The sequence below is a fragment of the Cyrtonyx montezumae genome, unplaced genomic scaffold (genome assembly GCF_038088225.1).
Source record: "Cyrtonyx montezumae isolate F1298 unplaced genomic scaffold, pur_monq_1.0 scaffold_2, whole genome shotgun sequence".
NCBI classification, from domain to species: domain Eukaryota; kingdom Metazoa; phylum Chordata; class Aves; order Galliformes; family Odontophoridae; genus Cyrtonyx; species Cyrtonyx montezumae.
Window position 1 is genome coordinate 23,369,223 of NW_027071936.1, and position 144,179 is coordinate 23,513,401.

A 144,179-nucleotide genomic window follows, 5' to 3' on the forward strand; every position below is an offset into this window, starting at 1 on the left:
ATAATCAGTGTTGCTTTAGAATATTTTTGTATGATAAGAACCTATCAATTAGGTTTCACAGGCTTATGGCTTTTTCTCAAGTTACTTAGCAGTTTAACTGCTACACAAATTTATCTTTGATTAACACATGTGTGGTATCTTTCATTTGCCTTCCTGGGATATCATAAACCATTTATTTGAAGGATAACAATTTTTTTTCTGGATATTTTTTGCCCTCTTTGACCCACTGTGTTGTATTACAGCAACACTGGTCACTTAATGGCACTTGGAAGAGTTAAATAGTAAGGGATCTGTGGATTTTTTTATGTATTTAATGTAAAGCTTTGTTTCTAAATGAGGCAGTTCACAATAATACTACATTGACTAACTTGCTTTACTAAACATAATTGTTAGGATAACTAAGTTTTGACAACAAAGTGGGCTGAGATCTGATTTCATTTCCTTTGTTATTCAGGTAGACCTTTACCCTCAGGAACTGAGATGTGGGTTTTCACTTCTGAGAGCAGAAGGAAACAGGATGTTGTATACTCCTATCCATTAGTGCTTGAAGGGAGTTCGTCTGCAAATTGTTCGGTCTAATATTTTGGGTCCTATTGCAAGACATTTGAAGATGGAAAAAAAATTGTATAGTGCTTGTTTTCCTTTCATTGCTTCCGGAGTGGCTTCATTAGCAACCCTGTAAAATCCTGTCCTTTATCAGATTTCATTTATCACCATTAAGGATGACCCCATCATGTTTGCCCATTGTCCATTTGCTCATTTATTACCTCATAGCTGTCAAACAAGTAATAGGTGGAGGTCCATTGGGCTGGTACTTCCTGCTCACTTTCAGATGTACTGATAAAAAGGTTACTTGGATGTTCCTGAGGGTTTGAGGAGCTGTCAAACCAAGGCTGAAGGGTTGGCCTCTCTCTGTTTTAAAAACACATGCATGTATATCTCAATATTAGTAGTGTTTAAACAAAACTCCCAAAACTAGAAATACAAGCTTGTATTGATACGCAGTTTCATTCTGAACTTCTTGCTCTTTCTTGAGTCTTACATTAAATTACTAGTCATTTTTATTGTTACTTTTTCTGAAATAGCTGAAGAGAGAGGCTTCAAGAAAAGTGAGAAAAGCTGTTGCCTTACATTATCTTATTTTAAAATTTCTACTTGCTTTTCTTATGCATACCCTCGTGAATGAAAAAGAAAAATAAATTGAGCACTACTTATGTTATGTTACCAGACTTTTCCTTGATAACAGGGAAAATACATTGACTTGGTTTGTGTCATCAATTTACATCTTCATATTCAGAAAATGATGTGCTGGTTTTGATGTCAAAAGTGGATCTAGTTAGTATGTCTCTCTATTTAACTAGCTTGCACTGTAGTAGAAATTCATTTCAAAATAATCTTGGCTCTGGAATATTTTACTGAAACTTGGCAGCTCTTTCTGGCTATTGTGATACTTGAATTGAGCTGCTCAATCCCCACTAGGGTGTTAACTAACTTAATCCATAAATAAATTGAGAATTATATGTAATTATAAATGCTCACAGTTGGCTCTATGTATCTGCAAAGATTGTACATTGTTTGAAAGACTTATTCCAGTAATTAGAGGGTGGAGTGTTTAGAGTTTCAATAATAAATAAGAAAGGGAAAGGGTGCGTTTTCTTACTTGATCAATTTCAAGGGCAATTTGGTAAGCTGAGAATTTTATGCACTTATTGCCATGGACTTTTGTAATGCATCAACTGGCTGATTATAGTATGGGGAAATGCTAAATGCATAATGTTTGTCTGGAAATTTTCCCCCAAAATATTGATCTTCCAAGGTGTAACGTGCCTTCCACTCAAATAGATGTATACCAGTGGTAAGAACAGCCTACACATTTGGAATTGTTCCTGATAAATTTTATATGCAGCAGTAAAAGAAAGAGGTGAACTTCAGTTAACCTTTTTAATGATCACCTACAACCAGATATTTACATTTTGGAAATGTGCACCGTTGAGAAACTTAAGTATTGCTTGGTAGAGAGTGATATTTTCTGTTTACGCTTACTAGAGCAAGTCTGTACTGGAATTCCAATGCTTTTGAGATCTGCATGTGAAATGGACAGACTCAGATTGTTTTACTGGTGAGTCTGTCACTGAAAAGTCATTTCATGAGGAGACAGAAAGTAAATGATGATCCAGGAGGTAAATAAAGAAGGGTGGGCAAGGAGAAGAGATTGTTAGGGTAGTAACAGAAATACAATTGCAGTCTAGTATGAGAAAAACAATCGTGGTAAACAGTAGCAGAAGAAACAGGAAACTGATGGACTAGATTAAAAAGTAAAATAAGTTCATGTTGGAAGAAATTAGAATTTATATGAAATGCCAACAGGAAAATTTACAGAACCTGGCAATTTGTGAGAGATAGTTATGAGAAAGGTTATGGCTTGTGAAAGGGGATAAGTCTGTACTTGTAAGCTTAGTTCTAGCTCCTCATGATTAAGTGCCAGCAGGTGTTTATAAAGTTATGGAGTGTTTCACATTTTCACTAAGAGGAGCCTAGCTCCAGAATTAACTATGAAGGTCGTGGCTCGACATTATGTAACAGTAAGAATCATTATTTTCTTTTCTTTTCTTTTTTTTTTTTTTTGCATTATTATTTTTGTTACTCTAAATAATTACTTCCACTGGTTACTGAAAAATATGTGGAGTTTGTATATAAGTTCTGGAGTACAGACAGGCCATTGAATATCATTTCTTACAGAGGAGGTGAGATGAGGGCAGTGTTCTTCATGCGTACCCACAGCTCATTAGAGAACAGTTCAGGCTTTTGATGTCCAAACACAACAATTAATTGCATAGCCAAAAGAAGTATCTTCCCTGCTTATTCAGCAATAGTAATAAGTACATAGTAATGACTCATGTCTTCTTTCTCTCTATTAATAAGTAGTATATCTTACCCACATACTTATCTGTCAAGTAGATTATCTAAAAATAAGCCTGTGCTTGTTTGTCAGAATACAAGATAACAGATGAAAACTTCTTTAATTGTTGAATGTTTGAAATCGTTTGTAAAAATTATTGATTAGTTACAACTCCTTTGAATCTCATAACAAATGATGAAAAGTGGCTACTAGGGCTATTGTCCACCAAAATACGTATGGTTTCTTCAGGGAAGAGTGAAAAACAAATCTTTAAATGTATGCAGTGACTTGCTGATAACTACCAGATATTACTGAATAACAAGACTTTATGAGAAATGTTAAAAAAAAAAAAAAAAAAAAAGATATTTAGTACAGAGTTAAATGAATTAAATCCATAATGGTATTTTATTTTCAGTAGTTGATTTCATATATTCTTATGGCACTGTCTAAAGTTATTACTCTTTTTATCTTGGGCTTTGCTTTTCTTGATTTATGTTTTCTTTTACTTTATTTTTTCCCCCACTTTAGTAATAATAATAAACATCTAAACGTTTAGTTTGGTATTTCGATAAACTCTTAATTCTCATTTTGAAATACTATTTCCACTTTAGAAATCATTGTAAATTAAAGGAGAATTAAGCTAAATATTTCAATTAGATTAAAATAAGCCTTTTCTCCCTGCCTCTTATAAACTTACCATTTTGATAACCAAAGCGTGTTATTCACTGAATTTCAACCTTAGCTGGCAGGAGCTATTGTTGATTTTGAATGTTTTGATATAGAAGGAAAGATTACGACGTAGTTCCATTCATTCTTATTTGATACATCACAGGATGTGGTACAGAGGCAACTACCTTTCCACCAAAAGCCACAGCCTCAGAAATACTCAGAACAACAGATGCAGCATCTTTTTATTTTTCAATTACTACAACAGATCTATGGGTGGGTGTATGTCACCATTATCATGGGTTGTCATTAGTATTTCTGAAGTTTGCTTTATTTCCTTTTCAGCTAGAGTTGTTGCCTTCCTTTGCATTTGGCTGATTACAAACCCTGGACTAATGCCATCTGGCTTGGTTGCAGTTTAGATAAGGTTGGCAAGAAAGAATCTTCTGGGCAAATGTCAAAATCTGTAGCTGCTCCCTCAGTCAATAATGCTTGCCTGCAAGCTGTCAAACTGGCTTACAGTGGTTTAAACCTTTTCAGTATCATTTTCTTCTTTCTTGAGATGCAGATTTGTCTGTTTAATACATGTGGTGATTTTTACTCATTAATAAGTGGCTAAAAGGGAGATTTAAACCTTAGGTCAGCTCTTTGATGGCTTTCTGTGGGTAACATACCTCTAGAAACAGACTAGACCGATCTTGGAAGAGTAAGAGAACCAGCAGTTATCTTATTTATGAGCATAAAGAAAACAACAGAGTTTGTGCTCATTTATGAAACTATTTTTGGCATAAAGTAGCTGCTGAAAGTCTTTAGAGCATAAGATTCAAGTTCACAATAGGGAAAAAGAAAACAGATTTTTCTGGACTATGAGGAACCTAAATTAGTAGTGTGAAATAAAATTGTAATCTTCAGTAAGTTACTTGTGAGAAAAGAGAGCTATATCTATTTTGGACTTTGACATTCAGTGCAATAGCTCTGCAGCTACTTCAAAGGCAAACCAGAAACATTTAGTTTCCATCTATGTATGTGACACCAGCTTCTGCTTATCTAAAACAGCAGGTATAAATTAGAGGTTTCCTGAAAGGGCTTGACACATTCTTGTATAGAGTGGGAAGTGATGGATTATCTAGATTTGACTGTAATATTCTAACATAATCTTGACTTCAAAATGTGAAAAATAAAGATAAAAGCCCCATTCTTCTCACCTTTACTCACAGGTAGGATTACAGAATTCTACATCAGCAATGGCAAGGCTGTGAATGGTTTACGACGTGACTGTCCTCATGCTGAGTGCTCTGCTATGCTAATCTGACATTGATCTCTATTCTAATATTTAGTGATGTCTCAAAGCTGGTTTCACTAACACACCCCTGAAAAATTCACATCCTACAGCAAAGGATTGACTGAGACAAGATATTTACATTTTGATGGTATAAATGCAAAAACCTGTAAAATCTCCATCTTTTCTCTGTATTGCACTATCTCAATTTGAGGGCCCAAGGATGCATACAGCTATTCAATTTTCAATTCTCTTTTTTGCTTTTATATAAGTAAATCTTTCTCTTCATTACAATGCTGAGTTATTTCTGTAGATTGATTTTTATGAATGGAATACTTAGAAGGGACCTTCAAAAATCATCTTTTCCAACTCTTGACACCCTTAGGACTAGCCAAAAATTAAAGCATATTAAGAGCATTATACAAATGCCTCTTGAACACTGACAGGCACAAGACACCAACAACCTCACTACAAATCCTCTTCTGCTGTTTGACTACACTCATAATGAAGAATTTTTTTTTCCTCATGACCAGCCTGAGCCTCCCCTGGTGCAGCTCTTGCACTCTTTTACAACCTGAAAAGGTACTGAATTTACCAGATCCTTATTGGACAATGAGAGAGAACTCAGGGTGTTATCAAGGATAAGAATACATCATTCATTCAATAGCGTCCTCAAGGGGATTGACTGAAGGGCTTGGGAAGAAGGCTGTATCTGAGGTATTTCTTAGGAATCAACCCAGTTATCATTCCTGTTTATAGTGGTATTTTTTTCATTAATTGCTGCTGTGCTGTCACTCCTTGGTTAATTTTAGCTTTCAAATGCTTGATTTGTTATGCATGTAGTACGTGGTTGTCATATTGCTTTCTACATTTGATTTTTTTTAATCTTGCTTTTGTTATGCTTTTTGTTATGAAACTCTGATCAGCCCTAGAGAAACTTTTCACAACGTTGTTTACGTGCACAGAAGGTCAAATATACATTCCACAGATAAATTTTGTTTTACTCTCAAATTCATTCTTAGCTTCTTTACACGATAATGACCATGATGCACTTGTGAAATCACCTTTAAGCAGGTGCTTAGCAAGTGGTGGTCCAGGTTTTAGTAATGCAGCCAAGCAGTTAAAAAATAAAGAAAAAAAAAAAAAAGAAACCAAACCACAAAGCACAGAAAACAGACTTCAGGCAAAAAAAAAAAAAAAAAAAAAAAAGGAAAAAAAAACCCTTTCTGTTGTAAGGGCAGAGAAACAAAGACATCTTTGGTTGCCAGCGTATGTTTATACTTGGTGGGTTTTTGGCATGAGTAATTCTGAACTCTTTTATTAAGTGCATTTTTCCTGCAAATTCCCTGTAGCAATTTATATTTTAGTTGACAGTGTAGCTAACCTGTCTCTAAGGCAACTAGGCTCACTTTTTAACTTCTAAGAGGGAAAATCATAATACATGCATATGGGTATGCTAGAACAGGAGACATCTGTAAGGAATTTAAGTACTATCCATGTGCTTTTCATTCCTGTCCTACTGTCTTGTTCTCGTTGCTTTTATATATAGGGTCCAGTCTTGTATATTCATCTGTGCCAGTTCAACTAATCTTATGACTGAAAACTCAATTAAGTTGTATTAAATGAAGGCATCAGCAAGATCCTGGTTCTAAAAAGGAAAAGGTTTAGGACAAAATATCACATATTGTCATTTAACCCCTCTAGGCAAAACAGTCGGTTTGTTATTATATGGAAACGTATGACAGAATTTTACTTCTACCTTTTACTTCTTGTTTTTCTTTGCTGACTTTGCTACATCTCAGATATGAAATGAAAATAAGGCCCTGGGCATTTATGATAGGCATTTACATCAGGCAACATCCTCAGCGTTTTCTGTTATGAGAGAAAATTATAAGAGCTTTTTTGTTTGTCATCCTCAAAAAACTTTTCTATCACCTCAGGCGATGGTGAATTAAGTGATGGCAAACTTATGGGTGAATTTGTCTTGATGGAAAATATGCAGAAGGAAAACATGCATGCTATTGCATCTGTGAGAGTCATATACTTAAATTCCTATAGGAAATGAGAAAAACATTATTAATATAACTTTAAATAATAAATAGAAAATATTATATTGCATAATGGCTAGACAAATAAAGAAGACTTTGAGTAAAAATTTCTGCCATGTAATAATTGTATTTCAGTGCAGAACAGCCTTATCCTCTTTACACTCCAAAGCTGACCCTCAAAACTGTGAGGAACTGAAAAATATTTAAAGCAGAAAAGCTCAATTGTATTCATTTTTATTCAAATATTTTCAATAGTATGCATAAAAGACAGTCTCTCTCTCTATCTATTTTTCTTGGAACGTTAGGTTGAAATTCACAGAACAAACACATCTTTCAACATAAGAAGGCTTGCAAAAAGTTTTTTTTACACTTCATGGTTAATTTATCTCTACTGAATATGACTGAAGAAAAATTGGGCTTTAGCCATTCTTAAAGTATGCCACTGTAACATACTACCTTTGAATATTGCCAAGTTTCTGAGCTGTCAACCAGTCTTTGTACTCATGGCTCCATGGAGGAAAAAAAAAAATTGATTTCATGCCATATGAAGATATATAAATAGGAAGGCCTGTTTCCTTGTAGGATATAATTTTATTTTATCTAGAGAGAATATGTCATCCTTAGCTCTAAATGTTATCTTGCTCTTCAGGTCTGTTTGTTTTTGACTTGTGTCTTTTTGTTGATTATGTTCTTGAGAGGTTATTGTATGTGTATATACCTCATTTATGCAAGATAAAAAATGCCGCTAGATTTAATTATGATTGTGAAACTGTTTTCTGTCTTTACTTTGGCTTCATTTGTCTAAATCATTTATCTCCTTTGCTTGGTGCCTTGTCACAAGTCAGATATTTCTGTAACCGGTATTAAATAAGTGCTGTTATATTATATGGGTAAAGTCTTGTTCCACTCTTTTATACCAGCTCATAGTCTAAAGACACATTAATTTAAGTGAAGATCTCCTAATGTGTGTAAAAGGTTTTTTTTCTTGTCCAATTCACTCTGCCTACCCCTCAGCAACTTTACTATACATAATAAAAAATGAATCCTGAAGTATAGTCATGAAAAATTGAAAAAGGAGCAAGCAGTACAGATGAAGGTGATACTAAGGTAGTATAGATTGTGATAAATGCAATTATACTCAGGCCTGCAGTTTTGCTCTTACATATTTGGACTATAGTTAGGTTTTATTTGTTTAAGATTTAGCAAATGATACATTCATTCTTGAGAAAGCTGAAGAACTTCAGCTTTATGGTTTTGTGTTGAGGGAAATTCCAGTAGACGGAGGAGAAATGGAATCTTTGACTCCTTTGTAGGTTATCCCTGGAGAAATTTGTTTAGAGGTATTGAAGATAAGTGCAGAAGTGATGCAGTACACTGAAAGGTGACCACATAGCTTCCCATGGGAAATGTCTTCTTTGTTAGGCTGCTCAATCAGCTTGTCTCACGTGAGTTGAATATTTGAATCCTTTTATCACAGAGAACCATTTACCACTGAAGGAAAACAGACTAGTCCATTAGAGCCCACTCATAGCTTATCAGTTAGGAAGGATTGTTAATTTCTGGACCTGTTATTGTGCTAAGATTGTAGAAAGATAGGTAGCTGCTACCACTGCCAATTCTTTTTGCCTTTTCTTGTGGCTGAAACTCTAATTGAGAAACCTGATTATCTTCAGCGCTGCATTTGAACAGCATACAGTAAAGCAATATCTAATGAGATAAGAAGAAATAATTATTTCTGAGCAGTATTTATATTCAGCAGTAAGTTCAATGTAAGATACAGGAGTGCAATGAAAAGAAAGTCATATGCAATCATGCACGCTCTCCTTCTGCAGTGGCATGGATGAACCTAGACAACTTGAAACTAGAATGTGCAGGCTAGATTCTGGTTGTTATAAGGTGTAAATTGTTAAATATATTTAAATAGGGTATCTACAAATATATTGTGGAATCTCTTATAAAATTGAAGTTTTCCAATCCTGATCATTCTTTCTTATGGAAAACAAACAAAAAACACATACCAATACATCCGTTTTAGATCTCTAAGTAGCTGAATAATACAACTGAAATGTTACTTTACAAGTGAAAACTTAGTCTTGCTTAATTTGCTGTTTCTTCTTCCTCTTAAATTCTAGTGCTGTTCTTCCTTACTGATAAAAAAGTGAATAAATAACCTAACTTACATATGGCCCCTCTTGTATATGCATTACTACCATAGATTAGATAGTTTGATAATGTATCATTATCAAGCTATGCCTAGGATTAGCTGGGGTAAAGCAAATAAATACACAAAATATCCTATCAAGCTAATTGATCAATACTGGGTTTATTCCATCATCTCTCAGCATATTCAGTGTAAATATATAGAAGGTATTCACTGACTTTTTGAAAAATCTGGGAACCTGAAGAGCTCAAATTTAGGGGCTTATGAGGGCAGCTTGTCATACCATTGTGTTTCTACAGATAGGTTCCTCCTTCAAAGAGTGAAGAAAATTATGTTTATTGCCTTAAGAGTTGGAGGAGAAAAAAATCTACTAGGTCCTTTCATTATGCAACAGGGTAGTCCTCTCTCAGCAGCTGAGTACTCAATTGAATAGTAATAAGTAACACTTCCTCTGGTGACATTCTTATGGAGTCAAAATTCATGACAGTAATGAAATTCAGACTTCAGTTGCATAATGCAAATCGAAAGAATTATGGAAAAAAGTAAGAAGAAATCCAGAAAAACTGGATTTCAATTCCAAAGGCAAAATGCACGAGAAAAATATTCGTATGGGTGCAGTAGCAGAGTACACTAGGTGGTGCTCTATTGCTGAATATGCATCTGCTTTGCTTTCCTACTGCCCTAACTTCTTGCAGTTAGCTTTTTATAAGCTTCCAATGGTATTTTGTACCATCAAAATGGTGCAAAGACCTTGGAAAGGAGAAAGAGAACTTCGCTGTTGTACTTCTCCTGGAGAAGATAACAATCAGCAAACTGATTGTCAGCAATAGGCTGCAATGTGGCTGCAATATCTCACACACTTAAACAGCTCTGTGTTATGTCTACCCCTCTTGGAAAATATTGCATGCAGAGGGGAAAGAAGACAAATGTTTGAAGGTGTAGGGTGAGTAGGCTTTCATACGTACTGCATGGGTTTTCAGAAGTAATATTTAATAATTCTTTCACAGCACTTTCTTGCTGCCCTTTAAGTATGCCTACTTTAGGGCAATGTTAGTATAGTACCACCACCATACCTTAAGTGACAGTTTCTTGACAAGAAAAATAAGAGTAAAATCTTCTAGGAAAAAGTCATTGCAGGGGTAAAAGAAATTATCTTGGAAATATTGCCTGTATTTCTTTTTGTATGTATATATTAAAGAGTACTATGTGTTCACAGTGTTCCTATTAAGCTATTAACAGCTGAAAATACTCATCATGACTTGAATGGGAAATGGTGTGGGGAGTTGTGAGTGCATTTCAGTTCAACATCTAGATTAATATTTGTTAGAGAGTTTGAACCCATACCCTAGACACAAATCAAAAGAACTACATTTCTATTTGTTTTACACAAATGATATATTATTTTACTGCAGCAAATTCTGTTTACGTTATTTAAATACTATTTTTCTCTCACCTAGTGTCCCATATTGAACTGCAATTACATGCTGATGTCCACTGACAAGTAAGGTTTCATCAGAGTTTACTATTGTATCAGAAAGTATTGTCTTTACTTTAGTTGATATATGTTGCAGAAATTAACAATAAATTAGGTCTAACAATATTGAAGAATGAGTAGAATCCCTTTACAAGTACTAGCATGCTGTCAGCACAGTCTGTATTTAAACTTTATAAGTTACCTTTGATACAAACACTTCAAATATCAGGAAGTCTTTGCTCTGACTTCTTGATATATATATTTTGTTCATTTCTCTATAAAGATGCTCACTAAGAGCTACTTTCATAACTGAGGGGTGTGACGACACTGCTGCTCCCAAACCCACTCTTGCATCAGAGCCACTGCCATGCAGAAGGTGATGGCAGCAGCAGCTCCTTGCAGGAGCTGGCAGATCTGTTGTGCTGTATGGGGGATTCCTTTTCTTTAGTGAGGCATATGACCTCACCAGATCTGCCAGCCTGCAGAGAACAAATAATGGTGAATATGCTTTCTTACAGTGACTCAGACCAAGGGGCATCAAGAGCTGTAGTCCTTTGGGCAAACCTCTTGAGCAGTATATTTTAGTTATGATATTGTATACGATCCTTGTGATTTGTTTTCCTTTTATTTTTTTGTAAAGTGGAATTTATTTAGGGTTTCATAATTGGGAAAAAAAAAAAAGATTTCCTGCTGTTTGAGTAGCAGGAGTGGAGGCAGCATGCCCTTCTCACTGTTTGGCTTCTGAACAAAACACTGTACAGTTCTCAGTAGTGCTTAGTAACTATGAAGTTGACCAATTTTTTAATATCTTTTTTATTCGCATCTTCAAGCTAACTGTAGTAGATGAGGAAAATTAGATAACTTGTAGTAATTTGGATGAGCTGTATTGTTACATCCTGTAATATGACATGTCAGGGTAAGAAAATGCCATTTCCCTCAAGGAAATTGAAACAATGAACGTTTATTTTGAGATGAGAAAGATGCTATCAGTTTTAGACAGAAGACCATCATATCTTATGCTTATTGTATAGTTATCAAATTGTGATTAAAGCTGGAAAAGAATCGTGTAGAAAATAACTTACCACAGGTACACCGCTAGCAACTTAATGAAGTAACATTCCAAGGAATCTTTGTAAGTGATTTTGAAAAGTTCATATTGCATCCTTCCTTGTTCCATAACTGTTCAACGTAAAAAGTGATTTGTGCCAAAAACTTTTCCTCTCCTATTCCCCTTCAACTGATAGCAGACAGAAAGAACTTCTCTCCTCTTACAGTAAAAGTTGGCCATGATAAAGTTGGTGGCAGCTTCAACATCTAAAGAAAGAGCAAGTGTTAGGCTAGTTAGAATTTTTCTCTTATGTTTGTGGGTTGGTTGGTTTGTTTTCAAAATAAAGAATACAGGCAATTGTCCTAATCAAACACCACTTCAATTCAGAGATTAATTCTGTGGAGTCCCTTGAAATTCTCCCCTTCCAGTGCATCTATCTAAGATATCTATCTCTTGTGATACTAACATCCTACTGGAAAAGTTTAGCTGTTAACACCGATGAGGTTTGGGAATATCTAACATTTACAGGAATATGACAAAAATTACCAAACTCTTCCTGCCAAAGATAATGTTCAGTAGCTGCTAATCCACATTAAAGTTGCTAAATGTGTTCCTCGATCATTTCCTTGGCATACATGGAGTACATCCTGCTAAGTATGCAAACATGAAAACTTAGAGAAATGAGGTGTAGCCTATTTTCTACCTCTCCCATTGGCCCACCATCATATATCCCGTATCATATCAGTAGGAATAAGAACAAAGTTAATTTAATGTGATTTTTAGATCCAAATTTTTTTGTAAATATTCAGGTATGTTGTAAGTTAGTTGTAAGATTCTTCTGGTTGGCTTTTTTGTTTGTTTGTTTGTTTATTTTGTGTATGTGGTTTGTTTTTTTTATAGTAAGCATGAACCACAGGACCTTAATATTTATAACTCTTAAATTAAAATCAGTCATTAGCTTGACCAGAAATAATTCAGATATCCAAACAATTTCTACTCAAGAATAGTCATCAATGACCTAATCTATGTTTTCTTTTCTTTGTTATGTCACATCCTTCAAATTTACAATTGATGTAAGATAATGTTAAGATAAAAATTAATGGTAGGTTTAACTCTGAGAAATAATTCTGTAGTTCTATAGAAATCTGTTGAATTTAGGTTTGTGAAACTGTTTTCAGAATCCACACCATAACAAAATTCCTAACATTTTTGCATGTTAATCAGAGATATCAAGGTGCCCTAAATACTTCAACCAGTCTTACCCTCTCGCTTGGATGTATTTGAAAGATTTAGCCTTCTCCTTTTAGGTTCACACTGCACTGAAGTTTCTGAGAAATTTGCACTAGTAAAAGAATTGTGTTACATTATATCTTTTGTTTAGATCCCTTCAATTTTCTTTATTTTTATTTCTTAAAATTTTTCAATTTTCTTTCAATTTTTTTTGGAAAACAATCCATTTTTCATTCTTTAAAAAAGAGGAGTGTTAGGAGGACTATTTTAAATTTAGTATTGTCTTAGGTTATGTGCACTACCAATAATAGCCATGATTACTATAAAATAAAAACGGCGAAGGAGTGGGATATTTATCTTCTGGAAAACTTAAACATGAACATTCAAAATCCTGGAGTGTAGAAGTTCCATAGCATCACTTTTGGTTTATGTCATTAAAACAAAGAATATACACTTGATAATTTATTGCTGCAGGAAAAAAAAAAAAAGAGAAATGTACAGAAAACATATAGCTGTGTTTATTCTGTCAACAATATTATTTTCTGTATTGCTGTTCAACCTAGAAGTGCTCAGGAGATCGAAAAGCTCCACTAAGCAATTTGCAAGCACAGCCTGAACCTGAATTGTATCCAATTTCCTATATCTTTATTCTTGTGGCACTATTTTACAGCAATTTGGTTTATGTTTAAGGTACAGCTGAAGAGGTGAGATTAAAAAGACTGAATCAGTTAAACAGAATTCCTGTAGGAGTGATATGATGCATTCACTTTGTAAAAAAAAAAAAAATAAAAATAAAAAAAAATAAAAAACCACAACAAACAGAAGAAGACCTTTGGATAAAATATGTACCATAACTTTGAGTAAATACGAATCTTAGATATTTCAACCTCTTGGAGGTCAGGGAAGTCATTCACATGATCAGTTTAATTCCTTCTTGAAGTATGCTAATGGGGGGTAAGAGTAAAATAGAAAGAAACAAACAAGTGAGGCATTTGTACTTAAGTCTGTTGCTCTGGGTAAACTCAAGGTGATTTAAATTCTGCGTATTTGTGAAGGCTACGGATGAACCTGAAATAAACTGGACTGTCATATTTTAGAAGGAGAATGGTTGACTTTCCCTCTGATTTATTCTGTCCCATCAATCTCTGTGTCACCAGACCAGAACAGGCAGTAGCTCATTTTTTTTGAAGTGTTTTTTAGTTTGTGTAATCAAATTGCAACGATAATACCTGCAACTACTCACTGGTTTAAAAGGTAACCCTGTTAAATATCAACCAAAACCTTCTGCAGAAGACTGTTGTCCTCTGCTTGTGCATGACTCGACTGTTTACAGAAAACTGGCTGCATGTTTCTGGCTGTTTACAAGTTGGCTCCAAAGGTTTATTTAGTAGTAATCTGCTTTCAGCAAGGTTACGCACACTGTTTCGAACTGATTTTCTGTACTCCCATGAAAAGGAGGAACTGTTTGGGTTTGTGTGCCTAAGCTTCACTTGTGACCTGATTTCAGGGCTTATTTAAGAAGAAAGTTTGAGACATCTGTGGGATCTGCTTCTCAAGGAATTCTCTTCTGTGTAGATAGACTTGTTGGTGCAGTCCTCATTTTTGCATCCTAAGGATGACTGAAGAACGACACGCTTTTCTTGAGCACTATTTACCTATCATAAGAACCCACCAGAATAGATTAAATCTTAAAGTGGTTAGATGTATTATCATAACTATCTAATAATACTTTTTCTTTTTTTGAAAGCTCTTCATTTAACAGTACTTTTCTTTTGCTCTAGTGTAAACAATTTACAGCTCTGTTGGTTGATACTGAAGCTGATTTCTCCTGTTGTGACATCTTATACCTTTGTGCAGGGAAATTTCTTTTTTCTTATACTCGGTTGATACAGAAATCAGTTGGGTTCAAGTTGCAGTAAGGACAGAAAAGGCAAGAAAGAAACCTGTGGTTAAGTGCAGATGAATAGAATGGCCTGGGTTGTGGGATCACTCTCCTGCTACTTATTTGAATGTTTTTTTAATATTTATAATTTTATTATTTTCAGAATTAAGTTAATGTGGGTGGTACACATGCTAACATATTGGAATGTACTATAGATTATCTTAAGGACACTCAGAGAAACTTTCTAGTACTGCTATTTTTTCTTTTTTCCTGCCTGTGTTTTCAGTCTGCACAACACATGGTCTACCATATCACATGCAATTTTTTTAAGTGCTAATTGCCAGTTTAAATAGAGTGGGTTATTTATATGTAGAAAAAATAATAATAATAATTAAAAAAAATCAAGATATATACCTAGGCAAACAAAACAACAGAACAAAAGGAACAAGGAAATGTACTGTGTGAAATTATTGACGAGTATTGATAGATACCCTTGATTATTTTGAATGTGATGAATGTTGTGGAGTCTTCTAAGAACAGATTGCTTTAAAAAATGTGCTGTTAATGAGAAACTATATAGTCTCTCTAAAAAAGAAAATTTGCAACAAAGCAAAAGGAGATATCCTTATGTTAAGAGTCAAGCCGCACATCTAGAATATGATGGTATGTATATCTTTGGTGATGCTTGTGGGCAGAGAAATGCTGTGAATGATGTATCCAAAATAATTCAATAATCGGGTATTAAGCTAGTGTTGTCTAGGACTAAGCAATAGAAAAATGAGGTATTGAAAGAAGCAACACATAAATACCCTTGGGCTTTCTGCTGCAAATGGACACATTTCCTTCCCAGGATTGTAAGACAGTTATCATAAAGTAGCAGGTATGTGTTCTTTGGAGCAGAAAGATAAAGGGATTGGCAAAGGAGAAGAAATCTCTGTAACACCTGAAAAATGAAAAACATAAAAACTGTGGACAGTTTTTCAAATTATTCTGACCAGTGTGCACTGTGAGTGTTTTGTTGCCCAGTAGTTAAGAAAATGATTTCAGTCCAAGTCACAGAAAAATATTCCAGGTTTGTATGTATTGCTTGAGAGATTTTGATGAGTTAATAGTGGTAAACTTAACTCCTTGCTTGAAATAACTTTGTGATGAGAGAACATTCTTGATTTGTTAAAACTAAGCCTGCAATCCCCAGAAGCCCAAGCAGCCTACTAATTATTTAAGTCATGCTTCCATTCTTTTGAATACCTTGATATCTTTCATGAAACTTTTAATGCAAACGTGATCCTCAAATCCGTGCATTAGAATTGAAATGCTTTCATGCTTTGTAATTATGAAACTATTACCTGACATCTGTAAAGATGCTAGTCTGACTGAGTAGATGCTGAAGGAGTTACTTGTTGTAGAACATACACATGCGTGGAGCTGTAGGATGGAGCTGGGAGATATAATTCCTGTCTGCTACAGTGCTGCACTTGCTTGCTGATCCTTGGAAACAGGTCATGTGCTCTTCAAGACTGATTCATGGTTTTTTGCCTTGTAGTGCTCCACAGCTGAAATTCCAGCTTTGAAAATTATACTTTTTAACATTTTGGATCCTCAGTATCATTGACAATGGAGGGTAGCACTCAAACTTGGGTGCACTGAAAAATTATGCTGTCAGTTTAGGCCCTGGAGAACAATGAACAGTTGATACTGCTTTCCAAAGACAATACCAGGAAATGCCTTTAAATGAGCTGTTAAAGAAAAGCCTTTTAAAATAGTCACTAAGTCATTTTTGACTCTGTCTTCAGTTCTGCAACAAGATAACAATATCTCACGATATGACTTTTATGGTGGTGTTGAGGGTGTTTATAAATGAATGTAGTGTAAAGTAATACTGTTGTGAAACCTTAGATAAAAAATGTGAATTAAGAATAACAGTATTTTGCAGGGGAGCATGCGGAATTATTTCTTAATGAAATCTTAAAAGTGAGAAGGAGAATTATACTCCACTGTCTTGTAAGTCATATTAAGAGTAAGGATAAAATCAAATATTTTCCTTGAGGCTTCATTTCAATGGAAGTCAGCTGTGGAGTGAAAAATATGCCTGGATAGGGCAAGAGGGATAGTGGATATCTGCTCCTGCAAACTCCATTTTGCAGTTGGCAAGGGATTGCATTACCTGCATATTGCTGTTTACTAACACTGTCTTGATGCTATGGCAGTGTTCTAGTGAATGTGCTAATAAACATGGCAGTTGGACTTGACCTTTTTTGTCAATCCATTTGAGAGTAGTGGGATTTTTGAAGGTGAGGCTAGATAAAATCCTAGGAGGTCTCAGTATTGAAGACTTGTGGAATGTCTAATGTTACATAGTTGTAAGCACAATGCTAGTATAGGTAACTAGACAATAAAATTCATCATATAATAAGAGGAAGCAAAAACGAAATTGTGGTAGGGGTCAGATAAAGAGGCAACAGTTTTGCTGACTTCAAAGAGAATGGAAGAAGGAGAGTCTCAGTAGTGGAAACTCTTCATGTGCATTTCATGTAGACACTGGTTATAAGCAGAATTATAATTTCTGTGACACTAGCTTATTGGAAGAGTTGGCACGGGTGTCATTTTGAATAGCCTCATGGTGTGAAAATTGCAGGGGAAGGAAGGTCTCTAATGGCACATGCAAGACGTTCAGATTCTGGCCTGTGAAGCTTGCTTAGAGATATTCTTTTGAAAGAATTGTTTACGTGAAAACAGTGAATATCTGGTACTTGATACTTTGATTATGATGCTAGTTTGGTGCTTAATTTCATTAACCATTTTAGACAGTGTTTACTACTTGCTACTTAATCTGAAAAGGTGGTGGTTCTTCCAGGAGGATGCTTATCTTCCCAATTCCTAACTTCCTTTTAAAATAACGTTCACCTTAAATATAAATATAATTCTAAGGGTAAGATATTTCCTCAGAAGTGATCTGTTTAAAGAGTTATGTTAGTGATTTGATGCTGTAGCTGACTTCAGAAAACTTTCAGTGAAGGAAGTGTTAGCTTATCCCTACAGTTTAGGAGATGTCAGTATACATAATTTATAAAGGTCAGCACATAGGTAGCCATCTTCTAAATACTGAGAGGCTGGAGCAGCAGGACAAAGATCACAGCTTTGGGCAGTTTGCCTTGTCTTGAATGGAAAGAAAAACTCCAATCAATTGCTTTGCTTTAATCATGTTTTAAAAAGCTTGAGCAAATCTTTCCTCCATTATAAAGCGAAGAAGGATTTGTCCCCTTATGATGACCTTCCTAGAGTAGTTAAAATGTAGGAAAATGAGTTTAGCAGCTGTCAAAATTAGTGCAACTCCAGGGACTAATAAAAACTGTACTGTTGAGACATCAAATAACATCCTTGGGATGTGGGACAACACCTAATGTGCGTTTTGTCTGACCTACTATATACGTGTGTGGCAGCCCTTGAGTAAACTAATTAACTTGGAAAGAGTCGTTCTGCTTGGGTTTCAAATTGTGCGTACTACTTAAAAGAGCATAAATGTTTGATTAAGCCTGGGGGATTAAAACATCATCTGAATTTGTGAAGAGCAGCATTTCAGTATTAATACATAATTAAAGCGTCTCTTACAAAATGAATATTAATTTGCTGTTTCTTCAGTGTGCAAGATTCCTGCTGTATACGTATAATAGCACTTACAAAATATTTATTGGGTCTGTGATTGACAAAACCTGATAAATGCATATGTATTCAATGTATAGCAAAAAATGCAAACATCTACTAAGCATGCCTATTTCTAGATACTAAAACAAACAATAAAAATACCTGTAGAAAATATATAAATATGATTTTTTTTTAATGTAGAATTCAGTACCTTTTATAGTCATCATAAATGAGTGAATAGACAGATCCTCAAACACCCTGCTAGGGAAGGTGTCCAGGCTTATCTGGACGACTGGTGAACGAAGAAATAATGTCTTCCCTTTGCTGTCTCTTCTCTGCCCAAACCTCCCCCTCTTCAAGACAGAGTGAAAGAGAGGTGTATCTTGTATGTCAGATAAAGTAAGAAGATGTTAGAATTGCCAGAAGTTGAGCTGAAACAGACTGCATGGAAACACAAACAAACAAAAAGATGGTTTAGATATATAAACAAGAAACAAATAGGATCTGATTGCATTGGTTCCAAAACAAGAGCAGTATTTTGGTTTAGTTTTAAATGGTGGTGTAAGAAGTCTGAAAAAAATGATGCCCTAATCATTATAAACATGTGGCAGTAGAAATCACCTTCTTAATGATCAAATCAAAGCTCAGAATGTAGTATGCTCCAAATAGATTGTTGGTGGGAAAGGGGTAAATGCTTTCAAGATTTTTTGACATTTCAGATCTGCTAGCAAGTATTATATTCTATTATATTCTATTAATACTTAAACATTCAAATTTATTTAATAAAGAGTTGAAAGAATAAGTTACAATTTAAATTTATAAACAGTATACCTTTCTAAACTAGCTTAACCTTTGATAATTTCTAATTCTGATCATGCGTGTAGTTGTTTTCTAATTCCCTAACCAAATTTTGTTCAAGCTTTTGGCATACACCTTGTATGTACCACTGTCACTTTTGTTGTTTGAGTTTTACATTAGACACTTGACACTTGCTGTGGGGCAGTGTGATGTTTTATGGCTTGTTTTGTGCTGGAGTGGAGTGTGTTATTTCTGTGGACTCTCAAGATTCTCTTTGCTTGATCATTTGAATTCTGAGGGTTGATGCTTCGTGCCTGCAGGAAATTTCCCTCCAGGAAACTTTCCTTATGCAGGGTGCTACGTAAATTCTTGCCTTGTCTTTCAATAAAAGATAAGTTCTGTGCAAATATATATATAAATGGTGATGCCAGCTGATTGTAACAAAAGCCCTGTGCTTCTTGAATCAGCTTCTTGAACTACTAATGGGATAGAATGGTGCCCAGTGACAGAACAAGGGGCAATAGGTACAAACTGGTACATAGGAAGTTCCATGCGAACACGAGGAAAAGCTTTTTTAATGTGAGGGTGACAGAGCATTTGCACAAGCTGCCCGGTGAAGTTGTGAATTCTCCTTCTCTGGAGATATTCAAGACCAATATGGATGCCTTCTTGTGGAACCTACTGTAGGGAACCTGCTTAGCAGGGGCTTGGACTGAGGATCTCTTCCAACTCCTACAATTCTGTGATTTTGTGAAAATAACAGTAAATAGTGCCTGCTTACCTACTGTCAGAACTTGACTGCATGTGTTATTGTTCGCAAAGCAGGAAACATATTTCCAGCCCTCAAAACATAGGATTGTGCAGTTGTACCATTTTTAAAGAAGGAATTAATTATAAGGCCTGGAGAGGGATTAAAGGCTACATTATGAATGCATTATAAACACTGGTTATTAATGGAAGTTAATGCCCTGACTGCAGTGAGAAACTCTTGCTCTCCAGTGACCTTGGAGAAAATCTGCTTTCCAAAGGCACAATTCACCTATTTCAAGTGGCATTGTGGAAAAAAGCCAAAAGCTTTGAACCACAATTTCTTTTTCACAGGCAACTGAAGACAAATTTTATTAGATTGTTTTTTTCCCCAAAGAGACAGTAGCTACTATTCACTGACTCCACTCAGAGAAATGAGTGTAGAGGACTGGCCAACAAAGTCTTTCTTAACATTTAACTGACTGGGATGCTTACCATTCACTTTTTTTTTTTTTCCTTTGCCTTGCCTGAGGCCTTATACGTTGGTTACTGCCAGCTCTGAAAATAAATCTTTGCCCTTCTCAGGTAGAGAAAAGCAGGACGATCAGTAGAAAACCATTGCTGGGTTGGTCTGTTTGCCTCAATACATTTACTAGAAAATCTTGTGGCTATGGTACCAAGTACCTATGAAATTACTCACCCTGAAGTATTAAATAAGAAATAGAAGTATTTTAAAATGATCAGTGCACATAACTGTAAACTCAGATACTTCCTTTGCTTATGTATCTTTAAAGTGTGTTCAGTACAGTTGATCAGCTTTTTAGCTGTTAGCACAAATGTCCTGTGTCATCTTGATAACTAAGCCACCAGTGGGTAATAATTTAGCCTCTTTCAATTTTAAAAGGGATCTGTGTTGACACCATAATCATGCTAATTGTGCTGATAGACATCTGACTATTCTTTGCAGATGTTATCTGAATTGTTGTTTTCAATGTCAGACCTCTCTGTAAGCCCTTATTTTAAAATCTGTTCTAAATCAAATTGCTCTTTGGAATTCAGACCTCTGTAATGTGTGTTATTTTATGTGGATTATTTAAAGGACGGATTACAAATAAAATCAGTGTCAGTGGGATGTGGTAAAATTTTCCTTTAATGTGTGGTGGCCGGGCATGAAACCAGGAAAAGACCAAAGAAAATGGGGAACGAGTATAGACCAGCAATGAAGTGTGAAGAGAAAACTTGCAACTCTGCTGGTGCTATGCTTGGGTAGGAAGTGGTTTGCATAAAACTGGTAATTGGTGTCAGGTTTTCAGTAGAAGTTGGGTCGGTTTTCATTCAAAAACAAAACATAACAAAGCAAAATAAATAAATAAATGACCACATTGGCTGCAGTGAAAGTTCTGGAGTGCAGGAGCTGGACTATTCAATCTCTTTCAAAACTGAGGCAATCCTGAGGCAGTTAACTTCTTGGCGTATTGGAAGACCAAGGAGAGAAATGGAGATAGTTGCATACAGGAGTTATCAGCCAACTTCTTCCCGGATATCAAGTTGCATCTGTTACCATGGTAGATACATTTATGTACTTTATCCCTCTCAAGCAAGATATCTGGTAAATTTGTTGTTTTTTTAATATATTGCCCCTCCCTACTGATGATGATTCATGCATGTCCTAGACTTAAGAGCTCCTCTGCCTACTGACATTTTATCATGATATTTCAGTAACAGGAAGAGCTCTTAAGCAGCAGAGCAGAGTGGTTTAATAGGTTAAGTTACCCTTTTTCTAAATTCTACAAAAGGCAGTTCTGGAGGTTGCTCTGTCAATGGCTGTGGATTCAGGAATATGCCTGTTATGCCACTTCAGGTGCGACTCTGTGGAGCCCTTCAGCTGCAGTGCCTCGCAGAGAAAAACTGACTCTTATGACTTAAATGGCTTCTTGTAGCATGCCCTTCCTCATTCCTCTTGAAGAAGAAACTAGTTCAGGAGAGCTCTGGCTAGACAAAGGGCAATAGCACTGATGGGTGGAGCAGGTGTTAGAGCTGGTGAGACCATTCAGGCAGTTTCAGCAAGGCTTTGAAAATTTGTCCTCAATTACGATGCCTTGAGTTCTAGTTTGTATCTGTGTGTGGTAATTGCACGTAGGGTGAAAAGATTTTTATTTGTTCTGACTCGAGTGGAATTCTCCAAAATTATTCCTGATTTTATCAAACATGACAGAAACATAGCCTAAAGTTTGCCATGCTAAAAAGTCTATGTCAGTGCCTAGTGCTGTGATTTCTGTTTTCAGGGATGCATTCAGAAAAAAATAAAATCAAGTACTTTGCTAAATGAAATGATTACTGTTATACAGAATAATTTCTGTATTCATACGTTCCTTACAGGTTTAGGGAAATTAAATTTCATTCATGTTTGGCACATCATGTGCATAACCCAATAGAGTTTAAGGTCTTGTTTTACACATCAGCACTGGGAATCAGGAATTTCCCAACAGAATGCAGTCACAAAAAATGAATTAGCACTGACGCAGAGCTCATGACCTCCTTGGCGCCATGGGGCTACATTTAGCCAGTTTCCTGAAAGGATATAGTTCAAGTAAAGTTTCTCTCTGATACCTAATGTAATTCATATGATCACATTTGCTTTTCCTTTAACTTCTTCTATAGGAGTGACTTAAAAAGAAAAAAAATAATAATTTTTAATACTTACATGAATACCATTCCCTGGCTGAAAATAAGATTTAATTCCATTGCCTTTGTATTTGCCCTGTTTGACAGTTAAGTCCAACTTTTTGTTATTTCAGCAGACTTCAAACGTGTAATAAATAAATTTCCACTGGGTTGGCACTTCCTTCTTGCTTCCTGATGTAGGGGTTGATTGTTCTTTGCATGTCTCTTGGGATTTTATGAGCCTTCTCAGAATGACTGACTTGACCACAAATTCAACCACCATAATTTTCAGAAATGGTTCACACAGAAAATGCAGTAGAGGCCATTTTTAGAACAATAGCAATGGCTTCATATTGTATGAGATCAAATGCCTTCTCAGGTGTAGCAGGAGATACAAACAATGATGGAATTGACTCAAAATATTGCAGTTCATGAGATTAGAGTGAGTCATGGAAGAGGCTGTAACTGTGGAAATGTTTACGTTCTTATTCCAGTGCAACTTCTCTTTTTACAAGAAGAGTCTTTATGTACATGCATGAAAATACTAATGTTGATTTGACTAGTTAGCGGGTGTTACAGGGATAAAGAAATTATCAAATTTATTTATTTGAGTGTATCTTAAGGTAAGAAAATAGTGAAATTCTATTCATGAAAGTGAACTAGCTAAAAAATATGACTTAATAATTAAATATCTCAGGAGGAATAAGGAAAGAAACCAAAGTATTAAAATGGTTAACTGAGAAAGCAAAAGATGTCTGTTGGATAAGTATATTCTGGCCTTTCTTGGCCTTCTTTTGTATCTGCCAGCCCTGAACGATGCACCAGATATACTTGGTATCTAAAATGGAGAGAAAGAAATTCCTATATTCAGTCACAGAAATAATCTTCTTATATTCTACTAACTATTCAGTAGCATCAGTGCACACATATATATGTTTAACTAACTGGTCAGTAATGGAATATTGATTCTTATTTAATAAAACACCATTAATAAAATAAATTATGCTGGATAGCTCAGAAGAGTTGTTAACGTTGGAGTTTTCGTCTCTCCTCCTTTCTTGGGTTCTTCTGGCCACAGCTTAGTCTAATTTCTCTACCATGCAAAATATTTGTAAAAAAGTCCGTTTCCAATGAGGAAATTTTGATGGGAAAATATGCCTAAGCAATGATATGTTAATTTAATCCTTGAATCATCTATGTTGAAAAATATTCAGAATCAACAAGTCCATGCATCAACCTTCCCTACCAAGTCCTGTTTCTAAACTATGTCCCTTAGTACAACATCCATGGTTTTCTTATATAGTGCTAGGGATGAGAGGTTTGGGAAACTCAAAAAATTCTTAAAGAAATTCAAATTTCACTGTATTATTTGTCATCTGTCTCAGTTTATCCAAAATACAATTTTAAATAAAATGCTATTCCAAATAGAGGGCAAAACCATTTTAAAAATTACATGAAGTAAATGTTTTGTAGCTGTGAATGATGCATAACTATAACTCTTATACAGACTATTAAAAATACAACTGGAAAGCATTTCAAGCGACTCAAAAGTAAGCATCAAATGTGCATTTAATTTTTAGAAACAATAAAGAAAAAAATGCATTTTTTTAATGCGTTAAACACATTATATTTAACACTGATTTTAAGTCTTAATTATTATTGTTATTTAGTAAACAAGTGGTTGTTCTACTTGTGGAGAAAGTGTACCCCACATTTTTTGCCAGGAGCTGTGACTTCTGTTAAAGGGAGTAGCAAAGTCTAATAGCTGTTCAAATTCATGTGTGAATTATTTTTATTAATTTATATTGGACTCTGTTAGTGCTGAAATGTTATATATGTGTCTCTTGGGAGCCTTGGGTTTTAGGGGAAGCTCTCCTACTCATAATACTGTTAAGTGTATGAGACTAGCAGAAGGTTTGTGGCATGGGCTGCTTGAGGCAGGGGTCAACCTATGTGCTTGATGTCTATTGGGACCTGCTGTCCGGAGGTACTCAAAGAGCAGTGGACTTCAGCTTCTGCACCACTGCCAGGGCTCTGCCTTCTCTCAACTCTTTGAGAAACGTAGTGACCTGTGGCTCTTAGGAGTGTGCAACTTTGGGTATGTGACTCACGGATCAGTGTCATGCTTGAAACTTCAGATACAGGTTTCCTCTGCTTAAATGTCAAAACAAAACAAAACAAAAAGTTGTTAAAGCTGTCGTCATAGCCATTCGCTTGGGAATAGGTGGGTACCTGACTACTGTGCAGATGTTGTGCTAATGAGCATAACATTGTATAATTTTCCTACCACAGAAAGAAACCTCAACAGCTTTGATTCAAAGCAATCATGTTTCCTGTTTTCATTCACCAGTTTTACTACACTGTGTAGAAAGACATAGCTGGAATTTTATATTCAGTATAAGCAACTGTTGTACGAGTTTATACTTGATAAGTAAATGAGCTCAGAAATATTTTTATAGGCTGTCGTTTACTGAGAAGCACTGAAGCAACTTAATTTGCTAATGTATCTGTTCCCTTTATAATCAAGACAGTTCAACCATTTTCATGATTATTTTATGCCCAAGGGGATAGCTGTGGTTGTAACTAAAACTTAACTAGTATTCTAGACTGACAGTGAAATTAGAAAGGGAAAATTACTTTCAGCAGAGCTGCTTTTTCTTATTTTTTCTGATCAACTTGCATGAACTTAAAAAGTTATTATTAAGAGAACAGAACTTAGTTTTATCTCTGTGGTTCAATAATTAAAGTAGATGTACGTACAATTGTATGAAAGCTGATATTATTTTCATATCTGCTTCTAAAAGAAGGTAATTAACGGAGATTCTAGGTATCAGCTTTGCAATTTAAGTATCTAAAATTCTGAATCACTGAGTTAAATTTTGAGACTGTATGGCTCTCCTAAGAGAGAGTAGCTCCTAAGCACAGAACTAAGCACAGTTCCAACCCAAGCCATTCTATGCTTCTTCCAATGGCAGCATATTACTAGAGAAGAAGTAATCAGGTTGTCCAACACAGCATGGGCTGTTGTGTGAGCAAGGGGCAAAGAGTCTCAGTTCCCATCTTGAGATGGGAAGATTCACTCAAATAATGGTACAGCCAATGACTAAAAACCCAGTAGTGGGCCATTAATTGCTATTCAAAGATTGTCTATGGATTGTCTATGAAAGTATGCGTAGCAGGTAAAAGGAGAGAGAAACTCATGTAGACATAACCTAATATTTGACATGGAATTACATTTCAGAAGTATTACATAATATGTACTTGCTTAGAAAAATTATACATACATAGATTTCTTACAGATTATACAGTAGTAGGTAAATAAACACTTCTCTGAATTCTTTCATAATATGTTCTGGGAGTAGTAGATGGTGCATTATGGGAAAACAGGGATGCTCAGGAAGTTTAGAGAATTCCTGCAGTGATGGGTAATTTCAAAGACCTACTACAGGGCTCATGTCTTTGCTCATCCATAATGATCTATTGTCTAATGAAATAGGAAGCAGTTTGAAACAATAGTTTTTCCTGAATATTCATTTTATTTTGAAACTCAAATCTCTGGTAGTTGTTGACCTTGTTTATCTCTCTCTATATATATGCATAGGTAGGTACATGTATGTATATCTTTGCATTTTATTTCTATAAATACTTTAAAAATTATGCTGTACCTTTATCTATAAATGTAGTGAACCTGCTGTAGTGGAGGGGACTGAACTTGATGATCTCCAGAGGTCCCTTCCAACCCCTACGATTCTGTGACACAGTACATTCCTTATCTAAATGTATACCTTCAGGAATTTATCAGGTATTGGCCAAAATAGTAGAAAAACAGCTTTACTGTACTCTTTAAAAGGAGTAGTCATGTTCTTTTTATTATATTTACACAGCAATTAAGAACACCAAATACAGGAATTACTTTTTGGAGGGCTCTCTTAACTTAAGTATCTGTTTGTTTGACTTGGACGTTGGTACCTAAATTCTGCCTGTGAAGCATTAGTATGAGATTTAATTCTGTGTGAATGTTCACTGAAGTTACTGACAATCCCCCCATTATGTGAAGGGGGAAAAAAATATATTTTTTTATTACTATTCTAAGGCTGCAGTGCATTATTTTTCTCACTGTATTCTGTGCTCTTTTTCAGATGCAGCCATTCCCTTTTCCTCAAGAGCTGGACCGTGACATGGATTTTTTTTTGGATGTGGGCAGCTTCCTGCAGCCAGCTGGGATTGTATCAGGAGTTAAGGTTAGGCACTGAAGGTAAACTTTCTGAAAGATTTTGTAGTAACTTATGGACTTGATGATTACGACTTGATGATTACACGTAGTTCTTTCCTTCTTGAACATTTAGTGCTGCTGGAAAAACTTGTAAAGAATAGGAGTGCTTGATGACGTTTACCAGGCCTTGCTACTGTGAAGACTGATCACAGCCATGCCATTAAAATGAATAATCCCATTTAAATCAGAGGAAGGAATCAGTGATGTCAGCGGCAAGCTATGTCCTGCAGATGTAATGGTTTTGACTTGCTTTTGGCTAAACTCGTCTTGATGATCATCTCAGAGGTCAGTAGATCTTAAGATTTTCTTTTAAAATTTATTTTTTTCATTTCCATTTGATCTCAGTGTAGCACTGATCACAAGATTTTAGAGGTATGTTCCTAAAGTCACCTTGTCTGCCCTTGAGCCCTGGCATTTTTCCATGCAGCGTGTATGAGGCTAAACAGTTCCAAGCTGCTGTGAGGGCTGCATGAGTGCCATGTTAGACTGGAGACAGCTTACAGTGGAATCATAGGTTGTATTTTGTAAAGAGTTACCATACATTTATGATGTACATCTCCTTCTGTTTTGAGTATAACTTGCTAGTGTTTTCTGTGTTATTTTTATTTGCAAACTTGCTTTAGGAAAATCTCAACTGTGTAATCGGTTTTATTATTGTTTCCTTGGTCGATGGGATTTACAGCCTTTGATTGTGATGCTTCAAGTCATTCACTTTCAGTCTTTTTAACACTTCTTTCATGTATTTATACCTGAAAAGTATCACTAGAAATTCAGAAACAGTTTAATCCATCTGGTTGGATGATTATCTAAAAAATCCTGAAAGGGGTCTTAATAGCAATATAGAGGAAAGCAGTTGGAGAAGTTAATTTCCCTTTTAGCCTTCCTTATGGGGAGACTGAGATAAGGTCCAGAAATCTAAGAGAAATAATTTAAGTTGAGAAAGGGGGCAAAGGGTAAGAGTTCAATGACCACAATTGCCTGATACAAATGCAGAGAATGGACACAGTTTGCTGAAACTGGGATGAAAGGTCAATATCTGTAATGAACAGATTCAGGCCTTACCCAGGAAAAATGTCTGAAGCTACACAATGTGACTTTCATGACAGTGTTTTGCTTAGTAGAATGCAGAATAAATGGTAATGTACAATTACCATACAATCAGAGATTTCCAGGCAAGTTTGCCAACAAATGGCAATGCTTATGTAAAACAGCAAAGCATTGTGTTTGAAGAGTAGTTTCGTTCTGTAATGCACTGTTTTATTGTGATCTACTGCATTCTTTATCTTAAGTAATGTCTCCTGATTCATGGCTACAGACTACAGATAAAATGTACATTTTTACAGTGATAAATTATTTAAATCTCAGGAACTATGCTATTGTAAATTTGGTGCTTGTTACTGCTCAGATTCCATTACAATATTTGGTGTGAAAATATAGATGAGTCCAGATATGCTACAGTATAATAACGTTTTAATCTATACAGAGCTGTTATAATAACTAGTGTAGTCTGGAGTCTTTAGCCTGTAGTAAACTAGCCTCATTTTCTTAGGCTTTTGTTCAGATTTATTACATTTTAAAAAGTAGTTAAATACCTAGTCTACTTCATCACTCAGTCAGAGGATTGCCATATATTTTTTCAAGTTGTTTTCAAGTTTTATCTGAAATTGGAAAAGAGAATGAAAGCAATCAATGAAATATATTTTTCAAATATAATTTTTACTTTTTTAATTAAGCAGTAATTCTCCAAAAGAATGGTAATGCAGTGGAACAGGCTGCCCAGGGGGGCAGTGGAGACACCATCCCTGGTGGTTTTTCAAGAAATGTGTAGACATAGCACTGACGGATGTGATTTATTGGGTAATATTGGTGGTGGCTGGATGGTTGGACAAGACAATCTTAGAGGTCTTTTCCAGCCTTAAGGATTCAATGAGTCTACTTTTAGCTTTTGACATAGAACTGATAGCTAGGTATCATGCCAGAAAATTACATAGGACAATGTTAAAATTCATTAAAATGTTATCGTTGGGATTTGAAGACTGAAAATGAAAATAGCAAAAGCAATCCTCAAGTTTTTATTGCAGAGTTAGTGCAAAATAAATTGTATATATGATTGTCACCCATGGTTTTAGGTTTTTATTTTTATTTTTTAGGGTGCATCTTCTGATTTCTCTATATATTTAATAATAAGTAGAGAATTAAGAATGTAAATGAACCTGAAAATTCCAAGGAGCTTAAAATTAAATAATACTTCAAGATGAAAATGCAGTCAATTGTGTGCATGCACTACTCAACTAATCTGCGTATCTTCAAGAATTCCTGACCAGTCCCCTGCCCAAACATAAATCTGGTCTGTAATAAATTTCAAAAGTCAGGTCTTTAATTTCTTTATGTCTTAGCTTTCCTTAGCCATTTACAATATTTATGTTCAAATCTCTTAAGCTAAAAATTAAAAAAAAAAAGTTCATTCAAGAAAGTAAGTTGCCTTTAGCTTTGGAATATCTTTTTCAGTCGAAATGCAAATAATTGCTGAAATAGAGTGATTTTTAGTAGCTCTTTTATTGTAATGAATGCATTTCAAATTATTTCAAGTGGGCATTGTTCTGTTCAGTGGGCTTCCTGATGTTTTTTTTTTTCCTCTACAGTATTATAACATTTACTTTTTTAACCTACATACCTGTTGGATTGCAGTTTTGCCCAGTTGCTGCTTGTGTTCTCATTTTTAACCACAAGTACGTATTAATTAACCTGTTAGATACTGAATTACTTAGCTTCTGTTCCTGGTTTCAGATTTGTTTTGTCATTCTTCTATGTTGAATATTGGTAGAAACTAGGAAGCTTACTTTGGGAGGTTTACCTACAGTTTGTTTTCTTAAAGCTTCACTAAAATTTGCTTTTTAATTGACTTCTTAAGGTATTCTTTTGCTTCTTTTAAGCTGCTAAGACATAGGAGATGTATGATTTTTAATAACACTGGATGAAGTTTCAGCTATTGGCCTCTTGCAATTAGACTGCTGTTGCCAATTTTATCACTGATGATTTGCATGACTAATAATCTAATGAAAAGGAAGTAGAGTCTGGTTGTACTATTATGAAGTTGTAGGCTGGAATGCAACCTGCATTCAGTTGCTGAGGGAAAACAGTAATAAACACAATACCTCAGTATTTGTATGCCTAAGCTTCATGCTATTTGATTAATATATAGCTGGTCTTTTATTTAGAATAGTTTAAGGAGTTGTGTTATGTGAGGATGCAATTATCCAGCAAACCTCAATGGTCTAGGAAATAACTGGAAATACTATCTACCTTAATAAAAAGAGAGAGAGAGAAAAGGAGTTGCTGCTTTGAACCAGCAGTTGAATATAACGACATATAGATGTATTTTAGTAGATCTTCCTACTACCACAAAAATCTTGCTTCACTTCTTTTTCTACGCACAATAAAGCTTGCATAATTTAGCACCTCCCTTCCAATTTCTGAAACATTTTAATTTTGAATAGATTGTTCTATATGCATTGCTATTACTGTAAAAGTTAAAAGTCTTACCTCTTCATAAAAGTTGTAGATGTTTGATTTTGCATTTACTTTAACAAAGAGAGTCCTGACAATTTTTTTTTTTTTATGTAGACAGGATGTTCATCCATACTGGACTGGTGGAAGTCCTTTCATGTCCCCAGTGGAGTGTAAAACGCATTATTTTCCTTCAAACTATTTTTGTACACACAGATTTTAGCCCAGGATAGCTGACTAACTCTATGAAAAAGTAAAAGAGCATCAAAGCTCGCTGAATTATTTTAGTAGTATACAGCCTGTAACATTAAAAATATACTGACATTTCTATTTTCATACTAATAACTTTCAGTAGATCATTTTTTATATTATTATTTATTATTTCTGGCACTGTACCAACATGCTATCATTAGCTTAAAACAAAAACAAAATAAACCTGATTTTTTTTTTTCTTCTAATACAAATTGTTAAAAGGACTACATTCCATAATGTCCCAGAATTTAATGCTTAGAATGTACAGGGTTTTTTTTTTTTTTTTTTTTTTAAGTTTGTTGTTCTGCTCTTTAGGGCTGTATGTGATACAATACTCAGTATTTGTATTTACAGTGTCTGGACGAAGCCAAAGCCATAGAATACTGAGAGGCAGGGAGTGTGAAGTGATGTGGGGAGAGACCTTAGATAAATAGGCACCCCCACTGTGTTGGAATTTCTCTCCCGAACACCTGCAAAACCCTGAAAGTTTAGGAATTTTAAGACGATTATGATTGCAGCTTCTTCAAATCCTAAGAAGGAAGAAATTATTTTGGGCTTATGCCTACTGAGCAATGCTCAAAACTATTAGGGAGAAAGAGAGACATCCAAGTCCTTATCTACAGATACTCACATCTGGCCTCCTGGAAGAGAAGAGCGCTGCGCCCTGTCACCCAGAACTGGAAATCACGTGAGTACTGGAGAACTGTAGCCTGGGATGTGTAGTCTGTCTCTTCTCAGTGTATCTTCCTCTTGGAAAGCTGGAGTTCACGTAACTGCGACTGATAGGACCACAGGACCCAGGAAGCATAGCCAGGACAAGAAGAAAATAAAGAATGTACATTTTGGAACATGACTGGCTGCTGTGGACCTTATACGTGCTCAAGGTACGTGCAAGATCTGCAATGTTTTTATTAGTTACTGACTGTATTGCTTTGCTGGTTTCATCCCAAGGGCAGAAGTATCACTGGACTACAAAACATTACATCTTTGTATTTCAAACGCTATATACAACAGCTCCGAGGAAACATCTCTGAAGTTTTCCTTTTATAAAAGTGCTTTCTCGTAACATCTTTCTCTTCTTTCTTAGGGCTCTGGTGATGTAGGCAGATGGATCAAACGTTCTCATTATCATATAATACAATTTCCATTTTATTTTAAACATACTTTGCATGATATAAAAATATTGATCACAGTGAGCTTTAACAATTGTTACTGCTATAAACAAATGCTGCACAATGGTTTTAGTGGAAATAAATTATATAGTCATTATCTCTTTAAAAAAATCACAAGAAGTAGAACCTAGGCTGTTTGGTCATTGGCAGAAAATAAGTCCTTACTGAGTTCTTTATAAAACGTGAACCCCAGTTATTTTCTACATTTGCTTTCCACATCTTGAGGAAAGCACAATGTGTCTGTCTCTGAAAGCCCCACAGGGTCTCTGATGAACATTTAATTCCAAGTATTTGCCAAGTTTCTGTTGTTCTCTTGTTCTAATGGAAAAAATGTACACCAAAATAGCAAGTAGTGCTTTCTTTGCTAATTCATCAGTGGTCTTTTCCAATATGTGGGTACACAGCGGCACACTTCTTCACTAAAATAAAATCCAGCATCACAGCGTTTCGTTCGGACTGTACACGGTGGTCTGTAACAACTGAAAGAATGAAAAGCAGGCATTAATACAACGGGATATTTATATCAACCAGGAGTATAAATTAATGGGCATTTATTTCCATGAATACACATTCTTCGTATACTTGCAACCACTTTGAATTGGCCTATTCTTCACAAAAGACAATGCCATGTTACTGAGGATAAATAGATTGATTTCAAGAGATTTTCAAGAATATTTTTAAAGTGTTGCCTGGTTATAGCTTCATTCAAACCTTGTTTCTTTCTCTCTAATTTTGAGGATAGATAGTGTTATTTTTCAATTTTTTCTGCTATCAGCTTACCATATGCTATCCTGTCAAGTCTGAGGTGGCAATCCAGAGTTGTTTGACAGTTGAGCCTGCCATTTTCCTACTCCAGACTGTTCCTTAATTCTTTGCTAATGCAGTGGGTCTGCGTTACCCTGTTTACGGTATGTATGTTTATGTCACCTCATATCCTGAATATTACAACATAACTTTCTTCAGGCTGCAAACTCCTTCAGCCACTCTCTGATTTTAGCAGTGCTACATCTTTACTTCATTTATACTTCATGTGCATTCTGAAGTAAGATCAGGGCCTATGTGCTTAAGAAAACTTCAAAAAAAAGGAGCACAAATAGCCTATTTTAGATTAAAATTAGTTCAACAACAAAAAGCATTAAAGCACATATACCTAAAAAGTGGGAGAATTTCTCCTTGACTGAAGAACAGACTTATACAAAGATAGTATCTGCGGTTGTCCCTGAACTCCTCTTCCTTTTCCTTTTTTATTTTTTTTATTCAATTAAAACGAGAACGTGACCTAAAGTAACCTTACAATAACAATGCTAAATATGTTCTAGCATATAATGGAGACAAAGTAGAAGTCTGGTTGTTGTTTTTTGTGTTGTTTTTTTTTTTTCAGACACTGGCAATGAGTCAAAAGAGAAAAGTATAAGTTTCAAATTTCAACACAGTTATACTTAAAACGTGCATTTAAATGGGTGCCTGTTTGTTATGATCTATTGCTAACTTCTGTTCAAAACCAATACAGTATAACTCTATTAAGGCCATTTCAGAATCCTTTTTTCCCCAGGCAATTTTTTGATTCAGGCTTGAGGCTACTCTTGTCATTGCTGCAGGTAAGTTAATGTGCTGCATGCTTGGTTTGGATACCAAGTTATCACTTTGCAATAAATTTGTTTATTATATGAGGTCTGGATTACAGTTGCATTACTTCAAGCTGCTTAGTTCAACCAGTGAACCTGACTATGAAGAAAGCAATAAGGAATGAGGAAGGCTGCAAACATGGTATTCATTAACTAGTCACATCTTGTTCAGTGTTTTCAGTGCTAATAATCCTAGATTATTTCACCACTGTGGTCTCTGTAACTAAGAGAGTAACATTACTTTGTGCCACTTCACTCGACACAGTAATGCTTATACAGATACCTGAGATCAGCTTAACAGCTCCTCTTTGGGATGATAAAAGTCACAGAAGATAAAACTGAATTTGAGAGACCTACAATTCAGTTATGGCTACAAAATTATTCGATTAAAAAAAGCTAACACAATCCCAAATTTTATACCTTAGATACACTAAAAGGGCTAAAGACTGATGTTTTACCTGCATGTCTGGTGATGAAATCTTTTTCCTTTTAAGAAACATTTATTGGGAGATTCTATACATTCGCAGGTGCATTTTGCAGGATTTAGTGGCTGATGCTTGGGACAGGTCTTTTTACACACACACTGGCACTTTTCTTCATCAAATTCCTTGTTGGGCCCACAGGAAGCGGGAAGCAGTTTGTTTTTGCACGTGCACTGACATGATGCCCTGTCTAATTCCTTGTGAGGACCACAGCTTGAGGGCCGCACACCTCCTTTGCAGACACATTGACAGGTTTCTTCATCCAGCACTTTGTGGGGCCCACAAATATGGAATCCTTCAGACGTGTCTGGAAATGCAGCAGAGAAGTTGCACAGTTATCAGAAGTGTGTATTTTCCTACTCTTGTATTTTTATGTGAAAAAACAACTTCCATTCATACTTCTCACGGTTCATATAAATATAAATCAAATATACATAAACATATTTATATTTGTATTTTGATTTATTATATATAAATATAAATCAGAAGACAAGCAATGTAATGCTATAAATAAAAAATCAACTATTTATTTATCTAACTCATAATTTTTTCTTTAGGCAAATCAAAATATGGAACTACATTTAATCATCTAAGCGAAACTACTCACCAGAATCTCCAAGGTGTGAAGAGAAACCAAAATCGTGCTGTGCCAAGCATCTGCAAATCTGATTATTCCAGACATGATTTTTTGGACAGGTCTTGTTTGCCACATGACACCTATTGAATGAAATATACTGCTCATTTATTGCTATAATAACAACAACAAAAAGATTTTAGGTGCTGTTTCCATTTACATACGCTCCATTACAAAACTCTTTTATAGTCTTAATTTTTACTCCTATCAAGACAGTAACTAGTTAGTTCTCCCCCTGCACAGGAACGTTCAACTGTTTGCTGAAGATACCACCTCACCTTTCAAGTTTTAGCTCTGACTTCCAAAAAACAATGTGAGTGCTCTCTAACTCTTCTTTACACATCAGTATAAAAATAATTGTATGTTAGATACCACATAGGTGGGAGCAGGCAGAATTTTCTGCATTGCTTTTGGCAGTACAAACGTTTTCTTTATATATAGGTATAAAACAATTGACAGTAATTTCTGAATCACTGTTGTAGGCCAAACTCAAATTTCTAAAACGTAATCCAATTATCGCTTTCCCTTCTTTATGCAAAAGTTGTGTCATTAACTGATTATTTCTTATCAGCCACTCAGATCTTGGACCCCTTTCTTGGCTGTAAAGATTTGGACTTCATTAGTAATGAAGTCACTTCAGACATGAGAGAAAATAAACCATTTAGCATTTAGTTTTCTGTACCTGCAGAGTCTTGCAGCCAAAGAAAGCAAAAAGTCCCAACAGTAGCTGTTTGCTTTTCAAAGGATGTGAAACTCAGTAAGTCCACCACATAAGGAATATTTGTAAGTATTATCTGATCTTCCTTCCTTGTAATTTCTTTATCACTACAGTTGCCATTACAACTCTTAATGAGTCATGCCTAACTTCATGCATCCAAGCTGTGTCATCTATTCTTTATTTCCATAGTATTTCTAAAATTCTCATCTGTTAGACATAATCCATTTTAGGTACTTTCTCCTTTCCATGAGAGAAGCAGCATTACTCACTCATTGAAAAATGCAGGTGCTAGGACATTCTTCGTCGATTATCATTCAAGAATACCACTCCCCTTCACCACATTAAACAGCACTTTTTCTGTAGTTTACCGTCACCCTGCACCACCTCACGCTTTATCAACCTGGTGTTTCCTGATTTCACTCCACTAATGATCTCATCCTTGCTCCCTTGCTTGGCACACGTGTCCTTTTACCTGTCTCCTGTTTCAGCTTGAGAAATGACACAGAGAATTTACAGGCCTATGGTGGTATTTTGTTTAAAAGCTGAATACACACAAAAACCTGGAGCAGCTTGGCCAAACCAAGCACATTTAAAATGGCTGAATGTTAACGTGACTTATTTTAGGAAAGTTCAAGAAGGCTTAAAAAAAAAAAATCAAATCGGAGAAAAAAACCTTTCAAAAAAATTTACTACTACTTTTCACATTTTCAACATAAAATATAACAGCTTGCTAAGTCACGTTACCTGGCATACAAGACAGAAACATATAGCATTTACAATATACGTCTAAAATGTGCGTGTTAACTCTCTAACCACCTTCCTTACTTGCACTACCATGGGAAAAGAGACCTGAACAACATATACTGAAGAATCTGCACTGTTCTCGTGCTCCACTTCTAGACCCTACTCCCTGCAAAATCACCAAATTTCTAAAACAAAGTATCAAATTTCAAACTGAGTTGCAAATCTTGATGAAATTCTATGTAAGCAGAGAAGGATAGAGTTTAAGAAGCCATTAATCCAGAAGGTATCCTGAAACGCCAGTTAGCATGAACTGACATGCCTCAGCTGTACAAGTTTGTAGAGGTAGCTACCACGTATTTATTACAAGGAAATAAATGGAACAAAGCAGAACAGGTAAAGATGTGGGCCTTAATTCACATGATCAAGCTGTGCAGAAAACATATTTCATAAAAAAAAGGTCAACTTTTTAATCTTCTTCCATCTTACAAGTAATTTTTCTCTTCTTTCTAACGTGTAGCATGACACATACAGACTACCAGATCCCAAATGTTAGCACCCTAAAAACAAATTTTATATTTTTCTTTTCAATAATACATAAGATAATTACCATATCTCTGTTAAAATGAGCATGCACAGAAATAGATGTACACATGCAGACCTGCCACTGTAACATGAGCAGTATATGTGAGGCAAAAACCTCTGCCTCCACTAAAATACACAGTGGGATTCCAAAAAGCATTCTGACACGCATCATAAATCGCTTTTAGTTTAAAAATTAGGGCTTCTTTTAAAAGGAACATATTAAAAAACAAACATACAAAAAAACAAAACAGCCTAATTGCTTCAAGATTCTGGAAACAAAAGTAAAAACAGTGCTTAACAATAAACAAGGCCTTTATGTGTTCAAGTTTAGCATTATAGGAACGTGAGTAGTCTGAAACCTCTATTCTTTAACTATAGGTAGCTGTTTCCTGGCTAGAATAAAGTCTTACCATAATTACAGCTGCTCTTAGCATGGAAGCACTGAGAAGCTGCCAAGAGTCAGCATAATTTGACTTTATTATTGACTCTTAGGTTTTGAGTTTTTATAATCTATTAATTATCCAATTAATTAACTACTAGATTTATTCCCTAATGTTCTCTTAATCCACTGTTCATAATCCACATCTTGACGAACCAACTCAACAATCTGAATTCAAACAGAACATAATCCATGTTGAGCTTGAACACATCAGAGCCCATCCAGACTTTAACTGACTGAAAACACGCAAAGAGGAAGACTCAGCTCATTTCTATGGGCATTTTAAACTGTTCATTTGCCTTATTAAAAATGAATATAATTAATTCCAAGTTAGATTTAGTCACTTCTATAAAGCAACCATTAGTCTGTTATCTAAATGTTACCTATTTAATATTTATTCATCATGAAATCAAACACTTGGTCCTCTAAAATTATGGAAATGAGGGCTTCAAGTGTTAAAATACTTCTGGGAGTTTTCCTGTCAAAATCACCAAGCCTATGGACTAACTGAACAAATCTATTTGCCAGTTCTGTAGACTACCCATTAACACTTCATTTCCCCTTCCCACTCTTTTCACTTCTGACAGGATTCTTCTTTTAACAGTGTAGGACTTTTTGGTTGTTAATATTTTATTTTAAAAGGAAAATACAGTTCGAGGGAGAAATATTATCTATTTATCTGTAAAAAAAAAATCAAACAAACCTATTTTTGAATAGTTTTCCATTGTAATTATTATTAAAAGTGATTTTGTTATTTACTTTAAAACCTTAATTTCATTTTAGCTGTTTCCTTCGAGTACAGGTAAACCGACTCATTATTTTTCATTTTCTACTGACCTATCCCTAGTTTTCACACTGGGCAAAAAGGTACTCAGCTAATTACTTCAATAACAGTCTTTTCTTGTAAAACAATATCAAAATGTATTTGGCTATTATTGATACATAGAAGTTTACTTATCTTAACTGTGAAAGCTTCCAGCAATATTTTATACTTAATTATACAGGCTTTCTTACAATGCAAAAGGAAAGACAAGTCTCATACTTACTGGGTTTGTGTTGCTGGCAAGGAACGTCTTATGATAGAATGAACTTGTCTGTAAACATCCAACTTAGACATGCATCTGCAGGACGTGTGATTGGCAAAACTGACAGTTACAGGTTTGGGGCCATGAGAGAGAGGCACTGTAATCTCAAACAACTACAGAAGGGAAAGCAAAGAGAAGAAAAGAATTTGTTTATAGTCTAGTAACAGTACAACTGAAGATAATACAGTGATATGTATACAGACACAGCCATCAAGAATTTAATCTTGTGTTTTTCTTCTCCAGTATAATTCAGTGAAACACTTAATTGAACTGCTAAATCATTATTTCATTAAAAAAGTCTAACATTTTTAATGTTAAATCCTATTACATGCCTGTTTGCATACTATGACATTCAAATCAAAGTTATCAAAGTTGCTAAGAAAATGTATGATGAACTCATTCTTCTATAGGAAATAACTTCAAATTGGCAGACCTTTTAATATTTGAAACACAGTATTTGGAATATGCTTCAGAAAGTTGGGAAACAAGAATAATTTTAAGAATGAATAGACTACAGCATAATACATCGGGTGCAAAATGACAGAGCTTGTTTATAACAGCAGCATGTTGGATTTAGAGAAAACATTTTTGGATGAATAAACGTTGATATACATCAGAAAGTATATTTTTCCTTTCTAGTATTTATATAAATGAAAATTATATTGTCACCTAATGGAACGCATACTGAATATTTTCCCAGAACATTAAGAAACAATCTGTTTTAAAATATTCATGTATGCTAATTAATGCAATCCCAATTTTAGTGAGAGACGTAGCTTAACAATCGATGACTTCAATGGTGCCTCGTGGAAAACCTAATCATATAATAATATAATAATCATATAATAATAGAAAACAATTCAGAAGACCTAAGTTAAGAAAGTGAGGAGACTTCAAGACTCAGTACTCTACTGAGAAGTTAGGACACACTTTTACGTCAAAGTTCCTTGTAATTTATAACTTTTATAGTGTGGCAGACAAGCTGCATGCTAAAGTAACCAAAAAAAAAAAAAGCAAGTATAATTTTAAATGATTCAGACTGCAAAGCACATCTACAGGATAACTTGAACATAAAATCTTGCACAGAATTACATAAGTGAGCCTGGGTGCTGACAGGCATGCAGGTGCAGCACTGTGGTGTGTACTCATCAAGTACCCGCAAGGTATAAGTGTGCTTGTACAGCCCATGGTGAAGATCATATTATTGCCATACCTAAATTATACAGCTTAAGCCTAAGCTTTCTAAAGTGTTGTCTACTATGACAAATATCAGTGTAACAAAATGAATTCTGGCACTATTTAGTGACTGAATTTTTTAAAAGTTTTAAGTTAGGAGTGTCATCATAAAACAATAAACGCAAATAATTCTGACAACTCAGTTCTGCTACAGAGGATTACAATGCTATTAGCTTTACCTCAAGAACTACTTCATCTCTTGTTTTAGTGTTCGTGAAAAATAGTTTTCACTTCTGCATACAGTACTTATTTGAGTAGGAAGATGCTGAGGTCTTTGGCTCTCTCTGTTTTAAAATCTTGATCTCTAATCATATGGCAAAAGTCATCTTTTCAAGAATTCCATGTCTTTTAATTTTTTTTCTTTCAAAAAGTTGTGTGTACAGAAGGATGGTACAACTTTTTAAGTCCTCTTGGCTATCTATAAATCCATAGATGAAGAATTCTTAATATTAAGTATCTTTAAAAAAAACCCTGATAATTCTTCATATGAACTAAAGGTCAGGACAACTAGTATGCAGCTTTCTCTGCTCTCATAGCATTATGAATTTGCTACTCCAAAGCAAAAATAAAAACCCACTACAGAGAGAACTGACAAAACTTAGTAGCTAAAGAAAAGCGTGGTTATTTGCATGGAACAGTCTATAGCTATTTGAAATAAAAGGGCATGCTTTGTTCTTCCCCTGTTCTTGGAGCACATTGGTTTGCCACACTGCAAAATCTAACAGAATCCACACCACTGGAGTGGGCAATGTAGGATGCCAATCACAATCCCCAAGCACTTGCTGGGCTTCTGGAATACACTGAAGTAAATTTCACTAAAAATCCTAACACTTCCAGAGTGCGAGCTGAAGATGTGAATTAGCATTTATTGTTTCATCTAAATTTATCCATTCATTTAAAATGTGAAAGGTATCACTTTAGAGATGAATATTGATAACAAATATTACCATTCACAGGTACACCACAAAAAATCCTCGCTAAGTAATGGAAATGTAAACTGGCTTCCTTGTTCTCATTGATCATTTCCAATTTATTCTACTGAATACTGTTAAAGGCCATATATTTTACAACATCTTCTGGTAGCTACTGTTTATAAGTAGAGTCAACAAAACAAAGCCAACGATTTATCTTAGAAGTGATATTATACTTCATGCACTTTAGGGAAGTGCAGAAGATGATATGCTGATTAGCATTTCAGAAAGCAATAAAACCAGATCTGTTTTCCTCAGTGGAAATCACAGAAGTAAAACAATGAAATTGGATTTGTTGCCTTGTTTGTCCTTCACCTTTTAGTATCTCTGCATAAGCTCCTAGGAGACTATATTCTGATGCATGCTGAAAAGAAAGGAAATATTTATCTTTATCTAAAGAAAACATATCAAGAAGGGATTTCACAAGAAATATATCATCAAAAAGTAGTCTGTTACAGAAAATGTATTATATATTCAGAATAATTCTGCTTAAATAATCTTTGGTATTTTGAAATAACACTCCTGAAAAATAACCAATGTTCTGGCCTCAGCTGTGCTAGCAGCACCTCTAAACCCAATGAACCTGTTTAAGTGAAAGTTGAATATACATAAGCTGGGTTTGAATCATCATCACAAGAAATCATTTCAAATTTGGTAAGAGCTGACCTTCTGTAACGCTTTCTGGTTTTGTCAGCACCTCTAATTTATTTCTTGCTATTCTTCAGAACAGTGATTTCAACATCTTTTGTCACTAAAGGGCATATTTAGTAACATCTAATCACCAAATATCAAGATCTAGAAACAACTTTTGTATGAGAAACATACCATACACCATAACATCTATGAAGCTTCTTTTCTGGCACTATTGTGGGTTGTCTACTGCCCCTGTGGAGTGTACTTCCTTCTGGAGAGAAGTTGTCTGCTGTTTTGGTCTGATTGCCCCATTCACTAAAGAACCTATTTTACTTGTATGTTCAAAGGCCCAAATCTTCCCCTCCCTTCAAATAAAAAATTCAACTAATTCATGCTACAGGCAATAAGGTGAAGGATATTTCAATGGCTTAGGGAGCCATTAATAAAGACAGACATTCAGGATACAAGACTGCAAAGAATTAGATTCTATCTCCAAAAAATGAAGAGATCTAATGGTAAGTAGATATTAGGTCAGGTTATTTCAAGGTGGAGAGTCTTTATGGTGCACATTTTTGAGAAAAATAATAATTATAGTACATTAAACAGCAAATTAAAGTACATAAAATGACCCTAATAGATTAGACTTGCCCATGCTGTTCTATACCTGTGTGCTACCGACACTGCACTAAGGTCAGAAAACAGATGGAAAACAACCATCGCAGCAACACATAGTGATAACTAAAGAGTACTATATTTACTGCTTCTTGAAGCAAAAAAAACCCAAAACAATAGCTCAGCTGAGAAACCTTGATGTTTTAAAACAAGGAAGAGTCTTCAAATTTTGACTTGAGGTCAGCTAAATTCACCAGTGGTGACTGTAAGACATTTTCAAACTTATCACTACATATTTAAATTTATAGGAAAATAACATGTCCATGTACTATTTTTATGCTAATTTGTATTGCCTTTCTGACTTTTACAGCTGTCATTTTGTACTAAAAAAATCCCATAGAATCTAAAGATCACTTGATAAGACTATTTATCTCTCCAACTTTTTTTTTTCTGAGCACAATAATAAATGAAAAAGAGTAACAGAAAGAGGAAATGAAAACCCCTATAATGAATGAGCATTCACATCACAAATCTACAGGTAATAGTTTGAAAATAATATTTATCCCAGCATAAATCTTTCAAACTATCCAAAATTGAAATATTCATCTTCAGAAATGAAGACAGGTTCATTTTTCTTCATATATTTGGACTACAGCCATTAGAGTCTATTGTTACAGTCCACAGATATTCTTATAAATGTCTGGGCATTTAATCACTTTTTATTCTCAGTACTGATTTTAAGCAAAAATTCAAGTAATTTTTTCATTAATGTATTTCACAAACCCTTCAATGTCAGCAAGAGATATCTAGTCATCTTAAACTCATACCAACTTTAGAATATGTGTAATGTTAAAATGCATACTATTCACAAGAAACAGCACTGAAACACAAACACAATTTGTACTTTAAAAGACTTGGAAAGTCTGATTTTATTTTATTTTATTCTTTTTTGTTGTTGTTCAGACGAGTTGAGGAGACCTGTAATTTCTCTGCCTCAAACACAGCCTGTAATCAGGTGTATTTTTGGCTTAATTAATACTTAACCTTCATACCACTATACCAGCCAAAACTAAAAGGCAGCTTATCCTACAGACCTGAATGTCAGCTTCTCCTGCTGGTATTTTCTGCCTCTTGGAAAAGAGATGCATGCAATTAAACAACTGTTCAAAGTAACACAGAGGTAAGAGAATAATTAGATCCCTTCCAGAAGCATGAATGCTGTTAAAGCCTATTTTTCCCCTGAACTTCAATTTTTTAATACGTGAATTATTTTATAAATCTGAGCTCAAAGATAAAAAAAACATATGCTCTGTGTTGTACTTCTTAGGTGAGAAACACAACCAGAGGAGACGAGGCCAAGGTAGCCCTGACTTGTTCTATCCAAGCAATCTTGACCTGTGGCACTCCACAATCTGCAATTACTGTGATGACAAGTGCAACAGTCACTCCCCTTCCCAGACTCTGTGTTCCTTCAGCTACCCTTGCAAGACCTTCCTGGCTAGAACCATGTCGCTGACTCCTTCCAGCTCCCACACTGGCAGAATTCTTCCTTCACTCAGTTACAAGAGCTGGAGTTACAGAAATAAGGGTGGAACACACCAGAACTCAGAGTGATTTCAACTTTAAACAAAATAAATGCAATAGCAGAAAGGACTCTCCTACTCTTGATCCAAAAAAGCTATCAGCATCCCAGTCAAAGAAAAATTCACATATAATCATCCTCACTGATCCTTAGGAAGGCAAGTATTTTTTATTAACTGCTTTGATAATTCCCTTCAGATTAACAGGAGCTCATGCCATACTTTCCAGAAAGAAAAATCTTGATGTCTATACAAAGCATATATTATTTGCTTCAGTGACTAAACTGATTTATTTAGCACTATTGTGAAAGGTGGGCCTGGGTGAACCTAATGAGGTTCAACACAGTAATGAGCAAGGTTTTGCACTTGGGCCCAAGAAATCTCAGGCATTTATACAGACTGGAAGGAGCAGTCCTTGAGACAGGCTTGTAGAGAAGGACCTGAGGGTCCTGATGGATGAAAAACTTAACATGAGCCAGCAGTGTGTTCTTGCAGCTCGGAAAGCAAATGGTATCTTGGGCTCTATCAGAAGAGGAGTGGCCAGCAGGGACAGGGAGGCGATTGTCCCTCTCTACTCTGCTCCTGTGAGGCCCCATCTGGAGTACTGTGTTCAGGACTGGAGCCCTCAGTACAAGAAAGACCCCTAGGGAGCTGTTGGAGACGGTCCAGAGGAGGGCCACAGAGATGATCAGAGGGCTGGAGCACCTCCCCTACAAAGACAGGCTGAGGGAGCTGGGCTTGTTCAGCCTGGATAAAAGAAGGCTGTGGGGTGACCTAATTCTTTCAGTACCTAAAGAGAGCCTATAAACAGGAAGAGAGTCAAGTCTTTGAAGGGTAGATAGCAGCTGGACAAGGGGAAATGGTTTAAAAAGTTGCAGGGGAGCGGGGGAGATTTAGGTTGGATATCAGGGGGCAATTCTTTACTATGAGAGAGGTGAGGTGCTGGAATAAGCTGCCCAGAGAGGTTGTGGATGCCCCGTCCCTGGAAGTGTTCAAGGCCAGATTGGATGGGGGCCTGGGCAACCTGGTCTAGTATTAAATGGGGAGGTTAGTGGCCCTGCCTGTGGCAAGGGGGGGGTGGAGATTCATGATCCTTGAGGTCTCTTCCAACCCAGGCCATTCAGTGATTCTGTGATATCATCGTATACATAAGTTTATCACTAACATATGAAATATAAAATAATATAAACTTATTTTCATATTAAGATGAGAGAAGTTTATCAGCCTAGATTACATAATGGGAAGGGACCTTAAAGCCCACACACTCGCAGCCCTCCTGCTGTGTGCAGGGTTGCCCCCCACCAGCCCAGGCTGTCCAGGGCCCCATCTCACCTGGCCTTGAACAACATCAGGGACTAGGTATCCACAGTTTCTCTGGGCAGCCTGTTCCTGTGCCTCACCACCCACAGAGTAAAAAATTTCCTCCACATCTAACCTAAATTTCCCCTCTTTCAGTTTAAAGCCATTCCCCTTGGTCCTATCGCTATCAGATCGTATAAGAAGTCTTTCTCCCTCATTTTTAAGTTTCCTTCAAGTACTGGAAAGCTGCAATGAAGTTCCCCAGAGCCTTCTCTTCATAGGAGTTGTATGTTTTTTTCCCAGATTTACATTAACTACATTGTTTTTCTGATGGGCTGTGGTTTGTTTTGGCAGATTTCCCTTAAACTGATTGACTCTCAGTTTCCATCACTTGTGATCTTTGCATTTCCTAAAGTATCAGTAAGGTCAGCCAAATATAACCTGCATAACAAAGCGCAATGTGTCTAGAGAGATTTTCAAGCTAAGGATATAGGGCTGTTTGATCTAAAAACACTAAATATTTCCAAACTGGAAAGAATGAAAATAGGTTATGTGAAAAGTCATATGCTATCATTATATATTTTACTATCTTCTTTGAAAAGAACAAAACAAAACAAAAAACAACAACAGCACTTCAAGTCTTACGTCTGATATCAGGTAACTTATCTGAAATTATATATTTCACATATGTTGAATGTGGTGTCAGTCCTTATACTGTCTTTTTATATTTGAATCATTTCAGATTTTTTTTTAAGAAATTTATATTAATTTATCTTTCGCTAATAATAGTAATCACTCTATCATTTCAATCATTAGTCTAACACAGAAAAATGCATGGGAAAAGACATAAATGGTAAAGTTCAAAACGACTGAAAATTCTTGTGTTACATACATCTCCAAGTTGTATAAAGGAACACTATGTACATTTCAAATATGGCAAACAATTTCAAGCCACTAGCTTGTTTCCTGTGAGAAAAGCTCCTCTAGATCTCATTTCAAACTCTTTCCAAAGATGTTTTCCCTTGTGTAACTATTACTCTAACCATGAAAAAAGAAGATTTAGGACCTTTACATGACATGATCTGAAAGAAGCCAAAAAACTTGCATTCTGCCAGCCAAGAAGCATGGATTGAGATGGCTTTTTGACATCTGCTCACAGCTTCCCTTCACCCTACAAATAAGTACTTATAGGTGGGGCATACTAAATGTAGAGCTGAGGGACACACTGTGCTTGCACCAAGTAGTTCTGATCTTCCTAACTGTTAAATTACTCACTTGCCACGGAAAAAGAAAATGAATATTTGATCAGTAACAATTTAGAAAAAATAAAAAATAAAAAATAAAACCCCCAAGATGACTCATCCAACCACTTTCTCCACAGACCTTCATTAGGCAAGCCAACACATACAACAAACCTGTGCTAACCTGTGCTACTGCAGTGTCAAGGATAAAGGAGGAGAAAAAGATCTACTTCATTTTACAAATTTGACTAGGGTGATCTTCAAATGTTATAATAGACCTCGTGCCACATCTTATTTATGAAATTGCTTTATAAGCAAATCATGACTGTAAGAACTCTTCTTAACAACTAAAAAAACTCATAGATTTTGTTGAAACAACTGGTATTAAAAACAAAGCTGAATATTTTCTGTTTTCCCCCCTAATAAAGCTAAGTAGCTAGAAAGGAGAAACATTAGAAGTAGTGCCAGATCTAAAGAACTATTGACCTCTCTCTGGACCACCACGGTGCTTCACAAGCCAATCTGGGAACATCTGATCTAGTCCATTATCCTGCCAATCAACCATTTGCTCCCCATAAAAGTATTTTCTGCACTGAGCTCTTTTGTTTATGACTAATTCTGATGAAAGCTGATATTAACTTTCTTTAGATTTTAATGCCTGGAACCTACGCTTTGGCTTGCCAACACAGTAAGACTTCCAGCTGAAAAGTTTCCTTCCCATTAAATTATTAAATAATTTTTCTGCAGAGTAAACAGTGCAGGGCTTGTCATAAGGAGTTAATCTACCAAAAATAAGGCTACAAAAACGGTGACATGAATAAACAGAAGATGTCTGGCATTTGTTCTTATTTCATACAGGAAACAAAAGGAAATAGTAATGAAAGTAGGTGTGCAGGGCACCTAAATTCCACAGAAGAATTTTGAATCCAGTACTTTTTGCTTCCTAATGCTCACTTGACCATAGTATCCAATGTCTGTAGTCATACAACTTTACTAAATTTGAGATGATGATGACAGGTGAAGAGACATAGCTATAGCTATCTTCCTTTATAAGGGTGGTGGTGTTTGGTTTTTTTTTAAATGCATTCCATCAAGAACCAGATAAAACTGGAAAACGTAAGCAAGATAGAAAACTCAGAGATTATATTGGCTTTTTTGCAGAATAGGCAAGAAAACAAAATAATACCACTGCCTCTTTCGTCTGATAAGCCCCGTAATATTTTCCTTTACAGAACCTTTCAATTCTTTAATTAATCTTGTATCATCATCAATAGCATCAAGAACATAAAAAAGAAACTTAGTACTAGTCTAAACATTTTACACTAGGCAACAAAATGACCAATGACTTCACTCAAAAGATATGAAAAGACAGAAAAGGATTATTTACCCAAAACTTACACTGTACTCCAAGACAAGAAAATCTTTGCTTCATCCTTTCTTGCAGCAAGCTAAACCTCATATAAGCTGAATAATAATAATAATGAACATTCACATTTGTTGGTTCCTAATGTGAAAAAATATATTTGCATCTTTCAAGCAACTGGAATTAGGAGAGCCACTGGGGAAATAGCTATGGGAGCTGAATATTATCAATGTTGTAGCTTTCCTTGTTCAAGCCATTTGAATTGCGTTACTCCTGTGCTATGTAGCTGTTTAGCCCTAGCTCACACATGGGATTAAAAATTATTGGTCAAATATAGCATTGCAGATAGATAGGTTTGTTGAGAAATAAAGATAGAAGGTTTATTTAAAATAAATAATTATATTTTGTCTGTATTTTTTTTTCTAATCCCCCTGCAAGAAGGTTTAAAGCACTAGGAATTTTCATGATAAAGACATGACATTTCCACGGGCTACCACTTCATAGTCATCTATGCAGTTGTATATATGCTTTATAAATACATCCTACTGTATTCAGCTTTAAGTGCCTAGTTGAAAAACGAAGCAAGATTTGGACTAAAATTAGCTCTCTTCAAAAGTATCAAGAAGAAGAAGTAAAAAGAAAAAAAAAACCAAAACCTAAACCACCACCACCAAAACTCTACGAAATATTGTAACGACTGCAATACGCTCACAAACATTGTGAAGTGAATATTTTTACATGACTTAAGATGATGTGATAATTGTTTTAGCTACCTGAAGCAGAATAACGTATGCATGTGATTCTTCTAACAGAAGTTGAATGCATAATCCCCATAGTCCTACCTGTTCACTAGCCCTGATCTAGTCCTGAAGAATGAACACTACACATATACCCAAGGAAGTTATATGAAAACACAACAGAAAGCCTTGTTACACTACTATCTCATAATACAGCAAAGTTTGGCTCCTGAAAGGCTCTCTCTGCAATATGAATCCTGTCTGCACATGTCCTAATACACTCTTCACTAACAAAATTATAGACTAGTTTTCCAGACATTACGTGCCTCATACAGCAAGCAAATAGTAAATGCAAAACAAAAGGGGAAAAAAAAAAAAAAAGGACAGAATTAACTTCCATGGATAGTCTCGTAAATGAGAACTGGACATCATAATTTTATTTATTTTTAAACAAAGTATATTTGGGGAAAAAGAATGTTAAGCAATTTTCTTCCAGTTGTTTTTCCTAAGTATTCTGGCATTTATTTATTTTCCTCACAGTGGCATTAAGTAGAAGGTAAATAAGCATGACCATAAATGGATTTGCAAGGCACACTTGGACTATAGTAGGAGTGGGAACTTACTGTCTTGCTGATGTAATTTGTGCTGATATTCATACACTGGAGTCCTTCACTATTGCAGCAACCTCCACATCTGTAGATGGATACACACGGGGGTTTAAAGAAGGTGTTTGTAGTTGCTCCAAACTCTTTCCCCACATCCACACATACTTCACGTGGCATGCACTGAGTTTTTCTCCATTCAGTATCAATACCTGCCAAGTTATAGGGAATTTTGTACGTTATAAAGCAGCTGTTTAAAAACAATACTCTCTTAAAGTACATCAATCGGAGGTTTTTCCATGCTTAGAACCTTAGAACCAGAATATGCATTGCAAGAGTCCCATGCTTTACTCAGAGAAATGCACATGTTCAGCATTAACTTCAAGGTAATTTCTTCTTCATAGCCATGTGGAGCAGACAAAGTCACAGTAGAGCTCAGAGGGAACCTAACAAAGTTGGTAGATATGCAGAACCCATAGATGAAGCTGTACTTGTCCTTTCATTTTGGCTTAGGATGAGTCCCACCTTGAATGAACTCTAAGGAAATATTTCACATCTCTGTAAATTAATATGAGTTAAGCTGAAAGGTGACATTTATGCCCAGATTATCAATGGGCAAACATTTCACACAATCTTAAACAGCTTTGGCCAAATACAACCTTACGCTAAATAGCCATGAGAACTGCAGTTTTACAGTTCCTTTATTCTCTCATGGAGCCAGATGTTGGTAGGTAATTCACAGAAAATTGTCTCTGCAAAGGTCTGTGATTTCCAATATCAAGTAAAAAACTGTTGCTATAAATCCTATGTTCCTTCCCCTCTAAATTGTGAGCTAATCATGCTTTTCAGACCATGTGAAATATCAAGGGGCTACCAAAGTATTTATTACAAGTGGATTACTCCATCTCCTACACCAGTAACATGTCAGAGAAGAAAATATGATCAGCCGTGATGTTGGAGAAAATGAGCAAAATCATTTCACTGAATTGCAGTGTTAGTGCTCTCTTTGTTTTTTTCCAAAACCTTTACAGCCTTTACAAATTAGGATTTCTAATATCTAAAGACAAAAATGTTTACTGATCTGATAAAACAATCTATACCTTCCTGAGAATAAAGTACCAACAGTACTTCTGTGAACAAGTATTGTTTTTGAGGGAAGTTTATCGACAATGATTAACTTCATCATATCTTTGACATAACACACCTTTGGATTTTAAATATCACATATTACCACCTATTTTATATCTTGCACTTACTTTTCAGGATCTCTGCATTATAGTGTGCTGCAGCAAATTTCAGTGACTCATCTGATCTTGTGTCAGAGCTGGAGTGTTCCCTGTTGTGTTGCCAACCTCCTTTCCTCAACTGACATTTGAACATTTTCCAGTATTCTGGGTAAAGTACTGTCATGAGTTCATCCACACTGGACACAGATCGCAACTGCTCTTCCAGGTCTCTGCTTGCATGAGCCTGTCAAAGTAACATGCAAGATTAATTACTTTCTGTATTACACAAGGTTAGCTGGAAACTAGCCTGAAAAACAACTCATATGTAGTAAAATAGAGTTTAGCTCAAAGGGGTCCTCATTACAGCAACTACTTCAGTCTGTTGATGTCGACACACCAGTAAATTAACAAATACTGAATTGTCTTGCTTGTAAGGTAATTCCTCATCATACCTGTAGCTTAACACATCTGTGTGAGAAAGGAGCTGTAAAATTAAGCCTATAAAGGTACCATTTTCAGATTAAAAACTAACAAAAAAAAAAAGTTTTCCTGATAAAACGTTGAATACTTAAACTCATTCTATTTAATATTTAACATCAATTTTCTGCCAATTTTCCAAACACCTTGGAAAAATGAAAACACACAGAAACACTATAAGTATGAAAGCAAAATTAGGAAACAAATAATATTTCATTTGATTTTGTATAATTTTAAGGAAAACCACTATGAGCAATTTCCTATTTAAAGTATTAATCCTTGTGTTATTGTGAGTCAAGGAGTTTGGTACCTTTGAAATTCTGACCTGCCCATTATTGCACTGCTAAGAGTTTCAGCTGAAATTCTTCAGGACTAAGGACAAGGTACAATGACTTTAAACTAAAAGAGGGTAGGTTTAGGACATTAGGAAGAAACTCGTCACATTAAGGCTGGTGAGGCACTGGAATAGGCTGCCTAGAGAAGCTGTCGATGCCCCATTCCCTGGAGGTGTTGAATGTCAATTGAATGGGGCTTTGAGCAACCTGATCTATCTAGTGCAAGATGCCCCTGCCCTTGGCAGAAGGGTTGGAACTGGATGGTCTTTAAAGTCTCTTCCAACCCAAACAATTCTATGATTGCATAAGCACTATGGTTGTTAACATGAAATCTGAAGGGAAGTCTCAAATCCAATATTTTCACTTTATTTACTCACTTTTACACAAACACATTATGATGATGTTTTCCTAAAAGATAACAACTCAGATTGTGACTTCTCATTTACTCCAGATTCTAGAAGATTCGTTTGTGCCCTTGGATGATTGATATTTGCACAAAGAGACTGCTGTGATTGCCTTGATTCCTTACACACCTTCTCGACAATAAATTGTTGACTTCTCAAAGAGAAGAGTGGTAAGCAGAAAGTATTAAAGGAACTTTAGTCACCTTCTCAGCCTTTGTGGCCCTTAGATGGCAGTATGAGACACAAAATACAGAGGTAGGCTCTGTAAGTCTAGCTGATGACTGACTTTATGTACATTCTCATAAGCTATTGCTTTGTTGGTCCAAAAAATACAGTTTAAATAAAACATACGTGCAAAAACAGAAATATGAAACTATGTGATTTAAATTTCATGATTCTTTATCAAACTCCACTATTAAAAAAATAAAAATTTTCTCATCTCCATGATTCTATCAGTCCTTCAGTGATTAAACAAGCAATTAGCTTTCATTAGCTGTCGAGTGAACACACTCAAGTAAAGTAACTAGTAACTAGCCCATCCAAACCAAAACAACCTCTTGCCTTGCAAGCTTCAAGAAGAGCACATAATGGCTTAGTGGAGCACCTGCTTCCTTCCCAGGTACAAAATCCAGGAGAAATACCTTGCTGAGGCAGACTCAGAGAACTCATTCCCGTAAGTACGCATGCAAGAGAAAATGCAGATTTCAAAATTGTTTTACATGGCAAAGCATCGTGGGTTACAAAACAAGTTTTCATTCAAGCCTCACTAACCACAGCATCACAATAAACCACTTTGTCCTTAGAGATTTTCAATCAAGCTCTCAGCCTCAGAAAAATACATTCAGGGCTTCCTTATTTTCCTTGCCTCCCTGGAAAGCGGCATCTCTGATGCAAGATATGCAGTGAGCAGCATTTTCAGCATTGTTTCAACAAGTTGGCACCACAGAGCACCTTATGCTCCATCACTCCTGCTCTCCTTGCAGTACGCGACATAGGTTCTCAACATGTGGATCTCCAACAAACCTCCCAGCTGAACAAACAACTACTTCAGCCACTGTCTGCCTCCTTTCACCTCTCTCAAGATGTGAAATCAGAATGATGTAAGTAGACTCATTTCTGCCAGTATGTTTCCTAAAAGCTTGTGAGTAGATGTAGGCTGGTGAAGCAGTGTAGGAAATGACAAGTGATTTCCCATGTGGCACGGGAGGTCACAGCTAGGAGGCTCCTTGTGTATCCTGTCACAAAGCTGGATGCCAGTCCACTACATGAAGGTTGCAGAGAGGGAGACTCCGCTCATCTACCACCTAGTAGCTACATCCAGCACACAGAGAGCTGACATAGAACAGGAAAGCAAACATACTTAACACCCTAGCGACTTCCCAAAAACTGTGAAGTCACCAGTAGACAAAATGTTGGCTATTGTTTTAGCTATCCAAGTTACAAGCCTAGATCATCAGAAAAATAAGTACCAAAATTCAAAAATGACTTGGATGAAACCACTGTATAGAGTAGAAATAGATTATAGTTGCTTGAAATAATCTGTGCTTCTGAAGTCTGCTCTGGTGAGGAAAACAATTGTGTACACATGTATATATATCTATATATGTGTATATATATGTATACACACCCACAAATATATGTGTGTATACATATGCACACAAATATCTATTCCCCAAAATAAATATATACACATATAGACACACATACATATATATACAGTATGTCAGCTCTCTTCTTGGTATATTCAACGTAAGACTACAAAAGGCATGTATTTTTGAACTGAGGCAATTGCTCGCTCTCACCTGTGCCAAACTGCTTAGAAGAACATAAGTTTACAGAGCTTATAGAATGACTTGACTTCTGTACTACAGTCAAAATGCATTGCTCCTATGAACACCAAAGTAAATCTTTAATTCTGGTTGATTAGAAGACTATTACATATAGTAAAAACATCAGCTCATTTAGAACTGTTAAAAAGAGTTTCTAAATTTTTAAGAATTGAATGCAACTGCTTTTGTAAATATAACAGTTGTCTGGCAACATTTCCTATTTTGTCCACATTTTGTGTGATTTCACAAAATGTGCTCTGTCCCTACTTTCTGTCCCAAATTACTTCCTCTTTTTTCAAATGTGAATAGGGTTTTAGGATAGGACACACTCAAAAAATTATTTTAAACCTCAAAATGCAATGGAAATCCAGAATTTAACACCTGCTTATAATTTATGACAAGATACTGAGAAAGTAATGAGATTAAAAATGCACTCCAGAGGAGCTATTTTTTCTGTTACACAGATACTGCCACCAAGCTTGTTATGCCCAAATGTATTCTTAAATAAATAAATAAAACTAAATAAATATTCTGTTCTCTGAAAGTAACATGTCTTTCACAAAGTACAATTCTAATACTTTTAGGACCAATCATGCTTTCAAGTCATATGTCAGCAGCCCATTGACTTTCATGTGAATCAGTTGTCCACTGCACATTAAATCCTGGACCAACTGCTTAAATGTTTTACTGGATGGACATTCTGTGTTCTACATCCAACAAAATCAGTGGCTCCTGCAGTTGGAGTTTTTTCTGTCATATCATTTTTATTTTTGTCTTACTCGCTGCAAATCAGTTGACAGGTTGTTTGCCTCCATTCTTTTCCCTTCTCCTTTCCCCTTCCTTTTTTCCATTCCTTTCCAAATAGAACTGCTGAACGCTGTAAGTGCCTATCACTGTCCTTTAGTTGACCTTTCTACTGTTTTCACTTCCACCCCCCCGTACAATCAATTTTTGTCCTGAGTGACTGCTTAAAAATACCTGCACTTAGGATTTGGCCAACTTTTGACTACACTTTCTCTACACAATGACAGACAACACTGAGTAAAAAAGCAATTTAAAAATAGAGTTAATGGAGAACACAGTAATGACAAGTTTGCTTTATTACACTTCTTCCACACTTTACTAAGGATCAGGGAAAAATGGAAAATGTGTATAAATGTAGTAAAGTTTGTCGATAAGATCTCTCATTATAAATTACTTAACTTGAGAATATTTTATTTTGAAAAAGAATGCACTTTACAATGTGTGTTTTCACTACATGGAATGTCCATTTTTTCATAAAATTATAGCTTAGGAAGGGACAGGCAAGAGACAACGCTGGGTCCAAAGCCATTAACAAAATCACATTTCCAGTAGATTTTTCCATGCATTGCATTGGCTGTCTCTCACATACCCAGTGCCCTCCTCTATTACTAATAACAAAGGTCAGAACACTTAATATCTGGCAGAACACATGACACGTAATCGATGGCGCAACATGCTATAATGGTACTTTATACATCTGCTCCGATTATATTTGTCAGTTCATTTCATTTTCAAGGGTTTTGTTTACAACCTTTAATAAGAAAATTCTGTCTATAAACCCCTCTACTCTCATATGTCTATATACCGTATTTATTGCTGACTGAAAAGCATTAAAAAATCAAGCAGTTAAATTAGAATGTTGAAACAAGCTGTGCAGGCAAAAGGAAATATTGCAAAAGTATGAATTAATGTTTTACTTGCATAATATTTTATTGCTATTAACTATTTAATATTTTATTGCTATTTGTATTTTAGCACTATCATTTGCATGTTCATATCAGTAAAAAGAGAAAATACCCTAATTAGAGAAAATGACTTAGACAGAATTAAGTCAACTTATTTTTTTGCTCCCTATAACCATCATAGAATAACTTATGTTGGAGGAAACCTTAAAGATTATATAGTTCCAAATGTTCTTCCATGAGCAGGGCTGACATCCACTAGATCAGGTTGCCCAGATCCCACCCAACCTGGCCTTGAATGTCTCCAGGGATGGGGCATCCACAACTTCTCTAGGCAGCCTGTTACAGTGCCTCACCAACCTCTGAGTAAAAATATTTCTTCCTATCATCTAACCTAAATGTATTCACTTCTAGTTTAAAGCCATTCCCCATGTCACATCTTTTAGCAGATTATGTAAAAAATTGGCCTCCCTCCTGCTTGGAAACTCCTTTCAAATATTGGAAGGCCACCATGAGGTCTCCCCGGAGCCATCCCTTGTCCAAGCTAAATGAACCCAAATCCCTAAACCTTTTTACAGAGGAGCGGTGCTCCAGCCACGCCTAGTCATCTTCATGGTCCTACTCTGAACCTGCTCTGACAGCTCTGCAATCATTCCATGCTGGCTCATGTCCAGATTTTCACCCCTCAGCACCCCAAAGTCCTTCTCTGAAGGGCTGCTCTCAAGACATTCTTCTCCCAGTCTGTACTTGTATCTGGGATTGTCTTGGCCCAAGTGCAACACTTTGCACTCGGCCTTGTTAAACCTCACAATATTCTAATCTGCCTATGTTTTGAGCATGTCCAGGTCCCTCTGAATGGCATCCCTCCCTTCTCCTGTGTCAAGTGAATGACTCAGCTTGGTGTCATCACCAAACTCGCTGAGGGCGCACTCAATCCTGCTGCCTCTGTCACTGATAAAAATGTTGAAGTCCCAGTATGGATTCTGGGGAACACCGTTTGTCTCCAGCTTCCACCATTGACAACAACCCTCCGGCTGCAGCCATCCACATTCCTTATCCACCAAGTAGTTTAGCTTTCAAATCCATATCTCTCAAACTAGAGATGAGCATATGGTGCAGGGACACGACAAAGGCCTAGCACAAGTCCAGGTAGAGGACATCCGTTTCTCTCTTTCTACCGATACTGTTAAGCCATCAGAGAAGGCCACCAGATTTGACAGGCATGATCTGCCTTTGGTGAAGCCATGTGGCTGTCTTGGATCATGGCCTCATATCATACGTGCCTTACTGTATTTTCCAATCGGATCTGCACCATAATCTTCCCAGACATAAGGCTCACTGGCTTGTATTTTTCTAGCTCTTCTTTCTCCCTTTCTTGAATACGGGAGCAATGTTTTACTTAAACCACGACAGAATAGCTCTGACTTTGATCTCATATGCACTAATTTGGTACTAGTAAAACAGAATGACTGTCCATTATTGCAAAGTTAAACATTTCTACCGCATAAACTTAAAAAACAGTGCTTTGTTGAAATTAAATAGTAACATTGACCATATGTTTTAAAAAAAATCAGATTAAACAAGTGTTAAGACCACTGCAGTTAATTTCAACTAAATCAGAATACCACGAAAACAGCAGAGATCAGAATCTATCTGTTCCTAAAGAGCTGACAAAACACATCAGACAAGACTGAAAGTACTAAAAAATAAATAGTAATTAGAAAATGGACAAAATTGTTTGAACTACATTATACTTCAAGTGGCCTTTATTCACTCTGGGATTTTAAGTGTCAATAACAACGGGAGGTAAAGAAAACAAAGAAAAAAAAAATGTGCAGGTGAGTGAAGAAGGGAAAATAAACCATTTTGGGAGAGATATGAAAGACGGAATTATTAAACTAAAAATATCCTAAAGCCATTAGGATAAATTAAGACTACAGAATTTCACTTCCATACCATAAATTGTCTTTTCTTTTGTTCAGACAATTTTTGTAAGGATAAACTACCACAAAAATCATCCCAAGATTCTATTGTTTGATATTGCTCTTCCGTTTAGGAGTATAATCATTTAAGTTTTTTGTGTACAATTTCCCATAAATTTGAAATTCAATTTCTATGTGAATCAGCATTTATTTTACTTAGATATTCTTAGAAATTGCCTAAAATTAGATTAAGATGGAAGATTTATACAAAGGCATTTATGTGAGGTCCTTCAGTCAACATTTCACTGTCACTAAGATTCTGAAACACACTTCTTGACTTGTGCTTACGCCTCAAGTACCGGCATTCCTGAACAGATCTGAACATTCCCTACTAAAATGCCAGTACCCACTTGTAATGGTAATTACTTGTGAAAATGCCCTTTTTTGACCTCAGTCTAACTTCCTCAGGAAGCAGACAGAAACTCTCTCCCCCTCTGTAGATCAACTTCCTGCTCTGTTGGATGATTTCTTTAGGAGCTTCTGTAAGGTGGCTGATTTTCCCAGATTTGTGGGAGATTAAGACACTGCTGTTGGTGACATGGTATCTGATACAATTTGAGATGGCACTGCCACACTGTCATGACAGAAACCCACCAGATCTAGTATTCTGAACGCACAAGCTTGTGCATTTAGACATGAGAACAGAGTACGGAGAAGCTACCACCACTAACTACCACCACATGGTTAACCACCACTCCCGACTCTGATAGAAAGCCTTTTAGAGAAAGACAATGGAAGCACCATAGTCAGATACTGAATGTCCGTGGCCGTTTTTTATTAGGTTTTACAACTAGATTATAGTAACATAAAAGGTTATGTTCTCACACGCATCCCTGAGCCTGTTCTTTCAAATTTGACTTGTTCCACAACAGTCTTCAATTTCTGGACAGCAAAACCCTATGAGAATGTTTCTAGGAACACAGCAAGTCATAATTAACAAAATAAATTACAAAAATTATGCCTGTTATCAATAGACTCGATTCAGTATTCAGGAGCTTGCACTACATGAGCATACAAACTAAAGGTCAAAGGGTGTACTGCAGTCATGGAATTTTGAGGGATTACCATTTGTTGTGCAAGTGCAGCTGCTTTTAGACTCCTTTACTGATTGAAAAGATTCATACCAAAGCTTCAGCTGGCATTATGAATGAATTGAGAATCCATAAGGATTTGGATTATTGCTGTGGAAAGGTTTACATCAGATTAAATCTTGGAGATAGCAGGTAGTGCGTTCTGGATGAAAAGAGATTTATGTATTAATTTTCTTGGTCTTCCTTAGTAACAGTGAACAGTGGTGACAAATGGTAAGGATCACTGGGACTAGGTGTGATAGAAGAAAGGGAAACAAATATGGAAAACAGCACGTTAGTATGGTAGCTAACAGACACTGCCACACACCAGAAAGTAGATGACTAGCAGAAGGAGAATGCTTGTGTCCCCTGCAACATAACCATTGCAATCTATTAGCTTAAATTATATAGATATGAACGTTTATTTTGAAGAATCAAGACCAAAAGAAACCCACAAGTTTTAACTAATACTAAGGAGGAAAGTAAAGCACTAAAATCTAAAGAGAAAACTTAATTACTTAAAATTGAACTTTGAATAAAAACTCTGGTTACAAGATCTTATTCTCTTGAAAAACTGTAAAATGCCAGTTATAAGTGTTTTTTTTTTTTTTACTGGTTTAAATATGGTTTAAAAAAAAAAGAGATTGTTTGTTTTCAGTCTTTACTGAACTTTCAATGGCATTATGATGACTTTTTTTTTTTTAACTAGCTGCCATTAGCTTTGTCAGAAAAAGCTAACAAATGTAGAAATTGTTTTTGAAGAAAACTAATAACATCGTAGCTCTGCAATTATTTGTCATCACTTCAGCAGAGGTAACACTGGCAGCAGAAATCAAGAAGTGTTGAAACACCAAGCAGAGATGGACTAGCTTGATAGGTAAAGTAAAATCCCTTTATTTTAACCTGAGCTGGCCCATTCTGGCCATTCGCTGTGTGAAGATGGCCTAGACCTCAGTGTGAGGTAAGACTTCTGGCCACACAGCAAGTGTTGGGCTTCAGAAAGGCAGTTTGAATAGATTTTTATGTAATATATTCTATCCCACAGATCAGTTTAGCATATGAAGATGTCCTGCTAAAAGCTGGAATAAGAAATTGCATGCTCTTAAGAATGTTTCTCAGTTATGCTCAACACATATGGGATATTCTCACCATGATAACAGCATTCAGTTTTAAATTCAATTCTCTTGTTTATTCTTGAATTTTTAACAATATGCCTGTTTATAGGACAGAAGGATTATATGCACACATCACATCTTATCATCGTTGCGTAATTTCTCTCACTGCTCAGTAATTTTCCCTTTCACCAGGTTTTTAAATCACTATTTAAAGCTCTGTGCAAACATAATTAATCTGTGGTCTAAATATTTAACCACAGGTCATAGAAATTTCTTGAATAAATTATACTTTTAAAGCAGTTCTTAAAATAAATTATTTCACAGGCCATGAAGCAAGATCAATTGGATTTCAAGAAAAAGCTGAACTTTATTCCTAAACAAATGTCTTAATCTAACCGGACATGATTTCTGTATTGTTAAACAGGACTTGCACTGTTTACAGATCTGTAAAGAAATATTAATTAGAAGACCACCTACCTTGTCACATTGCCTATTTCAACAAATATGCCTCCTCTAAACAGAATACGCAACTCAAAACTCAACAAAAATGCTGAAGAATAATGAGTATGTTACAACACACCAATTCCACTTCCAATAACTCTGTTCAAAGTACTACAGGTGGGTTTTGCATAAAGGAACAAGTTAACAAAGACCCTAATAAACCTCTGCAGTTTGAGAGTTTCTAAGCACATTCTACTATGATTACATTACTATCTGAACCTTTTATTTAGCATCACGTTTACTCAGTTCATTTTACACGAGACTATTTAAAAGTCTATTTAGTAACAAAGTAGCACAAAAGAATGACAAATCACAAAGCTAACTCTGTGGTAACTAAGCTATAAAACTTTGAGGTTTCATTAATACAAAAAATGCCGCAAGAAGCTTTTATTTTTGTTGACTAGGTCTTATTCAAACACTTTATGTAAAGTTTCTTTGCCAAATGAAGGCAAAATAAAAAGGTCATCTGCATCTCATTACCCTGTGGTAGGCATACAATAAAAAGGGCACGCTATCCATTGCACACTCGTGCCCATTCTGTTAATCTGGTTTGAATCTCGTTCCATCCAACAATTCTGTGTGAAACATTACTTGGATTACCATTTGACATCTGAGAGAAATTATGCAGAATCAAAAGCACTTATTTAGATGTTGAGCCTATAATATGTTTGGTGGGCTTTTTAAAATATTATTTATTTATTTTTAATGTTTTGATAGTGCAGGAAGAAAATAGAGAAAAGCACTATCCAATCTTAATCACAAAATTCCAAAAGGATTAGAACAGTACAAAGAGAAGAAGATTTATTCTCAAGCTTTTAAGTACAACGAAAGTGGTTTAAAAACAGAAGACAAACAAAACCCTTTACTCCACACAAAGCCACATTTGTTCCATTAAGAGCAAATATTTAAACACATGTAAATAGAGCACTTCAACACTTCAATATTTAAAAACTAAGGAATAGTTTGGCATGGAAGAAGACCACTTTTCTCCTCCTAGCCTATAGCAGATTAATGCCTCACAGACTGCAATCAGCCTGAGTACACCTCGCTACAGAAGGGGTAAGATGGCAAGGCACACCTTTGCAGTCTCTGACAGGCTAACTTCATTGCACACTACAGAATAAATACCACTTGTTCCATGAAGCTCTCCCATCCTAACGTATGAGGGAGAGGAAAAGTAAAAAACAACAGGGGCTTTTGATCGCAAAAAGAGAAGCAAGTCTTTTGCATCACTGGAAGAGAAAGCTTATACCATGTAAGACCTGTCAGGTATTAAGAGATTTGTCAGTAAGGCACTATAGATGGGGAAAGGCAAAAGAATCCTTGAGAAATGCAAATCCAAAAACCAGCCTGAGACACGGTCACAATTCTCTTTCAAGAAACTGAATCAGGATAAAGATATGCTTCCCATTATTTCTGGCTTAAATTATTCTGAATAGCGTATTGTACTGTTATGTTACTTAAAAAAAATTAAAAAAATAAAAAGGCCAGGGAACATCAGCACTATTAAACGAGACTTTAATTTATACTGACAGGACACAGCATAATCCAATGGTGAACACAGAAGACTTTACTAAGAAGCCTTGATTATATAATGAAGCATTTGCAAAAACTGATCTACAATGCAAATCGTGAAAAATCCACTGGGTTGCAAGAATATATATTCTCCCTGATAAAAATTGTAATGTGGCACTTTAGAATCCATGACAGTACCATTAGTTGAAATTCACCCTATCACATCTTGCTGCCTGCATTCTTATCCAGGCCCAGAAACTAATGAAAAAGAGAACAGATTTATACGGATTATATATATTAAAAGAAGGCATACAGAGAGCAGAAAAAAGGGGAACACAGTTTCTAGTTATTTAATGACTATAGAAAGATAGAAGGAAGATGTTCAAAATTAAGCTGAGCGCATGTTAAAGCTTATCCTTAAATAAAAACATTTTTCCTCACATTAAGTTTTTAATAATCTCTCAGAAATAAAATACTATTATATGAACTAAATCTGCTTTGGATCACTGCATTTTTTAATCATTTGATCTTAGTGTCTGAAAAACAAACATAGCACTGAAAAACTTGAAATGCATAAACCCAGGTATCAAGGAAAATGGGGGTAGTGGTGGGAAAAAAATAGTGAAGGATGGTGCATGCTAACACCTCATCTCAAGCTCTAAGCATCCCAAGATTTTAATAAGAAGCAAAGATATCCATCTCGAGAGTATAAGATGAATTTGGAAGTGCAGATGGCCTCTAAGCACAGTTTAATGTTCTAATACAAGAGGAATAAATTAAATCAAAGGACTCTGAACTTTCTGAAGCTTATCACACTTCTCAGTTTTCCCAAAATAAAACTTTCCAGATTTATTTTATTTTTTGGAGATTTTAGTAGAAGAAAGTGTCAAAGCAGTAGAATTTACAGAGAAGATGAATTTCAAATTTTCTAGTATGATCAGCAACCCTTCAGGAAGAGCTTTTTTAAACACATGAAGCCTCTTCCTGAAGTCAATTTGCAGAGATTATATTTAAAATAATTTGCATACAAAAAACATGTCTACAAAGGTAATGTAGTAAAAGGATTTCTTTCACTTTATTCTTCCCCAGCATTTTATTGCATTGTACTATGATGCACAAACTAGTCTTTGCAGGATCACAGTCATGGAAATTGGAATTTTGGATACGCACTTGTTGACATCAAGAGCCCATTGTAGTTACTAGGGTTAGCATTTACAGGATGAAATCATGAAACAATTTCTGTCTGTTCCTGTACATGTTTCTAGCATTTCTTTTATTAAGAACTCCAATTTCCCCAGTGTTTTGAAACAGCAGCTCTTTTCAAACAAAGCAGGTTCAGATAAAGGGAGCACACATCCAACTAGAGTAACTGGCAGTGAGAACGATGTTCTAGTATGTTGAGTGGAATTTTGTTTCAAAAGTCTTATTTTTCAATTTCACTTTTTATTAGAGTGGCAAAAGGAGAAATAAAAGTAAACTAACGAACTTTAAAAAAGTTTTGTAATGAAATAGTTTAAAAACAATGATGAGTGCAATTATTAATATAGATTTATTAACACGTGTGGCAGAGACCGTTATACGCTTTTATTAATAAATTTGGAGATAATTTCTACAACTAACACAGTCTCCTTTGCTTTCTTCAGTTTCTGAAAAGTTACTTAACTATCACCCCATATTACTAGGTACAAAACTAGAAGAGTATCTATAAAATTCCTGCTTTGCCTGAGCAGAAAATAAAGAACACATTCTGCTTTTCCACAAGACTCACATTTCACAAACGTGGCCTTCATTCGTGTCTCTATGATTACTTAAATTTGTCATTTGGATTAATGAGAATCTTAACTGCAGCATTTTTGTTACATTTTTTGGAGATTTCATTAAAATTGACTACGACTTTAAACAAATGTGCCCAGATGCAGTGGGTACAGCTAATCACAGTCACAAAGGCCCAGTCAAGGTCAGGCTGCAAGTTTGTCTCTAATTGCCCAGTTACACATTCCTTGTTCACCCAAATCTTCTACTGACTTCAATGGGATTTTTGTTTAGTGAGGATTACAGGATTTGGCCTCCTAGCTTGTTTAAGTATTGCATCCATACATCACTATGCGTAGCATGTTTCAGTCTCTTTAGTCACAATAGCCACAGTTTTACTAGCCTAAATATCATGTTGAGTTTTTAAAAGTATTTGGCCCTCCAAAAGCCTTGAAACTCAGTTTCTTTTTGTTATGCTTGACTTTATTTTCCTATTCCATAGTCAACGTTACTGGACTTTTTTTTTTTTTTTTTTAAACTAGCTATCTGGCAGCCAACATTTCTTTCTTTTTTTGCTGCTGTATTTTTCATTTCAAACGTGCTAATTGCTTTGAAAACCTATTAACAGAACTATTAGCAGTCATCCTGTTAGAACACAAGGAACATTTTTGCTACACAGAAGTCTTTTTCTTAAAGTCCTGCTTACATTTCAGCTCCTTATTAAAGCAGTCTGCTGATTTTTAGATGAACTGACCAATGCTCATAATAGCTTTTCTTGACTTCTCTAAACATTTTTGCCTGTCACAGCATGTTTGTATGATTAATTCCCAATTCCATTTTTTTCTTTAGATGTTTACATCAGGTCGCCTGCAGTTCTTCCTTAGTTTACCCCACAGCATATGCTCATAAAGCATTTTTTCATCATTAAGCAAACACTACAATCTAGATGAAGTACATGCTATTTTTTTTTTTTTTTTTATCAGACCAGCTGTACTACTCAAAGGCAAGGGTGTTTCTGTGTTGTCAGCTCAGCCCTGTTGGTCTCTTCATCCAAACCAAGTACATGAGGGAACCCAGACACAGCCGATGGGACAGTTCACTCAAGGGCCTACTTCAAATAGCACAAACACAAAATGCCACGAGTTGGGCTTCAGTGCATCTCATCTGCTTTTTCACTCACACAGAGCCCTTTCTGCTACCTCTCAAATCACACAATGAAACTTTGCAGTGTTGCACTGCACAAGCACCTTTCCAGTGGACTGATAACCACCTCAAAATGACCAAAAATATTTCTTAAGCATCTCCTAAAACAACAACAACATTAATTACACTTCAGGGATGTTACACAAGGCCCAAGGGATTTGTATAAACTGCTAGGCCAAGTGCGTGTGGTCAGGCTGCTCCAAGCAGTGTTAAGCTTCAGCATAATTGACAAGAGCTGACCCACACCCAAGTAGTCTGGAGACCACTGTTACTCTCAAATACAGCCTTCGAAGATGGCCTAGATACACTCTTCTTTTTTTTTTTTCCTTTAAGAAATACTGTACAAGAGATAATACATATGAGGAGACCTTTTTATAAGTTGTGATTAATTTTTAATGCTTCACAAAATAAGGCCTGGCACAAAGACTTCCTAAAAGGTAGGAGCAGATCAAGGAAATTAAGAGCCAATGCATACGATTTACAGCATGATAATTCCCCGTGCAGGCTGAAGCCAAGCACCTTCAGGGTGCTGTAGCTGTATAATAAGTTTATCAATCCACATCAGTTTTCCAATGTGTTTCTCAATGTACTTCCCAGATAAATTTCTAGGGTATGGTGGATTTTTACACAGCATCCTCCTCCCTGAGGTAGAGTCTTAGTGAAAATGCAGCTACCTCAAACTCCCTGACCAGCTATATTTGAAAGGTATCGCTGGATTAAGCAAAAAATTGTTAATGGTGGCAGACTTTATACGTTAAAGATTCTGCTACTGCAAGCATTTCAAGCAAAACACCAAAAATAACACAGCCAACGCTGCCCAAGTAGAAAGCCAAGTACTTATAGTCAGAAAATATTAGTTGCCTTTCTTACACCATCTGAACTACCTCACACTCCCCCATTCCTAACTCAGGTCCCTACTGTCTGTACCAAAATAATGTTCCCAGTGATATATTCTCTTCTGTTGTACTTAGATAAATATAGATTAAAAGCATAAAATAATCAATGTTAGACAATACCTTATCCAATGAGTGGTCCGTCCATCAAATCCGTTTTTCTCTACATTCTTGTGGTTAAACATGTAGCTATAGTTATTTTTCATCCTCTACTGTACATGTATTTCAGTATAATTCTATTTGAACAAGAATTTTTAGTATCATCAGTAGATGAAAGACGAAGAATTGGATGCATGAAAATGAGCATTCTAGTGACCAGGGAATATAGTGACAAACTAGTGACACAGTGAATAAAGTGTATTATTTTAAAGTCGCCAGCTATAAGCAAGAGAACATCTATAATTACTGTTCAACGTTTCCTACTGTCTGATACCACTATGTTAACAACCAGAGTTCAATTTAATTGGGTTGACTTATGCATTAGGTTGCATTATGTTCCAGTACATAATGAAAAAGTTTGTTTGCACCTGTATTTTTCATCTTTGAAACATTCATGCTAGTCAAGAGATTTTATCAGTTATTTATCTTATACACAAAAAAGCACGTTATGCCTACTGATAACCCAGAAGAAAGCCCAAACAACAGAACATGCTATCACCTTCATAGTTCTTGGAATCACAGAATCACGCAGGATGGAAGGCTTCTCCAAAAGCCACCTAGTCCAAACTACTGATCTAACAGCTCCAAGGATGAAAATTCACATCTTCTCAATTGTTCTAATATTTAATTTTGTCTGTAGAAGAAAACCTCCTTTTCCTTATTTACTCTTGGAACTTCTCCTATTTCAAGTTATCACTACAGTCTGTCAAGCATCTCAGAAGCCTGCATAACCCTGTGCATCTCAGTGTAGACCCCATCTCCAATTTCTTAGTAAACTTAAAAGTTGGAAGACTCCTAATAGTTTCCACTCTCACATTAATCTCACAGAGCATATGCTCCAGTCTATCTTGTTGGTTTGCTGCTAGAATCTCTCAAATGTATCAATAGTGGAAGGTTTAGGTTGGATATTAGGAAAAATTTCTTCTCTGAAAGAGTGGTCAGGCACTGGAACGGGCTGCCCTGGAAATGCTGGAGTCACTGACCTTAGAAGTGTTCCAGAAAGGTTAGATGTTGTACTAAGGAACATGGTTTATTGGGCAATATTGGTAATAAGTGGAGAGTTGGACTAGATGATTTATTCCAGCCTTGGTGACTCTATGATTTTGTTCTGTAACCTTGTACTTTTTCAGGTACTTTTTCTTCACTCCTTCCTCCACCTGCTCTCTTAGCTCCCAACATTGGAAACAAGTATCAAATAGAGAGGAATAATCACTTTGCTCAAACTACTGGCTGTGCTCCTCTTGGTAAAGCCATTGATGCTGTCAGCCTGCATTGCTAGTAGCATACACAACTAGCTCACATTCGGCTTGCCACCTATCAGAAGCCCCAAATCATTTTCTGCAGAACTGCCCCCAGCCAGCCCTGATGCTATCACTGCAAGGAGTTCTTCCTTGTCAGATTAAAGGCATCTATCTTTACTGAATTTAATTGGATTCCTTTCAGTCCATTTCTCCAGTCAGCCTAAGCCACTCCACATGTCAGCTCTGCCCTAAGAACTGTCAGTTATGCCACCTCTTCCTCTCCAATCTGTTGTCATTCACAAGCTTTATGAAAATGCATTCTTCTTATTGATGAAGGCTTTTTACCTTTATCAAGAAAAGCCATGAGATTCCCCTGACAAAGATACTTGCAGACAGCCTGCAGAGCATGAACCTTTAGCTACCCTGTGGAACCTAGTGTTCCAACAGATTTTCTCATCTGTTTTTTCACTCATCGAGACCACATGATCCTAACTTGAAAAGAAGAATACTGTGGAACACAGCATCGAAAGCGATGGTGATGAGCATAGTCAAGCCCGATTTGCCATTAGCAAAACAACACTGCTTCCAAAGGATACCATCTACCCCTAAAGAAACCAAACTCTGCCTCTTCCTGTTTGATTCCTCAGCTGCGTGCAACTCTGTGCAAGCAATTATTCCCTGGCTGTCTACAAGCCAGAAGATTTATGTTTTGCTTCAGAGTTTTTCCTCAGATTTGACCATCTGCTGATAATACTTTTCTGTCTGTTGTCCAAATTCTGGAATCTTTTCTTCCAACATTTTTTTCCCTCTCTCTCTCTAATCTGTTTCTACTGTTTACCATTCCAGTAAGAAAACATTAATTTGAAAAGTGTATAGACAAACTGACACAGTAGCAGCCTGCCTGGCAGTTATTACACTTTCAAATTAGCATTACTACTTTTAGGAACACTGCAATTTGAGCAGTAGAGCTCAAATTAAAAAGATGAAAAATCTATAGAAATCTACGTATTGTTTTTCAATTAGTATTATATATGCAGGCAACATTAACAAGTTTTCTAGACAAAACACCAAACATGGCCTAAGTCTATTCTAACACCATGATTTTAAAGACAGTCTTGGCAAACTGGAAATAACATATTACACTGAGTGAACAGTCATACAAATATAGATATCCTGCACTGGTACTCCCACTACCTCTTTTAGAAGTTATCCTACGTACCTCTACAAATTGCAGTGCTGAGATTGCTCAACTTCATGGTTTAGTGTGGGATGCTCTCTGAAGCAAGACAAACCATCCAGAGGTGAACACAGATGTCCCTTTAAGCTGAACTGCCTGTTGAAAAGCCAGTCTGAAACCATGTTACAAGGAGGATGTTCTCAGAGAAGGTGACTGTGTTGCACCGCCACAGAAAAGGAAGCTGTCTTGAACTCTTTGAGAGGCAGAAAATGCATTGCAGCACTTATGCTACCACGTTTCAAAGCCTAGATACATAGAATACAAACCAACATAGCTCAAAAACATTGATAGTTTCAAGGACTGATGGGGAAAAATGACTTTCAGAAATTTGTGCTGTTGCTCTTCCATCAAAATCAACTGATTAATGGTCATATAATATTTGCATAGTGAGTCAGAGGTCAATTAGAAAAAAATAAAATCAAGATGTTATTGACCCCTGTAGTTACAGATAGAGAAACTCTGAGGGGAAGAACAGTTACATATCTCAGTGTGCTGAAAATAAATAAATAAAAATCAGTACTAAAACTGACTACTGAATTGAGAAAAGTTTATCAGGTAACTCCCATTGGTGGGCTACTGCAACAGTATTCAGTAAATTGCAGATCGCTTATTGCTACATAAAAACAAAATCCAAATTTCCAAAAGTGAAATCAATTTCACCAGACCTAATGCTAAGCATATTTTTTTCCAATTAAACCAAGGAGATAATCACCAAGGTTAAGGAAAAGCATTACTCATATTTTCAGGACTGGAATACAGATCAGCTGTTCTAAAAATTTACTTTTGAAACAAAGACGTTAGGAAGCAGAAACAAACATCAACGAGTGACTGCTCCATATTTACATACTCTTAAGCAAGACTGTCTAATTGCTAAGCATAATTTTTCCCATTACTAGAAGTGCTTGCAGTCTATGAAATCCAATCAAAATAGAGTTGAAGGCATGACACTGTCTTCACAGCTGTTGTGACTGTAGCTAGAGTAATTTTAGTGGAGTTTGACTACTTACAGCAGCTGAAGATTTGGCCTTCCAATTAATTCTGTCTTGACTTTGAGTAATTTTGTTGAGGTCACTAGAACAGGGTTACTCAGGACATAAATTTGTCCCAAGGGCTTTTGTTGCCTAAGCTATATTTATATTACATTAATGTATAAACAGAAAATGCCTAACAAGTTCCAGTGAAGCAATTCATTTAATTAGTTTGTAACTTGTGCTTGTGTCTCTCAGAGGTTACTGAGGGTCAAATTAGAGAAACATATTTCTGAAAAGCACAATTCCTGAAATAATAAAATTCAGTTACAATTATAAGCAGCAGCGCCTCTGTCTCATGACTCCTTGTAGTCTTTTAAATGGACAAATGGATTAAAACGATAGAATTGTTACGCTGAATGTAAACTAATAGTTTTGTGAGTTTTCATAAATAGAAAAATCCTTTTGTTAGTTTTTGTTTAAAAATCAGAACATGAGAAAACCACACTACAGAAAAGTCAAGCTTCTTTCATATATGCTAATAGAAAAGATTAAATAAATAAATAAATAAATAAGCACAATTCAGATGCAAACAAAAAGTAATCACAGTATATCTTGTTCTATCTGTAACCTATCCCAGTTTGAAGCTGAAAACTCAGTAAAATTTGCATTATATAGAGCACATATAAGCTAGCAGAATATTGGCCTAGGAATGCCATTCAAACTGAGGAAGCCATTGTAAGTGAACTGGTGCCATTTGTCATACAGATGAACAGAGTGGCCCTGAATTCTGCTACAAGCAGAAGTGTGTTTTCATTTTCAAAAGGCAAAAATTCATATAACCTGAAGGTCAATTGATAGTGCATTTTCTACAAGAATGTTAACATACAGAATTTTTATTAACTAAACCTGTCTGAGAACTCTGAGTAGCCACTAAAAATTAAATTAAAATAAATTATCAAAGGTCGTCATGCACTACTTGTTCATTTGGATAACTATAAAAGCTGATACCAGCTGTTGATAACTCTCATCCATTGAATTTATTAACAAGCTGCAGGAATGTGCTTGTTGCATTACATGACTGTGCATATTGAACAAGTGCTTTAATTCAGCTTCACTTGCTTTTATTTTAAGTACTGCACAACCTTCCACACAATGCAAATATTTTGGTATTTTTTAGTATCTATTACATCACATATTTATCAACACAAGTATTAGTTATAGAAAAATTAAAAGTAGTTTAGAAATGAAATCTCCTTAAGCCTAAAGAGAACAGATTGATCGTGATTTTCACACAGCTTCTTGCAGCACGTAGATCACTGGATTTATATGTTACTATGTCAAACATCTGGATTTTTTCATGCTAAATATGTAAATCACTTCTTTAACAGCTGCTGACAAAGCATGAACTTAGAAAGTGGAGATCAAAAGGAGCAAGACAGTAAAATCTCTTTCTTTCCAGTTAACAACATGAAGCGTGATGCTTCCACACATTGCTAGAATACCAAGTGATGTGGGCAGCCACAATCAGATCAACTTTAATGGAGAATGACAGAAATACATATTTATTAAATATGGGAATAAAAAATAGAAAAATGCCATTGACATAGTTCTCAAAGCATAGCAATCCTTTGTAATACACAGGCATTTGTGCTGTTGCTTTCTGGATTCACTATATTATGTTTCTAATTTGTTTGTTTAGATAATGTGTTAATTTGTAACTGTAAATAAAATGTCCTTTTGAATTCAAAAAGGAATTCAACCAAGTCACACAGTTCAAACTGAAATAAAAGGAAATATCATTGTTTCTGATTAATAGGGGAAGAACAGCTGGCACTTATTAAGTCTATGTACTACATCAATCACCAACAACACAAACTCTGATAAATCTACCTTCTGTCCCTATAAATATAAAGCTGCTTTTCCTAGATTGTTAGCTTATGTAAAGGGGTAATGCTCTAAAGCCAGTGCTCTTTCTTCTAACCAGTTGAAATGATTTACCAGGCAGAAAATTAACCTAATTCTATTTTATTTTACAAAACTAAAAGATTTTTCATTTTCTTCCCACTGCAGTGATTGCATCCTGAATGGAATATTCTTACAGGACTAGTTCACAAAGATTAAAGATGCAGCAACAGGAATCAGATGACTTAGGACAAAGTCTCTGCATGATAATAAGAAACATTCCAAGATTTTTAAGTGGGGAAGAGCCACACTTCCTTCTTTCAAAGCCAGTAACTCTGACTCATTGCTCCCAGAACTCTTCTCCCAATACTGTACCACCTCAGCAAGCCAATACAGACTAGAGACAGGTGCAGATAGCTTTTGCAGCTAGACACACTGTAGATACTCTGTAAACTCTCTGTAGATACTTTGTAAAGCAGTGAAATCAGTGGTTTTACTTTTACTGCCAGCTCAGATACCTAATCTTTGTTACCTTGGGAAGCTTGTGACCTCGATGTGAATTACAAGCCCCATTTTGTCCACTCTGCATGTTATTTTGATTTTAATAAGACTTTTCCTTGATATTCTAATATGCAGGAAATTCAGTCTATAGGAAGTTACTGCAAGGACTAAAACAAAAATGTTGTAAAACTGTACCCTGTATCAAAAATTGAGTGCAACTGTACTCATGGTGATGTGCTACTTAACATGGATTTGGGTGGTGAAAGAGGTAGGTATTTATGAACTACGCAGTGATATGTTTGTATAGGTTGTACAGATTTTGCGGGAGAGGATCGGAATTCAAAGAGAAAGTGGCAAAGAAATAGAGAAAAATTAAGCTGATGAGATTTCCTTATAACACATCCACTCTTCAGAAATGTTAAGCTCCATCCTTCAAGAAGTACTCAAATGTACAGATACAAGTTGAAAAAGTTTTAGCAGCTCTCCAAAAAAGCAACCTATTAGTCCCAAGCTGAACACAATTTAACATTCACAAGGAACAAACAGAAGGAACTAGCACTGTCTAGTATAGAGATGTGTGTGTATGGGGGGGGGGCTAAAGGGCTAAGTACTGGGGAAAAAGAAAATAAGGCATTGTGCATGTCTACATTAGCCAGAACAAGTAGTACTGGATCTAAATTTACAGTACTGAACATTCTTACTGGATGTTAGGAAGAAAGAGGTGCACTGAATAATCTCCTTTTCAAGAGGTCTGTACAAAAGGATATAAGCAAGTTCCCTGCTTGTCTAATGACAGACCCCCCTTTACTGCCTCATATGAAGACTGCACCACGTCATCTTTGTTTTTATTAAGCCAATGTCTTGCTTTACTACTGGTCTTGTGGTAAAACATAGCAGCACAGATTAAACTAGAAAAAGCAATCAAAGAAGGATTTATTTAATGGAAATATACCAGCACATCTTATTGCTACAAGCTAACATTCCAAGTATATATAACAAAATAAGAGTTAATTCACAACTTCTTTCATTCAAAGACCTCAGCCAGATTCAGTGGAGCAAATACTGCCAGAAAATTGGTGTAGACAGCTCTATATGGGCAGCTATAACATACCTACTCCTAACAGTGGAGTAAATTCCATAAGAAAATTCTTAAGTGTGTGAATAAATATAATATATGTATTAGAAGGAAACTGTTTTAAAAATGCACACAGAATAATCCAATAGATTGATTTTTCAAAAAAAATCTGTTACACAAAAACAGCCAACAAAATCTCATTCTGAAAATATACAAAGCCTTTCTAAATTATTGTTTTGTATTACAGTTAAAAAATGACCTAACAAACAGCATTTGGATATCTGTTCCAAAATCAAGACTCTAGGTCTAACAGACTGTCACCTAGTACTTTAAGAGGCTGAGGGCAAGGAGAGGAAATGAAAGGTAAACAGATCATCTTATGACTAATGAAACAACTTTAAATACTTGTTTTAGAAGCAGTATCACGCTCACAGGAAATGTAAATACAATTTAAAAAGTAAGAGCTCTATTTATTTTGATGCCCATAGAATTTATGATGATTCTCAGACTACAAAATCCCCTCCAACCATGTATCACAACATAAAGAAGTAAACAGAAAAGTGAAAAGGAGAACAAGAAGAAACATATTTGGGGTTAAAGTAAATAAATCATGAGATTCACAGCAGTGAAATAGAATCACCCAGCCAGCAACATATGCTTATATCATTGTCCATTCATAAATTTCCATTCATAAATTCAAAAATAGGCCACCATATCTATGCTGGGTCTACTTAAAAAAGTGGATCTCTGGCTTAGCCACAAAATGACTGTCCATTCTAAGCTGCATCACACAGACACCAGTATGCAACAAACACACTCATTGTTGCTTGATTTACTGACCAATAACAAAAGTACGAAGTTCTTTAGAGGAAAAAGAAAATTTAGTCTTCAAATGATACATCTGCAAGACAGAAGTGTGGTGAGGATGTGCACACAGAGCTGGTACACATAGCGCTGAGGATCTTCCTCAAGTGAAAGTTTTGCATTTGATTTGATGAGACCTTACTAAGCGATTTGTGCCAGAATAAAAAGAAGTTATGTCATCATTTTATAAAATAACATTGCCCTTTTATTTCACAAAACGTTTTGTGAAAGCTTTACAGTGAAATACTGAAAAATAAGGAATTTCATTAGCTTAATGAAACACAAAGTAAACTGCCATATAAAGTAGCACAATATAATAAAAAATAATAAAAACTAGTATCTTAACTTTCAAGTAGTGTACAGCGCAGCAAAACAGAGATCACACCCCACTTCAACTAAAAACAAAACCAAAATCCTCCCACGGGATGCTAAATAGAGCAGAAGTTTGCAACATGCTTGCAGAAGTAAAGCTTCTAATTAAGATACAAGCTTTCAAAGAAAAAGAGATTGCTACAGAAATAAGCAATCTTGGTCCCAACCTTGGCTCAGTCAACAGAGAAATTTCTTCCAGTTTTGGTGGAAGATGAAGTAAACATAAAAAGATTGCCTAAGTCTAAACTTCAGAAATAGTAAGAAGAAGTACCAACTTCATAACTTCAGAAATCTTCAGTACAAGTGTTAGACAGAAAATGATCTCAAGTGGAAGATGTAAGAAGAGGAAAGAACATGAAGGGCAGTACCTAAACTCATTCAGCTTCACTGCCACGTGCAATCATTCATTCATACAGGCTAGCCCACACTTCCTCATCTCCTCAAGGGAGTTTACAGGAGCACTTAGAGCAGCCTTTGCCATAGACCTTCTTTTGTTTAAATAAGCCCATAATGTAGTGATAATTGGTTAAGTTTGCGTGCGTGGCCACAATTTATCTTTCCTACACATCATCACAGTGAGGAAAAATCCTAAGCAAAAACAAATGAACCATGAGTAACACAAGATGGATGAGGATTTTTAAAAATGAATAATGAGAACATTTATTTCACTTTCCAAAGAATATTTTAAAATACATTAATATTTAACTACAATAGTGATTTAAATTGTAACACCAGAAGCAACTCAACTGCATTTCAAGAATTGAAAAGCAAGTCGGGAAGGAAGCTCTGCATTTAAATATGATATTTTTTAGAGCTATGATTTTCTCAGCAGCAGAAGCATTCTGAAATTCTAAATCTGATAATGGTATTAATTAAGCATCAAAACACAGTCACTGTCATGTTATGGCTTTAACCTGGAGAACCACTGCAATCAAATCACTCTCATTAGATTTGTACAACAACTTAAAATTACAGTTTACACATTCAAACCCTCTTCCTTTCATGATACGTACTACAATAGCTAGCAACAGGTATTTTCCTTTCTTTTCCACTCATTCATTAAAACCTAACTTGGTGAGGTTTGAGTAAGCAGGAAGGAAAGCGTTGACAGTAAGAAAACAAATCTGAGTCAACTGAAATGTGTGATCCATATCACCTGTGTGTAGACATTTGTTTGGCATACACAAATTTTTAAACTCCTCCATGATATTACCAGTTTGATTTTGGAGCAGCTGAGAAATCATTACATTTCTCCTTATATGATATTACTGAGATTACAGTAATAGGCTCTTAGAAAAATTAACCTTTTAAACACAAGTTTCTAAAAGAAATGCAGAATTATTAAAATATTTTAAGAGGATAAAATGCATTTGGATCAGCAGCTTCCTAAGAAAATGTCTACCCAAAAAGAACAGCGATTGGAAAAGCAAAAACAAACATAACGTCAACAAACTTCTGACAAAGTATATTAACTAAAATTACCTTTAAGGCTAATGTTAAAGAAGAGACTGTATAAGACACTGTACAAGAAAGGTACATGGCTCTTGTGAAGCAGTTCTTGGGATGTCATACAGATTTCTCCCTTTGAATGTGATAGACTATTTGAAGATGTGACGGAACAAACCACAGAGACAAACAGAATCAAAAACCAAACATATTCACAGTGCAAGGAGAGATGTGAGGGTTGGAAAACAGACTGACTGCCTGCATTTGTAAAGCAGTGAGGATTACATGACTTTCCCTTTCGCTGAGTCTGTTTTGCCTGCAATGGCAACTGAGAAGTGATGTCCCTGTACATATCTCAACCCACAAGACTTTCTTTATTGTATTTTTTCCCCTTGTTCTGTTGAGGAAGGGAAGTGGGAAAGCAGCACAGAGATGAACTGCCCAAAACAACCACAGCAGGGATTTAGCCTGGCCTCCATATACAACACTTCACCTACACTCACAGGATGTGAAGAGGACTGACTTACTACAAGGAGCACTTTCTTGAGCAGAAACGTTTCACAGCAAGGCTACCAGTTCTCCAAGCAGAGCATCTAAGTAAGGGAATGAAAGGAAGACAAAAAATGCTCAAAGCAGAACTTCCATGTCACTGCTACTCTTGTCTGCAGTTTCAAAGCAGTTCTATTTTAAATAGTGAGTTAAAAAAATACATACATAAAAATATATAAAATAGCAAATACTTTAGGAAAAGGGAATCCAGTTATCCAGTGCTGGCCATTAGCAGCTTATTGGTGTTATTTTTCCCCTTCTTAATACTGATCAGATCCTTGATCTTTTACTCAAAATTATGTTTTCATTTTAATGCAAGCTACTGGCTTAACACAATTATTTGAGATATACACCTGAGAAAATAAGCAAACATTAGCCAGAAGACTCTTATACACTTAGCTTTATTTTAGCTTACCCCTTAAAAATCAAATGAGAACAATTGGCCTATTTTGATACATAAATTGTTTCCCAGATTGTTTGGCATGCTATGTTTCAGAAAAGTGGATGTCCATATTGAACTGTGAAACAAATTATCTTTGTTGCCTAAAAATACTATGTGAATGAGTAATTATTTTTTCTTTTTAGTAATATTGCCAAATTTTATTTTCCTCTTCCAACATAGTCTTTATTGTTTTACTTACAACTTCTGGATACAATCACAATTCAAGTTTTCCTATACACTCCTATAAAATAAACATAGCAATGACAAAAAGCTCTCAAAAATGTAATACTTCTTCCAAAGCAAGTAAGGTCAGTTGGACAGAGATGCCCAAACTACTGACTGGATCTGACTCTCTAGAATAATTTCTTCTGCACAAAGCTAAAAGCTTACTCCCTCCTGTCCCCTTTTTCAAATACTTATATATGTGAATACGAGCAAGATGAGGCTCTATCAATTGCTCGCCCTTTCAGATTGCTTATGGAAGGATCACAGTTCTCTCTTTGCTCAGCTAGAAGCAGGCATGTCACGGTAGCTGCCCTAGTTTACTTACATATCATAGGCAAATGTTCACTAACACAAAAGAAGCATACTTGCTTGAAGGAAACATGTAAGGACAGGTAAAAGGCAGCATACAATCTCCAGTTTCTTAAAGAAACATATATCCATGTGATGAAATATATATCCATTCCAATAGAGAGGGACACCTGCATGTTACTCATTGATGAGTACCTCAGGAGAAAGGCATGCTCGGTTACATCATGCAAATAAAAGAGATTTATATTATATGTTGATTTGATGGGAAATGATTACATTTTGGCCGTGTATTATTATATCTCAAATAATTACGTTGTTTCACATCATGTAAAAATTGAATCATCAAAAAATTGAATGCAAAGAAGTCTTGAGAAAGCACAAAGACAAGAGCAGCCCACAATGTCAAACTGTTTCTATATGAAAGCTGCAAAATACCAAATAGCAAATATGAAACAATATACACTTTCTCTCACAACAAGAACTGACTGAAATCTAAAGAAACAGTCAAACTGCAGGTTCAAAGCAAACAAAAATGAGTTCCTCCTCCCTGACAGGGCATAAGTCTACTGTGCAACCAAAGCTCATTGCGGTGGAGTACTGCAGAGGCCAGAGCTACAAAACAGCTGTAACACAGAAATTTGGAAAACCTTGGGAGATGGCTGAGTAACAAACATGATTGGCTGAAGCCTCTCTGCTTCGAGCCTAAAAAGCTGAGGATGTGGAAGAAGAAAAAAAAAAAAAGCAAAACAAAACCAAGTGTCTCTACACAGCCCTTCAAATTCCTGGTATTTACATTCAAGTTTGAATGTACACTAAACCAGATTGACTTCTTGCACCTTTTTGTACTTGCAGTTTGGCACATCTCAATACATCTGTCTGTGTACAAAGAATATGCTGCTTGAAGATTCAGAATTCTATTACCACAGAAATAGATCACTTGCTCCAAACGTGTGTGTTACAGCCATTTTCATTCATAAATCTCAACAGTGGCTTCTGTGTCTCTGAAATCTTTCTTATCAAAATATAGTTTTCTATGCACCAAGTATAGTCAACTCTTAAATATATGAAGGCAAAACCCCCACCTAAACCATAGTTTTTTTTAGAAGTCCCTATTTTACTTTGTCCAACCCATGTGGTGGTGTTTTGTTGGTTTTTTTTTTGTTATTCTCCACACCTCCCCACTGCTGGGAATGCCAGCAGTTTAGTACAGCAGGATGAAAATAAAACAATCTTCTTAAACTAGTACTCCATTCACCTTGGTCTTAGGCTAGAAATGGAATGGAAACTGTTTGTATGAGATGTAGCAGATAACTAACATAGGAAGCACTTTTGCAGCAGATGTTTGTTTTTTGCTCCCCCTATCTTTATAGGTTGACATTTTATAGGCCATATAAAATGCAATTGCAGTATATTACTAACTCCATCCAAACTATCATGGTACAACAGTTGAACTATTAAGATAAAGTTTTCAGACTTTCAAGACAGACATTGTATCATATAATACTTTGTTTCTGCAAATGCTAATTGCCAGTCATAACCAGGCAGCCTGACAGGGTCAGCATTATCAAGCTGAAAAATTAGGGTTCCACTGGATTAAAGTATGTGTTTAAATTGATTCATTTCCAACTTCCTCATTAGCAAAGCTGAGCAGCTACTAACCATTAAAGTAACAATAAAAAAGAAAAATAATAAATTAATAAATCACATCATAAGTGGGAAATACTGGGAGTTCATTCTGTCTCTCTCACTGGTCATATTTTCTACAAAACAACCTCTTGGAGTGCTAGGGCATAGAATACATTTCAAGTATAAATCAATTATTTAGTTATTTTGTTAATAGTGGCCTACTAAAAGCATCTTTTTCTCCCATCTAAAGCAGGGAGACGCATTCTGTTGCACTTCAGTTTGGAAAAAGTATGAGAAACTAATAAGGTCACTGTGAATCACTTTTAACTCAGATGAAACCACAGAAATGAGTTATTGTGACAATGGTGACAAGACTCATTTCTTCACTCAGAAAGAAAACACGTATTAAGGAAGGATGGAGACAGGGTCAGATGAATAGGAACAGGAGTGAAAGAAGAAACATCCAAGTAGTAGGCAGTTGGTTCACTGGCAAAAAGATCTCTGAATCTATTTAAGGGTACATGTGAAACATCACATTTAATTATGAAGGGAACTATGGAAAATCTATAATAATTCATGAACTCCAATTAGCACAGATCAGGGAACAAAGACCTGGAAAGCTATTTGAAGGTATCAGATTGATAAAAGGAAGATTATTAACTGGATCATGTCTGCCTCACACATTATTAACATATAAACATATCTTTATTAACTTTTATACAACAAAGTAATAAGACAATATTTAAGTGCAAAGGTCAGAGGTAAGCTCCACTCAATCTACTAGCCATTCACACCAGATAAGAGTAAACAGTGTGATCTGAGTGTGAGTCAAGCAATTAATAATCTGAAAAGATACTCTGCACAATAAACAAACAAACAAACAAATAGAATAATAGTTCTGGCCTGAAGATGCATCTGTTGTAAATACAAACTGTTCTCCTGATAAGGCACATTTGCTACATTCCACTGCAGCAGATTTCAATAGCATTAACATAAGACTATACAGACTAAAACTTGACGCTTACAAAATATTAAAGAAAAAAGGAAATAAATATTCTGAAGTCTTAAAATGTATGTAGGAATGATATTCTTATAAATACTGTAGCATAATACTCCTAAACAACTCGTCCACCTCCTATTAGCCTCTCCCTCCACACTTATCAGAGTTGACAAGAAATTTTTAAGCACTGTATAAAAACTGGCAGCTAGTTTTAACAATAGGGATATATTTAAAAAGAGAAACAAAGATTTTTTTTCCCCTGTGATTCTTCTAATTGTATCTGCCCTACTGAGAACCAAAGCACAAAATTGGAAGTGGTTTACTAATGAAAAAAAAAGAGCTTCTTACTTTAGCAATAGCGTAATTGTTAGTCGACAGTTTAGGAACACATTAGATACACAGAAAACAATACATATTTTAAAGGGGTTGTGTATATATGTATGTATTCACATATTTATTTGTATACACGGATACACACACTTTGTGCATGTATATGAGTGTCTATACATACAGGGTGGGAACAGCATCTTTATATTCTGCAGTTAGTTCTAAATTAAGCAACAGCATCCGGATACTGAACAATACATTAAAATACAAGTACATGACCTCAGAAAATTCCATACTAAAATTATCTCTGCTTAAATATTAGCACTGAACAGGAATAAAGACAACAGTTGGTGTTAGGTTTCAGATCTATTGAACTCAGGCAAGATTTTTCTTTTTTTTTTTAATATACTTTAGATTTTCAGTGCAGAATATCTTATATAGCATTCCTATTCTCCTTGCTTACTGCTGGAGTTGTAAGAATAGTTGCATGACTGTTTCCCTTCTCCTTTCTCCTCTCTGCTCTGCTGATGTTTTGTTTTTCTTTAACCCTGTCATCCTCTCCTTCAGCCTCTTGCCATTTATAACTCAGCATCAACCAACATGATTTAAACAGCAGGCAAAATATCAACATAGCATCCAATCTCAACAATTTCAGCAAAGAAGACACGGAAAAGGTAGAACGCAGCTGAAAAGACCTGCTCTGGTTACATAAGAAACATGCACACACAGCTACATACATATATATACATACATACAGCCCCCTAATCAGTAAGCTCAATTCAAAGTGCTAACTTCTGAAACTTGAAAATTAGAAGAAAAAAAGAACTTGAAACGGTGGCTGGTAAAGTATTTTCTTGTATTCAATATGTGCCTTTCCTTGTCTTCTAGTTATGAAGGAGTCCAGATAGCACAAATCAGTCATTTCTATGCAGATAAAGTGTGATAAATCCAGCCAATAATTCCAAGCTCCTTCCAAAGGATTACTGTCTCTTTCAAGATGTTTTGTGCTCTAATGCTATTTCTTTTGTTTCAAAGCACATTGTAAAATGAAAAAAAAAAAAGGCTCCTGCAGCAGAGCTAGCTGTACTGCTATGATCTGAAGTTACTGTTCAACAAATGTCCTGGGCTAGCCATGAGAAATGCCCTGTTCCACCTGCTCTCAGCTTCTTGTCCCTGCATCCCCTGCAAGCCTTTGTGCCCTGTGCACATACATGAAGCAAAGAGCTAAAGCAGATTGCAGAAATGGCCCAACATACTTACACTAGCCTTCTAGAAGGGACAAACAAGTAGGTGGGCAACAGCAATGCTGCTTTGGCTAGCAGCACGAAACAGCAGCTCAAGCTGTTTTACTTCACCTGGAACTGGTCCCACTTTTCCACTTACAAGACCTTGCTTCTAGTTGTTAAAATCTTTGAAACAAAAACAAGTTTCAGGTTAAATTCTATTACACTGGGGAACCATCCTAATGTCTGTTTTTGCCCACATCAAAACCACACAAGCCTGTTCTCTGCAGATATGTAGCACCTTAAAGTTACAGAGAAGTATGACCTGGAGTGATAGGGAAGATAAAGAAACAGGTGTCTTGAGGGGCATACTTTATTAACTTCAGCAAAATCTGGCTAGCAAATGTTTCCCAACTGTCACAACTCCTGAGATTCCAAGGGATCCTTTGGGAGATTGCTCTGATTAAAGAAGAAAGGCTGAACCCAAGGACTGGTATGAACTCTAAAGCTACTGAAGAAGTCTTTCTGCATGGATGGAGTTCCAGCCTGTAACAGATTATGAGGTGACAGCAGTAACATTTTTCTCTCTTGTGCTCTCAGGGATTCCAAAGGAGGGAATGAAATGGAAGGAACCTGAATGCAGGGTGAGAAGGAAGGCAGAAAAAGGAAGCTGCCCTGAGAGGAAGAAGGGGGGGGGGGGGGGTGGAAGGGAGCTACAGTTTTCAACTGAATCTGAGAGGAAAGAGCCAGAGAAGTAGAGAAAAAGTGGTTTGAAGCAGGAGTGGGGACACTGAGCAGGAATATGGGTTGGGACTGAGTTTGCTATGCACAGACAGAGCCAAAGAGAACAGAGAAGGGCTCCATTAGCCTAGTGCAGCTTAGTTGGCATTAATTTGTACAACAAAAGAGTTAGAGCGATAGGTACAGGAAGAAAGGCAAGAGATCAGACTAAACCATGGCTTGAGAAGTGAAACAGAATGCAATTGGAATTATCCACCCAGGAAATGCTCAGCAATGGAGGTGAAAGACAGAATCCTACAGCTTGCTGCCCCTCAGCTGTGTTAGGATTCACCCACCAGTGCTGCCTTGAATGAGTATGGGTGTGGGGGGAGCACACTGAAGTTCTTAACACGTGGGTTCCCACCTTTCCACTTTTCAAAGAAACTGAAGATGCTCCATCCCTGGAGGAGCTCAAGACCAAGCTGATTGGGGCCCTGGGCAGAGTGAGCTAGTGGTTGGCCATGCCATGACCATACCCACTGCAAATGTGGATGATATAACTGTATGCATTATTGGCAGTCTCTTTAACGTTGCTGGAAATTACACACCTCCAAAGAATATTAATATAATAGTGACAAAAAGAAAATAAATAAATAAATAAAATTAATAAATTGATTGTAGCAATTTGTAACTTCTGAATGCTTGAATTCATTGGAATAGCAAACTAGTATCCATTTTCATATACTACATTTAAAGTTGCAGTGTCCATCAGTACAACTAATAGGTACTACTTGACCGTAGAGTAGCACATTATTTAGATGGAATCACAGCAAAATAGTGTTTGCAAATCTTCATTGCTGCAAGAAAAAGGCTTTAAGACACTGAACTCACATCACTGACAGACAAGGCCCAAAGCAGAAGGTAAGAAATAACTGATTATATGCCCTTCCTTTGTTTAATACAGATCAGATTTGATTCAGTTACAGTACTTCCATAGAATACATTTGTGTAACTGCTTCCATTCAACATTAACACAAATAACAACCAATCAGGGGACTGCTGTACAAACCATCAGTAAAATTTTAGCTGTTCAGGAGCTGTATGACTGCTGTTACAGTAATTAAGCAGCTTACAAACGTCATTAACCAGATCTCTCTCTCACTACACTACACAAAACATACCCTCAGAACTAACTAATCACAAAAAAAGGCTGAGTTGGAGCTTAAGAGTTGATCTTGCACCACATTCTGCAGCGGGCACAACTGGCTCGTTAAATTCACACTGTGGTCTGGTATCACCTGCTCTTCACTGAGATATCACTAAATTTCATATGTATGTAAGAAAAAAAGTGTAAAATGTAAAGCCAATATTAGAATTATTGGAATAGGAATTTTCCCTAGAATGAATGGTAGAAATTTCTCTGTTACAATCAGCACTGAGTACAGCCTGACAGGTTGGTTGGTTTGTTTCTCTTTCAATCTCAGACTTTTGAAATCAACATTTCAGTCCCACGTAAATCATTTTCATTTCTGAGTATCAACACTCTGATTGCAAAATAATTCTGATTTTATAGAAGGATATTAGCAAATAACTGGTAAGCAGTGGATAAAAGTAGCTTGGCACGAAATTCAATCACTTTAATGATTACTAAAAACAATGCTTATTAATTCCACTTTTATTTTAAGACCATTACTCAGCTACCAGTGCAAGTGTTCTGATAAGCAACTAATTCCATGGCTTAGCAAAACTTTGCTTTAGATCTCTAAACACTGCACTTCAACCCTTAAAATGATGAAGTCTTTGACAAAAACTAACAAGGATTTTGAGGAATTCATTGTACATGTTATCTATGGAGGAAAAAAAAGAATAAAAATCAAGGCTATTACTCTAAAACAAGCACTAAATTTTATTTGTTAATTTTTAAAAGTAACACATGGGATTCCAAGCAACAAAAGAGTAGAGAACATTAACTGCAGAAATTGTTATTTATTTCCAATTCTGCAAGTCATCAAAACCAGAAATGCTCCTGACAGTGTCCTATCATGAAACAACTCAGAATCTACTAATTATCTGTGGTGTCTTCAGTACAGGTCTAGACATATACACAGACAAATTGACAGTAAAGGGAAAGAACAGGAGTGCATCCTCCAATATCCTGGGTCTGACAACGGAGGATGTTCAGAGGGCACAAGAGAGCAACCTGACGAGAACAACTATGGCCAGAAACCCATTCTCTCAAAACTGTCAGAGGCAAAACACTTGTCTAGACAGACTTAAGTCTGCCCCTATAGGGCATTTAAATGTTTTCTCAGACTTTAGGCTAGGCCTGGCATGTATCTAAAAATTTGTAAGTGTGAGTAGTTTCATGATAAATTTGCTTAGTCTGATGCACTGAGTTAGTACACATAACCAAGCTCTCACAAATCCTGCATGACAGTAGCATCTTAGTAACAGGTGTAAACAGCCTGTACAAGATTGTTGGTGTATTTCCAATTACTTTGAGAATACATTTCTCACTTCTTTAAAACAAACAAACAAAGCAGCAAAGAAAGTAAGTAGGGACATTAAATACACAGACCACGGTTTATAACTCATAAGATAGCTAGTCCCTCAAACTCTCACTGTGCACATGTGGCAGGCAGAAAAACACTTTCAGAGCATAATGAACGCATAATCATGCATCATCTTGAAGCAGGCCTCCAAGAACAGCTTTTATGAGAACTCTGAGGAAGTAAGTAACTATGAAATGCCTTCCTCACCCAATTTTCCAATATAAATATGGCAGATCTTTAAAGAGGCACTTTAATCATGCTTGTGTTGGACATGCTACAAAATACTCTCCAATCAAGAGACTTCTGAAGTAAGTGGAATTAATACAGATGTGAAAACTCTGAGCATTCCTGGCTCTCCCTCTCCTTGTTCCACAGTCTCAAAAAGAACATAGAAAGGTATGAAGTCAGAAGACCAAAGGTGAGGAATGGATTCATTACCAGAAACAGGCCATATGAATGAAGGATTGTTAATTTCAGAAAGAACAACTGAGAAGAAAACTCAATGAAAATACAAGTAGCATGAACAAAATTGTTCCCTGCATTGCCCAGATTAAGGATGAAAGGAGATTCATGCATAACTAATAGATGTCAGGCTCAAGGCAAACAAATGGGACAGTTTTTTTCAGTTTTGGTAATGCTTATTTTAAATAGGTATACAAATATGACATCTACTTTAAGCTTTGAAAAAAAATGCTTTCTTAATCAAAAAAGCTGTTGGTTTCAAAAGCTTCTGTGGACTCAATAAGCACCATGACAATACACAGGAGAAAAGTCAACTGAAACGTTTTAAAATTAAAAATCAATCAAACAAACAAACAAAAGCATCCCCCCCAACGTCACTGAAGACAAGGAAGCCTACAAGCTGCCCTGCTGCCAACAGCCTGTAAGCATGTAGTGACAATTTCCATTTCTTATGCTCAGAAGGAGGTTGTCAAGTAGGTCCTGTAATTTGGCAGGGCCTTGGATGCTAAGGGCATAAATAAAAAGGAAAGAAAAAGACCAGCCAAAAATCCCATCTAAGAGGTACTGGAGGAGCCAGAAGAATGGCTGTAGCCAGGTGCATGTTGCCATGGATGCCCTCTCACTAAAAAAAAAAAAAAGAAAAAAAGAAAAAAAGAAAAAGAAAAAAAAGAAAAAAAAAACATGATGAGCCTGGGACCCTGCAAACATCTCCCCCACTGCCCCTGCCAGTGCCTGCTGACAGATTTTCCAGCTCCAGCTGACCCTGCAGCAGGGACACACACACACATACACACACAGCTCTAAGGATCTTCCTGAACTCACTCTGTGGGACACAAAGGAGGAGAAAGTATGCAAGGGGAGTATGAACCTGCTGAGCTATTGCCATGGAATGGTTTGGGGAAAAATCAGCTGGATGCTGCGCAACAAGCGATCCACAGGGGATCAGAGAAGCAAGATGAAACCTTTGGGGATCAGGACTCACCCGGTCTGTCTTACTTCGGGAAGAGATGTGCCTGTGGCTAAAGGACAGCCTTCACCTGGAACAAACTGGGGGACAGAATGCTCCTTGTTACGTGCTGTGTACAAGGTTTCTAATAACATCGCTCTCCACATCATACTGCCACATCAGTACACCATGCACGTGTAGTGGATGCACAGCAAGATGCGCATTGAGGTTGCTCACATTGAGTACCACTGAAAAGGTGTGAAGGTCTAACCAGGCATTTTGTGTGACTGGACACAGCCACCATTATTCTACTGTTATGTTACTTCGGTACTCAAATACCACAAGCTGACTACTCTTGGAGCGAAGCATTTACTTAAAAGTTCAAGAGAAAAACACAGATCATCCACCTGTCATAAGAGATGAGGATTTGAAAATTTCATTAATTTTCTGAAACTACTGCGCTAAAATATTCAAGGAGTTTCATTGTACTACAAAGAGCTTTCTTAGGCTGTTAATCCAGATTAACCATGACTGTACAGTTTAGAGTTTGCCTAACTCTTTAGTTATGCCTCATGAAATAAAGCAGCTATTTCTCCTTTCCTTTGAAGAATGTGGTCCTGGCCTCTGAAAATCCTTACCCTGTTCCCCAGCCTACTTCCTGCTACAAGATCACAGTTCAGTGTGCTTTTACATTAGTCTCTCCATAGTTATTTATAGAAAGAAGTACTCAGAACTCATTTTCTTGCTCATTCTAGCCAGCCAGAAGCATGCCCAAATGGAAAGACAATAACTGTCCATCATTATCTTCCTTCCTGGAAAAAGCAGTTCTCAGTCTTCACTGAACCTATTGTGATTCAACAGTAATGGCCTGATGATTATTAGCAAGATTGTCTCATGTCTTCCAAATCACAGAATGTTCCAATATTAAAGATACAGAGAAATAAAAAAAACAAACAGCATAAAGATCAACTCCTTACTGCAAAGAAATGTTGACAATTTACAAGACTGCCTCAACATATGTGAATAAGATGAAACATGAAGTAAATGGTCACATTTGTACCACAGCAGCACAGCAGCACTCTGCCTGTTATGCAAGATCTGCTGGGAGAGGGTGGGGTGAAGAGGAAGTCGCAGGACTTTGCTTTAATTTGGAAACATCTGTCCCCAGGCAGAGGACAAACGTCATTAAGGCACTACCTCAATTTCATTGCTTAGTTTCCTCAGTTCATTACACCATCAACCTAACCATAAGTAGGAATTCCATGAAGTGACACATACAACCTCTATAAACAGTCTTGGCAATATTAAATTGAAAGGTAATGCTTGTTTCCATCAAGTTTATCTGCTGCCAGATACAAATATACACAACATAACCAGAATGATGGACATTACACAACTGGCCTTTTCTGTGTTATTTTTAACAAGAAATAGTTGGAATTATGCTTTCTAAAAAACAGAGAAACTGGAAGCCTGCAGATTTCCCTCCTTGGCATTACACCAGATAAGAAACTATCTTTTTAGAGATGCAAAATAAAAATGCTTTGACTTCCAGTAAGACCTGCCTTCACGGTATCCTCCTTGTCACCAAATTGCAGAAGCTATTATGCCGTCACAATTTACAATATCTAGCAGAACTCTGTCATGAAAATTGACAAGTCAAAGTGTTTTTTGGAGCCTCTGCAGGACTCCAAAGGCAAGATTTGCCAAGAAATACTAATTTTTTAAAATACATACCAAAAGGATGTCCAGGCATTGAAAGCTAAGTTGTTCAAGCATGACATTCCCCCCCCCCCCACACACTTTCCTTAGGTTTTAAGCCATTGTGAAATTTTTCTTTTTCTCCATGTACAGTTTCTCTAATACGTATGCAGCACAAAGCGAGACCACCTATACATCCCAGCTCCTGGAGCTCATCTTTGTTAGAAAACTTACAATACAATTAAATGTAAATTTAAATCCATAGATCCAAGTCTCAGTGCTTACGACTCCTTGAGCACAGGAACAGGTTTGCAGCATTGTCCACTTGGGCTTGCTTTGGATTGCAGGAGGGGCCATAAAAGGAAGCTCCAGCAAGCTGCTTTCAGCTGCTTCATCAGCAGGAATCCTGCAAAATCAGGACTCCAAGCAGGGAGCAGAAACACAGCCCTCAACATCTGCTGACAGCGCTTCTCACATAACCACCATCAGCTTTTCCTCACATGGCTGTATACATGGATACTTTGTGGTAATGAAGGTTAAGCCACCTATGTGGAAAGGTAGGAATGGTTCCTACTTTTATTTTTTATATTTATTACACTTATTAGAATGATAACACAGCTGACCCGCATTTGATACCTCAACCTCTACAATTTCTTCGTTCCTCTGTTGTAAACATTTCTGCAGCAAACTATGGAGGTTACTATCACCTGCAACTCTCGTGGCCATTTTGATAAAAAAATAAAAATGATAAAACACAAATGAAAAGTGAAAAAAAAATTCACAGGAGTAGACAGCAGCTAACAATGAGCTAAGTTTCACTTGGCCAGTTTTTATTTTAGCTGTGAATATTGGGATGCAACAAGCGCTCACTGGACAGCTGTAGCAGTCCACCACAAATGCAAGAAGGTCTCCTGAATTTTGCAGTTTAATTAAGTTGAAGAACAGCTAGAGACTAATTTTGCTCCTTCTGAATGATTTCTAGCAGGGCATCTACTGTTTCTGACCATCTTTTCAAGTGCTGGAAATTTTCATGCACATGCATGTGGAGTGCTACAGATCTCACGAGGAAAAGAATTGAGGAAGTTACAAAGAACTACAGCTGTTAGAAGAAGTAAACTCACTGAGAACTGAGCACAGTTCTTGAATAAAGAAAGCTAAAAAATTGAAATTGTTTTATGGTGTAAAACACTGTGCTCTGGATGGCATGGACAGTGTCTGATTCTTGAAATTAAGTACTTATTCCACAACGCAGACACAAGCAGGAAGGATAACAAAAGGGCTACAACACTTATGAATCACAAACACCCTGTGCCCTGCTCCCCAGTACAGTCTTCTGGTGTCTTCCAAGGCCTCTCCAATTTCTTTGCCAGTATCTTCCCTTAACCAAAACAAAAATCCCTGCTTCTCTTCTATGAGGAACAGGATGTAAAAAACCTCCAGTAGGATTCGGGGTGACAACAGTATCAGGTAATTTAGGTCATTAATTTTCACAATCAATAATTTTTCCTTGAAGTTCACCCCCAAACTGTATACACAATTTCATTGAGAAGAGATATTATATCACTAACTTTTTCTAGGAAGACAACACATTATGTAGAAAGACAACAAAAGAGAAGTCACACATACTTGAGGAAAACTACAGTCTAGCTGAAATCTATCAACTACTCTTATTATTTATTTTCCAGTTGCCATTAGGTGCTTTTCCCTATGCTTTTTTCATCCTTTTTAATGAATTTCATTCCTCTTGGTTTGTTTGATCACTGGAGCATCTTACCAAAACATTCACTCCATTAGCATTTGCATTCTCTAAATACTTGTCAGGAGTTACAGCCATATTAGACACACGAAGAAATTTCAAAAGAAGAAGACAAACAACTAAGAAGCTAGAGAGACTGTCCTCACCACTTTTACAACACAAGATTAGGAGAGCAAATAACTTACGGATTAGCTATTTCCTAACTGAAGTTTGAAATGCAACAAAAGGGGAAAAAAAATACCAAAATGCATTACTATGAGTGCTGATCTGAAAGTAATGCTCTTTATGATGTTGGCCCACGGTGTCAGAGGTGGATGTTGTTGGTATGGCAGTAGAGGATGAACTTTCCCACCAATATCCTATTACATGTTGTTGCTGTGCAGCAGATGGCAGCAAAGGGGCAGTCTGACAGAATGGCATCTGACACAGAAGTGCATATGAAGCAAAACAATGGAACTGAATTCCTCCACACAGAAAAAAATGGCACCCACTGACATTCACTGAAACTTGCTGAATGTTTATGGAGGTTTATGGAGACCGAACAGTGAATGTGAGCACAGTGAGGCAGAAGGAAGTATGTTTCAGCAGTGCTGACAGCAGTGTGAAAGACAAGCCACATTCCAGACAGCCACACACAGCTGTCATACTACAAAATAAAGAACATTTTGATCAGCTGGTCCACACAAATCAGATTACGACCAGGGAATTGTGTAAGGAGCTGAATGACAGCTTCAATGTGTTGGAAACAACGGTGGCCATGTTGAGATATTGCAAAATTTGCACCACGTGGGTTCCATGAATACTCACACAGGAACAAAAAGTACAATGTATGCAAGTTTGTCAAAATCTACTGAACCAATACAGGGCTACAAGTTTCATGGATCATTACCAGTGACGTCATTAACAATGACAAAATCTAGTGTTAACACTACAAGCTGGAGTAAAAACAACTGTCTATGAAATGGCAACATGTTAATTTCCCATAAGTTCAAGGTACAGCCTTCAGCAGATAAAGTGATGTACACTGTCTTTTGGGATAGGAAAAGGGTGATCCTTCTGTATTTCCTGGAACCCAGACAATCCACAACTCTAACTGCTACATCACTTTGCTGACTAAGCTGAAATCTGGGAACTTTCAGTCAGATCAGAGAAGAAGACAGCCTTTCTCTTGCAATTGTGAAACAGTGGGTCACCTCCACTGGTGCAGATTTTTGCAAGAGTGGTGTGCAGGCTCTAGTTCACCCCTGGTAAAAATGTATAGTTAACAGTGGTGACCATGTTACAAAACAGTGTTTTGACCCAAGAGTTTGCTCTATCAAATAGTACTCTTTGTATCTGTTGTAGCTTCCATAGAAATAAATAAGGCATTACTTTCAGAATGACCTATGTATTATGGCACCAAAAAACCTGTTGGTTACATGAACACAAAACCTTTCATATTAGGAAAACAAGCTGACAAATTCCTACATAATAAGAATTCAACAAACAACATTCAAAGATCACTCTAAGCTATCAATGTTTTAAATTAAAAATCTGCTGCAATTCATGCATCTGCATAAGAAAAAAACAAAACAAAACCAATGGCTGTATATATTCATGAAGGAGAATTCGGTACTAAATATCACATAGATAAAAAAAAAAAAATCAGAGTGGCAATCCTCCCTCCCCAGCACCCTCAGCTGCAAATGAAAGGTACTGAACACTTACAACAATGAAATCATTCATAACTACCCTAGTTATTAAACAAAACTCAAGACACTAAGCTCTTACGCAACTTTGAAAGAGCCTACATCTTTCAAATAACAACCTTACTTGGCACTTCTTATAATTCATTCTACAAACAGCTGTAGCACGTTTTTTACATTAAACAAGGATATTAAAGTTGATAGGATACCAGTCTGACTTCATATGGATTTCCTTTGTTCCAAGCATTTTGTTTTAATGAATCACTAACCGCATTCCACAAAGCAACAGCTGAGCATGAGGTTCTAGAAAGACTTCCTATTCTGGATGCAGACCATCAATGGGAGATGAATGTTACCTCTGCTCTAGCTACTACAGCAAAACCAGCTAGTCTGGGTTTATTTTTTCTACAGTAAGTGAGTACACACACCCTTAGAGGACATGTAAAAGCTTAACACACACTGAACCTAAATGAGCTTAAAAATAATATTTTTGAAGGGATGTTTCTGTAATCCTCCAAATACTGCAGTTAGTTAAAATAACACCCAAAGCTTTTTAGAGCCTCCAAAAATGCAGTTATTTGTCAGCAGCAATCTTTTGAAAGCCCTCACAGACATATAAGCACGCTTACTCAAAATATCCAGGAATGTACATACTTACACCAAGAAACAGAAAGTGCCATGAGCTCTTAGCTTTGCACTCTTCTCACACAAAAGGATAAGCAAAGGCTTAAGAACTTCAGTTGCAAAAGCTTTTCTCAGTCTCCATAGTAAGTTCTATTACATTATTTAATTTCACCTAGCTGATTTTGATACAAACCATGCCTTTAAAAAACACAGCATCTTTGCACATACATTTGAAAAAAAGAGCAGCCACATTTCTAAAAAGGAAAGTTGCAGGAGACAAAACATTAACAGCAGTAAAAAAATAACATTCTCCCTTCATCCTTATTTTAGCACTACTTGATCACCAGGCATGAGGTTTGTGAAAAGTAGCAGTGCTCCAGCAGTGTAAAACTTGCCTTCATCTCTCAGCAGCATATGCAACACTGAGGCACATGCTCCACAAACTCCAAGGTGGCCTTAGTACAGTAGGCTTGAGATAACACCACCAGGATGGAAAGAAGAAACCTCAGGAACTATCAGACCGCTTTTCCTCCCACTCCTGCAGGAACAGCATTTGAACTCCATTAGCCATCAGCTAGCAGCACTTCACGATTCCATCAGGTTTACAGTGAAACAATGGTGATGACATTACATCTCAACTGAGACAGCATCCAAGATAGATGGAGCTCACCAAGATAAACAGATCATATAAATAATTTTTATTGCAGAAAAGCAAATCTCAGAATCAAAGCACAAAGGCTGTTCTAGATTGCTGTCTGCATAATAACTTCCAGGGATGAACCTTAAAACACCCAGATACATTCAAATTTCCATTTGCTATTTCCATCCTAGTGGGAAACTAAGAACTCTTCTGTATGTTTGGTCTCACGTGGAACAGTTGATCAACATTGCCTTTGTGTGGTCACAGAATCCCAACAATCTGGCTGCACAGCAAGAAGGTGTGACTGCAGCAAGCCCTCCTAGCTATGTCACCATCTTCTTTCCCACTATTGTTACTGCATTACTGTTACCACTATTGTTACCATAATAACCTATTCCTGCTATTGTTACCCTAATTCCATTAGTTCAGTCTAGGCACATGCCACCTTCAAGCTTCCATTTCAATAACCTAGGAATTTAAGTTCATACCCAGAACGCCCATGTAACCCCTCCATCTCCTTTTGAAGCTTTCAACAAACAATAAAGTATTATTATTAAGAATATATTGACTTCCTAGGTAGACAGTGAGTACCCGCTGCATGTTCCCAGTTCCTAAAGCTTACATGAGCACACGGCACTGGGGACACGTCCATGTGCCAGGCAGAGGTGCTGGCTGTGCAGACTTCTGTGCGCTGGAGGAAATCCCTCACAATGCAGGAAGTCTGAGAGAAATGATTTACGTGGATGAAGTATTCCCATCCCACTGCTCAGATAGATCATCTGAGCAGTATTAATCTGGGCCCTGTTGTCTCATCAAATAATGAACTTTACCCTCTGGCTGAGAGATGAAAAAAAAAAGGGGGGGGTTGGGGGGGAGGGGAGAGGAAAGCAGTATTGTACATGCTTATCAGTGTCCAGTTCCCAGTTGCAGCAGAGCATGCCCCTGCAAGAGCTATAAATAATACAGTTCTTGAGATATATCTGTAAACCTTCCAAGCTACACATCTCCAGGACAACATCAATATATTACACTTATACACCTGCATAAAAGGTCTCTCAATACTCTATTTTCTGCCTAAATGTTTCTGCCTCTTATGTTGGAGTATTCTCAGCATCATTCAAACTCTCAAAAAATGCCCCCACAGCTTAACTTCTTAAAATAGGAGTAAAGAGGAATAAAGATGTTGGCCAAGAGTTGATCCAAGATGCTGCATGACCTGCATTTAGGCACCAGCTATTGTGCAATCACAGGTTCGGGGTGATGGTTGGATTGGATGATTTTACTGCTCTTTCCAACCTTAATGATTCAGTGATTCTACACAGCAGCATGGATGGAAAGTAGAAACAGGACGCACAGTAGCCACAAACACAAACGATCACACATTTTCATTCAAATTCAGAAAGTTCAAGCAAGTGACTTTTTACTGACAATATAATCACATTTTCCTTGAAACGATTATTTACAGTTTACTTATTTAATCCTATCTAATCACTTCAGACAGCCCTCCCACGTTCTCTCATCACAGGAACAAATATGCATAATACTCACTCCCTCAAACACTTCCAGCAAAGGCAACAAACTCAAAGCTGAAGGCTTCCAATGTGATGAAGCCTGCTGGGATGCAGAATCTCACATTCTCCGCTACTCTCCATTAGTCAGGCACAAAACATTTTCCTGTTAACGCAGTGGCTCAACGCACGCTGTCACACTGCCCGCCTCGTCTCCTGATCTTTCCTTCTTCAAATTGCTCACAGCTCCCTTCTTTCCAGGGAATACTTGCACTTCTATACAATGCCCTATAGTCGCTGCTCCAGAAGGCTCTGAGCTTCCTTCAGGAAACAAAGTGACTATCTACAGTGCACACATAAATGGGAACACAGCATCCCTTAGGAGAATTTCTCCACAGACATCTGTTTTGCCTCAGCCCCTCAGATACGCACCGTAGCCACTTTTCATGCCTTCCACCTTTTTAGCACAAGCTCTTCTGGGGATTGGCAACTCAAATACGGGCTTCACTCACTAAATAGCTGGCTTATTATAGTCACAGGACTGAAGAGAGTTGAAGTATTTTTACCTTTTTGTAAGTTTTGCCCTTCTTATAGTTGGAGTGATAAGAGCGAGCCAATGGCTTGATTTTGTGTTTCTGTTTTTAAACACTTTGCTTTGAAGAGCACTGGATAAACACTTAAGCAATATGACCACTGATAGCATGCTAGCATTTAGAACGTTACAATGTAAGCACTCATCTGTAATTAAAACATTTGGAGAGAGTCCATACTCAGTAACCTTTTCCAATACACAACAGTACTTGAAATGCACAGGTTCAGTGAACAACCTATGGACATCAGAAATGCACATACAGCTAACACACACTATCAGAACTTCCCACGTAGCGACAGTACGTTCTCCCTTATTTCTGTTCTTTAAAACAAATAGCACTGATACATTCAACTTATTTCCCTAACCAGAGAACCAAAAATAGCACCGCTAACCTAGAAAAAAAAAGCAATCAGAATATCAGCTTAGCTTTTAATCCGCACACTCCACCTCCCAAGCGAATAATGAATGAGCTGGGTCATGATCGCCCTCAGAAAGCACGTCAAAAATCTCCAAAACAATGAGCCGAGGGTAAGGGCTGCTGTGGAGCTCAGACATCAAAGGTGCACCTAACAATGTCACATGCTTATGCTTCACATGCTGGACATCGTTTCTACACATCAGTATAGCAGGAACAGCAAAACCGCATCGCTTGCTGAAAGGCAATCCAGTGCTAAACTTTCGATGCAAATAGCAGTCAGCACAGACTCGTGGGCAACTCTGGCTGCAAAACGAAGGTTTTGAGAAGAAACTTAACCGTGTGCTTGGGCAGAAATTCCAGCTCAAGGTGTCACGTTACACCCCCCGTAACTGTCACGCAGTAGTATGTCATCCAAAGTGTCAGTAACTCCGAGAGACTCTTCAGCAAACGGCAAGACTGGGCTTCTGTTGTCATCGTCCCCCACATCCCCCTCTAACTCACTCCCCGGCCCTTTCTCCGGCTCCTCGCACCTCACCGCACCCCGTGTCCAACTCTGCCGTGCGTGGGGAGCTCCGGGCACGGCTGTACCCCAAGCGGTGGTGCGGCAGCGGAGCTGACCATCAGGTACTCCGCGTTTCTTGGAAAATCCGGGGAATCTCTTCTTCCCAGCAACCCTGTAACCCGACATACCCACAACCCCCCCCTCCCCACCCCCGACCCCCTTAAATAAATCCCCACTCCTAAAATCGCCTCTCCCAACTCTTTCTGCAGCAGGATTTCCAAGGCGGAGCGGAGCCGCACGCCCGGAGCAGCTCACCTTGGGCTCCCCGACACCGGGCTCCTCCTCGTAGTAGCCGTGCCCGGACTCGTAGGCGGCGGCGACGGGAGGCTGCCGGGGTCCCAGGAGCACGGCGCCAGCAGCGAGGCAGCAGCCCAGGGACAGCATCTCCAGCAAGTGCATTGTGCAGAGATGGCAGGGCGGAGCGGGACCGCGGGGCAGCCGCAGGAATGCGGGCACAATTCCGAGGCTCCTTCTTTTCCTTTTCTCTCCCCCCCCCCTCCCCTCTTCTTTCGCTGTCCTCACCCCCCTCCCTCCCCTCGCAATATCCAAGGCAGTAAAATCCGCGGGATGGAGAAGATGCGGCGACAGCAGCAGCTCCCAGACGCCTGCAGGGGAGCTCCCGGCTTTCCCAGCCTCTTTCCAAATTCTCACCGAAGTTATCCGGACTTTGCCAGGTAAAAAACCCACCAGGAAACCGGACATCCGAGGCTGCGCTCACTCGGGAGCGGTGGAAAGCGCAGAGAGGAGGAGGAGGGAGAGGAAGGAGGGAAGCGGGACCCAGCGGCCGCTCGCAGCCGGCGCCCTCCCGCGGGGCCCGGCCCGGCCCGGCGGCTGCGCGGCGCGGAGCGCTCGGCCGGGGGCTGCGCGGCGCCTGGGGCTGCGCGGCGGCGGGCGCGGGGACCGCGCATGGCGAAAGCGCCCTCTGCCTGCGGCGCCGAGCGGCGGGAGGGGCCGCCCTTCCTCCTCCTCCTCCTCCTCCCGCTGCTGCCGCCTGCCGCCGGCGATCCGGAGCAGGACGCCGGCGGCCAAGCGGAGCCGAGCTCGTCCAGGCCCAAGAGAAAAAGAGGGATGGGAGTTCGAGGGAAGAAATAAATAAATGGAAGATCTCGGAGAGACGCGGTCAGTCAGCTAGGAAACCAGCTGTGAAACGGCCGGATGAAGTTGGTTAAAATGCTCTCTGAAGCCCATTTGAAATGGTGCGGCGTTTCTTTAGCCCCTAATCAGCTCCTTGTTGCCGCCCCGAGACAAAGGAACGGTGGAACATTTTGTCAAATTAAAACCCCAAAGAGCACCCTCCTTCCGATCGCTGACAGCCTGGAACTGGCTGCGAGCAAAACTTCCACCCCGTTCAAATCACGAAATAAACAGCACGGATGCTGTGCTCCACTGAGACCGTGATTGAAAGTAATGCTTACAGGGAAAAAAAAAAACAAAACAAAAAAGTCAAACCACAACAAATTGCACATTGCTAACGAAATAAAACAGCGCATAGCCGAGATTTGAGCAGGCTGCAAACGGAAGCATTCCTTGTACTAGCAGTGATGTGACAGCATTAGTGAACCGTGCAAACGTCTGAAAAGCTTTTGAAATCATTCTGCATCGCCTTTAAACATTGTTTAGTACCACGGCTGTATGGGAACGCGCTGTGTGGGCAGAGCCCTGGCTGCTTGGGCTGGCTGCTGGCAGCCTGCTCACATTACACTGCCCCTGCTCCTCCGAGTCCCATTCTGTGATCGCTCAGGAGCAGCGCCCCAGGGGTTACACAACCAGGGGTCCCTAGCAGGCACGTAGGCGCCTTCTGTGCTGTCTGTGCTACTCCTTATCACTTTCAAGATGACACTTCATCTTCCTGCTACACATAGCAATTATTCTGACTCAAGGAAGAAGTAATAATTTCATTTGCAATGGCAACGTTTAAAGCTGCTTTCATAGTCACTGCAAAGTTACTGAAGCACTAACAATTTTTTGAACATCTTCACAATGTAGTGAAGGAATGAAGGGTAGAACAGGCTAGAAGTTAAGCAGAACAGCTACGATGATATAAAGTAGCATAAACACATTATGAAGGCTATTGTGCTTCAGTGGACCCTTGCAGTGCTGCAGATCAAAGCACAGGATTAATGCAGAAGAGCATGCTGCAGGATGCTAAGCCCCTCTACACAGAAGTGCAGCATTACTGGCTTGAGTTCAAGCATAACAGATTGGTGTAGAAAATGACAAAATCATGCAGTTTTATTTCAGCAACAGTCTGTCATGCAAGAAACGTCTCTTTGTCACTAAATCCCAAAACAAAACTGAACATACTGCTCATACTGTACTATCACAGCATCAGCTGGCTTCACTGTCTACTTTCCACTCCACTAACACACTTATTCCCTTTTTCCCCTTAATTCATAGAAATCCCTAATAGCATCAAATACTTTCATATGAGAGAGCATTCCTGCCGGTTACACTGTAAACCAAGTTTAAAGCACATGCCCAGACACTCAAAATGAGGCATCCTAGTGCCCCAAGTTGCAGTCTAAGCATGAGGGTTTTAAAATAAGAAGCATCGTAGATTTCAATCATCTTCAGTTTATAAATGACAATTCCACTACTTTTAAAGATATCCATTAACTCAGGCTGTATTTCTTTCAGCTCCATTAAGGGTGGGAAACTTTAAAGTTTTTCTGATTTAAAAATCATTTTTGTTGTTGTTTTTTGTTTGTTTTCACCATCACCTTGTGATTAATATTTTTTCCTCTTGTCTTCAAATTAAGCAGGAGCTACTGCATTATCAAGATTTAATACACTTCACTTATATGAAAATATCCATGCAAGGCCTACAGGACAATGTGTAGATAGCATGTTCTAAGCAGCACTTGACACTCTTGGCAGTGAATTGACTCTATAAACACAAATGACTAAAGAGATATCCCTAACAGTGAGTAATATAGTTCTAGGCCTTGCCTGGTTATGTTTTAACAGCAGTAACAGCCACTATTAAAAAAGAAAGGAAGTTTTTGATGTCAGATATAAGATTTCTTCAGACAAATTCTCCTGATCTTGTTTTAAAATTGCACTGAAGTATACCCAGACCTTATTCTGAAGCTGAAGTTACCATAAAGTCCATCTGTGAAGCACATTCCTCTACATCACCGAGACTTACTTGGCATATTCCAAAACCTGCTTTGTTTCTATCTCCACTCAGTAGCAGTGTAAGAAGTCAGATAGGAACCTCTAGAAAAAACGTGAGCAGAGCACAGGGAACGGGAAAGCATCAACAGCAGCCATAAAAATCAGTAGCATGCTCTTGCAATTTGGTTTATTTGCTTATTGTGGTTTGCTTATTTAAGATGTTTCAGGACTGAAAAACAAACTGTTAAATGTTTTCCTTTCAGGATGTAATTTAAATATTTGTGTTTGATTCAAATCAATCTCTCCCACACTCTCTTACACAGACAGAGAGTCTGGGAGTTAAAATGGCAGACAGCCTGGTTTGCTTTTGTTTCAACATGCATATCTTTATTGGTGAGCTTCAGTTGAATGTATTTTTAATTTAAATATCAAAGATAATATTTTTTCCCAAGTGCAGAAACTCAAAAGACTCAGGAATTGCAATTCTGTAGTCATTCCAAGGAATGAAGGTACTGTTGTATACTTTGTCCTAAACTGCCCAACGGCATTGACTCTCCCATTCTTCCTCCAATGCTTAAAAGCACGGAAGAAAAAAAATATCTTAATATCTTAAACACCAAAGTCCTATGTAAAAATACTACTAATGAGCCTGATACATACAGAAGAATGAATTTCACGTTCAGCATTAAACTACTAGAACACCTGATCACTAATGAATTTTCTGCCAATTGAACCTTTAAACCCCAAGTTTTATTATCTATTTCTTATCTGCTGTGTGCATCTGGCCTACAGAAGAGAACACTTGCCTACTGAAAAAGGACAACGCAGAGGATTTCACGCTCTAGTTCACTTCTCTCATCAAAACCTCTTGTTTGTATAAAACACGTGATTGACCAGAAACATTTAGGAGTACTGTAGTTTCAACAATTGTCTTCATAATAGCTTTCTTCATTTCCTACCAGCAGATTGGAAGATACCTTGTTTTTGTGCAAGCATTCAGTTGGTGTTTCCTTATATGAATTTAGAAAATGATTTAAAAGACTAGGGGCCTGAAGATCTCCAAAAGCAACTGAAATCTTTTCCTTGACTTTGATCAGGCATTCTCACCATACACTGGAAAACTGGTTTCCACGAAACCCCCAGTTAGGAACTCTTCAGTGTAGCTTTAACTTCAAAATATTGACAAGAAGAATAACTTTAAATCAATGGGAGATGTCACATCTGCAAAGCTATTTTTTGTGGCAGTTGGCCAAGTGTTTTTTGGTTTCTGGGTTTTATTATTTCCAGAACTTAATATTATTATTTTGAAATTTTTCTCTTCCATTTTGTGTACATGTTCATCCCTCTTGAAAATTAACTGACAAAACAGGAATCCTTCATCTTCAGCCCTTTGACTCTGGCTAATATCCAGGATTACAGGATTATTGGGATTTCTTTGTCCTTAGGGATCCCTCTTTCTAAACATTTAAATTCAATACAATTGGCATTTCACATTAGAATTCCTTTATGCTACCGGCCAACTGCAATAGCATAAAACCGTGGCAAATTTTGTCATAGGAAGAGGCTGGTATGATGCAAAAAAAAAATAGGCAGTGCAAGGCAGTATCTTAAAGGAACTGCTTGAATTCCCTAAATCAAATTATGTATCTCTAAAGTTGAACTAAATTTAGAATAGACAGAGCTCTCACTCAGATTTTAATGTAAGACAGCTGAATGAAATGTTTCTCTTTACTATGTTTTATCTTCTCGTGTGAGTCCTTACACACATGAACAGGCATGCAGAGAATATTAGCTTCCTGTAAACTAGTTAATCTCTCCACGTGGTGGTGTTGTCCCAAGTTATAATCTCTGACTGCAGCAATAAAATGACCGATTGTAACCTCTTAGCTGATTGCTTTGCATAAACTGATCTGTGTATAATTGAAGTAATGTCACTATGTAAACAAATTTAGAGACAACAAAACATATTAGCACTTAACAACATGACCATTACGCATACAAACGCTTGCCATGTTACATACACTTCCAGCAGTAGTATTCCAGCGAACAATCTAATGAGATAACATATTCGTCTTCATTTTTAAATGAAAAAATTAGCTGAAAATAGTTGGAGATAAGTTTAAAAATAAAGAAATAAAGATATATGGGGGTTTTCTATTACGTTTTTTGGGGGGATGCATGTTTGTTCTTTCACAGCAGGTAGCTAACACCTATAACTCGATGCTGTGAGAAGCAGAAGGATTAAAGAGAGAAACACAAAACCACAAGGGTTAAAAGAAAACTAATGGAGATCAGGATAAAAAAAGTGCACTAAGTAAATGAATAAATAAAATAAAAAGGTAGAAGTAGAGGAGTAAAACATTGCAACCCTAATTCAATGGATGTAGAAATTGGAAGAGTATGAGGGAAGCGGGCAGCAGAAATGGGCAGTCTTGTATGCTCTCCCTAAACAACATTTCCAATTGCAACTGCTGGAGACAAAACTAGATAGACTGTGTAGACAGTCTGTCTGAACCAACAGGGCATGGCATTTATATTTTGAGGAAAACTGAATCAATCCCTCATTGACTGAGGTCCAAACCACAAAGTGAATTTGTTGTTGTCTTTCAGACTGATGTTCAAACCACGTACACTTAGTCATAACAAAAACACTTATTTTTACACATCAGCATTGCAGCAGAAGTTAGTCCAACAGATAGGGTTGAAAGCAAGTACACAAGAAAATCCCATCTATATAATACTTATCATCTACAATGAAATGAATAAGGAGTGCTATTGTCATTACAATTAAAACTATCATTCGATCTTAAGAAATACACACATGCACTGTTTTTTGAAAAGGAAGTTACTAATAGTTGGAACTGGCACCATATGTAAATTGGTTTCTATGGAGGTTTTGGTCTCTGCTAAACAGTTGCTTAATAAAAATGTAGTATGTTTCTTTCCAAAAAGCTGTGTTTTGTGCTGAATAAAGATTGTTATTGTCACTATCAAACCTCAGGATATACTCTGCGCACAAAATCAGAAGAATGAAGAGCTGCTGTCTGTGAGAATTCATAATTCAATTGCCAACCATTTAATTTTCCAAAATGAACTACACTAAATAAAAAAATTAATATACCACGCATGCAACAACAAAGAATTAAATACCAAAGGTGCACTGAGACATGGATTGCATCAGAGGCCACAGGCAATTCCTTCCTTCACTGTCTAGCCAGGAAATTTCTTCCTTCCCTGCGACATAGTGAAAGCTGTGCTAATTTCCCCCCTTACCCTTAATGAATTTATTTAATGAGGGATATTGAAACCAATTCTCAACAGTTTTTCCTTTCATCATGACCTGGTCATATCTTTCCTTTAGCCAGTCTCTCATTGACACTGAGTACTTCAGGCTAGATTAGGCAGCTGATGCATTCAGCATAGACCCAGCTCATCCTGAGCAAAGCAGCCTTCAGTACAGCACATCCTTCGTCCTTCTGCTTGCTTATTTCTATGTAACTTGAGTTTAAGCAGCTACTAGTGATTTTAAAAGCAGGTCGCATGCTGGGCCTAATCTATTTCAAAAATTCCTATCCCATCACAATCTTACAGTTATAATCCACGGGGAGACTTCAACTAATCCGTCTCAGGGTAAAAGTCTTGAGTGCAAAGGGTAGAGCAACAGACCACTTTCAGTAGCAGTTTCCAGCTGTGGAAATCAACCTAATCTTCTCTATTTATAATGAATATAAGCCCAAATGTCTTCAAAAATAAAACCAACCCCAGCTTCTTAGTAAGACACCATGCAGTGATGGCATCTTCTGAGGGCAGAAAGGCAATTCAAAAAGAGGAGGTAAAAGATACATTCATTAACAAAACAGAAAACTAAGATGTCCGGATATTTTCTGTAAGAGGGTAGGTTCAAAAACACGAACTACTACATAAACTATTTTATTTATTTTAATTTTGAGTGGTCAAGAAGCCAGCTTTGTCATCATCAGTTTGGAAGTTAGATTTTGCTTTTCCTACCTAATACCACCAGCAGGTTAGTCATAGTTGTATTCTCACCCATTTGCATAACAGAGTGCCACTAACAGCTGCATCACCTAACCAGGACAAAAAAAAAAGTGCAGTTCATACATCCACATATTTCCTGTTCCCTTGGGACAGAACTGCTGAAGCACTGCAGGGACAGGGGATACTGTGCTTGTGGGTTCTGGGCTGCCTCAGCTGTAGGGTTACAAACAAGGTGAGGCTGTCAGGGAGCCTGGGCCTTCACAATCTGCTGCTGCTGTCTATTAGAGGCAACTGCTAGAGAGAAAATTTGGGCTGCATTATAGTTTTAAACACATTTTTATGGTGACAAGGGAGTGAACAGAGGGCCACACCACACATCTCTTGCTCTTAGGTTACTCCTAGTAAATCTCTCATGTCTTGTAATTAAAGTGGTGTTTTCTGACAGATCTTCAGAACCTTATTACTCTATCTGGTAAAATTATATAGAAGTTGAAATAGTTCAAAGGCACATTTGTTTCCACCGTTCTGAAATATGTTATTCACCTGATAGTCTAATGCCTGTAACCCACAGTTTTTACACTAAAATGTAAAAAAGCAGACAGTGGGAATTAGGAGCAATTCTGAATTGCTATTATATCCTTCTGAACTGTAATAGGCTTCTTTCAAATCATACCCAATTTTTAAAAGCGATTTACCTCTTCTTGTTTTCATCCAAGCACTGCCTATCAGAAAAAGATAATTTTTCACACTCAAATGGGGAAGAGATGTATTCACACAGTGATGTAAACAAGTCTGTTTATTTTCATGGAAGCTCTTGAAAAAAATTGATGCCAGCATTCACTAACTTCCATGCTTCCAAAAAAAAAAAAATCAAAACCAAAAGAAGAATTACAATTGTTCTCAACAGTAGCCATGTACGCGCATCTATTCAACACAACTAGCCATACCCAGGAAAATAAAGTACGGTGAGGAGGATCCACCTCCCTGCTGTCTTCTCGGAATTAAGGTTCTAGTCTACAGCCAAATGCTTGGTGCCCCATTGCATCTTGTGAGTTAGGACATGCAATATAATACATTAGTTAGTAGTAACAGGTATTTGCACATAAATTAGGATACATCCCTAACTTTGAGATACCTAACTTTAAAGAAAAGTCTCACACTGAGAATCTGTACCCTGTTCTTGAGAGCCTCAATGATGTAAGGAGGTGTCCAAGCATAGGAGGAAATGCAGGCAAGAATGTAAGTCACACAATTAAATCCATTAAATAAGTCTCTACACTGGTAACTCAACTACCAAGATGCAGAAAAATTGTACGTCTGAACAAACAGGAACGTCTCTCAGCTGATTTCATGGTTTCATTTTAGATTTATTTCTTGTTCTTATCATTTATTTTTCAAGCCAATCTCTTACCATACAAAGAAAAGTATTACAGATCTCATGATTTTAGAATGGTTTGAAGGGAAGCTCTTACTGCAAACACTACATTTACTTGTGGATGAAATAAATTCAACATTTACCCATGCAAACTACTCAAATGCATTAATAGGAGAACAGAGACAGTTGTCTGAGATGCAACTTCTACGTGAGACATTTATTCCTCCAAGGCTTCACTATACTAGTAGTGTAGTGTAGTCTACCTTTTGGTAATTTTGTTACAAAACTATGAACAGACAGTAATTCTCCTGAAGACATTTTGTTCTCCCGAATTTAGTTGGTCTGACATACAATAAATTCTATTTTCCCTTTAAATTATACCACATTTGTGGTCTTAATCATTACATAAATAAGTAATCAGAAGCACATATCCTGCTTCTTACATCAACTGCAGAGGCTTACTTATGTTTAATGTTTATTAGAAAAAGAGGTTATTGTTACTTACATGGGGTTTTTTTTGCCATCTATATTAGATAGTTATTCTATGAGGTCATGGACTATAACTACATTATGGCATTTATTATGAAATCTTCAAAGAAGTAAAAAGTTGCATGAAATAACATATCCATAATTAGAGATCTGAGTCCACCTAATCTTTCCACATGACAGCTATTGCAGTGTCAGATACTATTAGGGAGGCCCTTAGCTTCTCAATGCATGCAGAAGTTCTTGCATGAGAAATGACTCAAGAGAGCTAGGAGACAATAAAAGGGCAGCAGGGCCTGTGGCCTCTGCTCTGCAATTCAGTGAAATGAAGAAGAAGTGGTTTCACCAGGAGCTGTCAACTCTGAAACATCTCAGTTCAGTGTGATTTCACTAAAGATCAAATGGAAAAGGCTAATCTTGTTTTCTAGACACTTAAATCTCATTTTCCCAGGCAGATTTACCCCTAGGTTGTCCAAATACATTTTAAACAGAATATCTTATTTGAAAGTGTTTTCTGTGTTTTAGGCTTTTGTTTCATTTTGGCTTGGTTTTAAAACAAAAAGCACAATAGCACTAAATACATCAGTGTCCCACTTATTGTTTTCAAATATTAGAGATGTCCACAAAGCATCTATGGAAAGTGAGTAGCATGTCACTAATACACTTAGACTATACCTATATTTTGCAAAATTACATGCTTGCACTTGCATGTCAGAATTTTTAAGCTTGTTATCCTCACAGACTTATCATAATCCTGCAATACCAGCAAACAACATGAGACTTCATTATATCTGCTAGGGCCTACAAGTTTTTCAGCTTATGTTTAACATTGTCAGAAACAGTTTTATTGCTTTTTTGGAAAGTATTTTGAACATGAAAGATATCCTGCTGCTCAGTCACACATATGTTACCAGAATACACAACATCAAATAAATGAAATGTACTCCTATGTTTCAGTAACTGACAGTTATTGAAATGTTTAAGACTGGTTACCTAAAGGGTAGGAGAGGTAGGAAGAAAAAAAAAACCCAAAAAACAAACAAAACCAAAAAACCTTCTTAACTTTAAATCTAAATGATCAATTCTGAATCAGACATATTTCCCCTTCAACATCTGATAATTAGATAGGAATGTACTTTCTTCTGCTTTAAAAGCATTGCTTTTTCCATTTCCATGTTGGTTTCTTTTCTCCCCCATTTTCTTTCATCAAAAATTTGTTTTGTGTTCGAGGGCCAAAGTGTTAAAATGAAATAAAAATCTACATTACACTTAAGTAGTAAAATTACCAGCCAAGGTTTAATCTGTGCATCTAATTCAAATATGCATTATAGTTTAGAGTGCTGTGTTTATTATTGGCTTAGGAAAAAAACACATTTTATAATATTATTGTTATTAAAAAAAATCTAATTCACCTAAAAACTAATAATAATAACAAATAACAGTTTTCTATCATCCTCACTGAGATAATGTTCAACCTAAGAAGCAAAATACTAGGAATGACACTATATAAAGAAATCTATAGATTTTCAAATGCCTTGGGCTTGACAAGACAAAGCTGACAGCAACACAGTTCCATTTGTTGCAAAAACAACTCCTGATTTTCAATCAAGTTCAGTCCTGTATTGAAGTGTTCTTTTTCCATCTTGACATGCTCAGAAGCAACTCTTTTTGTCATTCTACAGGAATGACAATGTAATTTAAGGACAAGATTAGGCCTACCATAAGTTGATTCTATCATTACATCAGTACTTCAGTTCTTGTTTAAAAAATACCATTTAATTTTGAATAGAACAAGGAAAGAAAATACTCTAGGCAGGTAATACCATTCTGACAAACAGGTCTCTTAAAAGATATTACTTTTATTTCCGTGATAATTAACAGATGCCTGCATTCAAAAAGTGAGGACAGGGCTAAATTCGTTGATTTCCTCCAAAACAGGACCCCTCATCCTCAGCCCTGACCCTATTTTGACCGAGAGCAGGGAAACAATGTCATACACAGCTCTTTATCTCTGGAAATATTTATGCTTTGTCACTGAAGAGAAAAGCAATGAAATTCCACCTTCCCCAGATAAATGAGTATCTTAGTGCTTTGTTCCACCATGCAACACTGAAGAAGAGAAACAGTGAATCAATAGGTATACATTACGTGAAAGCGGTTCTAAAAGCATGAGTTTTTTCTCCCAGACACCCAGAACTTACTACACTATGAATTTATTTTCTATTCAAAGAGGAATGATTAAATTTCTTCAAACTTCAAAGGATCACAGATGTATAAAGGTGATTTAGCAACATTTCCAAAGCCATTAACTTCATAATAAGCAAGGAAATTGTAGCAGTCTCTGCTAAAGTTTAAGTAGTGCAGTTACAAATGATTACCAGGAACCTGAAGCAAGCCACCACAGAACCCAAACTTAATCCAAAACCACATATTACCAAATTTATTTTTTTTTCTGTGGTATGTATATTTCAGATAAAATGCAATTTTTATCTGAAATGCAAGTTCTTATGTAATCTCATCCTGTTTTCCAACCTTACGCAAAAATCACCTCTTATTTCTATCAGAAGATATGCATTCTTACACGAGAATGACACTAAGGCAGAAATACGAGATTCATTTTCAGGTGTAATGGACAGTTTACAAACTTCAGGTTCAGGAGTTCTTAAGATAGTGTAATCTGTTGTAATATTGCACACTATATCATTTAAATGAAATAGATTTGATTGAAAAGAAAAAGATATCAAGTGCATGGTCCGGTCAAGAAGATGTAATCCCACAACTGAGAAATGCTTTATGTCAATTCTTAAACTATCCAAAATGAATTTGTGTTTGCTACACATATGGAATGGATGCTACTAGAACTGTTTTTCAGTTAAAGGCAATATAAATATACTGTTGTCCAACAGAATAATTGTGAATGCTATATAAACAGTTCATGAAGAACCCAGTAAGGATCTCAGAGAAACTGAGCGCTTCTTTTAACCACAGGTGTGCGTTTGATGCAATATATTAGTCCTCAAGAAACTAGCTGAGCAAAACAGTGTATAACTGCTTTCACAGATGATAAGAGCCTTTGGAATTTAACTGAAAAATACTTAAGCATCACTGTATCACTCATACCATTCAACAGTCACTCAAATCTTATCCCCACCTTTACCAACCCAACACAAAGGTTACTGGCATACACAACATCTTGCAGTCCTCCCTGTTCACTATCTGTCCACCACCTATTCCCATTCCCTGAACAATAAAAAAAAATACACAACAGTTTGAACAAGGAATGATTGAGAAGCAAAAAACAACTCTTTTTTTGAGAGAATTATGACCTCAAAGTAATGCTTCATTTTCAGAAAAGTTTTTACCAGAGGTAAATTCTGACATAAGTACACCAAATGTTTTTACTACTTTACATTTTCTAGTTAAGCACCCACAAATATTTCTGAAAGAGATGCAGTTCATACACAGCAGAAAAACAGAACTAATTAGAATGGGGAAATTCTGTCCAGTCTACCTACTGTCTGGACTCTGGCAGTGAACAATAACACCCAAGTTCCTTTGTAAAGATCACGTTACTATAATTCTCTGAAAAACTTTTCTAGACTGAACAAGACAGAGCTCAAAGACACTTTAAATAGAACTAAAGAATTATATATATATACACACACACACACATTAAAAAAACCTTTTTTGTTGTTTCAGGAATTTTAACTGCACCCTTTGAGATTATGTAATTTTTCTTTTATCTGTAACACTGCGTGGCAACTTTATGTCACGTAAAGTACTTTCCGTAGTTTGTTCAGAATACCAGTAGTTTCATTTCATGCCTCTCATTCATATAGTGGAAGAGGCATCAAAATCAAGTCCCATTCACCTTGTCCTTTATAAATTTAAGTCAAGTAATTTCTTTCTTTCATATTACCAGCTGGCTTAGAGTTCTGAGACTCCCCCAACCAAGAATCCTTTAGATATCTAAACTTTATTTAGAGACGAGTCACTTAACTTTACATGGAGTGAAAGGTACTCATAACTTCATGCATATTATACACACACACGTGCAAAACCAACAGAAAGACTAAGGTGTCAAATAAATGTTATGGTCAAAGAACATATACCACAAAGTGGTATTAATATTGATAAGTGCTTGAAAAATCATCATTAAAACTTGGATAAGAAAATTAAACTTCAAATTAAGCAAACTCAATTCACATATTATTTTGTCTAAATCACAGATGATTCCATGTGTACTTTACATGCTGTCTCCCTTCATATGTCCTATATTAATTTTGAACAACACATTCCAAATATTCAATGTAATATAACAGGGGACTGAACAGCAGTCCCCTGTTATTTATTTTTCCTGTTCCCAGAGAAAAGTTTCTCTTTAGTGAACACTAAACAATGTCTCTTTTTCAAGGGTCACTGGTGAAGAGAGAGTCCATGACTGTGGAAGACATTATACTCAACTATTGGTGGCACAGAGCAGGAACTAATTTTACATGAGAGTACAAACTGGCTGTGATAATTATTCAGCAATTCTTTTAGTCTCTGCTATTCTCCATGAAAAGCAATGCGCAGCAACCAAAATCTTTGCAGAACTCAAGATCACATGCAACCACATATTGTTGGACAAGGAAATTTTACCTAAATGTGCAGTTACAACTTGATAGCATGCAGAGATTTGAGAAAAACTGAAGTGATTTTTTGGTGTTCGTTTGTTTGCTTTTTGTTCCCCACTTGTTCCCCACTATTGTGGACATTTGGAAGTTAAATAAAGAGGAAAAATTACAGATCTTCAATTAAAGCGCGTAACCTTGAAACACTTTGCAGAAGACAATAAAAAGTAATAAATAAAACTAACTCTCTCTTACAAAGAAAAGAAAACAAAGAGAGATTTGGGAATTATACATGCTGATACTGTCTAGGATTCAAGGACAAGCAACAAATACTGAATTAATTGATTTAGCGTATGTGAGAACGTTTATTCAGTATTCAATTAATAATTACTTTTAGAGTTAAATTTCTTTTCAGAAAGGTACATTTCCATATGCTGTTGACATCACTAGAGTTTTAAACAGTGATCCCTGTTCACTGAAGTACTTAGCTAGAGAAGGTGATAAAACACTTATTGTTTATTACAGGACACAAGAATTTATTTACTGTGAGAACAGAAAACACTGAGAACTGTTTTCTTGGGGAATACAAAGAGTTGGGTTGTTTCTACTTTTCTTTGTGCATTTTTAAAGACCTACAGCAGGAACTGATGAATAAGAACAGAATCAGACTAAGGTTACCTGAACATGAGAGGCTAAAACATGCAACTTATCCTACAAATGATAGGAGAATATTTACTTCATTTTCTAAGAACAGATTATAGTTATTTTGAAAATTTTGGATTTAAGTATGCATTTTTTTAAAAGGAGTGAAAATCCCCTTCTTTCTTCTGTAGCCATATTGCTAATTATATATCATACTCTGCCTACTTTAAGTTAAGACCATATGTCCTAGAAGGTTATTTTCTAGAATTTGAACTGATTTTTAGCTGATCTTTTACGAAGCGTACAATGGAAAAAAATAGCAACCAAGTAAAAAGAAATATTTACTATATTGCAAAACCTGCCCTTCCTAAGAGAAGGGTATAGCAGTGAGTATAACAGTCTCATAGTGCAACAATTCATTTTACCAGAAATCTTATTTTACTCATACAGGCCATCCGGAAATGCCTTACAAATGTGAGATTTTTAAGAAATAGTGACATATTAATTTAGAATGTATTGATAAGAAAAAGATTCAAAACCACATTATAACACCTGGAGTTACCAATACACTTGCTTGTCAATTCAGAATGGGTGCTGCTGTTCCCATCTCTTTTTTTCTCAGGTTACCCTGCTGAACTAAAAGTCTTTTGCAAAATAATGACAGCAACTTACAGTAAATGTCTGCAAGACCTAAGGCAAGAATTTTCATTTGCACTAGTGCATTCACCTTCTTTAAAGGCTGAAGGTAACATACTAATCAGCATATACAAGGAAGCCTTGCCTGACCAGCAACTGACAGTGACATCTATCAAAGTCATTCAACTGTCAGTCATTTCTGGAAAACTGTATTCACAGACATAAATATGTATTTGTAAGATAAAGTATTCCGTTAGGTTTGTGGTAAGACGTTTGTGACTGCCAACTCTCCAAAGATTCATAGTTTTTAGTTTTTTTATTATGCTGTAAGAGATCATTTTAAGACTCCTGCCTTGGCCTTTAGGAGTAGTTTAAGAGCAGAAAAAATATTAAATTACTACGTAAAATGTAGTATATATCTTCAGTCTTGCTGCAAGCACAGTATTGCCCTTATTTTAGGCATCTCGCTTTGGAAAGCTCAAAACAAACAAACAACAAAAAAAGCCAGAAAACAATGTAAGAAATAAGAATATATAATCTAGCACGAATATACCACTAACACCCTGAAAACCAGGGCAAGTACTACAGAACATGATGCATTTACTTTTAACTGGTGAGCAGGACACTCACCAACACGAGCTATTATTACAGGTCTTCTAGTCAGGTATGGACACTCTTGAAAACATGCTCTGGGTTACAAAACAAGAAACCTTCTTATTAGAAGTTGTTGTGCTAGTCTGATCAGATTTAAGCCTAAGAGTGCAGGATTTTCACCCACTTCCCAGAGAAAGCTTCCTAAGAAAATAAAATATTAGTGTTATCTGTATTTTTCATCAGACAGCCTTGCAGTCTTAGCTGAGAAAACAACTTGTGAGAAGGGCTTGAAAGGCATACTGTTCTCCTTTCAAAATTATAGGTATGAACATGCTAAATTTAACAGAACTCTTCAATGCAAAAATACTCAGTAGAAAGGGCTGTAAAATAGTAAACACATTATTGTTTAAGTCCACAGTGCTTCAACTCGTGAGTAATATAGACTCAGTTTGGTATGCTTTTAATTACAGTTTATGTTACAAGCTGTGCAAGCTTCAGATAAGAGCTCTAGCTCTAATAATTACCACCAAACTGCCAGTTATAATTTCCTGTGCTTGTTCTTTTCTGCTTCTCCTTTTCAGCTGTTCACTGTGGGTCATACATGCGAACATAGATAAAATGACAGGAAAGGATCTATACATATTATGGGTTGAATTATCAAATTAATTTGCCCAGGAGTAGTAACAAACAGGCAGGTAATAAGCCACATCTCTGACAGGCTTTACTTCTGGTTATTATATGTGGTACTTTTGAGGCTCTACCTAACAAGAAAACTTCAGAAGTTAATACTAAAACTGAACTTTTTGAAGGTAGAATAATAATTGCATCTCTTGACTGCTCTTTTCATCTTTTCACAATCATATGACTTAAGCTACCAATATTAGTAAATACAATGCTATAAGTTGTTTTTTTTTTTTTAATGAGAAACTTCTTCAGCTTTAAAGAGGAAGGTTTTACGACTGCTTTCATTTATATCTTTCCAGTTGGATTTGCAAGGAACTTGCTATTGTTGCTTAAAAACAAGACAACCTTTGTCCTCTTTGGTGATCCAGACTTTTCTAGTCCTCCCTCATACTGTAAGAGGGCTACCTGAAAAAGATGCATGATGCATCGCAGAACGCATATGAATTCCTCAAAAATTAGACTGGATGGAGAGTTTTACTAATAGCTACACAGCTAAAAAGGAGGGAAAGTGTGGTGAGTCTTTAATATCTCCAAGTAACAGTTGTGGTAAAAGTCTAGGATTTTTTAAGCTACAGCTTGAACTGTATGTAAGATGGCAACAATATCTATGATGTTGGATGAAATTCATGAAGCCTATTCTATTCAGTGTAATTTTTAACACTTAATAGTAATCAACACCTGTCATAGTTTTCAGACTGAAAATCTTTGAGGAGTAGGGTTCTTCAAAAACTCATCTCACAGCAAAATCCCTTGGCTGAGATTAGTGTATATTGCATTGCTTTCCACCAATAATTTTCCAGCTGTGCTTTTACAGAGGAGAACAAGTGTCACAGAGACATGGTTCCTGATGAGCTTTTGAAAATGAAAAGGGTTTGCTAGAAAGTTGTGTATGTCTCTTTCTTTGTTGTTGTTTTTGCAGAAAAAGACTAAAATCCTGGGTGGAAAGGAGTAACACCTGAGTTGCTGAGTTTTGCCTTTGTGCTGCATAAGCTCATGAACGAAACTGGCAAGGGAGACTATTTTTTGTCCTAAATCCAGGACTCAGAGGACTAACTGTTCTGTGTTGATCTGCTAAACAGCAAAATTTATAAGTTGCAGGAGAGGGTAAATGGATAACTGTACCAGGAAGCATTGGGAGCTCTCTGTATTGTATGAGAAATATGGAGAAGACAAGGATAATATTATTTTAGCTATTTAGATACATAAGACTTTCTGTGCTTTTGAATAAAAGGACTTCCTCTCAACATATGAACTGCATGCTAGTATTTACTAAGGAAGATGCATAGTCTGGAAACATTAGAATATATGAAAAAGTGGAGATGTGAATACTGATGATTTCACTCTCCCACGTGCACAAAGACTAGGAGTGAAGGCTGGAGGTTTGTGCTCAAGAGGGGAGGAAGTGCAGAAAAAAGATACTTAGTCATGTTAAAAGTTAAGAAACGTTGTCAGTTTATATTCAGAATAGAATCTAACTAGATATAGGGTTATCTTTACTGAATCAGGATAAGAAACTACAGTGCAGAAGAAGCCCAGGACTAAAAAAATACTTTTCATCAACTCTAAAAGAGCAAAGCAACCACCATGCTTCATCCTATAACAACAAAAAAAAAATAATGCTTTTTAATAGTCACCTGACTTGCATACAATCCGAACTGAACAAAACAGAAGAGAGAACTACAAGTGTAGCTGAAGTTATCAGCAATAACTGCAAAGTCAGTAGCATGGGATTGGAATATTCCAGTCACCATCTAGCAGGACTTCAGAGATCAGGACATTTCAGAAATTGCAAAGTATTCATAAGAGGGAAGTCCTGAAATATCACACTCGAGATCCTCTCTTTTTGCTCTTGAAGAAGATGATGAGTAGGGGTCTGTTTCTCCTAATTGTCTGACAATTTAGATGGAAAAGAAAGTGTGAAAAAATGTAGTGTGAAACACTTCATTTCACTGAAAGGAGACATCATTTATCATTTGGAGACAAAGTAGGATGGCTAGAAAGTCACAGTATCAAAACAGCATCAATTCAAAAAGTGCAGTACAAGTACACTTTAAGAGCTTGAGAAAACAATTGATGGAGCATAAACCCCTCCTTACAACCTTCCAGTTTTCTGTTTTCCAGTTCTAAGTCTGAAATAATGGCAGTGAAAATTAGCAGAAACATTTTGAAATTGCTATCACACGCTGTACGTACATCATCGGTAGATTTTAAAACCAAAACAACAATGGTAACAGTATTAAAGAGCAAGCAGTCAGGGAAAACAACAAAGTACAGTACTATTAGCTCATGAGTTACCAAGCTTCAGTTTATTGGACTGAATCTCTAAGAGACAAAAAAGATTTTGTAGGCGTCTGCTGACTAACTCAAAGATTAGGATAATTTATTGCATAAGTGTCTATGATACATGAAAGAGTTATCAGGGCATTCAATTTAGATTATATATACTGGAATCCTGTATAGTAAATAGTCATAATTTCTACAAACTCTAGATAATTTTCTAATGCTAACAAAGACAGGTCCAAAATACAGTCTTTCCAGCAGACTGCAGATTAAACACTGAGCCAGAAACTAGTTACCTAGGGACTAGTAAGCATGGCCTGTTTACATTACAGATGAACAGAAGACATTTCCAAGCAGCACCCACTCACTCATTCTCTCATATATCATGTGCATAGCACATCAAAAGGACCAAATGTTCAATGATCTTGGTAAAACGAGCCAAAGTCAGTAGCAGGCTAGTAGAACTACTCCCAAGAGGTGCGAGTGTTTATTTGTTATGTGGGCCTAGGAACTAAGGTCATATTTAGAGTCCTGAAATCACAAATAGCTTTACAGTTATGGGTATCTTCCAAGGAGAAAAGCAGACCACACGTTCAACAAGCTATTCAGCTTTCTGTGAAACTAAACAGTATTTTAAAAGTGAACACTCTGAACTAAAAAGTGCCCATCCCTTCAAGAGGAATTAATAGTTGGATCTAATCTGAGAAGGACAGAGACATGCACAGAGCAGATAAAATGTGGTCAACTGGAACAATTCAAGTTATGTCAATCAGCAAACACAGGCATGCCACATCCATTCTAGAAATACAATTAAGCTAGTTATCTTAAGTGACTTACTCTTTAATTTACATTTTCCATGTAAGACTACAGTTGCACCTACTACTAAAGCATGTTATGTTATGCCAATAAGCTTCAGTTAGATAAGCACATAATATTTCAATTTAAAGCATTTTTCTGTATCAATGGCAAATACGTGATATCACTGGAACAAAAGAAAATAATTTGCAAAAGGTAATGGAGACCTTTTAAAACACTATGAATGTTCAACCCTATTGCTTAAAATGTTCTTTATTTACATACAAGTGTGTTCAATAATAGGACTTCAATTAACATAAGAAAACATTCAGCATAATGAAATTTGTGAAAATATTATTCTGAAGTTCACTTTTGAGAAGTGGAGCAAAATTAAGAACTGAAGCATCAGTAAATTATACACAATGAAGTATAGGATTTAAATGATTGCTTTATATTATTACTGCTCATTATTTATGATAATATTCAACAGTGATATTTTTTTCCTTCCATCCCTTCAACATTTGTAAAGAAAATATTAAGGTTTTGACAGTCACAATAAGATCTTCTTTTGTCCTCATTACCATAAAAAAATTGTCCAAAACAAATAAAAAAGGAACCTGAATTGTCTAAGAAGTAAGAAGCTCAGAAGGAGATGTGGCCCGTATAAAAACCTAGTCAAATAATTTAATTGACTTAAAAGCAGCTAGATAAATATGCAACTGGAGCTATATAGATATTGAATTTCTGCAAAATGGCAATTGAACAAGTCTGGATGAGTTCTGGTATTGATATGAGGTCACAGGAATGTAATTCTTACTTAATCACACTTCACCATGACTGTTCATCATACACATGATGTCACAGTTGTATATGGAGAAAGAGATCAGCAGAGCTGTGTCAGAGATGCTCTTCAGGTAATGGCAAGAAGGGCTTTTTCTTGTAATTTAACTAACACACTAATTTAACTAACCAATGCACTAACAAAAAGAAAAAAATAAAGACCATTATGAGAACACAGGACCTAAGTCGAGAAATATTCAATTATCATCTATGGAAACCTCATTGTCAAGAACCTTGTGAGACCATCACACAGTGGTCAGCATAATTTAAATAAAAATAGTTAAAAATGTTCAAATAACACTCAAGAATGGGTAGGAATCCAAACTAAAAATCCTTGTTTGTGTTCAGAGCTTTAACATATTTTTGGATTATTTTCCCTTGCTGTTTGATCCAACAGCTGCAGTGATAAATTCCAGATCTTTTGGCAAAATCCTTTCTGGAATCTGAGAGACACATGAATTTAACAAAACTCGCTGCTTCTCTCAGGTAACATGCGTAATTTACTTACATATGGTGGATTAAGATGAGCTGAGACTTTAAGGAATACAAGAAGAACAGTAAGGCAAACCTAAAGTTGCACCAGTTAAAACCACAAATATAAATGCTCCCTCTGAAAGAGCAGTTTAGGCTCCTGCCTTAGATAACAACCTAATTATTCATTAGCAACAAATTATTAGGTAAGTGTATCATTCACTTCTGAGAGCTTGATTGTGAATGTGTTTTTCATTCAGATTCTGGGAGGCCAAACAGTCCCTGCAAGACACTATTTGCAATGGAATTTTTAAAACAATTAGCATTGGGAGAATGTTCATGTCAAGCTGCAGGGGCACAGCACAGGCACACTCAAAAGGTTTTGAAGTGGCCAAGCTATATGTACACAAAAAGGCTAAACATTGCTTGTCTCTGGGTCACAGACTATCAAGACCTTTGACCTTCGAGCTATAGATCTCTTACGCAGGCAAATTACTTACACTGCAATACTTCATAAACAACAGAAGCCCCAAGTGTCCCACCAGGCAGTACAAATAGAGTGGGGTTACATTTGCGATAGATTTGATTTGGATGGAAATGAGCCTCCCCAGGAAGTCTACTTAAGCCCTTTAAATAATGTCTGAGCAATGCCATCATGATTTAGTTTTAGAATTGTAGATGGTGATGCTAAATTTTTGGTTTTAGAAACTTCAGTGGTGAGAGTTACCATACATTTTGATTCAAATTTATTTATTTTTAATTAGCAGTGTTACACTGGTGAGGAAAAGGAAACCATCAATTCTCAGTCTCTAATTTCGTAGAGTGATTTTTGTTTTAGCTGAATTCTAGGGGAACATAAAGAAGTACTATGTGGTCACTAAAAAATACAATCTCATACACAAATAGGAAATAAATGCAAATTAAAAAAGCAGCTCTTCTAGGTTTGCCCAAATCATATTGCCACTATGTTCTGAAGCATCTTTGTTTTATGTATTCAGTAGGCAACTTGCATTTTAGGGGACAAAAGGAATCTCCTACTGTCACCTGTAGATTCTTATTTCCTTTCCCATCATCTAATACCTAACCTTGCTATAATTACTTCTGCTATTTTCACGTTTAATACACATTTTAGGTTGTCAGAAATCTAAAAGTAAGGAATTATTAAAGCATTCTCCAGCTATACTGAGCACATCAGCAGATGCAGAGTTGTCATTTATGCCAAATGCAGAAGTCACAAGGCTAATTCTTCCCCACAGGAAGAGTAACAGTCACTGCATTTAGACTACACTTTGAACTGTTTTGCCATGGGTAAAAGCACTCCTGAAACACTGGTGTTTTTAAAGGATAATCAAGCTGAAAACAGTAAGACTAGTGAATAGGGAACTTGCTAGGGAAGTGGAAGACAAATAACGTATTTTTTTTTCAAGGTGTAGGTAACAGTGACCATGTTTACTCCTTGGGTTGTTAATACAAAGACAGATGTTTGGTTTTTGACTCATTGTTACTTATTTCTCCAAAGTTTAGCACTGATATTTTGGAAAATAATGTCCTATTTTAGTACTATAATAGCTTTAGCAGATGTTTAGGAAACATATGCATTGAAGACTGGCTTCGTCCTGTCCTGAACTCGAGAATAAATGTGTTTTTCCCTATGCTCTGTGTTAAAAATCTAGGCATCTACAACAGAAAAAGAGAAGAGTTTATCTAAGAGACAGGCAATGGAATTCTAGTAATGGAACAGTAAATCTTATTTACAAAAGTTTTTCTAAACCTAAATTATCACAGAAAAATATAGGGTAATTTTCAGTTACTTCAAAGCAGCAATTGTATCTTAAATTTAGTTACTATTCTGCTACCTAATTAATCTATCAAAATGCTGATCTATAATTTTATGTCTATTTTCCTGTAGAAAATTGGAAAATAAAAGGAATTCTAGATAGCCAATCAATTTGTGTTTTTATGCTCTTCCTATATTCCTAACTATATTGGAAAGACTTCTCTAAGTTTTGGCATTCAGATCGTTTTTTTAAAAATCATTTAGCACTAGGCTTTTTGATAGCTAATCACCCCCTCTGAATGTACATGAAACCTTCTCATCTTTAAGATTTTACAGCCACTACTTAAAAATTGAGCAGTACGTGTAAGCTTACCTGTAAGTATGAAAGTTAATAGCTTTTCAATTCAATTTCTGTTTCACAGTTTGTATTTATTTTGTAATCTAAATAGTCTTAAAATCCTATTTCATATCAAGGGAACAATTAAATACACTCAATGTGTTGACTAACTCTGAAACAGATTATTCCAGTGTAAATATGGTACTTATTAGCACTTAAAATCTTGAAGTATTTCTGACCACCCAAAATTAAGCTCTTTTTGTTTCACTGACCTACGTTGAAGAATTGATTACATCAGAACTGATCAGCAAAAAGAGTTAAGAGGAGGAAGGCATGTTTGTATCTAAAAACTGCTGCAAAGAGTAAAAGATATTCAATACTCTGCACTCAGAAAGAAGACAATATTGAATAGTCTTACATGGCAGGAAGGAAGACTCAGACTAGATTTTATTATTACTATTTTCTTTAGTAAAACTCAGTACCAGAATAGATTACTTGAAAAGGTGAGAGACACTGGAAGTCCTTGAGAACATTGCTAGGCAAACTGCTTAGGAATGTGACAGATGTAGTGAGTTAGCACTCAGACTAGCTACACCTGTGAGACAAGATCTGTAAGAAGTCTGGAGGTTAATATAATTGTATTACCAAAAATAACTAAATCAGGGAGAATTTTTCATAGATAAAATGAATGAAATTTAATCAAGAGCGAATGAAGACTTAAAGCCTTAACCCCTTAAAATACTTGCTTTTAAAAATACAACACCAAAATAAAAATCACATCACAAGGATCATAAAAACAACAACAACAACAAAAAAAAAACACAAACCCAACAATTAAAATAATACTTCAAAGCTATTACAAAAGGAAAACATTCATCAAGAAATGTACTAAATCACAACAGGAACTAAACGCCATCAGTTTTTGACCACAAGTCAAATTTCCAAAACTCATCTTGTTTCTTGCTGCTTCCTTTTTTAAGGACTGATAAACCCAAACCCCTTAAGTGTTAAGCATTTCAAGAAATATTCTAGAAGACTCCTATCAAATTCTAGTGGGAATAGCATATTTTGTTGTTGTTGTTGCAGAGCCTATTTATTCTCTAGCATGCAGAATATAGCATTATCCTATTCATCTTTCCCTACCATTACCTTTGGAGTAGAACAAGCTTAGTTACCCCTAAATTACATCAGTCCATACATGAAATGTTTAAACATTGGAAGAGATTCCAGTCTCTAAGTCATTTCAGCCATGTGTTCACTAACCACATTATATTTTAGACTTACTGAAAACATAAATACATTCAGACCAACTGATTCAGCATCATTTCTGGGAAGTGTGATGACTTGGTGTGTAAATCAGTAAAAAGGGGGCAGATTAGACATTTTCAGCAGATCTAATTTTTACAGTTTTGTACCTAAATAAGCATCTAAGTAGAAGGCACCACATAAAAAGTTTTAGGAAAAAAAACATCTTCCTAGGTGTTCCAGTCTCCTTTACATTTCATCTTTTCTTTCTCCATTGTGTTCTTCAGCCAACATTTTATTTACACAAACATCCTACACTCTTAGTCTGTACGGGAGTTGACTTAAAACAAAGAAGAAAAAAAGCACTAACTGCAGAAAATTAGAAACTGTGTTATGGTTTTCTTGATCTCTTCCACTGAACTATCTTCTCAGTAATCAATTGTAATTACCTGCTTAAAGTTAGTGGTATTTGTTAATAAGATTCTAACCTGCCATTTCAAGAGACACAAGAAAGAAAAGCAAAAGACAACAAAGCACTACTATTTTCTATACATCCTTTACCTATTTTAACTGATCACTGTGAAAGAGAAAAAAAAAGTACTGAAAAAAATTACTGATTGGAAACCAGTACATCTCACATTTGAAAATGTTTTTTTCATACTGCGCTGTGTTAATTTGTTCAAATCTACTGAGAAAGGCATAATACAGTAGTCACCTAGAATTGTATGTTTCCGATTATCAGTAAGAGTAGAAAGCCTGACAACAATGCATAACGTTTTAAAATATTAAAAGATTTTAAAACACTTTCCTAGCGATCATACTTTCTATCTGAGAAGAGAATAGGGCATTTTCTCACAGGAAGATCTTATTTCACTTAATTTTTCTCTTCAGTTACTCCATTAGTTTTCCTTCAGTTAGTAATTGTCAGCTGAGGTATAGTTTGTTTCATTTGTCCATCCAAATTCTGTCACTTCCTTTTAAAGCAAAACAAAACACCAGCTAGCTGTGCCACTCAAATTGCAGTAGAAAACATCTGATACATCTATTAAAAAGTCTTCTAAAGGAGATAGCATAAAAGTACTATGATTGCCTGAGTGCTGACACAAACACCGAGTCCCAAAGGATTTATGTGCCTTTTTAGAGCTCCTGAAATGGCTGTTTCTCATTCTTTTTACCTCCTAATGCCAGAAATTCACTCATCGGTTAAGAAGATATTGGAAGGTAGGGTAAAAATTGCTTTGCAGATAACACCTAATACCCCAGATAACACCTAATTTATACCTCTTTCCATTTGTAAAATCATATTTTTTTCTAATAAAAAAATCACCATTATTTAGTTGTGCAGTGTTGAACATAAGAAAAATATGAGAACATAAGAAAAAAACTGAGGTGAAATGCTTTCAGAAACAGCTGTTTTGCTGAAACATGATTATACACAGCAAGGTAACACGCTCAATTGACTTCAGTGGTGTAGCAAAGAAAGAAAATGTAGGGCAATTTGTAAAATGGCGTATGTCTTAATATCAACAGATCTGTATCAGCTCTGCTTGCAAGCTTTTAGGGCATACTTAATAGTTTAACTCCTATTGATCTAGTTTCGCATTACAGAAATATTATTCCTTCAGACATGCTTCGTTATATTTCCCTTTTCATATAAGCACATTTACTGCTCATGATCTTATTTTTTTCCTCCATTCTACTTTATGCACTCCCCCCACTTAAAGAAGCAAACAAAGTATTTTGATAAGAACAGATTACCACACATATTCAGACACACTTCTTCTGACATAAGAATTCTACCTATAATAAAATAAAACCAGGTCCTAAGTACTCAGAGATGCATATACTCCCTCAACAGCCTACAGACTAATTCCTTTAAAATTGTTCTACACTCCTTTCCAATACACAACAAAAGTTTTGATATCAAAAGTAACATCATCAAAGACTGTTTATCACTTAATATTACTTTCATAGATAGCTCGCTCAGGGGGGTTGAGGAAAGTCTAAAACAGACTAAGTAAAATTTGGTTTTTGTTCATTGACTACATCAAGTTTTTTTTCCAAAGGTGAATCCCTATTTCTTGCACCATTTTCACTGAGAAATGACACAGATTTATACCACTTTTAGCACCACAGCACACTGAAAACATTAATTCACGTTAACTTTTACCTCATTCTTTTCTCAATACTAATGTGAAAAAAGAGTACCACTACAGAGATAACACTTAAGGTTAGGAAGATATTAAGATTTACAAGCACTTCTTTAATTCTCTCCAATCTATTCCCTAAAACATCTGTATTATACAGTCATGGCTTTAAACAAACACACAAAAAAAAATTAACTAAATATACCAACAGAAAATTCTGCTAAAGTAGGCTTCCCTCCCACCTATCCCACGACTGTGCTAGAGAGAAATCATCAGCTTCCCTCCAGAAGATATTAATTTGACTGCAATTTAACTCTAAATTAACCTTCACCAATCCTTACGCAGATTTAGACTGTAAGAAATGAAAAAATTCTTCCACTTACCTAACCAAACTTCTGCAGAAGAAACTGTTCTATTAGCTGACGCCGAAACAAAGATATGAGGGCCACCTGAAGAACTCAGAAAAACACTGCCTGTGGATGGAAGTACACTGGCTTCTACACAGCTGAGCCCAAGTACTCCATCAGGACACACGATTTAGAAGTGGCAACACCTGAATCTTTCCATCCCAGCTGCACAGGATCAGCCCTGATTGACTGGTACAGGAGATCAGATTGGGGTGGCTGATTCTTCGATTTCTACTGGGGTAAAATAAGGCTAATGATCACTGAAATCCAACTAGAAATATATCTATCTTCTTTAGGAGAGTAAATGTACTGTTCTTACGGGTCTCAAGGAGTAGAAGGACTTCTTATGTTGCTTAGTGAAACCAGGGAGTTTTCTAATGGAAATAACGTTAAAAAATAGTGAAGGAAATGAGGTATTACCCTCTGCATTTGACATGGTTTATACCTTTTGTATGTTTTGTTTATTTGCTTTTTTGTTTCATAATAAGTGCTAGTGATGTTGCAGCTCTAATAAGGGTCCCTTTAGACAAACAAGGAAAGAAAATTGCGGAGAATATTTACATATGTATGGAGGCAGCCATTTTCACCACAGCTGCTTAGTAAACTGGTATAGGAGACAAAGAGGCCAGCCCATTTGTTTACTGAGACCACACAGTATCCCATTTCTGCTGATTACACACCTCACATGAATATTTCTGTGGTTTCTCCGAGGCCCTTATTTTTTGAATAGCAGAACCAGTTTTGTAAGGCAAAAGAACACCAAATATGTATTATGTTATTTTCAACCTCCATATCCCCTGAATGTGAACAAAGCATTCTCTTTCTGAGCTGATCTCATTTTCAGTTCTCAATCTCATTTTTAGTAGTGATTTCTGTAGCAGCGCTGTACTTACTGCGCTTAGTATGAATCACAGTCTGCATACTGTGTGCTTTCTCAAGCAACTGGTTAGACATTTCATTTCATAATAATGTTAACTATACCTCTCAGCCAACCACGTAACATTATTGTGCTGAGTTTTACTCCAGAAGTCATTTAGCGTATACATAAGTTTATTGAGTTTCTAGTTTTATTTGCTTTACTGGGTATGTTCTCGTGCTTCGAATTGCACTCATACCTAGGAGCTTTGCTGGCCTGGAGCCTAGTTATTGCTGAATATGGCTGTCCCACTGTAACACTTCAATGTTCCCATTCAGGCATGCTTTCACATGTTTGACTGTCAGCTTTCTGAGATGAAATAAAACCAAAGTATTTTGCAGTGTTTCTATACTGCATTATCCTCCCTCTTCCAGTTAGGCACTGCTGAATAACAGACAGTTAGCTCACCACATATAATGAAATTTGCCATGTATGTGGTAAATCAAAGTATTTCTGCATATCCCATATTTTTGATAAATCAAAATATTTTTGCATTTCCCTTCATTAGTTAAAGCAAAATAAACTAAGCAACAACTTAGTTTATTTTTTTACACTGAGATTTTTTACATTAGAAATGACTTGAAAGTGGAAAAAAACCAAACCAAAACAAAACAAAAAAAAACAAAGGAAACCTAACATACAATGTCGAAGCCACTGAAGACAAATGGAACTTGTTTATAGACAAGGAGTAAAGAGCCCCATTTGTGCAAACCTTGAATTCATATGTAGGAAGCAATTGCAATGATCATCCATGGCTTCTTACACTTGCGTTATTGTACATGTTTACTGATAGTACAGATTTACATAAGTCAGTCAGAGAGCCACAATGCCAGTGTGTCAGACTGACTTAAGTATAGACATTAATAAAGGCTAGGTATGACGTGAGAAAGTTTAAGATCATATTTTCAACTTTTAAACTTGTTCTGATCAACTTTTTTAAGGAAAAGCTACAACTTCCATGCCCAGTAAAATCAGAAATAAATTATTTTGCTCTTTTGGGGAGGAAGGAGAAGATCCCAAAAGGAAAAAACTGTAGTAGTAATTCCTAATTCCTAATAGCAGGTATTTCTTTCTTAAAATAATTTGTAGTTACTGTGATTTCAACTTCACCTCGTACACCACAGGATGACTAGTAAGGATGTTTGGACAGATATCTGTCTTACTAGGAAAATAATGCAAGCAAATGTACATGTAAAAAAAAAAGGCCTTTGATCATGTATTTAAACCACTGAAGGGAGTACTGCAGCTCTGTATTTCATCAGTCTTGCAATACGCCTCATAGCTTTTATATACATGCTTATATATGTGTATATATAATTACATAAAATTATATATATTGCTATATAATATGTAAAATTTTATAATATTTTATAATAACAATAAATAATAATATGAATATAATAAATAATGATAAATGATAATAAGTAAATGAATAATATTTTATAATGAATTATATTGCCTTATATATATAAGTATATACTTACAAGTATACTTATATATACTTATAATTTATATTATATATATATACTTATGTAAAGTATATACATTCAAAATAAAAAGCATAGATGTAACTGACTAACTTGCAGATATTGTTTTTATACCTTCCTTTATTTTATAGCCTTTTCAACTCAGGTTTTTTCTCCTTAAAAACGGTTATAAATTAAAATCTCTTCAGTTTCTGACATATTTGATAAATCTTACCTTCCATATTTGCTACATTCACCTTCTTTCTTTTGATGGTAAAGAAGCTCCAAAAGGTGCTTTTGAAAACAATCATCTCAGAAATTCACAGAAGATTCTAGTGGTAAAATGACTTCTTACATTTATCTTAGGCACCTGTGGAGCTTTCATGAAGGGACTGTCAAACTCAGTTCAAATCATACTGTAAAGCTTTTTCCCAATGAGAAAAAGAGAATGGAGAAAACTCATTTTGCCAGTGATCTCTGACATATTATTTATGGTGAGTTTCCTTCGTATCTGAAGGTATGCAGATGTAGCAAGTGTACATGTGCACTTATAAAAATGCTGCATTCTTCACTGTCTTAAAGTTTTATAAAGATTTATGTATTTAAATATCCAATTATAGGCATCAGTCAACCATCCAAAATAAATCAGAATGACACCCGTCAATGAGGTCTGCTCTACTTTCACCTTTCATATACAAATCATGGATGGCAATGCTTTTTAATTACATTGCCATATGTCTTGAAGTGTGACTGAGTCGAGAAAAGAGACGGATGCATCAAACATCCAAGCAACTGGAGCCAGCTGTTTACACATGTGAGAAACCTGAGCAAGCTGACCAAGATTTATACCAAGAAACAACAATTCTAGGGGCCAAACACTTTTTCAGAAGTTTAATTGTCATTCCTTATTTGGTGCTATAACAGGCATAGGAAATTACATTGTCTGATGACCTTAAATGTGATAATCCAGAAAGTAATCAGTCAAGTCATTAGTGAACAAAACTGTACCAATATTCTTAGAGAACTCTGGAATACTGGAACTATTTAACTATAAAATGTCAGAACTGTAGCTTCAAATTCTTTCCATTTTCAAAAACGTCTCAATTTCTTTCAACCATGGTTTTCTGATATCTTTGCATGGCAAACATTTCAAACTATCACTTTGGGTACCAAAGAAATCAATTTCTCTACTGAAGTTTACCATTCAAATATTTTTTTCTCTACCTTTGTTTGTTAGAATTATAGCAATAGCATAGACCTTCCCGTGATTTACATTAACACAGCATTCTGTACGCAGCAGGAATCTTTCAGATATCACAGAATGATATCACTTGCAAAGATAAGTGCACTTATACCTACATTATAGGTGATGATCAGAGATACTTCATCTTACAGGGAAATAGAAAGATTGGCAAAAAGATAATTGTGGAAGAACCAGTGAAAACTGCTACTCAATGAATATCAGCTATCAAAACCAAATTACTAACATGGTACATTCTTAGCATATGTTATTTTATGTTCTCTGATATAAACAAATGTCATGCACTCACACAAGTCAAAAAGCTTTGAATTGAACTAACCACTAACTGAAGGATCATCTGTAAGTGTTTCTCATGCACTGTCTATAGGAAGATTGCTTTTCCTTCTGTTCCAATAAGCTAACCACAACAAACTGCTCTTCTTATTGCAGCATGTTGAAGAGTATTCATACTTCTTGTATAGTAACAGTGTAAAAGAAGACCTGACTAATCTGTTGTTGGGTTGAGACAGAATGACTTTCTGACATCAATAAAACTGAACAACACATTATCAGCCACATCCCTGGAGATTGATGAGAATGTCCAGGATCCCAAAGAAATATTTGTACTGGAAATGACCAAAATAGAATATGATATACTTCAGAATAGATGACAGAAAAATTCACTGCATGACAGATTTTTTCTTCCCAGTCTCCATATGAAATACAATGTTAACATGTTCTTGAGCTGTAAAGTACTTAAAACATTCAAGTTCAATGAAAGAGAGTTAACATCTTAAAAGGAGGGAAATAATAAGTAGAAATGTAAGTAATTTATTACTATAGGTTTCACTCAATGAAAAATACATCTGGTGAAGCTAATGAGATTAACAACATATTTTTATTACGAGTACTTGGTCTTGTTAAAGTTAGAATGAAAGATTACTCCAGAATCCCCTGTGCTTATTTTAATGTGCCTTGGGCACTTCTTGAACTTTCCTAATGCATTCATAAGTCTTGTAATATTTTGCACATTGTTAACTAAGCATATTTATAATGTTATTAAGAATTATGGACTCAGGGGCTAAATATATTTTTTAGTGTTCCCAAAAATGCAGGCAATATTATTTATCAATTTTCCCTATGGAAGTAGACAACTGGGCAAGTTCCCATCTTTTTATCTGAGAAAACTTTATCTCATTGTGAAGATGGATATTTACTATCAGCCCTGTAGAGTCTTATGTATCATAAAATCAATTTCAATCATATGATTTAAAAGACATAAGTTTTTTGTTGCGACGAGCCTGTCTTTGTCTAGAAATACTAATTCATGGGTTGATGTGGACATTTTTCTTCATTCTATTGCCAATTACAATTCCATTTATCCTACACTACTATTTGAATTTGTAACTGAGGTAGCTGAGTATCTTGGGTATTAAAAAAGCATTTTGACATGGGAGGATACTCCTTGGGCTATTTCATCAAGGACATAAACACGTACAAGAATCCTCTTCCTAAAAGTGCTTTTGCTGTCAAAAAATAAAAAGAGCTCTTGGGATTTTTCTGATTATCTTTTGTTGAAATTCAATGAATATGAGAAAATAATGATGGAAGTTGTAATATGTCCCATGCTGATGTCTCTAGAGTAGATTTTAGAACTGTAAATTAGTGGTTTGGGTAAGGAAATTCCACACCCTGTTTGCCTCCAATGTCTCATCCTCTCTCACTTTTTTCACTTTTCCCTGAAATCATGTTTATGCACTTATTTGGAGAGTTAGTTGTGATGCAATCTGGATCACAGAAAAAGATCACAGAAAGCAACAACAACAAAAAGGCTGAAAAAAGTTCAAGCAAATAATATTAATTTACTGTGTATATATCTGTATATATATAAAATGATTCTATCCTTACTTCAAAGAAAATATAAAAATAAAATAAAGGTTGTAAGTAGGCAAATTTCCTGTAATGAACATATCTTTAGATCCAGCATTTAGAGCTAGGATTGTAATGGTGCAACATTTTTCTCCTCCAGATTTCTGATGAAGAGTATAAGTGGGATTATTCAGTATTATTTCAGGAAGTATTCAGAGTCATACAGCACATAGGTATTTTTCTAAACTGCAGATTATTTTTTTTTTCCACATAGACAAGCAGAAATCAGGTGGAAGCATGATTCAGCATTCGCTGTTGTATGACTCATGAAGCCAGAAAAATCAACAGCAGAAAAAACAGTAGCAGCCAACTATGCCAAGTCACAGTCCTCAGCAGGAAGATCCTTTCAAGACAGTAAGTACTGTAACATACAAAGTATAGCAGGTGGTTTTTTTTTGTTTTTTTTTTTTTAATTTATTTATTCTTTCACTGTATCACAGGTCTAAGTAGTGTTGCAGATTTATTTATTTTAGATCCTCCATGGTACAGTGATGTTTATTAATAAAGGCTTGACTAACTGAGGAGCTTGACTCTTTTGTCTTTGAGGACTGCATGGCTTAGAAGGTCATGGGTGTTTTGTGCTTGACTAAATCTTAAATTGCTAACGTCAGTGAGGATGAAGGGAATATCTGCAGCTGGTATGCCTTCCTTGTATATATTTTCAGACAGGATCCCCCTATACATTCCATAAATTCTTTGAAAATTGGTTCCCATTAAACAAACCAGCATGTGCTTAGGGATTTCAGTAGCCGGCTAAAAGCAATTTTCTTCCAATCAAGTCAGTTTTAAAAGGGTATGTGTTTCCACTATTATAACCATGCTGTTATGCTTTGGAAGACAAAGCCTTAGTTCTCTTCTCCCCATCCCTCCCTCCTCTTCTTGAGTATACCCCCTGCTCTGTAATGTCAGATGTTTTATTCATGTCGCCTTTCATTCCAGAGTTTTCAAAGTCATGCGACATCGGTGGGAACAGTGAAATCAGGCAGCGTATCATAACTTTCACTTAACAACCAGCACTCAAAGGAGATGAAGATGCAGACTGCACTGTTGTGTTTCTTGGGAGCAAGAGTGTTAGAAAACAAAGCCCTTCTCCTATCTTGCTGCATATTGTAAAATAAACAGAATATGTGCATTAATTAATAGAATAATTTATAGAATAAAAGCAACTATTACTTTATATATTAACCATCAAGTTGATTCTTATTTTGATGTGCATTTAATGTACATACTAGAGGATCTCCAGAGATCCCTACCAAGCCCTACGATTCTGTAATTCTGTGATGAAATATAATACATAAAATATAAAGTAGGAAATGTAAACTGCTCCTTCAACAAAAATTCTAACAAACTTGAAAAAAAAATCCTAAAATTTCTAATTGTAAATATTTAACAAAGCCTACAACCTTTTCTAGAGACATGTTTTAAAAGCATTATATATTAGAGAGCATAAAACAAAAATCTGCAAAGAGGCTGAGACACTTTCTGACCAGTACAATGCAAATTGTAGGTGGTAAGTCCACTTCTGGGAGGTTCGGGAAATAAGCAGGATACAAGCTGAAGTGCAAGGGTCACACTGTTGCTTTTTAATCTCTTCAGAGAGAAGTGATACTGTACATAAATACTGTGTATTAGGTATAATAGTAAGAACGTATAAGCTTTAGGTAAAGAATGGCAATTCTGCAGCATATCCACATAAATGTTCCCCTGGATAAACCCAAGAGGAAGATGGAGTTAAGCAACGAACCTTCAGCAGTTGCTTTGTTATGTTAGTTGCAAGCAACATTATTGTTTTTTGAGACAAATGGTAAAGTAATTCCTCTTTTAACTTTATGCATCTTGATTGTTTTTATCTATTTATTTATTTGTTTGTTTGTTTATTTATTTTCCAGTGAGGGACTGAGTAAAGACTCTGGGAACTGGGAAATTTTGAATTATTTCAGCCACAGAGTAAGAAAGGAAATCCAGGAAGACTTTTATTATTATTTTATTTTATTTATTTTCTGATGACCTGTTTCTTATTCTCCACAGGCTTGTTATTCAAAAGAGAGCCAGGAGAGTTCCTGAACTTATATCTGATTTGGACTGTAGTGTACGCCATCGTGTATCCCTGCAGGTATATGCAATTGCTGCCATAGAGACTGAGAGAAGGAGGGTTGAGAAGAGGATATGAAATAACATTGTTTATTTGTGTTCCAGGCCATAGTAGTTTGAATACTCCTCCCTTCATACTTAGTAGCTCTAATGATACCTCTTACTAACATAAATGTGGTTCACTCCAAGCACCTGGTGCTGATGCATTATTTGAGAACTGGAGGACAGAGTATAATGGTTCGGGAACTAAGCTTTATTGCCCATTAAATGGCCATTAAGCAGACTCAGAAGAGTGGAGATCTTCCATGCATGTATGCTTTGCTTCAGGTTAAATTACAGTTTAAAAAGGAATTTATTTTTATTTCAGATCAAATGTACATGCACATGTGGCATTATAACTGAAAAACCTACACCCCATTCCAATTGGATATATGGTGTTACTACTTTCATTTCTACTCCAGATTCATTGTTACAGCACAATTTTAGCAAGATAATTTTTTTCACTATTTTTTACATCTTTGAGGCCAATAATTTTTATATATCAGATTTTTTTTATTTTGTGTAGAAAAAAAGCTAGCTAAGTAATTTCAGTGACAGAACGCCACTAAAAGACGTGCATTGTCAAGTATGACTAAAATTCATACATGCTCGAGTTTATTTTAGGAAAAAAGTCTCCTTTTCATTTCCACGTATTCCCTGCATAATTCTTCACAGAACTGTTGAAACCGGTGTAGTTACGAAATAATAACATTTAGCTGCTCTTTCTACCACATAGTTTCAATTGGCAAAGGATTTTTTACATCCTGTTCTAAACCACTTTGCTGCAATTAAGCTCAAGAGCCACTGGGGCCCTCCGAGGATAAAAGTAGCTATTCAAGTGCAAGGTCATTAGGAAAATTTGGAATTTCCAAGTTAGCTGCTATGCCTTCTGTATCTTTAACTTTATAAAAGGTATCTTTAATAATCCATTTCAAGAATTATGACATCTGAAGTGCAGTAGCCTGATGTTACTGTTCAATTACTATTCACTTAACAACGCAACATAATCTTGATTCCAGACATGAAAGCAACACGATAAGAATACAAGGAACTTAGATTTTTTTTCTTAATTTGCACTTGTACATTTATAAATAAATTCATCTGGGAACTTTAATAGGTCATGAATTTCTTCTTTTAAAAAATTGGCTTGGTACACAAGTAGCAATTATCTCCATTCTTACTGACAGGGACATAAAACTTATCATTTAATTGACCTAGCAGTTGCTACCAGATGGTAACACCTCATCTATTTCTCAAAAGAAACTAGAGAAATATATTTCTCCAAAGAGATTAGAAGAATAAGATTCATGAACCCTCCTTCGTTAACAAGCTCTCCTAATCCTTATCCAGACAGTTACTAGTTTAGCTAAAGAACACAGCAATAAAAGCGGCTGATATGACCTTGCTAATAGATAAAAAGTAGTAGCAGAAAAGAACTGCTGGAGAAAATTATTCCAAAGTACTTGTAAATTTTTGTAGATTTTATGAATTGACACAAATGAACTGATTCTTTGATTCTTGAAATCCAGAGTCAGATTTTACTTTTACATGTCCTTGGATACTTGTCAAATCAAGGGAACTCCCTACCAGAACAACTGCTGATTCTACTGTTGCTGCTGCTTTTCCACAAGGGTAAGAGCTATTACTTTTTACCAAGTAATCTAGCAGTTGAGTGAAAATCCATACTCCAATGCTCCCAAACCCTAGTGCATTTTATATAAGATCTGAAATGTGCAGATGAAAATGTGAAATGTGTGCCTAATTTTATTATTAGCTTGTGCTAGTAGATATACATCATTACCATCTAGATAAAGATCTCATGACTGATCACTTGAAAGATACAATACTAACGTAAGAAAACAAAAGAAATAATAACAAAAGCAGTTCTACTTTGTGACAAGGTTGGATACGAGTGTATGACATTCCTTAGGAATGGCTAAAAATACTAAAAACAAAACAAAACAGAACAGAACTTACTACTTAAGCTTAGTGGTTCCTCTATATAACAAATTACTTAGAATTTTTAAACTGTAATGACTCTTCTGAGTTGCATCATTCTGATATGTTTGATATAGTCATCCTTTGCTGGTAGGGAAGGAGAGGAATTGTGGCAGACAGCGAATACTTGTTCTTGTTTTAATTACGATGATAAAAATTGGATCTGGCTGCAAGAACATTGTTTCTGATATTTAACATGCAATCTCATCTATCCCTCCCTCATGACTGGGAGATGCAGGATATAATGATTTGCTTGACAAAACAAAAATCAGACATAGTCTCTTTATTGAAGATCTTGTTATAGATAGCTCAAAATTACAGATCAATAAAGAAGTTCTCCTTTACCAGGGAAAGTTTTTATTGAAAACAGCCACTTACAAAACCAAACAAAAAAACAAACAACAGAAGTAAAACACAACAACAAAAACCCACAAAAAAACAGGCTAAACAAACAAAAAATAAACAACTGCAACAATCTAATAAGCAGACACTAATGACAGAAAAATTATATGAAATGTAACTCTGTTACTCTAAATGGCTGAGTCTGTATGGAGGATGCCCTCTCTTACTGTCAAGAATTTTTATCTGTAGAAATCAGAAGGGGAGGGAAAAAAAAAGAAAAAAAAAAGAAAAAAAAAAGAAAAAAAAAGAATTAATTGAAAGATAAGGACAGGAAATACATTTATAATAGAAACAACCTTCTGCAGGGCCCTAAGGAAAATGTGGAATATGTGAAAAAGGGTTGGAAGAAGGAAAACTGATTGATTGAATGAGGATGATGGTGAACCAGACCAGAGGTAGTTGGATGAAACTTTAACAGACATTTAGAGATAAGGACTAAGTGTTCAAAAAAGAGTAAATCAAGACATGAGCGCTAAACGTGGATATTAATTCAAACCTTTGCTATCTCAGTGAATGGATGACAAAGTGGAAATGGAAGAGACTAGATGACTACTGACTAGCAGTTGCAGATAGTAAATGTATAAATACAGCTTGAATACCTACATTATTATTTTAGGATGACCCTGACAAATGTCCCCACTAAAGTGTCTTAAGCTCTTTGAAAATCTGTGTTGATGGTCCATTTACTACCAGATCATCCAATCATGGTGTATCCATACAAAACTCTGGCCAAGTTGACCTCAATTACACTGGCTATACAAGTCTACCAGCAATCATAGTATTAATTTTGTATGCACCGTGTTGATACTTGATCCCAGCATTGTCCTTGTTCCAGAGATCTTGCCTTCCATGGTTTGTCAGCTTTTGCACTGATATTGTCCTGAAGATGTACCAAACAGTGATTGCTGACAGCCAAATCTGAACAATGATGAAGAACACATGGTAAATTTGGCTAAAGTTTATCATTTTTTATGCTTGTGAAAGACAGTTTTTCTGGTGCAATATTATCAGTCTTAAGGACTGAATTACAAAGTTATACTAATTTCCCCAGTTTTTTAAGATGGTTTTATCTCATAATACATAATGAGCAGTTCATATTTGGAATCTAAATAGGCCACAAATCATGTAGAAAAAAAACTGAACAAATGTAATTATAATACAACTAAGTTCTCTGTGACTTCCTCTTGATTATCATGAATACAGTTGCAACTTTAAGATTCCAGTCAGCTGTGTCCAGCTGTTTTGTCAGGACATGTCAGTAGCAAATTCATTGCCATCAATGTAAAAATATCTGTTTTCTATCATTTTCTAAAGAGGTTTGTATGTGAAAGTAGGTACAAAATTATTACACTCTAAAATAATCTTTTTTTACAAGGAACAATCATAAAAGAGTGCTATGTTCCTTACATATAAAACCATTTAAAGAAAAAGTACCCTTTGTTGTATTATTAGGCTCATGCAGAATGAGTTTCCTTTTTCTGATTTCTCCTCTGCATTCACACAGCCCTAACAGGCATCTCCCTGAAAGTATTTTTGGCTAGATAAAAGAGTTTTACAACTCTGGGGAAAATAACCTTACTATTGCTCTTAACTATCCCCTTGATACTTTCATAAAAATGTTAGACCAAACAGAATCTCTCCAGGAAATTCCTAAATTCTAACCTTTCAGGGTCAGAGAATGCAGCAGACAGTTTGTTGTCTTGAACAGTGACCTCAGTGCAGTCCTATTCCAAACAAACTTTTAGATGCTATCTGTGTATTATCTCAGGGGAATTCAGTGCTAGCCCTTAGAGATCAACAGTAGCACATTTTGCACCACTTTCTTCTCCTTCTACAAAGAATGAGGAAATGACTCTCAAATCCAGTGTTTTATATTTATGTAGTAATTACTGATTCTCTTAGAATAACAGTAATTACACAACATTTCAGAATTGCTAAAGATTTCTTTGAAGATAAAAAAATCTATAACACTTCAGCCTTTGTGATGCGAATGATTCCAAAACCAGAGCAGTTTTTGTACATATTTAGGATATTATAGTGCTAAAAGAGGTTTCCTCGGTTACCAAGAACATTATACGTTGTAATACAGATGTACAATTTCTTCCATATGCAAATCTTAAAGATGGATTTAGAGATTCCACACCTGACAATATGTAAGCCATTATGCACTAGAATTTACCTCAGCACACTTAGATGAAATGCAGATTAGAAAGTCATTGCAGAAATCAGTACTTTTGCACTTGTATGGAAATAGACTTCTATGGAAAAATACCTTGTTTGACAATTTTGGAGGTTTCAAATTCCTTGCCTCAAAACCTACATATTGCTTATTACATAAAATTACATAAATGAAAGTTTTGCTTTCTATATCAATTATTTTATAAACAAAAAAATTGAAAAAAGCAATCTATAAAAAGGCAATTATTCAGTGTGTTTGTCTAACACACCAGAGGTGTTGAAATATTAGCAAATATTTGGATAAAATTATATATGATAATCTTCATAAAGTTCTGCAAGAAAAATGTGTCTCTTTGGAATAATTTAGTACTCAGCCAATAAATAGGGTAATTTTGGAGAGATGCCTGTGGATTCCTGGTGCTTCTCAGGGCAGGACACATTCCAATCTTTGATCAATCTCTTCTAGAAAAGTTACTTAATGACATTTTTTTTTTGCTATTTTACCCACTAGTTTCCCCCAGAAAACAAAAACTTGAAGATCTCCTTACTGCCCCAGCTGTAAAAGCACATCTGTCAGTTTAAAATAGATCGACAGCTTCCTATAGTCAAGGGGCAGACTAACGTCATTAACCTTCAAGCTTTACAAGTACAATTTGGTGTTCAATTTTCAAATGCAATATATAACAACTGGTTTTAAAGATGATAAATGCTACGAAGAGTCACCAAAGCACATAATGTTATTTGTCAGGGACTTTAGCTGAAGAGGGTATAGGTACAAAATATAAAAAGTAAGCATTTTAAAAATTTCAAAGATTTTTAAGGAAGAATATGATCTTTGACATTTATTGTAGACTTACAAAGCATGGAATAGTTGGGAGCAATATTCATCAGGACAAGAGAAATATCTCTTGAACCTCTAAGCCTGGCATTGTTTGCTTGTAGAAGTAGAAAACACGCCTTTGTGGCGCTCCTACCTTCACAGCCAGATTGAAGGAACAGGGGAATAAAAATGACCTTTCCACCCACTCCCCATAATAAGCTTTATCCTTGCAACATCCTGAATGTGGTAGGAACAGCTTGAATTATCTGTGCAGCAAGAAAACTAGTAATGTGTCGAATTCCTATAAATAGTTTCCAAAATTTTTTCAGCACATGCATTTGTGACAACTTCAGTGCTGCTAATGAAATATTACTGATCAGCATAAAGCAAGTGAGAATTAGTTCAACAATATTTGTTCTTGAAGAAGAAAAAAAAAATACAGCAGTCTAAACACTGCATAATTCTAAAGACAGCATGAACTAAAATACTGTGATTAAGTCTTTTTAAGAAATATAAAAAAACTCACAATATTTGCAGGAAAAATACAGTTCTTTAAAGAGTCACCAACTGAAGAAGCTCTTTTTATTTTATTCTTAAGATCGCTATTTGAAAAATGCTCTTTATACTTAAGCTTCTCACTGATGTTCACAACATACTTTTTGTAGTATGAACATAAGAAATCCTAAACTATATGATAAAGCATTGCCACTAGAGCCTAAAGAGTTTGTACCCAGCAAGAATTATGAGTTGTCTCTCATTTTCTATTCCAAATCAGGTTGCTACCTGTACTTCCCACCACATCCTGTATGGGTACTTGAGACTGGGAAACTTAAGACCACAGTAAACCACTGTTATCTTGCACTGTGTACTGCTGTAGCACAACTACATCCATAATAGAACTAACCAAGAACAGTCAGCTTAGTACAAATGGGGAAAGAAAACTCTTCCAAAAACAACAGAACTAAGGATTAAGACTTAGATGAACAAATCTTATTATTTTGTCACCCTTAGCTGAAGACCTTTACCACAAGGCCACAAGGCCTGGTTTTTCTTTTTTTTCTTTTTTTTTTTCTCTGATCTAATAACTCCATTCTTTTCCCATAATTGCATAGTTTAAATTAAAAGGTTGAAACTGTATTTATCTTTTCATGACCTACAGGCTGGTCATCTGGATCAAAAAGCATAGTTACGGTTTTCCCAGTGTAAATAATGCACTGAATCTGGATGTGCCTTATCTTGGGAGTGTGCTTCAGCCAATAAGATGCTGTGTAAAAGTGAAAGTGAGAGGTCATCATTATCATTATTATTACCTCTTGCAGACAAGTTTTGAAAGAAAGGATACAGGCAGCTACCTGAAGAGCAGAATTTGGGCAGTGAAGCTTGAATTGGAAAAGGCACTTCTCTGCAATGCTAAGAAAAGCGCGTAGGAAAACAGGAAAACAGTTTGATTTAAACCACATTCCTCTTTTCAGGATTATGTTAGGCTAGGCGAAAGTGGCTCTCTGCTCCAAGTGTCATTGATTATTCCCTCTGCACAACAAAGAAATTGTGGTGGGCAAATGAAGTGAGACTCAAGCACAGAGCTGCTCAGCACTGTATCACCAAGCTTGTTTGTTATTTTTAATCTGGCCTTAAGTTCCTTTCTAAATATTGCACAGGAAAACTAGTTGAACCAGAGGCTGAATGTGTATCTGCCAAGTCACAGCTCTCTGCCATAACCACAAGGCCAACATTCCTAACGAGGAGCTACAACAGACATAAGTCACTGTGGTTGTGGTTCCGCAAAGTAATGTTTTACCTTCTAATTTAATAATTGTCACATTACACTTATGTTAATTTGTACTTATGAACAATGGTTTTTACTTGGCATCTGATTTTTCTCTCCTATTGTTTATTTCAGAGCAGCTGCTGGAGAAGTTCTATTTCAAAAGAAAAATATTTCCTATAAATTGTATACAGTACATCTGAAAATAAGCAAAGCAGTTTCTCACACTTTTCATGTCAAAACTTAAACTCCATCATTATGCTACCTCACAACTATTACCAATATTAAATAAAGCACATACCTACAAGCAGCTTTTCACTAAAATACTATTTTTAAATCCTTATAACTCAAACATTGAATATGTGCACAAATTTTGCCCAGATGCAGTGACTTCTGAAGATTCCATCTCACTATTTAGGCAAGAAGTTATCTATGACTGAATTATTTACTGATATGTACAGCTATGCTCTATAGCTTGTCATTTTCTTCCTGTTTCAGAGATGGGAAGTTTTCTAAACGTGCAGAATTTTCATAGGTGCTCATCTGCTAGAGCTACATAAATACCACTAAAATAACCCATCAAAAATAAGAATACAGTTGAATTTTTGATCAGTTAAATGTTTGGACAACTCAGATGATCACTAAAAGTCGCTGTTTACGAAGTCAGTACATAGCAGTAGCTGAAATAACACAAGTCTTAGCAGCATTATCTTAAAACCTCCTGTGGTAACTGTTAGGAAACGATCTATCTTTACTTTAAACGCCAGCTGGCCACTAGTACTTTTACCACAAAAGAAGCATAGCTGGTTTTAGACCATACTGAAAATGTATTCTGAGTTACTTGAGTTGGCCAGTAAGCGAACACTAATTCTCTTGATAATCAAAGCAGGAATTTATATATTTCTCTTCTATATTATCAGTAATCTTTAATGGAATGTCTTTACTGCTGCATAATCTACAAGAAGTGCTGGAGAAGCATGTACTTTTGCCCTGTTTGTACCTGATTGCTTTAGATTCGTTACCAACTAATTACACTAAAAACTGTGATAGGTCAAAGGATAGCCTAGGTCCTCTTTAAAATAAATTTACAGATTACCCTCAAATCCCTCATCATTTCTTCTAGAAGACAGAAAAAACTCTGGCAAATGTGTTTAGTGGAATTTTAGAATTCCATCCAAGCGTTTGTTTCAGGCTATGAGTACAAGACTATTTTTCAAGGAGGAAATCCTAAGGAACGTTTAAAGAGAAATATTTTCTTTAAAGTTAAACCCCACCTCCATTAAAAGCCTATTATTTTCATTTTAGAAATATTTTGGAAGCCCACATAGAGCAAGTCTGTGATGTACAGATGATGCAATCTGTAGAATAATATATACTTGCTATACTTAGAATGTTACTATCTTGAGTAAAAGAAAACAGTTCAGCTGATGCTTTGAAACACAAGCTAGAAGGCTGTTATACAGCATCTACACAGAGCAGAACACATTTTCATAACACTCAAATAGGTTTCTTGAAGTTGTTCTCTACATTCAGTATCCATTCCTTTTGCTTACTCTTCCTCAATGTTATGTAATTCAACTGTGAAATAGCTAATTTTTAAAGTAAACTATTACATTTTTATTTAGAGAATGCTGTGCTTCTACACTATACTAAAAGTGAAAAACAAGCAGACTCCTGCTTATTCAGTCCTAAAATGTTCCAGAATACCACAAAGACCAACACAGCACAAAAGTGACTAACAAGTTTAAACCCCATACATTCTAAGTGCTCTCAAATGCTCTCTTTTCTCTAGACAGGATAAAAATAAGCAATAGAGTTTGTAAGATATAAGAATAAATCCCAACTAAAGACAACAATTTCCTAGCTCCAAGTATCTTATATTAATCAAAATCCAAGAAATAGTTGGCACAAGCTGTAGCTCCCCTGTGATGACCAAACACAGCAAAAATTGTATGAACTACTAACCAATAGCAAAGGCATGAAACTAAACACAGGTATCTTTACATTCAATAAATATTAATTAGAATATATATATACATATGGTTTTTCAGAAATTGGAGAGGTAGTTTTTCTCCTTTTCTGGATAAAGAATCCAGCAAATACAGTGAGAGCCAGCTACGTTCTTATGAGGAGTGGCAAAGGGAACTGAGATTGTTCAGTCTGGAGAAGAGGAGGTTCAAGTACAACTACCTGAAGGGTGGTTGTGTTGAGGTGGGTGTCAGCCTCTTCTCTAAGAGTGATATACAATGAGAAGGAATGGCCTCAACTTGCACCAGGGAAGGTTCAGGTACAAAATTAGGAAAAGCTTACTCTCTGAAAGAGTGCTCAAGCACTGGAACAAGCCGCTCTGGGAGGTGCTGGAAAAAACATTTCTGGAGGTGTTCAAAAAACATGTAGATGCGGCACTAAGGAACATGGTTTGGTAGGCAGTATTGGAGGTAAGTGGACAATTGGACTAGATAATCTTTGAGATCTTCTCCAACCTTGATTCTTTGATTGTTATAACCATGGGACATTTTTTATTATTTATTTATTTTGAAGAATTATTTTGTATTTCAATTGAAGCATTACCTGGAGAAATGATGAGGAAAAAATGAGATGAAATCCCACTGACTCAGTATGACCTCTGCTGGCCAGAGTTCTGTGTCAGCAGGAAACAAATGTGCAGCTCAAATGTAACCTTCCAAAGACCTATCACACTGGTCATGTATTAGCTTTGAATTATAGTCAATATCATATTTGTAACCAATTTCAGATGTCATCTACAGGTGACTGACACTGGGTTTTGAGAAAATTTTAGCAAAATAGAAAGCAAAATGTAATGTGAAAAAGTCTTTGTATTTGATACAGAGTACACTAAAAATCAGCTTTTCATAATACCACTGTAAAAACTGTAATAAGTTATGATCACTCAATGAAGTCTCATACAGATCAACTACATTCTCAATAATCTGTTAATAAAAATATCACCTTTGCCTAGTTAATGCACCCTTTCTGTTATGGTAAAATATACATCCTATGCTTTTGGTGTTGACATTATTTTGGAAAACAAAAAGTTTTGGAGCTGTGATAATCATTTGTCAATTAGAGGTGAATGAAAATGTTAATATTTTATTATTAGCAAATTTTCAGGCAAAACAGTTGTTAATGTGCCTCCCTTGTTGCCCCTCAGCATTTAATATTCAGATGGTAAGATCCTGACAAAAGCTAGAGTACATATAGCAATATTACCAACTGAAACACTGAAAACTGTGTCAACAAGTACGACTGCTTATCCAACAGCCCAGATGCATGAAATCTCAGGGATTTTCAGTCCTTTGACACTTTTCTTTATTTAAGAATAACAGTATTTTAACAGTAAGAGATGCAACACTTGCACTTTCATAGATCCCATCCTAGCTGTGTATCTTACTGATACACTGAGTGTGTAACATCAAATGCTTCAAGCTACATGGAATTTCAAACAATCTTTGGCAGCAAAATGAATCTTGGATTCCAGCAATTTCAAGACAACAATACACCAGCCACAATGGTGATTGGTCTGTACCACAGTTTCAAATTTTTTTTCTTTCTTTTTTTTTTTTTTAGTTCATTGTTTTGTTCACTTGACAAATTAATTAATAAATGAAAAATAATGAGAAATGTTGACAAGCTACAAATAGTCTATTTAATCAGTAAAATTATGCAACAGTTACTATAGAGAAAGGAAAATATAAGCATACTGCTGACCAGCAATTGTGCAGCTGCTAGCAGGGTTAAATTTTTGTGGTAGAACTGTAAAGAATGCAAGGGATAATCTTTCTTTGTACAATATTCTTGGAAAATAGTGAAATTAATCTCATGCTTATGGTATCCAACAACTTGGACCTTTGGAGTCATTAATAAGTCTTTTTCTAGTTGCTGATAAAATTATCTTAGTAACGGTTTTGAACTAATTATCTCAACAAAGTGCCTGCAAGAATTTGCTTGCTGATAGTAGTAGCACTTCTAAAAGTAATTACAATTTTGTAACACTATCAAATGCATGTTTACTTCTACTCTTTCACCTAAGAAAAAGAAAAAGCAACCATTTTTGCCAAGAGTAGGTGTCCTGCTGATACTTGGAAAACTGGAAATGCAATGTACCACTGTATTCCACATCCACAGGAGAGCAGCCTGTATGATGTATTGTCATGTCACAGCATTAGATCAGCAAACACCAGCTGGCTGGCTCAGCTGCTTAGAAAACCTCTCTTTGTCTCACCACTGTTTTTATCAAACATTATGACTGTGACATCGGATGAACACCCTAAATCAGCAGAACATTAAAGCAGTTGCCTGTCTTCAACACACTGCAATATAAAATAATGAAATGTAAATATTTTACAGGTTCAAAATGATTCCCTACCAAATATAAAGTGAAACATCTAACTTAATATAGTTATTCAAGAGCTCATACAACATTTTAGAATAAGAAATTCAAATACTCTGTATTGGTTCAAGGGTTAGGGTGATCTACATTTGTTTGGTTTCCCTAGGAATGGCCAACTGAGACATCATTAGTACATTTCACTATTTACGAATATAATCAATTTGTTTGTAATTCAAGCCTTGTGCTGATACTCATACTCTCTTCTTCCTAGAAACACGAGACAGAATTTTGTCTGCAATTTCTGAATGTTCTTCTGTAAGAGAAACAGTCTACTGGTAGGATCTTATCCATTAAAAGGAAATACAACTCCACTGGCAACATAGTAATACACAGCTCTGTAAAAACAGGCCAAAACAAATAGAACTTGTAAAATCTTAGAGAAGTACATTTTCCTTGTACTTTTCAGTACATGTAGTGATAAGGCTGTTCTACGAATCAGCTGTGCCTTTGTTGTACCTTCACTATGAGGCCACTGCACTTCTATGAATAACATAACTGAGTATAGAGGAAGGCATTTTAAAAATATATTTTGAGTATTTCCTCAGTTACATGTTTGAGATTACTTGTAATATAGATTTTATCTGAGCTGCTGCCTTTGTCCTACAACCATGAGTTCAATTTTTCATATCAGTGTCTCAAGAAGTTTGAACTCCTTCTAACAACAGCAGTTCTGGCTTTTTTTAAAACATATTTCAAAATCTGAACTCCATGTTCCTACTTGAAAACAGAAGTAATGTGAATAAATATCTTCCTATTCTGTGGGGACTGTGATTTCTGATAAAAGAAAAACAGGCACTAAAAGCAGTGAGTGCTCCACATGTAAAAAGGGAACAGTCAGCTAAACTGATGTAGTGATGGGAAACAGAGTGGCTTTTGACAGATATGTAAGTATAAATTTCTTCATCATGTGAAAAGGAAACATTCTGGAGTTGCAGAAAGATCTGTAAAGTCTAGCACTAAAATTTGTTCCATCTCAATTCACATCGGGAATGCAGTGTACTTATAAACTGTAAAAAGAGATGGAGAAATGAAGGGGGGGGAAAGGATCTAAATTTATTTCCAAAAGATATATACTAATTTTATTAAAACCTTGCCATAGATCTCAGACTGATAAGTCCCAAAATACTATAACATTCTACCAACATCCCAAAAAGCAGTATATAGACACATTTAACTTCAAATAGCATGGAATTGTAATGTTTTAATTTAAAATCTTTCCATAACTTCCACAGAATAATGCCCAAAACCTCAGAATTACTTAGGTACTAAATCCTATCTAGGCACATAATTCCCCCATTTACAATATACCTAGATATATCTCCACATTTTACTGAGGAGATAAGCTTTAAAAATTGTGTCCTTTTTCTGTTGCTAAAAAAATAGTTCCTAGGTGAAATATTCTTCTGATATGAAAACTTTAAAGAAGGTTGCAATTTTTTTATCACTTAACAGCTACCTTTTTGTTAAGAGTATTCAGAAAACATTCCATAAAGACTGCTCTAGAAAGATAATCACTTACAATCATAGAATTATCATAGAATGTTTTTTGTTGGAAGGTATTATAGAGATATCTAGTTCCAATCCCCTTCAGTGCACAGGCTTGTCCCCCACTAGATGAGGCTGCCCAGGGCCCCATCCAACCTGATGTTGGGTACATCCAACTACCTCAACCCTTCTTCATAAAAGTGGTGCTTCAGTCAGACACAATCATCATCATGGCCCTACTCTGAACCCACTCCAACAGTTCTGCAATCTTTCTGTATTGGGGACCTCAGGCTTGAATGCACTACTCCAGATGCGGCCTCACAAGGCCAGAGTAGAGTGGGACAATCACCTCCATGTCTTTGCTAGCCTCTCCTCTTTCTGTGCAGCCCAGGAGACTGTTGGCCTTCAAGAGCACCCTGCTGGCTCATTTAAAGCAATACACATTAAAACCTTATAATAACAAAATTAGTTGATAGATTTTTTTCATCATTTGAGGGGAGAGATCATGAAAAGATAAACTTGTGTGCTTTGTTTGGCACCAAGTAAAACCTGTAAATTGTTACAGGAAGCTGTAAATGATTATAGGCACTTTTTCTTGTAGACCATACCTCAAAAGAATGCATCCATTTATTCTTCTTACAATGTACCTGATAATTGATTCTGTCTCTGTAAAGTTGACTTAAAGAATGTCCTGAGATAATCTAAAGTGAATTTGCATTACATGCACAACTATTTTACAGTTCAAGACACCATGTATTTTCTACTCAAGATATTGCAAGGAAGAAAGCACATTCTCCTGAATCTGACCAGTTTCCTTTTTGTATTGAGAGACAGCTTTTTGATAAATGCTGCATAACTAACACAGATGTTTAATATCTTCAGCAATTTGATGACATGCAATTTCTCGGACCTCTCAATCTCATTACAGTCTGTGCTTTTTAGATAATGATTGGATATCATCCTTACAAGAATTTTTAAATTTAGCTTGTTAGGAAGAAAGCAATTTATCTGACTAAGAAAGGATTCTGGACTACCAAAATTTAAAATACTGACTGATATTGGGTGATTTATGAAACTTTCAGTGTTTCTATCTACATAACTACTCCCTTCATTTTTCTTGTTGTTTATGAGTGGGTGGCCAAAATTTCAACAGCTTAGAAAAAAATAGCACACATCTATGTAGGTCAAACTCTACACCCAATCCAAATTTCAATAGAAGTCACAGATAAAAAGGAGGAAAGCAGAATCTAAATTATTACTTGCAGATAAGGAAGTTCCTGAAAAAAAATCCCTTAAATTTCAGTTAGAAATATGATCTTTACCTACTACAAGGAAGAATCATTGCTTCTCAGAAACATTAACTGGCTCAGCGTAAAATCAGCCATAATAGTTATGTATTTTCTTCTGCAGCTCAACATAGAATATTCTGTGGGAGTAGACCCAAATGTCATTAGTTTCTGTCTCAGGTGTTCAACCCAAGTGTTGAACCAGAAAGAATTTACAGTATTTCATTGATTCCTTCTCAATGTCACTCTTTTTCTGTGCTCTCCAACAAATAAAAATTTTTTGAAGAAAATCAAGCATGTCCTATTATTTTAGGGCATATACTTGGTGATGAACAAATCAAATAGTGTTTCATAGGGTAAAATTATGTATAGGTCAAAATTGATTTTAATCCTACAATGCAAGTTTTAACTTAGCAACATAATATACAGCCAGTAAAATCAACTGAGATATTTTGTTAATATTAGCAGATAAACTATAAGACTTCATATCTAGCCAAAATTTATCAAAATTATTATGTTCCAGAAAGAAAAATAGGCATTCTTGAAACCTTGACTATTTGCGTGCCAAATCCATGAGCTTAGCATAGTTATATGATGAATACCCCACATAATTAGCCACAGGCCTGTTTGGAAATCTCAATCTCTACTAAAAAAAAAAAAAAAGATTTAATCTCTCTTATGGTATTTACAAAGAGTTATTCAATTCATAGTTGACATGATGTGCAAACATATATAAAGTAAAACATGTCTAAAAGGAAGGCTTCCAAAACAAATTTGCAAAATAGATTTCATATACGGAAAAGTGCCTTGGCCAAATCCCGTCATTATTGAAGACTAGCATATTCTTTAATCATTTGTTCTTGAAAACATCAACCTCTATAGGCTGGATATTTTTCACATGTATTGAAAATTATTGCATCCTTTAATTACTTCCTGTATCTCATTTTTATTTTTTTTTCTTTGAAACATTTTCATGACTGAGCGCACTGCATTTGGCACTTACTCAGAAACCAGAAATAATCAACACATTTATTCATAACGTTGATATCTTGCCGCCTTATGACTGATGAAAAAAATGGATATGGGAAAATGACTTTAAGAGTCAGCTTTCTCTAGACAAACCACTAGAAGTCTGCCACCTAAGAAAATCCTGCTGGGAAAAAGGATTTTCTTTAAGTGAAAATAAAAGTAATTCTGTCATCTCAATGAATCTGTTAAAATAAGTGTAAGTACATGCTCTTTTTTAGCACAGTATGAGATCTGCTGTTTAGGCCGAAGTTTTAAAACTCAAATAAAACCTTAATTTACATACACTGACAAATGCATGTAAGATTCTTCGTGTATAGTGGAGATATTTTCAATATCTCAATATTTTTTCTGACAAAGTATTTCCTTACAGGTCAAACATCAGAATGAATGTTCTTGAAGAAGAAAAGCAGACCTTTTCTAGTAGTGCATGCTAACAATGAATGCTTCAATATGGAATTGATAAATTGAACTGATAAATTTTGAACATTCTGCTAATACTACATTATTTATGTAAATAATGTGTCAGAAAATATGTTAAAACAGAAAGAAAAAAATCTCAGTGCTACTATAATAAATTTTTATACTGCTTATAACTGTCTCGCATCACTAGGTCAGAGTTGATAGTATAAGACAAAATACCAATTTCCCTACATTTTGAAGACTTATCTAGCAAAAAATTTAGTTACAAGGAGTAACTTACTATGAGTTAGGCATTCC

At 36.1% G+C, this 144,179-nt stretch overlaps 1 protein-coding gene across 1 annotated transcript; it reads right to left on the reverse strand.

The window, feature by feature from the left end:
- Positions 1–31,626: 31,626 nt before the first annotated feature.
- Positions 31,627–94,888, reverse strand: VEGFC (vascular endothelial growth factor C). Its single transcript, XM_065736594.1, is given in 10 exon segments — positions 31,627–32,221; positions 33,826–34,156; positions 34,457–34,566; positions 38,013–38,164; positions 48,347–48,537; positions 49,582–49,795; positions 94,221–94,466; positions 94,468–94,574; positions 94,577–94,787; positions 94,790–94,888. Coding segments are annotated over 10 exon segments (1,761 nt in total). The 5' UTR covers positions 94,874–94,888; the 3' UTR covers positions 31,627–32,106.
- Between the last annotated feature and the right edge of the window lie 49,291 nt (positions 94,889–144,179).